At 49.4% G+C, this 144,179-nt stretch overlaps 1 protein-coding gene and 1 pseudogene across 1 annotated transcript; both read right to left on the reverse strand.

Annotated features, from left to right (window-relative positions):
- Nucleotides 1-2,715: 2,715 nt before the first annotated feature.
- LOC144277222 (gap junction beta-4 protein-like) lies at nt 2,716-3,980 on the reverse strand (annotated as a pseudogene).
- A 3,950-nt stretch (nt 3,981-7,930) lies between these two features.
- LOC144277160 (gap junction beta-5 protein-like) lies at nt 7,931-96,993 on the reverse strand. Its single transcript, XM_077837762.1, is given in 3 exon segments — nt 7,931-10,565; nt 10,568-10,881; nt 96,963-96,993. Coding segments are annotated over 2 exon segments (843 nt in total). The 5' UTR covers nt 10,857-10,881; nt 96,963-96,993; the 3' UTR covers nt 7,931-10,011.
- Nucleotides 96,994-144,179: the final 47,186 nt, after the last annotated feature.

Genomic DNA, 144,179 nt, shown 5'->3' on the forward strand with positions numbered 1-144,179 from the left:
TGGTGTCAGGGATCCTGGTTTCTATTCCCACTCCCATGGGAACCATGGGCAAATCACTAAACACAACTACTGTTAACTTCCATGGGAAAATAATGACTCAGGAGTCAAGTAATTCACCATGCGCAGAGGGTCTGCACCACTTTAACCCTCAGGGAAAAAGAGTCACACCTGGTTTGCATCATCATCATCTTTAAAATACTGTATGGGCTTTCCATAGGCAGTGCAATGGTTGCCTCTTTATACAGGGATGAGTTGCAACTCTAAGATTTGGCTCTATATGGATGCAGGCACATTATATTAACATGCTTCCTCTTCCCAGCATCTCCACAATTGTGATTGGGAAACAGGAGAGAGAAGGAAATGCACTGTATAGTATTACAGAGCTCAGAATAATTCAGCACTGGTGTGATAATTCATGGGTTTGTTATTTCTGGCCTTGTAGATTTTGTGCATTTTAATATCATCCATCCTTTGTGAACTACTTCCCTGCATCCGGTGAAGTGAGCTATAGCTGTAGTTACAATAAAGCTGATTTAGAGAGTGACTTGTGTCAGCTGATATTTAAAGGAGTTGCCTTTAAGGAGATCACATTTCCAGATGATGCTCAGCTGGACTGTATATACTGAGCATCTATTAGACATGGGCTAGCACATTAGCAATGTTTCCATGATATTCGCTTGAAGAGGAACACTTGAGATTTTAAAAGCTGCCTAAGGGATTTGGAGACCCAGTTTCCACGAGAGGAGGGATGGTCCAATGGTTAGCGAAGTAGCCTAGAACCTGACAAACCAGGATTCAAGTCTCTTCTCTGCTACAGCTTTCGCTGTGGGACCTTGGGCAAGTCCCTTAGGGCCAGATCCTCAAAGGGTCTTAGTCTCAGTTGCCCATCTGTACAATGGGGATAACAGAACCACCCTGCCTCCCAGGAGTATTCTGAGGATAAGTACACTAAAAAGATTGTGAGAAGCTGAGATGCTAAGAGCCAGATAAGTACCTGAGGTAGCAAATCCCACTCTGCTAATTCCCCTTCCATGACTGTTCTAGCAAACGAGCTGTACTAGCAGGAACGGCCATGGAAAGAATGTATTAGTGCTTATGGGCCAGATTCTTGACTGGTTTCAATTGTCCCTTGAAGCCAATGGAGCTACGCTGATTATCACCAGCTGAGGATTTGGCTACTTGGAGAAAGCAAATTTCAGACTCAGAAACATGAATATGGCTCCCTGGAAAACTGATCACACCCTCCACCCACGGGACGAGCTGAGCAAGGCGACCTGACCCACTTAAAACTGATCTTGCCATCCAATCACCTTCATGCCGTGTTGCTGGGGTATCAGTCTCATGGTCTTCCTGCAATTAACGTCCTACCCTTGTTCCACTAGGTCCTATCTCCTCCTACCAGCTCTCCCTGTTCCCCTCTCCCTCCGCATCTTTGCACATTGTCAGTGCACGAAGTAACTTCCAATCCCATGGCTCGGCCACGGCATACAGAGAATCTCACACAACCTATGAGTGGCAGATGCACAGAGATTGATTAGCAGGCTCTGATCCATTACAACCATCTGGCAGGTGTTGTGTTGAAAGGTGCATAAAACAGATTAGGTCTCTGGGCCCAACCCAGTGCCCCATTGAAGACAGTGTCACAGACCTGGTTGAGCTCCCTTCGCTGCACACTCCCCAGACTGCTGTGAGGGGGATCCAAACGCTGAATCCCATATGCCCTTAGCTTGCTGGGGATGGCAGAGGTTACACACCCGTTCCTGGCTTTGGATCTTTAGGCCCACACTCCAGGTGCTGATCTCATACCTGACACCCCTTTGAGCACTGAGGCCCCTGCAGTCCAAGTGCCTGGGCCCTGAGACTAATGCCATCTACACCATGCCTCCCCAGCAGCTCTTGCATGTTCCCAGAGCCCCCCGCAGGGTTGCATGACAGCAGAAGCAAATGGACACAGGTGTAGCAAAAGGTTTGTAACTCAGTGCCTCTTAAGTAAAGAGCAAAAGCACAAGAGAGCACATATCATTGAGAAAACAACCCCGCTCCTGAATGCAATGCTCCTCACTCCGGCTCACCCTTCCCTTGGGGGTCCATCTGCGTTCAGGTGGGCAGGGCTCTCCACTACTTCATCAAGTTCTGGCAGCCACTCCCCTCATTTTCAGCTGTTGGAAATGGCTGAAGAGTCAGACTAGCGCAGTTCCTGCCCTTTTATAACCTCTGTCAGGTGACCTCCTGATCAGCCTCAACAGGTGAGCACAGACCCCTACCAGGTGACTTTGTAACCAGGTGACCTCTCCCTGGATAGCCCAGTTTTCCTGGGTAGGAGCCAGCCTTTTGTTTAAGGTGCTTCTATGTGAATATAGTATCATCAAGGTTTAACAACCCTCTATGGTTAGCTTTGTGCCACTACCCCTTGGAATCGCAGGCCATCTTGGAGGTAAAAGGACAACAGAGAAGGCAACCAAACCCCATATCCAAAATGGTGTTTTCAGTCCAAAGAATGTTCCTGGTTTCAAACAGAGTTCATAAACTGTACATTGAAAGAGCTCCCAAATCATCACAGAAGGACTTTATATTCCAGGTATATTTATAAATCGTTTATGATACTTGAGGAACCATTTATTGAAATGTCTACTGACTGTTATTGAGACCAACAGCTGCTTATAGACATGGCTTCAAACCTCCCGCGACACTTTCCACTAGTATGTTTATGCCCATTTAAAAAACACATGACTCTGTCTATAACATGCCTAGAACATCTACAAATCATTTATCAACCCTTTGTAAAGTACTGAAGATGACCAAGAAACCGGCAAATTTTCTCACAAATTTCATCCCTTTTTATTCTGTTGTTGTTGTTGTTGAAAAAAAAAATAGAAATTTGGAAAGTGCTGACTGGCTCTGCTATTTGTCAATGTACTTTTCATACACAGCGCGACCCTGCCTTCAATGGGCGCTGGATTGAAAACCCTTAGAGAAATTATTCTAATTAGCCTTTGATTACTTTGTTGGTGAGTCTGCAGGGAATGAAGCTGGTGAGAAGTTTGCACTGGTTGATGGAGTCTGTGCAAGGGATTGTGAATGCCAGGAGATGATGTAGGACCCTCTTCTCCCTTCACTAGCAGCACCCTCCCCGCTATGTAAAGGGACAGACCTGAATGGAGCCTGCTCTGAGGACGATGTACTAAGTCTCTGGTTGTGCTGTGCACAGTGATGGCAGCCTATGGGCTTGCTCAGCAGCTCCCTGTCCTGGCGCCGGGTGGCGAGCTCCCAGCACCACTTGGCAACCAGGCAGGTCACCTCGCAGAGATTGAGAAGGATGCACAGGATGGCGGTGGCCACCATGAAGTAGGTGAAGAGTTTCTTCTCGGTGGGCCTGGCGATGAAGCAGTCGACCGTGTTGGGGCAGGGGGCCACGGTGCACCGCCCCACGTGGGGCAGGTTAAAATTGGCATAGAGCCGGTGGAAGATGCAAAGGAAAGTCACATCCACAGCAACTTTGAAGATGAGACTGAGCAGGTAGGTCCACCACAGTCCTCCCCGCTTCTTGCCGGGGTCAGGGTAGAGCTGGCAGCAGTTCTCTCCCTCCGCCTCCCTGTGCTTCCTCTACTTGGCCTCCTGGTAGGCCACAAGCATGACCACCAGCAGGGAGGGGCAGATGACCAAGATGAGCTGCAGGGCCCAGAGGCGGATGTGGGAGACGGGGAAGAAGTGGTCATAACAGACGTTGGAGCAGCCGGGCTGGCGCGTGTTGTACTCAAAGTCCCTCTGATCGTCGCTCCACACCTGCTCCGCAGCCATCCCGTAGACCAGGAAGTGGAAGATGACGACCACGGAGAGCCAGACGCGCCCGAAGGCCGTGGAGTACTTGTTCACCCCGCTCAGGAGCTCCTGGAGCCAGGACCAATTCATCCTCTCGTTTGGGGTTAGTAGAGCAGGAGCTGGAGCGGAGAGAACCAAGCTGCAGTGAGTGGAACGGGTTACAGGAGGGCTAGACTGCAGCAAGCACTGCGTTCCTGCACAAGGGAGTAAGAACCACCCTGTGGGGGCTACACATCCCTGGGGTCTCTTGAGGCCTTGGCGCCAGCCCTACTCCCTTGGCCAGCAGTGGAGACAGTCCGGGGTGCAGGTCATCAGTAAATTCCTGCCCCTCACCCTGAGCAAGGGAGAGGCAGGGGTGAACTGTGCCTCATGGTTGGGTCTCTGAGTTAGGATTCCCTCCCCGGCTCTTCTTGGGGTGGTGCCGCTAATAGACACACCTTGCTCAGGGCTGTGTCTGAAGGAACAATGTACCTCGGGATTTGACATAAGCCCCATTACCACGGCTCTCGTCTCCCCGCCAGCGAAGAGCACCGCCAGCGTTCTCGTACGGCCTGCACTGATCAGAGCCACGCACGTTGCTGCAGATCAAGCCCATGACCTCAGGAAAGCAAGTGAGTCTGTAATGGGATCAGCATGCAGACCACAGCCCGCTTGTACTCTAGGATGAAATTCAGTCCCACGCAGCACCAAGCTCAGGCCCCCTTTAAATCCAATTTATGCCCTCATGTGCGCTGACCTCTGCCGATAACCTCTGCTTAAGACGACAGAGTCCTTCAAGTGGAGGCTAGTCCTTTGCTGGCTCCTTGTACAGGGCTGGATTTCACCCTTGGTCCACACACCTGTGCTTGTTTTCCCCAGCATGCACTTCACACCGTCTGCTATTACCCATTGCCCCCTCCCAACCCGCAGTGTCTTCCACAAGGCCGTGCTGAGCAAAATGGGTGCAGTTGTCTGAAGAAAAGAACAGAAACCACCAGGAGCATTGCCTCGGGTGTGACAGCATGCTGCATACCAGGGACTTAATTGGAGTTGACAGTTTCACAACAGGAGGCCACAGGGACGAAATTCCCTCCCCTCCAAATTCTCTTAAAGAGATGCAAAGTTTTCAGAAAGTACCTTTCTCTCCCTGTGTGTTTTTCAAAGGCCCAGAGTTTCCAAAGGGACTAGTGATTTCAGGTGATCCAACTTCAGACACCTTAAAGAGACTTGCCTTTCAGAAAGAAAACTGAAAATCTGGCCTTTTTAAGGCACCTAAAGTCAGAACCTCCCCACCCCCCTAAAATGGAAGTTCCTTAAATTACTAGTGGTTTAGGAAAATCTCGGCCCAAGATAACAATGAAAACCCAATAATAAAAACTGAACATCACATTCAACGTTAATGTTACTGATGAGCACGCTTACAGTGGAATTATTGTTCGTTATTCATTCCAGAAAACGGTCAGTTATGGATTGAGGTCCTCGCCGTGCAGCCCGAGTCACTGCAGAACACAACATGTTACTGCAGTAAACCAGATCAGGCTTTGCCATTTAGTGCTGTTGTTTTATCCGTTTTTGTTTATTAACGAGATGGGGATGTTGGGTTAATGTGTTTCCATGGGGCTCTGTTCATAGATTCTTCAGTCCACTGGGTCACTCACTTCTCCAGTTGTTGGCCTGACCCTGTCCACCTTTACTTACCTGAGCAGGCCTTGCTCCGATGGGCAGTGCCGCTGATTAGTCCAGAGACTCCACAGGGAAGGAAGGGTTTGCATGAAGAGTCCTAAAGTACACACTGTTGTGTAGTGCCTTGCTCTGAGCAGGCCACTGAAGTCAAGGTGCTGTTCCAGCTAAGCGTGGGGAGAAGGTGGGGGTGGGGGGCGCAGAATCTGGCCTTCTGTGTATTCAGTGTGTGAAAGAAAAGGCAAAATTATGAGATAACAATCGGGGGGAGGGGCAGCATGATGTAGGGGCTAGGGCACAGGGCTAGGAGACCTGCAGTCAATTCTCCCCTCTGCCACTGATGGGCTGTGTGACCTCTGGCAAGTCACTTGACGTCACTGTACTTGGTTCTCCTAGCACCCTTAGGCTGTCTTGTCTTCTTAGACTATAAACTCTTTGGAGCATGTATTATGCTTAGCACAATGGGGACCAGATTTTTGTTGTGGCCCCTACACACTCCAGGAATGCAATAAGATTACTCTGCAAGGTGTTTCCCTTGGGTTTGGGTCCGCGCTTTGCATTGGACATACCCTTCCATCCAGTTCCAAACATCTGCAGCGCTAGTGAAAAAGCAGGTGCCGTTACTTGCGGAGACTGGCAGTTTGCACCCAGATTTTTCAGAAAATTTGAAAATACCCCCTTCGTGATAATGTCGAGCATTCTTAGCTTCTGAGCTCTTCAGGGCAGGGACTGTGTCCTCGTGCGTGTTGGTGCAGCCCCTAGCACATGGGGCACTGATCCCAATTGGGGCTGGGGGCCTTCTACAATATCAATATTAAATACTGCCAGTAATTTGATTATAGCTTTCCATAGCAAATAAACAACAAAGCTCACCTCCATGAAATCACCGGACTATACAGTGTACCCTCTAGCAAGTCGACGATGCTATCTATCGTATTCACAACATCTGGAGCTACTGATCTATCAACGTTGGTGCTTATGCCATGCACTTCGCTTTGATACCTGAATGTGACACATACATAAATTCACGAACCGATCAGAATCTCAGTGACAATAAATTACGACTGGAATGTAACTTTGCACTGTCAAAATGCTTTAGCAATGTGAAACATGGTAAGCAGTAATACCGTGTGTCTTATCGCGTGAATGTCTCTGTTACATATTCACACCCATGCACACAGCACTTGCCTCCTGAAAGGAGACGCTATGCCAGCTTGCAGAACTGCGAAATGTATCATCCTGCATGTAGGCTCCTTTAAATCATACTGCATCCTCCCACCCAGGGTATTTCCCCTAGACCAAGCGAGCACCCTCCATGCCTCTTACCTGACAGTAGAGAAGCCCATAAACTCTCTCTAGCTATTCCATTGCAGCGCAGTCTGAAAGGTCTCGCTGTCTTTGCTGATGCACCGGGGATGCGTACACCTGCTGGGCGTGCCTCCCTTTCGCCAACAAGCTCAGCAGCCCTTCTTCAGAGAGGTGTTTTTTTTTTAAAAAAAGCCTAGAGTCACAGAAATATAAAATGGACCTGACATGTTAGCTCAGAATTACAGCCAGTGCCCATTGAGCTCTGTGGGAGTTTTGCCATGGACTTCATAGAGACAAGGGCTTGGCCTTATCTGGGCTTTGATACATTGCACAATGTGTGAGAGCAGAAGGATAATGTTTTGCCTGCCTTAGCAAAATTGCTTTGGAAGCAGGAATCCACTAAGGTGCCAACCCCACACCTGCTATCCACTAAGGTGCTACCCCCATTTTGCAGACAACAAGACCACGGCTTTGAGAGGTGAAATGACTCAGCCAAGGTCCTGGAGCAGAGTCAGGGCCGGGCACATCACCCGCACTCGGCACGTAATAATCAATTCACAAGACATTACATGAGTGAAGCTGGAAACTGAACCAAAAGAGATTCCTGGTCCCCCGTTCTCAGCTCCAACCCCTCTCAGCTCCCACCCTGCTAATCAAAGATGATTAGCTATGAGGATGCTGTGCTTCCAGAGGCTATTCTCTTTCTGATTCAGTGGTTGTTTGTAGGTGAATCTTGGCTCTTTATAAAAGTAAAGGTTTTTAAATTTTTAATAGTTTAGAAAATTGCTTTCCATGCATTATATTACAAGAAGGCTTCTCCCAAGCCACACACATGAATAGAGGCACTACCAGACCACAGGCTGTCCAGGTTCCGATACCCAACAGCGGCCAGGAGCAGCTGCTTCAAAGGAAGATGAAAGAGGGCCATATTTCCAAGGGTGAGAAGCTCTTTCGGAGAACTAGGGAGTTTATTCCACCCGTCTCCGCAAGCAAATCTTCAACGCTGTAAAAATGGTTTATTTGGGGTGTTCATAGTCACAAATATTTATGCTGCAGTGTTATATTGGTTTTAAGCTAAAACAAAGAACAAGAAACAGAAATAAAGCCCATTTCTTATAAAGAGACATTTTTATTTGTTGCAAGGGTACACAAGACAAGAAATACATACGGGGGTCAGATCTGCAGCGGGTGTAAATGGGCACAACTCCAATCTCTACAGCGCAGCCGAGCGGATTCATAGCAGCTGAGGGGCTGGTCTACGGACTGCGCAGTGCAGTGGCTAAACGAATTGTTCACGCTGAGCTTTTAAATAATATATATCATGTCCACACCGCATGGTTTTGCAGAAGGTCATCAGTGCTACATATGCTACCTTAGCTCTGTGAACATGGAATGAGTATAGAATTCCACCCTCTGGGAGCGGATCACCCTCGAAATGCCACCACCTCTGGGGTGGAACACAGCAGCCATCCAGTGCCAGTGCCCTCAAATTATCATTTTCTTTTTAGGATGGGGAGTGAGGTATCTCAGAATTTAGGGCAGCAGGATGCAGTTTCCTGCTTTGGCTCTCTCATCACTAGCTACTCCCTGAAGGATGCTATGGGATGTTGAATGACAAATGATTCCGCAGGAAGAGGGTTACCTACACAGCTGCCTTTGCACCACCAATCAACATTACCCGATGGAACAACTTCCTATCAAGGGATGTGGTGGATGCTCCACCGTGTGGAGTCTTTAAATCAAGACTGGATGCCTTTCGAAAAGATGAGGTCTAGCTCAACTGGAAGTTATGGGCTTGACGCCGAAATGGCTGGGTGGAGTTCTCTGGCCTGTGTGATGCAGGAGGTCACACGGGATGATCAAAATGGCCTTGAAAACCAGTGAATCTAGGAGATTTTTTTTCTTTCCCCTTGGCCGCCGCCTTACCCCTCTCCCCCGTCAGCAAAACTCTTTAATTCCCTAAGGGTGAACAGATTCCCCATCACCAACATTAGCATGTGTTCAGTTTCCATGACTTGAATCTCTGGCAGGATGGATTATTGGTCATTTCCCGTAGACGGGAAAATGCTGCATTATTTTCATTGGGAAGCCTTCTGTTCTTTGTCGTGTCTTCTGCTACCTCCAGTTGGTCCGGCTGGGTTAAGCAAAGCTGAAGAACTGTTCATGAAATGAGGCACTTTGGAGACCTCACGCCTTTTTCCCCAGCAGGCTTGGAGAGAAAATACCCACTTGGTCTAGGCCTCCCCACCCCAGGAACATTCACGGCCAGGCCGGATTTCTCCAACCTTCCCCTACCATTTGGCAAGTCAGCTCAGGGCCAGACAGAAGGGCCTGGGTCTGTTTCCACAGTGGCACTAGTGCTGTTGGCTGAGAAATTCTCACGGCCAGCTGAGAAGTCTGGCTTGTTCCTTACATCCCACTCCTCTCTCTGAGGCTTGACCTTCCAATTGACTCCTTTAAAGTTAGTCTGGGCAGGCCACTGGAAAACACAGGGGGGCACAATCCTGCATGATACCTCACCACAGGAATTGGCAGGCCGGGTCACAGCATGGGTCCTTTGAGCCCAGTGTCCTGTCTCCAGTAGTGGCCAGCAGCAGACCCATCAAATCTCCTAAGTCTAAATCCTACAACTCTCGGCTTTGCATTAAGAACATAAGAACGGCCCTACTGGGTCAGACCAAAGGTCCATCTAGCTCAGTATCCTGTCTACTGACAGTGGCCAATGCCAGGTGCCCCAGAGGGAATGAACAGAACAGGGAATCATCAAGTGATCCATCCCCTGTCGCCCATTGCCAGCTTCTGGCGAACAGAGGCTAGGGACCCCATCCCTGCCCATCGTGGCTAATAGCCATTGATGGACCTATCCTCCATGAACTTATCTAGTTCTTTTTTGAACCCTGTTATAGTCTTGCCCTTCACAACATCCTCTGAACATTCCCTTTCTCCCTGCTTCTCTCCAGCCGGTGGTTCCTATAGAGCTTCCCTCTGACTAGAGAGACCATTCTTCTCTACAGTGCCTGAGTCCACTTATTTCACCAGACCAATGCAATGCAGGGGGAGCACCCAATGTCGTTAACACCCGGGCGTGTGATGGGAGCAGAACTGCCAGCAGAGGCCGGGTCTGATCTTGGCTTGCGATGTCTTCAGGCCCGGCCAACAAGGAGGGTTGGTCTCAAACGAGGGCTGTTCTGCATGGAGACAGGCTCCCTACGTCTTTCCCTCTGCTTAGGAGATAACATCTTCTCCTATCGGGGAACTGGCTGTGTTTGGAGCCGCGACGAGCTTGCAATCTGCAGCATGGAAAACCCGCCCTCCCGGCTCGAGGCTGTTCTGCTCGCCATGGGAGAGGGAACAGTCCTTGCTATGAACGACGCTCCTGAATTGCCTCGTTTCCCTCCGGCTGCTCTCGCGTCTGGACAGCAGGGACTCTCGGCACCGTTTCCCTACCAGGTAGCAGGCCTCCACCAAGCTGAGCAGGATGCAGAGGCAGGCTGTGATCACCATGGAGAGGGTGAAGATGTTCTTCTCCGTGGGCCGGGAGATGAAGCAGTCCACGATGTTGGGGCACGGGGGGATCTCGCACTTCACCACGCTGGGGAGGGTGTAGTTCTTGTAGAACTCGTGGAAGATGTAGAGGAAAACCACGTCCACAGCAGCCTTAAAGACGAGGCTGAGCAGGTAGGTCCACCACAGCCCTCCCCGCTTCTTGCCGGGGTTGGGGTAGAGCCGGCGGCAGTTCTCGCCCGCTACCTCCCGGTGCTTCTGCTCCCTGGCTTCCCGTAGGCCACGTGCATGATCACCAGCAGGGAGGGGCAGGTGACCAGGATGAGCTGCAGGGCCCAGAGGCGGATGTGGGAGACGGGGAAGAAGTGGTCGAAGCAGACGTTGGAGCAGCCGGGCTGGCGCGTGTTGCAGTCGAAGTCCTTATGGTCGTCACTCCACACCCGCTCCGCCGCCACCACGTAGACCAGCACCCGGAAGATGAAGACCAGGGAGATCCAGATGCGGCCGAAGGCCGTGGAGTACTTGTTCACCCCGCTCAGGAGCCCTTCAAAGACACCCCAGTTCATGGTCCGTGGCGCCCGTTCATTGGGTCTGCAAGGGGAAGAAATAAAGAAACACAAATCAATATTCCAAGCTCCTGCTCTAAGCACACTCCCCTTCCAGAGCTGGGAAGAGAACCCAGGAGTCCTGCTTCCTAGTGCCACCCCTACTGCTCTAAGCACTTGTCCCCGCTCCCTCTCAGAGATGGGAATGCAACTCAGGTGTCCTGACTTCCAGTTCCACTCCTCCCCAGCTCTAGCCACTAGACCCCACTCCCCTCTAATAGCTGGGAATATAACCCAGGAGTCCTGCCTCTTGCTTCTCCCCACTGCCCGAACACCCCCACTCCCAGAGCCAGGAACAGAACCCATGTGCTCATGCTGCAGTGGGCATAGACAAAGCATCCTGTGACAGGCTGGCCACAGCCATGGCCCAGACTGCGATGCTGAGAGTGTCTACGGGGGACAGGGCAATCTTGGAGGGGTTTTATGACCGCCACTCAGCCCTGAGAGCATTTTTTTTGTTAACACATAGGCTGAAACTCATCCCTAGCGCAGGCCTATGCAGCACATGAGTTCTCAAAACAGGGCTAGCTGCGGGAGAGGTTTAAGTGGTGTCTAGGCCATGTACTGGCTCTCTGCACAGGGGTGAAGTTACCCCTCAGGCCCTGCCGCATTTTGGAAGTCCAGGCAAAGTTTGTTGGTGTCTGAAGTGACCGAGGAACCTAACCAGTCCCTACCATCTGACGCTCACAACCCCGTGAAGGTACAAATAGCAGAAGGAAGCACCACATTTCAAGCAGGCAGGGTGATGCAAATCAGAGCCCGCCGCCCCACCAAATGTGTCTGAGCTTGCAAGGGAAGTCTAGACCTCGTGTAAGCACACGAATTGGAGCTTAGCGATGCTTGATCCCTTCCTAAATGCCGCTTCCTGAAAGGCAAAGGCAGGGCAAGTGAGGAAAGAAAGTCCGTTCCCCCAACGGCCCTAAGGAACCGGGGTGGACTCATGGCTGAGGCCAGCGTAGAAGAGGGTAATATCTAAATAGACTGTCACTGAGCTGCCCAGGCCAATGCTGACCCCCTTCCCAGTCTGAACCGGGGCTGCTAATTCAAAGTCCCCTTCCATGCCCCTTCCTCTCTTGGTCACATCTCTAGCCACTGAGCAAAGCTGGGTGAGTCTTGTATTGGAATAAAAGATGGCCTGTACGGTGGGGTTAGACCTCCAGCCAGCAAGAAACCAAAACTCCAGATTTTCTCTGGAGACCATTCCCAGGTGCAGGTTTCGGAGCAAGGTGGCTCTCCCCCACCCATCTCTCTCTTAGGCCGGCCCCTCTTTACCGAGCTATTTGTTATTCACTTGCCTTGAGTTGCCAGGCAGGGCCTCAGAAAACAACCCAGAAAACAAGATAAGGGATTAATCACATAATAAATCTGCAGCTCTGATGCCAAGGTCCTCTCCCATGGCAGGAATCTGACCTCTGCTACCATGGCAGAGCTATGAACCAGATCTCCCACGCTGCCATCCCTCCACCCTCCAGGCCAGGGCGCTGTGCCTTTGGAGCGGAAGGCCTGACAAGCAACTGGAGCTGGTACCTTGTGTAGGCAAGGCAGCCGACATCCCAACTTGGCACCAAAACAAAGTCTGGGCAGAAGGATGTTGATAAACCTGGCTGCTGCATCCCGCACAAGGCGGATGCTTGGATAGTGTGGAACAGCCTGGATAAATACCAGGAGGCAGAGGAGGAGGAGGGCAGGAGGACTGGGAAATCTTGAGTCACTCTCAGTACAGACACAAATCAAGGACCAGGAAAGTTAGGGAAAGCTACCCTAGGTTATAGAGGGAGGGAAATGGACCAGTGGTTAGCCCTGGTGGCCAGGAGACTTGACTTCTACTCCTGGCTTTGACCCAGAATCACTGTGTGTCTTGGACAAGTCACCGGACCTCTGTGCCTCAGTTTCCCCACCAGTAAATAAGGATGATATTCACCGTCCTTTGCAAAGCTCTTTGAAAGCAGCACATGTACAGTGCTACATGAATGCAAACTACTCTTATTAATCAGATACTCTGCCATAGAGGCATACTGACACACACAACACAGCCCCAGTATGCACCCGCAGCAAATAACACAGCACGCACCACACACAAACTCAGGCATATACAGGACACACGTTCAGAGCCCAGGGGGCTGACTCTGCCCTTATTCAGGTATAAACCTGGAGTAACTTTCTCTCACTCCCCCTCTAGCTAGCTACAGAGCCAGACACAAGACAAGACACATACGAAACACACGCTGACATGCTTCATTGCAAATGCCTAAGACCAGCCGGGGATGCTTTGCTTCTCTCCGCTGTACTGCGGGCATAATTCCGAGACAAACCGACAGCCAAAGTTCCTTTTTGTGCCCATGTGTCTGAGACACATGCCCTGGCTCCCAGACCTTCTCCAGCCCCGCAGCCTCCCTAGGTCCAGCTCCACGCAGCTCCTCCTCCCGTGGCGAATGCCCCTTACCTGGTGGGAGGTCCCCTGCAGAGTTCTTCTCTTCCTTAAGGGACTTCGGAGCACAAGGCAGAGCCTGAAGTGCAACGCATCCCTGCATTTTCAGAAGCCAGGAGGAGGAATTTTCAGAGGGAAGCCCTCTCGGGGGCGGGACTAGGAGTTAAGGTGGATTTCCAAGATGCCCGTTGGCTGCCAGCTTGCAGGATTGCTGGAAGGAGAGGCTCGTCCCAATGGCATTTTTAGGCCCTGATCCTGCAAACTCTTAAGGTACGCGCTTAACTTTACTTGCCTGAGCAGCCCTGTTGGCGTCAATAGGATTGCTCAGGGCTGATCTTGACGGGGGCCCTCCAGCCGGTAGTGTAAATAAGGTAGGGCCCGGTGCCAGCAATTGGGGCATGCTGTACCCTCGGTGCCAGCAAAGAGGATGCCGGCCACAGAGAACAATACATTTCCTCCCAGCCTCACAGGTCACAGGTGTAGCCTGTAGCAGATCCCTCAGCTGCTGCCATGCCTGCAGTTGACACTAAACCACCCCTTCCCAAGCCTGGGTGGCCAGGCTATTCTGCCTATGCAGTCCCCCCTAGCCCTATACACCTCCCCACCCGGAGCTCAGCAATGCCCCCTGCGGCTCTTTGCAAACAGCCATGGAGGCTGCAGCCTTACACAATACAAGCCAGCCCTGGAGTTATTCAGCCGACACCCGGGTGCTTGCAAAACGAGGAGGCAAAGAAAATGATCGCTGCAGCCATGCCAGCAATGGCCCCGTGGGGGCCAGGTCTGGCTGCACTCTAGCCCTTGCCAGCTGGCTGGGGGAGACTCTTTCAGCCCAGTTGTGCAGGGGCCATGACGGCTGCCCCCTGCCCAACGCGCGCACGCAGCCCCAGACCTGGGGGCCGGGGTGGGGGCAGGAGGAAGAGTGTCTATCACATAGAGCCATAGAGATTCCCTGCTGCAGCGTAGGCCCCGGGGCAGCCTAATGCTGCCAAACGTTAGAGCCAGAATCCGGGCCACTTTTATGGGGTTTCTTTAAAGCCACCTTTGTGCCCCTAGTCCCCTGGGTTGTGCCTCCTGCGAGATGCACCACAGAATCTGTCCCTCTGGTTTCATCTGGATTTGGCTTAGCGGGGCCGTGCGCCGCTACCATGCACACCATTAACAGCCTAATCCAGGTGCCCTTCCCCCACAGGGCCTGCTCCTTGTGCAGGAGGCGTCCGGCGCTGTACGTGGGCACAGAGAAAGCAGTGGCAGCCTTCCCCTGCTGCCTCTGGTGGTGCCCTTTGGGAGGCGAAATGCTACGGAGCAAGGGGGGCACGACACACCAAATGCAGGAAAACCTTCCTCCTGGGACGAGCTATCAGACCGGCTCAGCAGATCACTCTGTGGGGGGGACGATGTGGCTCGGGGGACTGGTAATGGGAGAAGGAGCCTTTCACCCGAGTCCAGCCCAGGTCACTCACCGTGCAATGGCTGCTTGGTGGTGCAGATGACACGAACTCGGTGGGTCTCCAGCCTATCCCCAACACTGCCGCCGTAACTTTGGCACCATGCGGCTTCTTTATCGGTTATCTCTGCCAAGAAGCCAAGGAAGGACTCAACAGGCCACGGCTGAGGCTCTCCCCTCCCATTCCTAGGGCTGGCCTTTCCAGGCCCGGGCTGAGCACGATGTAGGGGACGCTTGCCCTGTGGCTGCCTCCCGGTACCGATAGGACTCTGGGCCCCGGGATGCTCAGGCTGGCACCAAATTCACAGGAACATATTTTGTCTAAAGCCGATGAAGGCCAAGGAGTGGGGAATATCATCAAGCCCCCGGCCATAGGCCCAGCTCTGGAGCCCTCCGTTGCAGCATGGGCCTGATTCTCAATCACTCCAGTCCTGAGCTTGGAGGACCAGGCAAAGGAGATCGCCTAGGGCCCTGCCTATCTATCAAAGGTACTTGTTTCCTCCCCAACCCCCATTACTTCACCAGCATCACATCTGCACACCCTGGGAGATAGGTCAGTGCTATTATCCCCATTTTAGAGGTGGGGAACTGAGGCACAAAGGGGCTCAGTGACTCCCGCAAGATCCCACAGAAAGCTTGTGGGGGCAAAGGAAACTGAACCCCCATCTCTGCGACCCCAGGCTCACGTCCTAACCACTGGCCTGACCTTCGTCTCTAACAGGCTGGGTTGTGTGCACACCACACGTCTCCCCGGGGCTGCTCAAACACACTACTTCCCATGGGCCCTAGGAGGCAGAGAACAGATGTCGTACCATGCCCTCTGGCCACGCCCCTCATCTGCTCCCTATATCAGGGACTGGAGCAGGGCTAGGGGAAGGACTTCAGGCAAGGGATATTCTCAGGTGGCCATTTCCATCCCTTTAGGTTGCCACTGTGGCATCAAGGAGCCTGAAGTGTAGCTGAGAATGAGTTTCAATCAGCCGGTCTCCTAGGTCTCTCCAGATCAGGTTAGCTTCACCTCCCGAACAGGTGCCTTTTAGATGACATCTTCTAGCGTGCCAGCAGCTGGAGGAGATTTTTCATCTCCCCTTTTAACGAGTGATGATGGTTAATTATTTCTCAGGGAATTAATTAACAGCCGTCTCAGCAATGTCTGACTCCCCTCGCTACAACCGGGCAATAGCGTCTTTCCCAGTGCGCCGTGTTTTACCCCTTGCAGAGAAATATAATGACCGAGGCAGGACCCCCAGGGGTTCAACCCTGTGGATGCACTGCTGCTCGCCACTAGGTGGTGGCCCAGCACCGCACTGGAGCAACGCAGGCGATTGGCCCTGCAAGCCCACTGCATGAGTTTTTTGGTTCTTCTTTTTATCCAGTTGTCTCCGGAGGCGGGGGGGAATCACTTTAAGAGTCTTCTGTGCTTCCCCCCTCCCTTTTCTGACTCACCAAGTTAGGAAGTTTCCCCGAAGCATTTTTAAAACCAAGAGATGCGGCAAGATTAGCAGATTCTTGTGATACGAGGAGTCAAACTAGCACTGCAAATGCAAGTCATCAGGCCCACAGGCTTTCTTTGCTCCTGTGAGGACGGTGCTAACTGGGCCATTCTCTGCTGCGATGTTATAATCGTGCTCCGCCATTCTTATAGAACATCTGTCACTTCACGAGAGCTCCCGGAACGCGTACAGATTTACAAACCGCAGGCCTGATTTTTCACCGAAGCTCAGCACCCAAAACTGGGGCCGGATTTTAGCTCTTTGGAAACTCTGGCCATCGGAGTCACAGCGGGAACCGGTAGGTGCTGAGCACTTCTGCAGTTCTGGCCCTTGCTTTGGTGCCTCTCCGGCAGCTGAGTTCTTTGGAAAATCTGGTGTGCCTAAGAATTACTTCTCCCATCACTGAAATGCAGCCACTCCTGGTGTGGAACGCAGTGGCTGTTTAACAGCTACACACACAGCAACATCACATGGGATGTAAAAACAGACGAATATACACAAGCAACTCGTGGGAGGGTAGTTGGCTCAGGCACAGGGACACACCAAAGTCATTTTTACTTTTGACCTAAATCCCATTGAACTAGTGACATGTCAAATTAGGACCCTATTTTCTGAATCCCCCGAGACTTTGCTAGTTCTGATAAAAATCCAATTCACCCCCTTGCAAAGCCCAAACCTGAGTTTTGTGGCCCATATCTGGTGGGCTCTGAAAGTGTCAGAGGTGAAAGGCCATTGCAATACCCCACTGCAGCATGCTTAGCCGTCTGCAACTCTGTCCCTGATTAATTCAATGTATATCCCTGGGCAGCAGTGCAAACCCGAAGAGGAGAAGCAGCTGGTAACCCCAACAAAATCATTTCATTCCTACAAGTATATTAATACTTATCTGAAAAACTCACCCATGAAAGCGGCTTGTTGGGCTAAGGATATGATTCTCCCTTGGATGCAAGAAGGTCCTGGTTCAAATTGTGGATGAGTCCTCGCAAAGGCCTGGATTGATGCTATGCCTTTGCATTAGTGGTTTGGTGGGACGCTTCTCATCTGCCGTCCAGGAAGTTTGGGGTTCATTCCCGCCCAACACAGCAGTCTTAGTTGATCACGGTGGTCCTTTCCGGCTTTAGAGTCTGTGATACGTGAAGGAACCCCAAGAGCTTTTCATACCAGGGGGCTGCAACCTTTCCTTGGGCATTTCAAAAGAAAGATTTAAAAGTACAATCTCCAGGCGCTTGCCTCACTGCAGAGCCAACCAGTGCAAACCAGCTCATGATGGAAGAGCGCAGGGAGAGGGAAGAACTGGCGGCGATAAGGAGTCATTACGCTGCCAGATTTTCTCACTAATCAGGGGCACTGCTAGGGAGAATGCAGGTAGGGCTTGGAATCATTTGAGTAGCGACTGCTGGTTTTCTCTACAGTTCCACTGGGCTTTAAAAAACGTGGAGAAACATCTAAACAGCTGTAAAGTAAATTACTTTTGTTTGGTGATAGCTCCGAGGAAGAGCTCTGCAATTTTAAATCAAAGGAGCTCATTTTTTCATATTACCCCGTTCAACAGCCATGACGGGATGCAGGGGTGTGGCCTGATTTACAAACTCCAGCGCCCCCTGAAACGAAGAGCAGACACAGATCCAAGCTCTGATCCGGATCTGAATTTCCACCGATTCCCAGCAGAGGGCTCTCCGATCCAGGTTTCCTTCCAGGAGCACCTCTCACTGACAGGCTGTTCTGCGGTCTGACTTGAACAGAGTAAATAACTGGCTCTGTTTGCAGCTCTCTGGGTTTAACTTGCCTCTTTTGGGCAACCCCTGGCCAGCACAGAGAGCCGACCCACTCCTGCTCCCTTCTGCGCTGGCATCAAACTGAGGCGGAAGTGAGCCCGGTTTTCCCTAAGGGTCCAGGCTGATACAGGGATGGGGCTGATGTGATCCGACTCCCCCAGGTTTACTCCAGTGTAACTCATTTATACCAGCCCTGGTGGACTTTAGAGCAGCCTCAGGGTTGCTGTAATCCACACCAGAAGGCTGTGGCCCATCTGCCAGCCAGGGAGAGCACAGTAGTGCTTCAGCTGCACTCCCTTTGCTGGGGGAACTTCCAGCGGGGGTGATCTAGCGGCTTTCTAGCCCCTTTGTGCCACCAGACCAGTGCAAAGTGGGCCAGACTGCAGCAGAGAACCCTGCCCTGGAGCTGAAGGAATCTCCTCACAAGTGCAGCCACCTCTGGCTGTGAGCACAGAAGTTCTCTACCAGCACAACACAACAGCTGAAAGGAGAATGAAAGTGGCATCCAGCTGAGGCACAAAGGGGAATATAGAGAGGTAAGGCATAACAATTGTTTGGAATTGGCCAGGACAGTTTGGTTCATGCCCCAAAAATCTTGTGGGGGGAAAAAAGTTTGGGCTTGTCAGCCACCCTGAGGAGTCTGTATCTTGGTTTTATGTCTCATCCAAAAACCAGCCCAGCCCCTGCTCTCTGACACCGGTGGCTCAGTGTTAACTCAGCGGGAAGAGCGCCCCCTATGGACTCTCCAACACCGCTGCCCATTGCACCAGGCCGGTCTCCCCATCCAACCACTAACCAGTCTGCTTCGTTTGTGAACTCTGACAAGACACCCCCACCTAGGGGTATTTCTGTAAGTGCAAGTGGTTTCCCCGGATCCCACGTTCACACCTTGCCGGCTTCCAAGCTGCTTCGTTTTACCTGCCTCTTGGCGTTGCTGACTAAGACGAAGAAACCTGAGTAGGCAAGTTAAACAGTGATCTAACCCAGCATGCAATGGAAGCAGACCCTGTGCTTGGCCGCCACCGGAAGAACAGGGCTCCCCAGGGTAACTTCCCAGCACCTCTGGTTAATATGGCCTGTCAAGACGATCTGAGGCCTGATGCTGCCTTCCTAGCTAGTTAATTTGGCAAGTGCTCCTAGCAGCACAAAAAAAAGCTAAGGATCTTGATCTGGTAGGGACAGGATACTGCGGAGTGTAGGGGTAAATGAGTGAACAAAAATCCCAGGATTATTTCAAACAGACCCTGAACACACAGACTGGGATACGGCCAGCAAGATGCCTGCCCACAAAGCCTCCTCTCCCAGAGGCCAGCCCGGGTGTCCTTAGATGATCCCGCTGCTTCCTTCCTGTCTTCTCCCTCCGTCCTTTTCAGCCCCCGTCTTGACGCTCCCTGACAGCTGGCCCAATGGAAGGGAGCTGAGCTGTCAGGGATGATGGACTTTTTTTTTATCATCAGCAAATGACTCCAGGTGGAATACACCTTCCACCTCTCAGCAGACGCGCCTGACAGCAAGGTATGTGCTTGGTGTTCCAAGACGGGATCCCCGGGGGGTGGGGGGGGATAGAGGCTGTAAGTGGGGGTGGGGGGGCTTCTGAGCCTCCCACCAGCGCACACGCACACACAGACCCACACAGACACACAGCTGCTTCGAAGACATGAAGAGCACAAGCGGATGGCCACACTGCTCCCCTTTCGCATCCCGCTGTTTGAGATTGTCATGAGTGAACCCAGAGTGGAGGTCAGCCCTGGGCTGTCTGTTAAATGCTCTGCGGAGAAGACTGGATATCTCTTATATCTATCTACCCAGGTGCTGCTCTGCCATCCTTTCTCCCTTCTGAGCCACAGGCAGGGTTGAAAACCAACCAGCAAGAGCCATAGCAGATGGTGCTGCATGTGCGCGGCGGACGGACGCTCCCTGCTGTCTGCTCTACAGACAGCATTTACCCAGGCTTGCTGGCCACAGTCGAGCACCTGCTCCCCATCTTCTCTGTGCACATCACTGGCAGGATCCAACGGTGAGAGCCGCACGGGCTGTGGTTAAAGGTCTGTCCTTGGGTATCAGCCTTTTCTTACCTGATAGCGTGTGAATGAACTGCACGGCTGTTACTGATCTCAGCTGGACGGGGGACTTGGTCATTCTAAGAGGTCATACTTCTATTTACTCCCATCCCCACCCATCCATCCCGATCCCCACCTATCCATCCCCATAAACACCCTTCCCTCCACTGATCCATCCATCCCCATCCACACCCCTCCCTCCATCCATCCCTATACATACTCATCCATCCACATACACACCCATCCATCCCCATACCCACCCATCCATCCCTCCCCATTCACACCCACCCATCCATCTCCATCCCCATACACACCCATCTATCCATAGATCCACCCATCCATCCCCATCCCCACCCATCCATCCATCCCCATCCACACTCACCCATCCATCTCCATCCACACCCACCCACCCATCCATCCCCGTACACAGCCTTCTTCTATCCATCCCCCACACCCCACTCATTTACCTACTTATCCCTCATCACTAGCATTTTAGTTTATTGCAGCCTCTTAAAAAGGCAAGGCTCTGTAGTTTAGCTCATCGTGTAGAGGTTTCACTCCAGAAGACAGGTCTATATGTGAGTGTGCACCACGTTGCTAGTGGCTGGAGTGCCCAGGTGCCCAGCTTAGGGCCTTGTGGTTCCCTTCTGAGCGGTGGAATAGTCGGGGAGCATGGTGGTCAGTTGAGGCAGTGCTTGGCTCCTCCTGGTGTAGTGGATTTTCCCTGGGCACGGCTAGTTCTAGGCAGCCCAAGTGGGTGCTTTGCTGCTGAGCACCACAGAGCTGGGCACAGAAGTCTCAGTGTGGTCACTGGTATTTCCAGAGGAGTTTCTATGTAGCTACGGCCATCTCCAATGGCGTTACCACATAGTTAGTGCCTGGGAATAGCAGAAGACAGGAATTCCCACACTGGATCAGCCTGGGGGTCCACCTAGCCCAGTACCCTGTCAGTGGTTGGCACCAGCTGCTTCAGTGAAAGATGCAAGAAACCCTGTTGTTCCGGGCTATCCTGCCCATCAGAGGAGTCTCTCTCTGACCCATCAGTGATTGGTCTGACACCAATGGGGGCAGGATTTCATCCCAAATGTCTTTTTTTCTCCAATGGAGATTTTGCACATTCAATCTTGTGGGCACGGGAGCTTCCTGTGGCGTCTCTGAAGTTGCATCAAGCCAAGTTCCTGAGCAGACGCTGGGCAGCCTGTGAAAAAAGCAGCATCTCCTTTGCAAGCTGCTCTGGGCTCAAGCTGAGTAATGCTGCATCTACACGCCACACCACAGCGCTGGGCAGGATACATGCATCTACCCACCCCAGTGAAAAGCAAGCTGCATCCACGTGTCAGCGAAAGGCTCCGGCAAGGGGGATGCAGCAGGGAAAGGCTTAGGGAACCAGGGCCTAAGCGGGTGTAAATCTGATTGAAGCCAATGACCCTGTGCTGATTGACACCCGCTGAGGATATAGCCCCCTTGACTTCAATGGAGCAACCCCTGATTCACACCCACATCCGTGGAGAATCAGGTCTATTAACTCAGATGCTCTTGCCTGCTAGCACTGCACTGTTAACATCAACGCACTGAACTATGTCTTTGCTTAGGGGAGTGGTAGCTCGTGATGGTGACCTGTGCAAACGTCACGCCTGTGGTGAGATCTGGGCTGCATCGCTCCACGTCGCTGCAGGAGTGGGGACAACCAGAAATTAAACAGGAGCCTCGTAATTTCTGTCCACACTCATGAGCCATTCCATCAATCGCTACAACTGCTCCCTTCACTGCTGCCACCGGAACCCAGCGGGAGGTGTATTAATGGCATCACTTTATCTTCCCGTAACAAGCCCCATTAACACATTTGCACTGCAACATGAAATATTAATAACACTTTGCATTTATGTAGCGTCGTTCATCCAAGAATCTCAGGCTGAAGTCCCAACATGAACCAAGTGAGGCTCCTGAATCCCCTAGGAGATGGGTGAACCTTATTATCCCCAAGTTTCTGATGGGTACGTTGAGGCACAGAGCGAGTGAGTTATCCCACCAAGATAACACACAGAAGAAGCCACGAGCAGCTCTAGAAAGAATGGGCCCAGTTGTTACACCTACGCAGAATGGGTGTAAAATGCTACCAGATCAGGATGGGAAGGTCCAATCCTCAGCTGATGTAAATCAGAGTAGCTCCATTGGTTACAACCAGCCAGTCAAAAGAGAGCCGGGTAGCACTGACCTGTGCAACTAAGCACTCTGGTCAAGAGCAACATTATGATCCAAGGATGTAATGCCAATATACACCAGCTATGGAACTGACCCACGGTGTTTGCACTGACATCGAACTGACATAAATGATAATACCGCGCGCAAGGCAGAGCTGTTCCCTTTCCTTGCAGACGTAGCAAGGACCTGGAGGCTGGTCCAGTGGTTTGGGTATTAGCCAGAGACTCCAGTTCTATATCCTCAGAGTCCAGGTCAGGCTCTGACTCAGGCTCGTTCTGCAGGGCTCAAAACAGCCACGTAGACTCTTGATCTGGAGCCCAAGCTTGGAAAATTGGGGAAGAGTCTCAGAGCCCAGGCTCCAGCCCGAGCGCAGACGTCTACACTGCTATATTCAGCCCTGCAGTGCAAGTCCTCTGTGCCCTTGTCAGCTGCCCTGGGCTCGGAGACTTCACCGGCGCAGATTTTTATTTTGCTGCATAGACGCGCCCTTAGTCTCACTGCCTGAGCTCCCCATTGGAAAAGGAGGGTAACCCCCCTGCTTTGCCCCACGTGGGGATAAAGACAGGACCGATTGTGAAGTGCTGACGTACCGTGCTAAGCACAGGACCGGAGTAACTGAGAATTCGGCCTGGTTGTTTTACATTCTGCAAAGGACGGATCGGAAGCCACTTTTGTTGCTGGGACTCTGACAATATTCCCGTCTCTGTCATGAGGCACTGAGATAGACATGATGGTAATGTGGGGACAGGGGGGAAGGACCCTTCACTGGACTGGTTTTTCAGGATTGCTGACAGAGAAAGCACCGATGCGCCCAGGGACCATGGCGAGCAGTCTGGGATGGGATCAGGTTGCATCCAGTCTGTATCAAAGGCACAGAAGCAGGTACGTCCCCTACCAGCCCTTCCCTTAATTCCCTTCTGTGGGCCTGCCTCTCACTGGGACCCTCTTCGATGCCAAGGTAGCCAGCTGCCCAGAAACCTTCTCCTCAGGCAGCTCACGCCGCTCTCGAGCCTGCGTGGGCACTGGGCTGGAGCCAAGTGGCACGTCGATGAAGTGGCGGTTGCCAATGAGGAAAACACAACAGGCCTGCGCCTGCCGCATCCAGGGCAGTTTGGGAAGAGCCAGAGGATGCTGCCAAGAGAGAAGCTGGTCTGGCTTTGGCCCTGGCCAGACTTCGACAGGCTGGCAGTTAATTACAACCGCCAACGGGAGCTGTTAGCACTGAGAACCTCTGACAATCAAGCCCAGGGTGTCTCACCTTACATTAGCAAGGTTTCTATAGCCCCCATCACCACAGACTATGGATTTAACTTCCCAACACCAGTGCTATGACAGATGGGAGACAGACTGCGGGAGCTTCCCACAGTGGCAATGGCAGACATGGAACAGAATCCAGATCTCCTGATTCCCAGTCCAGTCCCTTCACAACAAGCCCAACTCTCCTCCCCAAGCCAGGTGCTCACAAACGGAGGCACCCCAAAAATCAGTGACCACTTTTCAAGATGTTAGCCTTGACATCTGAGCCTCAGTTTACCCATCTGTAAAGCATAGGCGACGACAATCCCAAACCTCATCAAGGAGGTAAAGGGTGTGAGGATTACTTCAGGCCCGATTGTGAGCCTCTTTCTCCCACTGTAGTGACGCCTCTGACCCGAGCAGCCCCACTGACTTCAACGGAATCGAGCAATTGCTCTCTGCTGGGGGAAAAAAAATCACAACCCTGTTTGCAAAGAGCTTTGAGATCCTCAGATGGAAGTTGCCATGGAAATGCCAAAATGATGATGCCAGAGCAGCTTGTGTTCAGCTGCAAAGTTTTTCAAGTTGCACCGAAACTTCTTTCATTTTGAAAAAACGCGAAGTGTTTTTCACCGCAAGCCTGTCACTGGGTTCCAACCAGCTCGACTGATTATTACTTCACTGATGGAGTGCAAATGGAAACTGCCCGTTTCTCAGCGAGGAGAAGCCAGAGGCATTGCCAGGTGATATTTCAAGGCTTCTAAATCCCTGTGCCAACTGACCCTGCTATTTTGGCTGCCCAGTGCAAATCAAGACCAAATGTGTTGCCTGTCTGTGTCCTTTATAATTGATCCAGAAGCATTTCCACTTGGGGATACACTGTTCGCACCCACAGAGCTGAGAAAGTGACCTTGACTGCTACACAATGCTTCAAGGGTTGTGGCTAATTAAACCGCGGCAGCTGCAAAGTTACAACCTCGTTGTGCTGATCTATGCATCCAGCTGCTGTTCTTTATGAGCTGTGCCCTCCACTAGACAGAAAGAGGACCCGATCCTCAGCTGGTGTAAATCGGCGTAGCTCCAGTGACTTCACATTGTGTGTGTGTGTGTCTATCAGTCTGTTTGTCCCCCCAAAGTGCCTGACTTCAGTGGACCTACAGATCTGGTCCCTAGTGTACTTGAAATACAGAATCACACAGTTCAGAGACTTTCTGTGGAGCCGACGTTCAGGGCCAGATCCTGAGGTCCTTTCTTTTCCATACGAGTTTGCCTAACAGCTGAAGACCTGATCCAACAAAGTCAGAGGGTTGGAATCAGACCCTATTGGCCTAACTCTGCACCACTGCACTCAGTATCTACCCCTTTCACACTCCAGGCAGGGCCTTCTGGACCTCAGCACAGCCACCTACCTTGGTGATGTCCAGGCTGCATTTGGATTTCCTTTCATCCCACCCTTAGTAGCACCAATGGGACCACCCCCCCCCCCGCCAGCAAAGCCCCACTCCAGTTGGGACCTACATACAGAGAGTCAGAGACAGACAGGCCGTGCCCTAAAGAGCTTATAATCTAAACAGGCAAAGGGGAAACAGAGGCACAGAATGGAAAGTGACTTGCCCAATGTCCTCTGGCAGAGCCAGGAATAGTAGGGTTTGCACCAGTTTTTCTAGGATTCAGAATTGGTAGGGTTGCCACTGTCTAATCACACAAACCCAAACACCCTTGTCCCTCCCCCTGTCCCGCCCCTTCCCCAAGGCCACGCCCCTTGCTCACTCCAGCCCCCCTCCCTCCGTCGCTCGCTCTCCCCCACCCTCACTCTCTTTCACCGGGCTGGGGAGGGGGTTGGGGTGTGGGAGGGGACTCCAGTCTGAGCCTGGGGCAGGGGTGCAGGAGGGGGTTCAGGGTGTGGGCTCTGGGAGGGAGTTTGGTGCAGGAGGGGGTTGGGGCAGGGAGTTTGGGTATGGGAGGGGGCTCAGGGCATGGGGTTGGGGTGTGGGAGAGGGTGCGCGGTGCAGGCTCCAGGCTCCGGATGGGTAGCTCTTACCTCGAATGGCTCACGGAAGTGGTGACATGTCCAGCAGCGGCTCCTAGGCTCATGGGCAGCCAGGCGGCTCTGCGCGCTGCCCTTGTCTGCAGCACCACCCCCACAGCTCCCATTGGCTGCAGTTTCCTGTTCCTGGCCAGTGGGAGCTGCAAAGTTGGTGCTCGGGGCGGGAGCAGCGTGTGGAGACCCCCTGGCCACACTTCTGCCTAGGAGCCACTGCCAGACATGCTGGCTGCTTCCGGGAGTGGTGCACAGCCAGGGCAGGCAGGGAGCCTGCCTCAGACCCACTGCGCCACCGGACTTTTAGCAGCCTAAAATCTCCTGGTTTGATTTCAGTAATCTCCGGGAGATGGAGCTCGATTCTGGGAGACTCCCGGCCAAACCGGGAGGGTTGGCAACCCTAGGAATTGGCTCAGGTAAGCTAGTGTGGCTTTCCCAGCATAGCCAAGGCCTCAGTACAGAGAGCCAGGCCCAGCGCATCACCTTGCTGGTGCCAACATGCAGTTTGTGCTCTCGTTGGCAAGGCGTGGCAGAATCCAGGCTCTAATGTGGCACATTGAGATGCTAATGAAAAAAGGGTCCAGGGGGTGACTTTGGGGTCTTGTGCATACAGAAGAGAGGAAATCCCTGGTCCCCTCCATCCCAAAATATAGGGCTAATTTGACTTCTGGGTGCAAGCAAAGGGAAAGCCTCCTGGAGGGGCGGTTTTGACAGTAGAAAGGGAAAAGCCCTGCAAACTAGTATTACCTCAAAAGATATGCAGCAAAGGGAGTGAGTCCCCTGTCAGACATATAGAACATTTCCCCCTGCCGGTGCAGGTAGGGATCTGGCCCTGAGCCTATAATTATCCCTCTCCCCTTATTGGAGCTGTGATCCACTCAAGCGCCCCATGGTTATCTGCAAATCTCCGTTTAGTAGCTAAGCATCTCGGCGAAGGGCAGCACCAAGGATTTAGTGAGCTGTTGAGTGTGGCTGGCTAGGCACCCTGCGAAATTGCTGGCTGCTTTGCATGGCTGTGTAATCTCTTGCTTCAAGTAACGGGGCTAATTACTTCCTCTTTTGCATCTTTACTCCCCTTCTCCCCTCAACACTTATGAATTTCCACCACTGCAGACGGAGTGAGAGCAAACCACGAGCTGGGAGATAAAGGCCGTTTTATTTCCCAACCTCGCTGCTCTTTAACGTGGCCCTCTTGTAAAAGTTGTGCATGGAGTGGAAAGTGCATCGCAGGCTGGGATCACTTTGCAGAGGGCTAGCGGGAAAGAGGAAGAGACGAGCCGGAACCAGAGTGCATAAGGGAAGAGCTGAAAGGCACAGACGGGTAGTCTAATCCGCCATTCCCTGAACCTCTTGTAGCTATTGACACCGGTGCAAAGCGGGTGTGAGGTGCCACCATTCCGATTTGTGTCAAAAATGTTCTGAGCATCTCTACTTCCTGAAGACCCTTCCCCACTCTTGCCAGGGGGCCGTAGGTCCCTGGGCACTGCCGGCCACACACTGGAGGATGTTTCACCTTTGAGAAAAGAATCCAGCTTTTAAACAGTCCCCCTTCAGTGTGCCGCTACCATTGTCCCTTAGGCCACGGAGCCCCAACACCTCTGAGACTGAGCCTCCACCATGAGCTGAGCCAGGGAGTCCAACTGAGGCAGACTCCTGGCCAGACGTTTACACTCCCCAGGGGCCGGTGCAGCTCCGCAAATATTTGCGGTGACACCAGGCAGCCTTTTCCGAACGGAGTAGGGCTCCTTGTAACTCAGCACTGGGAGGTCCCTGGGTTAGCACAGAGAAACAAAGTGGACGTAGTCCACCTGGCCAAGCCAGTGCTCCACCCAGCCAAGCTGTTGTGGGATCCATTTGTGGCTCCTTCCTGCCGTCTCTTTGTCTGTCCCCGGTGAGAACAGCTAAGTCCATCCAAAAGCCAGCTCTTATCCCAACCACTTGGCCCCTTTCCACCCACAGTCTTCCTCCGGCAGAGCCCCTGAGTTCACATGTTCCACCTGCCCGAGTCCTTAGGGCTCCCACTTGTCTTTTCAGATCCTCCATTAGTGTGGGTCGGTTTCAGGCAGTCCTTTAATGACCTGTTCACTCCAGCCCAGACAGTTCTGTGATCCACTGCCTGTCTCCTGCTCTGGCCCAGGAGCATTCTACCTCTTTTGCACTCACTGGGCAGCAATCCCTAGTCATACAAGTCACTGCCATGCAGATCATTCAGAAAAATGTTACAGAAAATTCCCACATTGTCACACCAAGTAAATGAAAGACAGAGAAAGCCTGGGGGGCGGGGAGGGGGCTGATTGAGCCCAGAATCAAAGCCGAAGGGATAGATCTGGAGTAATGCAGCTACCTACGTGTTCTATTGTATTTTCCCCTTTTGCACTATCCATCAGCAATGTTCTTGTATGAAAGGAGACGGCTGGGATTGCGGGCCTGCCAGGTCAGAGACGCTTTTAGTACTACGTTCTTTCCATAGCTTTCCCACAGATGGGTGCTAGGGGGCTTGGACTGGGGTTTCTTCCCTGGCCACTCCGACAGAAGGAAGGAAATCACGGAGGGGGTGTAGATTTATTATTAGTTATTATTGCAGGCGAGATGGCAGGTAATCTGAGAGTGATGAAAAGGGCATCTTTCATCTCCATTATAGCATCGAGAGTTTGGTTTAAATCATAGTGCTGACCTCTGGAACAACGCGCTGGTCTCACCGTCAGACAAATGAATCACTTCATACGCTTTTGTTAGCCCATCAGTTTGCCCCATACACTGGGCAAATGCGCTGCAGTTCAGCTTCGGAGAGCCCCTGCAGGAACCTTTACAGCTATCCATTGTTTCAGCGACCAGTGAGCCCTGCTACAGTATTCTCTACCATGCAGGATAAGAAATGGGAATGGAGATGAGGCTGTCATTCACTGCAAGGGGAGGGCGGGGTGCTGATGTATTTCTGAAGGGCTGCGTTACAAGAGTGCTATACGAGAGAGAGATCTGTATAAGTGTAGTTGGTTAATCTATACAGTGCCGACAGATGGGGCTTGAGAAGATGCAGCATTGCTCCTGGGTTTTGCAGGATCAGGCCAACTTCCCGTCGTTGTGTATTGCAAATAGGGCTTCTTCTGTGCATCTAACTAGCAACAGCATTCCATGAGAATGAGTCCAGCTGTACATTCATCTGGTATCCCTCATCAGCACGAAGAAGATATGGTAGAGGATGCTAGCACCATAAGTTGCTGAGCAGTTTGAGTCCACCCAGGAGATCCACACACACGCTACAAGATTTTACCCTAAAATATGATGTCACTTGCCCCTAAAATATTAAGTCACTTGCCCTTTAAGGTCCTGGTCCAGCTCCTCTCACGCACAAACGATCAAAATGCCAGTTCAGATTTCCAGGGAGTTCAACATATTGAACCAGGTCCCCCGTGGGTGTAAGTCAGCACCACTTCATTGGAATCAATGGGCCAGATCCTTACATTGTCACAGAGCCGCTGAAATTAATGGAGCGCTGATGATTTACACTATCTGAAGAATTGTCCCATGCGTTGGAAAATGCAAATGAGCAGTTTTGGGGGCAGGGAATAGGATGTTTTGGAGACAGGTCTAGGAAGCAAGTGTTGATGGACTCCCTATCTCTAAAGATCACGAAGCAGCATCCTCTGGACAGCCGCAGCCTTGTCATTGGAGTGACCTCTCTTGTGGGATGTGAAGAAGAAGAGCAGGAAACACCACGGCCAGGTATGGCTGATGGTCTCCTTAAGAGTTACCCTTGGCTCACAAGGCCGCCTGTAAATTCTCATCCCAAGCCAACTCACAGGGAAGGGAACGCGGAGAGCTCTAAAATGAAAGGAAAGGTAGGATGGAGAATACACGAAAGTGCTAACGAGTGGGACAGCAATCACACCAGCTCTGCAGCAACAGCAGGATGAAGGGAGCGTGCTAATTAGGAAGGGACTCACCGCTCCACCAGCAGAGAGCCGCTAAGTCATGTTGGCCAAGGATGCTGCTGAAAGCCTGAAAGGTGGTTGGGATAGAACCTGACCCAGTTCCAAGAAGGGTGTCAAGGAGGTTTGTAAGCCTGGTGTCCACTCTTATTCATGTTACAGTAGGACCTACAGAATGAGCAGGGCCCCATCATGCCAGGCGCTGCACATACGTATTGTAAGAGACAATCCCTGCCGAATGTAAAGAGCCTGCAATCTAAACAGATAAAGGGTAGGGGGGAAACTGAGGCACAGAGCCGCGCAGTGATTTGCCCAAGGCCACACAGTGAGTCAGTGGCCATGCCAGGACTAGAACGCAAGTATCCTGGCACCTGCCCTCCTGCACCATAGTCCCTTAAGGAAATGCATGCTAGTGGGAGAACACTGGCCTGCCTTGGCATGCTTCTGGATCAAACTGCTCCAGAATATGTTGCACTCACCCAACCTCTTTACATAAGTGGTTTGCACCGATGCAAATTTCCTTGATGTAGACAAGGCCATAGTTTGCAGCTGAAACAATTTGTGCCAGTTTAGCAGCTTTTTTAGTAAAAGCTCGTCTTCAAGGACTCTTTGGATTACAGCTGAGACGAACTATCCCGGGTGCAGGCTGGTAGCGACCATCTAATATACCCAGGACCCATTAATCTGCTAATATTTATAATTGTGGCTGCAGGGAGCAACCTCATTTCTGCTGAGAGCTTAATTAATCATGGAATCAAACCAACTCTACGAAAGGTTTTGCTACTGAGGAAATAAATTTGTGCAGCGAGTGGGATGCGGACGGGTCAGAGGGATCCTAAATCAGGCCGGCCGGTGCCTGTGAATGCGTCGAGGGACTCCTCATGCCGGGAGCGCATGGCAAAATAAAACGATAGATCAAAAAGCGAGAATGCCAGGGCAGGGCTGCCCTGGGAAACTCTCATCTGCATTCAGGCAGCAGAGGGAGGAAGGCACGGGGGCGCCACTTGAATATCTTAGGGTATGTCTACACTTAACAGCAGCGTGTAGAGTGCAGACGCCGTGCGCCCAGCTAGCATGGGTATAAATACCAGCGTAGAGAGTTAGGCCTGGCATAGGTGAGTTGAGTAGAGTGCCCTACATGCTTGAAACCCCAGGGTATATACGCTACATGGCTTTCTACAGGCCCAAGCAGCGCTCCCATGTCTACGCTGCTAAAAGTGTAGTGTAGTGTCCTGCTGCCAGGGCAGGGGTGGGCAAACTTTTTGGCCCAAGGGCCACATCTGGGTATGGAAATTGTATGGCGGGCCACGAATGCTCACCAAATTGGGGCTGGGGTGCAGGAGGGGGTGGGGGCTCTGACTGGGGGTGGGGGCTCTGCGGTTGAGCTGGGGATGATGGGTTTGGGATGCAGGAGGATGCTCCGGGCTGGGGCCAAGGGGTTCGGAGGGGGGAAGGGGATCAGGGTGGGGGCACAGTGGGTTGGGGCCTGGGAGGGGGTCGAGGTGCAGGTTCCAGGTGGTGCTTACCTCAAGCAGCTCCCAGAAGCAGTGGCATGTCCCCCCTCCAGCTCCTACATGGAGGTGCGGCCAGACGGCTCTGCGCGCTACCCCGTCTGCGGAGCCACCCCTGAAGCTCCCATTGGCTGCAGTTCCTGGCCAATGGGAGCTGCGGGGGTGGTGCTTGGGGCAGGGGCAGTGTGCGGAGCCCTCTGGCTGCCCCTACGCATAGGAGCCGGAGAGGGGACATGCCGGTGCTTCCGGGAACTGCGCGGAAACGTGGCATGTGTGTGTGGAGCGGCCCCCGAGCCCGCTCCCCAGCAGGAGCTCAAGGGCCAGATTGAATCGGCGAGCGGGCCGGATGTGGCCCGTGGGCCGTAGTTTGCCCACCCCTGTGCCAGAGCCTTTCCCCATCACAGTGAAAGGCTCTGGCAGCAGGAAAAGTCTCCCGCGGTGGTGGCGAAGCAGAGAAAGGACCTGGCAGTGACAAGGGTGGATGCAGCCTTTCTTTGCAGGGTGTAGGTACATGCGTAGTGCCCGTCCTCTACAGCCGGAAGCGCAGCTGTAGCCGTTCTTATGTATAGACTCAGTGGTGCTTGGCGGCTCTGATCACAGAGACGCTGGCCCCAGCAGAAACAAGAGTGGGGATCTGCATTCTGGAGGCTCACAGACCGCTGGGACACAGGGAAGAAAACTGGCAGGTGCAGAAGGGGCAGTGGCCTGGGTCAGTTTCAGAAAGTGGGGAAGCAAATCCTCCTTTCTCGCTCCAGCATCAGGGCCAGCCGTAAGACAAACAAAGCAAGCAGCTTTCCTGGCGCTTTGCTCTCCCTGCCAGCCCTGCAAGTCCCTGGCTGGCTCTGGGAGCAGAGGGCGAAGAACGCAAGGATTGGAGGGGGAGGACCACAGCTCTCCCCCCCTCACTGCCCAAGCACTGGGAATTTGCTCAATCATGGACCAAATTCAACAGTGACCTCAACTGCTGCATCAGTTAAAAAAAAAGCAGGGGGGGAGAGGGGGGTACTTAGTCTGTGAAACTAGTGTAAGGGCAGTGCAGTGTAATTTGCACCCATCTGGCACTCGGTGAGTGTGCAACGTAAGTGTCACTTGCACATACAGGGCTGATTCTTCTCTCACTCGCACTGGTTTTACGCTGGTGTGACTCCATAGATTCCTCCTGATTTACGCCCCAGTGTACAGAAAGAAGAATCGGGCCCCCACGGAAAGGAACAAGGGGCGGGGCCATGCAGAGCTGCTAACTGGATGGGATAAGGGGGTGGAAGATGAAACAGCCCGACTCCCCACACCAGCAAGCAGGCCCAATACTGAATATTCAAGTCAGTTTGGCCCAAAAGTTTCCATAGGAGTTGCACGTGTTTATACGTGTTTGCATTTGGCTCAAAGCTAGAGATCCGTAAACCATACAGATCAGCTAATCTGGGTCTCGTTTTGCTGAAAATGTCCTGGAAACAATCGGCCCCAAATGAACAACAAGGCCCCTGTTTTGATAGCAGATGCCCTGCCGCCAGCAGCACGTAAGATTTGGGAACCACTCTGCCCCGCTGAGCCCCCAGGGGCAGGATGGAGCAGAGGCTAAGATCAAGGCCAAGGATGTCTGGGGAGAGGTGGGTGTTACCCAGAGAGCTAGGAGCATGTGTGGATAAAGGAGAGAACCAAGGGAAAGGAGTTCTTCTTGGCGATAACTAAACTAAAGAAGCAACAGGCTGGGCATCATTACCAGGACATGGACGCCGGGCTGCCCAAATAATGCAAACATGGCCAACGGATGGCAGGTGAAGCCATGAACCTTTGAAGAGGCTTCCTGGTCAGACTTGGCAATACCAAAGGAAGTGCCTTGTCTCAAAGGAATCGGAGCAATCCCGATATGAGAGGATCGTTGCCGTGTTACCGTAGCCAAAGCAGGGGATGGGGAGCCACTGCAGATCTTGCTAATTGGCGGCTCAGCTGGGTCGGTGTGCGAGGCAGCTCCTGCATGGATGGGGATCAAAAGGGCTGGATTTGTAGCCCTTAAAAACCCCAGGAGGAGATTTCCAAAGGCTCAAAGAGCAATGAAGGCTCCCAATTCCCACTGACAGTCACAGGGAGTCGGGTGCCTAACTCCCTGTAGCTCCCTTGGCGATCCTGGGCACAGTATAGTCTAGTGGAGATAACCAGGCCTGGGACTCGGGAGACCTGGGGTCTAGTCTTGGCTCTGCAACATGGGCAAGCTGCTGCCCCTCTCTGTGCCTCAGTTTACCCTTCTGTAAAATGGGGATAACAACACTGACCTCCTTTGAGCTGTATACAAGCTATGTATTGTTACTACTCACAGAAGAGGCAGCTGCATTGCAGGCGTCTCCTCTACCACCCTGAAAGGTCTGCCTTGTAGGGGGTGAGGTACGGCCACACCCCAGCTGCTCAGCCCTTGGCCTCTGCGTGAAGATCACTTTGAAGGGGATCAGCTGTTGCCAGCGGGAAGTGCACCAATTATGGTTCCGTCACTGAATAGCCCCTTTGCCAGCAACATCTTCAGCTCACTCCTGACCTTGGCTACTTTCGAACGGGTGACCTGCGGGTCAGTGTCTTTATATCCCATTACCAGCTCGAGTCATCTCAGGCCCCTGGCAAGTTATGTTATTTTGAAATAGCAGCTAAATGGGAGAGAGGTTGTGCTCCCAATCCACCGGCAATAGGACAGGGCAATGCATTTCTGAGTGATTTCGCCTCAGGTGTGTTGGAGTTATGAGACACGGGGCTGAATGACTTTAATCACCCGGACATGCCATTGTTTCCTTGCTGTCCATCCCACCCCAGGGGCTGAATTTTATTGCAGAATGGAAATTATATAGCACATAATCAAGTCAAACCTGTGCACCTGCCAGGTATTACTCTCACCGGTACTATTGTTCATAACGAGCCAGAAAGCACCATTGGGCCTCTAAAACCATCTTATAATAAACAAGAACTGGTGCCCGAAAGAAAAGAAAAGAAAAGAAAAGAAAAGAATAGCAGGACAGTGTCTGTCCTGGAGGCTAACCAACGGGGGGGAAGGCCTTGGACCGTCCTTTCTCCCCCAAAACAGTCTGGTAAAGGAAGGCAGGAAAGTCAGGATAGCAGAGCAGAAAATGTCTTTGCTGGGGGAAGGGTCACAATGCCCATAAACCACCTTCGCTCTGGAAGTACCACCCGGCAACGCCCCGTCTCCTGTATTCCAGTGGCCTGGGTGTCGGCTTTTCCCAGATCTGCATGGAGATCTGGCGTGGGAACGTCAGGAAAACAATTCAACTTGCCGTAGTTGGATGCTTTGATTAGCCAATAGGGGCTTTAGGTGCCACATTTTTCAAAGGAGGTGGCACCTGGAACCTGCAACACCCAGCAGAATGGGTCGTTAATTGCATGCATGGGTGCCCAGGTGGGCACACAGTGCCTTTTGGGAAGCTCAACAGGTACGCGTGCGGAGCATTCATTTGACTCTCCTTGGGGAACTGGTGCTGAATGTCACAGGCCCATAGGCTAAGCATCGAAAGGCTTTATGGCTACACAGGAGGGACAGCTCCAAAATGCTGCATTTCTGCTTGCAGCCGGAGCCATCACCGTCACTTGGTGTATTCTAGCCTCTTTGGCGTTGTCCATCACCGTTCACCTTCATCACATGGACGGGCTGGGCATAAGGCAGGCTGGGCTGGTAAAGTCAGAGCACTGTTAACTACACCTCCTGACCTTAGCAACCATCACAGAACCCTAGAAACGGAGGGCTGGAAGGACCTCAAGAGGTCATCCTGTCCCACCCCATGCCCTGAGACAGCACCACGTAAACCTAGCCCAGCCCTGACAGGTGTTTCGCCAAGCCCTGTTCTTAAAAGTGTCCAGGGATGGGGATTCCACCACCTCCCTTGAAAGCCTGTCCCAGAGCAAAACTACCCTTAGCGTTAGAAAGGTTTTTTTTGACATCTAACCTAAATCTCCCTTGCTGCAGATTAAACCCCTTGCTGCTTGTCCTACCTCCAGTGGACGTGGGAACAATGGATTCCCGTCTCCTTTATACCCGCCGTTACTAGATTTGAAGACTGTTATCAGCTCCCCCCTCCTCAGTCTTCTTTTCTCAAGACTGATCATGCCCTGTTTTCTCCACCTTCTAATCATCCTTCAAGGAAATTGCTCGGATGATCCCATGACAGCACCAAACACACAGTGCACATGGGCGGCGGGTGAACCACCGGCTGGGGGAGGCTAGGGAGCACAGGGCGGGTGAGCGGGCAGCACGCAGCCCCCCCCCGGCCCCCGCGTGCAGGGCGGGCGGGTGGCCCTCCCAGCCCCAGTGCCCCCAGCCTCCCCCCAAGCACAGGGTGGGCAGCCCCAGCCCCCCACCAAGTCACAGCCGCCCTATCCCCAGCAGCACTGAGGAGGAGCAGCCTGCCCAGGCAGGGGCCAAGGGGAATACAAGCAGGAGGGGGCTTCGGGGAGGAGCGTGGGCGGGGCTGTTTGGGGGTGCGCCGTCCATGATAGTGGGATTTAAACCCCTGCTTCAGCACAGCTAGGTGACCCCCTTGCAGACCAGCAGCCACTAGAGTCAGCATTCCAGGGCTGCTCATGGGGAGTGTATTCAAATCAAGGAGGGCGTTTTACCTTACAGGTCCCCAGGGTGCGGCAGCATCAGCATGGCTCATTCAAATGTCCCTAGGGACAGATAACGGGTGGCTCCTTGGCTACGTCCACACAGCAATAGAAGACCCGCAGCCCAGCTGCAGGCTGGCCCAGCTCAGCTGACTTGGGCTCGGGCTACGGGCTAAACATTGCAGTGTAAACATTCAGGCTTGGGCTGGGGCCCAGGCTCTGAAACCCCTCCAGGGGGGTGGGTCTCACAGCCCAGGCGCCAGCCCAAACCTGAATGTCTACCCTGCACTTTTATAGCCCCGCAGCTGGAGCCCTTCGAGTCCGAGTCGGCTGACCCAGGCTCTGACACTTGGTGCAGTGGGTTTTTATTGCCGTGTAGATGGACCCATAAAGGCATGAAGGAAGCTGTGAGACACTCTATAATGAGCTGAGGTTTCCCTTTCATCATCAGCCATGGGTGCAGGGGGATAGAGTCTCATGTACAAGGATTCCTCAGTATTCATGATTCCTTCCTCGGTGTGTCGTCCAATTATTTCTTCACGCTCCCCAACCAGTCCTTCCAACCACTGCGTTTTCTACCGCTACCTCAGCAAAGCCTTTATTCCCTTGATATGAAATACGCATGCATTCCACTACATGAAACAGCATAACTTTATTTCTTTGTGTTTCCCCCGCTTATGCCCTCAGCACAGAACCCACACGTCAGTGGGCCCGTCTCCAAAGAACCGCCCCATCCTGTATCTATTCTCTGTATTATAGTGTCACCTAGAGGCCCCTCCTGAGATAGTTATCATAGTGCTAGGTGCTGCACAAACACTGGTAGAGACCATGCCGCCTTTACACCAACTGAGAATTCTGAGGCTGTGGGAATTCTCACAGGCAGTGCAAAGGGTCTGGAACTGGGACTAATACTGGTCCAATGTCCATATCTGTCAAGCACCATTCACTGTGGAATCTAGATGCTGGAAGCTCCTATGAGCTTGAAGATGGCTTGAACATTCCTCAGAAGTTAGAGATGAAGTAAGTCACTAAATCCTTTCCTGCTGCAAAGGCAAAGCCTAGGACATTGTCCTCCGGGCAGAAGATGCAACAGATTCTAGACTGATTCTACACTTGGTCCTGACCTCACCAGCCTTCTGCCTGTACAATTCGCACTGAAGTCAAAAGGGCTCCTGAGCTGACCCAAAAGGACAAGGAGAAGTGGAGAAACAAACCCCTTTGCATTTACCGAGGTGCAAGTATTGTTGAGCACAGAACAGCTGCTGCATTTGCCGACGCGCAGTCACGGGTGGTTGCTTTGTAAAATGCTTTGATTGAGACACCCTCAGAACGAAAGGCACTGCCTAAGAGCCAGTCCCATTGTGTTCAGTCTGGGTTTCCCTAGAGATGCAAGTTGATGTTTGCTTCTGCTAGTTAACAGGGATAATCAGAATTCTTTTCAGAAGCAACTACTCTCCCAGCTTTGGCTCATTTCTAGTAAAATCTATGGTGTATGGCTAGTAATGGTTAGTCAGAACAGGCCTCTGAAGTGGAGTTCAAAGCCAAAGGCTCCATTTGACCCTTTACCTCCCATACTGCCCCCAGAAAAATTCAAACTTCCAAAGTATGAAGAGGCAGGTTTTCCCCTCCCAAACTACATGCTATTTCTTAACTGTTAGCAAAGGGAGGTGCTGGCTGGATACCAGGGAGACTATCCTAATGGTGAACTCCATGAGACTAAGGGAACTGGGGGAAGTTCCATCATTTGAGTCGTTTAAAGCTGGATTGCGACTACATTAAGGACCGAGGCTGAACCGTCAAAGGGGGGGAGAATTAAATGCCACCCAAGAGATCTTTTCTATCTTTCATTTCTTTTAAAAACTATTTTCAAACAATATATGTAAGATGCTGGGAGTGGGAAATAATCACACAAAGCCTAGTTACAAAAAGGTCAGGGTGGTCTAGTGGCTAGCTCACTCAACTGGACCTTGAGACCTGGCTTCTATTCCTGGCTCGGCCACTGGCCTAATGGGTGACCTTGGCTAAGTCACGTCCCCTGCTTTATGCTTCAGTTTCCCCCTCTGTGAAATGGGGACAATGATGCCTGACCTCCTTTGTACAATGCTTTAAGATGGAGTAATGAAAAGCACTGTATATTATTAAGAGAGACACAGACATGACTTTGAGCAGTTAAAGTGCATTTTATGAGCTTTGCTACATCTAAATCCATGAATACTAGGGGCCCCAATTCAGTAAAGCATGTGCTTAACATTAAACATTGGCTTATGTCCATCTCATTCAACACAGCGCTTGAAGTTAAGCACGCACTTCAGTGGTTTGCTAAATTGGAGCCCGAGTTTCTAAGGGAAAAGCTGACAGGCCTATAGCTACATTGTAGTTGCTAGATGCCCTTATAAAATGTGCTGAGAGCCCATGATTATTATTTAAAAATACAGGGGGATCATTTTTTTAGCATTTACCAACAACCATCGCCATTAATTATTATTTATTTGTACTGTGACATCGCTCAGAGGCTTCAGTCTGGATTGGGATCCCATAGTGCCAGGCACGGCCCAAACACATAGGCAAACCCTAGCCAGTCCTAGCAGCCTTGTCTTCACAAATCTTTTGGGGGCATCTCCTATGACTGTACGAGCACTAGGCGCATAGGAAGGATCTGAAATCCTCCATGCTCTCAATGGTACATCCCCCCCCCCCGCACCACCCCATTCCCGTCTCAATGGTTTTGTTTAATTCTCCCCTGCCCTGAATGCTTCGCTAATGGAATTTCACCGCTTATTCCTTAACAAAATAGAGAACAGCAGCTTCTTTTTAAGGAGCAAATTGGAGCTTTCACAGAGCAAATGAGTTTGCTAGCAAAGGTTTCAGAGGGCACAGCATTAAAGGCGCTTCGGCTAGGAACATGGGCAGCGGTGTTCAGGCTTTAAACGAGTGCCCACGGAGAATGAACAGAAAGGATAGGTATTAAAGGCCGCTGAATTCCTGCCTGCCAGGTTCACACAGATATGTTGTACAGACATGCACACTTCTGCACACACACCTTCATAGGCCCATATACAACTGCTTCCGTGCGTGCTCACACTTGCTCAAAAACACTGCCATCCGCACATGTGCACACCCCCACTCACGGGCTCTCGTAACATGCTGTTCAGTGTGTGTTGTCATGTGTCTGTCCCTCAGAGACTGTGACTCTGCCTCAGCGGTCAGCTGGGGGAGTTCATCCTTCAGCATGAACTCTAGAAGGTCCCTGGTTCGATCCCAGATGATGGCTGCTCCTGTCTTACACAAGCATGCTCACCGTGCCCACACGGTACCTATCTACAGCCTACCTACATGGCTCCCACCGTAGTGAGTATTTTACACTCTAATATGCTTATTGTCTCAGCGTCTCCGTGGGACAGGGCAGTGCTATTATCCCCATTGCACAGACGGGGAACTGAGGCACAAAGAGAGTAAAAGATTTGCACTCAGGAAAGCTGTGGCAGAACGGAGTGGTATCCTGAGTTCTAGACTAGCACTCTAGCCACTGGTCCATCCTCCTGCACCCGCATCTGCTCACAAATATTCTCGTATTTCATCACTCAGCTCCCCCCGGCCTGTGCGGACAGCCCACACAAGCACTCCGTCAGGGTTCTCTGCTGGAAAATGTTACCTCCCCTGAAAACCTGAGGCCTGCTGCTTACAAGACCTGTTCTGTAGCTTATCACCGTCCTTGTTTACTGCCTAGATCATGTCCTAATCAATCCTTGCTTTTACTGATCCAATCCTGCGGTCATGGAGAGGATTGAATCAATGGCCTTGGACACACAGGAACACCGCAAGTGAATTAACTCTTGGAGGGTTTGCTTTGTTCCAGCGATCTTTCTTAGCGCAGCTCACGGGCTGTACAAATCCAGGGAGGAAGACAGCAGGGTAGCAAGAAACAGAGCAAGGGGGCCTCTCCACCAGGTGCTGCAGGAAGTGAATCTATAGGGGGCGCTCTCTCCCCCATTCAGCTCTGCAAAATGAGCGCCCTGGTGCCTGTTAGCCATAACAGATATGTTAGGATAGCACATACCATATTAATGTTGTATTATACCCCGCCTGGGGGCAGTTGTGTTCACCAAATTAAACTGTGTCTTCCCCACAGTTCAGTTCACTTTTTGCTCAGTAGTCTGCAAAACTAAACACAGCTTTTGGCATTAGCAAATATAAAATCTGTCAAAGGCAAAATACATTCGTTCTACGTCCTAGTACAGGTTGGGAGGTACCTTCAGAGGCAACCGGCTTGGAATGTGGTATCCAAAACAAAGCTAAAGAAAGATACACCACGGTACCAGAAAAACAAGGTAAATAAAGCTGAGGGTGAAGTGCTTTCTAAGTTGTAATCAGGTCTGGTACAAAGAGAGGTCGTTTTGGGGGCGTCTTTTTGAAGCACACCTCTTGTGTATAGCGCACATGCTGCAACATAAGATTGGTTTCCCAAAAGGAGGGGTATGCATGTCACCTTTTCATACCGTGCTGCTCTGTCTTTACGCGATACATGGGCCGAGCTTGGTTATCTGGTCTCCTGAACACTTTAAATATTGAACCACAATCTCAATTGATCGGCTTCACTGTAATGAAGCTGGCTGGGCAGCCTTGGCAGCACAAGATTTACTTTAAAACAGAGACGCTCAAGAGCATGGGGCACCACATGGGACTGTGGTGGGGTCAGTGTTTCTTCCTCTGCTTGCCCTCGCATGGTGCACTGGTCCCCAAAGCACTCCCTTGTGCTTCCTGGCACGGTCCAGGCAATTCTGAGCAGGAGTGATCAGGGTCAGTTCTCCCCATAAGCCAGGGACGGAAGCAGGTGGCATCACAGGAGAAAACAGGGAGAACCCACCCACCCTCCCAGCAGTCAGGATGGATAAGGAGATGGGCACGGAGATAGCGAGCAACCAGGAGGGGTAGATAGAACTACGGAGAGCCATAAAATCTCCCTAGCCCTGTATTCTGCCGATGTGTTGCCATGTCTGAGTTGCTATATTGCATCAATCAAGAGGTGACAATGTGCAATGCCAGGACATCCTCCCACAGTGATTTTGTGGCACAGAACTCCTCCGTTCAATGGCCCACATACCCCCTCCCCCCCCGCGAGGCTCCTCCCCACAGCTCCCTTGGCTTCCAAAATGCAGTTAACAATAAAAATATAGGGGGAGACTGGCAGAGACCCAACCCACTGGAACGTCCTTCACTAGGCTGAGTGCCATCGATGGCTCTCGAATCCAACGCCATCCAGAGAAGGGCAAATACCGCCCACTGCCAGCAGGTGCCAGTCACCCAGGAAGGAGCAAGCCAGCAGGATGAGCCCAGGATCTTTGGTTCTCTGAGCCAAGAGCCCACCACCAACTCAGTGTCTTTCTAACTGGGCAGCAGGTCGGTTCCTAGTCAAAATGCGGCCGTGGCAGTCCCACAAAGGCAGATTGCAACAGAGGAGCTCGGTGGTACAGACGTCCTGGCCTGGAACGCACCTTCCCTGGATCGTTTACTTAGCAGGCGCCGGCCAGGGACAAGCTCCACATCCCAATGTCTGACCGGAGCCAGCAGCAGCGTTTGTAGCACCAGACTCCAAACAGCTCCGTGCTGTGACAATAATACAGCCTTCCAACAGAGCCTAGCGCAGCAGGCGGGGTAGATGGATGGGCCTGTCAAACCCACACGGCCCGGAGGGAACGCGGCAGGCCAGCGGCCCCCCTTTGGCCTGTAAATACTGCTGTTGGTTTTAATTCACATGCCCCCGCCTTGCTGGGCCAATGGAAACAAACAAGGCTGCTGCCCCCACAACCCCTTGCAGCCTGGTTTCAGCTCAGCGAGTGTTACTGCAGCGGCTCAGGGGTCCTGCCTTCCCAGGGCAGCCCCTGTCTGAGTGCTGGATGCGAATGAAACAAACCAGGTACCTCGGTGCCTAGCCTCTGGGTTTAATAATTGCACGTGGCTGGGGATTATGCAATCACTGGTTGTGCACCTGCATATTGTATCAGCTAACGGGAATGCATCACTTCCTCCTGGCTCCCTGGCTCCAACCCCGCCTGCACCCCTCCCTCCCATTTCACCCAGTAATGCCCTTAGAGAGAAGTCTTCCTGGGGGTTGTCAGTGTCTCCTGACAGCTGTGGTTTAGGGTCTATCCATCCGTCTGTCCATCCATTCCTCAGGATCACGCTCGCACTCTTTCTCTCATACGCTCTAGCTCAGTGGTTCTCTACCTTTCCAGACGACTGTACCCCTTTCAGGAGTCTGATTTGTCTTGCATAGCCCCAGGTTTCACCTCACTTAAAAAAGACTGGCTTACAAAATCAGACCTAAAAATACAAGTGTCCCAGCCACACGGACACTCATTTTTTCCCCCATAGAAATTATAAAATAAATCAATTGAAAGATAAATAATGGGCTTGCATTTCAGTATATTGACAGGTTTCAGAGTAGCAGCCGTGTTAGTCTGTATTCACAAAAAGAAAAGGAGTACTTGTGGCGCCTTCGAGACTAACCAATTTATTTGAGCATAAGCTTTCGTGAGCTACAGCTCGCTTGCATGCATCCGATGAAGTGGGCTGTAGCTCACGAAAACTTATGCTCAAATAAATTGGTTAGTCTCGAAGGCGTCACAAGTCCTCCTGTTCTATTTCAGTATATGGAGTATTTCCATAAACCAGCCATTGTCTGCATGAAATTTTAGTTTGTACTGACTTCGCTAGTGCTTTTTACGTAGCTTGTTCTAAAACTAGCTAAATATCTAGATGAGTTGATGTACCCTCTGGAAGACCTCTGCATACCCCCAGGGGTACCAGTACCCCTGATTGAGAACCACTGTTCTATTTCTTTCCATCTAGCTCTATCTATCAGGATCAGCCTACCAAGAGCTATTTGTGAATCCATCTGTCTACATAGCACTCTCACTGGTTGGGCATTTATACTGCACTCATTATTAATGATTTGCCTTGCTGAGGCATCCAAAGGCCCCAGTGATGATTAGGGCCCATTGTGCTGGGAGCTGTACAAATGCACAGGAAGACACTGTCCCTGCCACAAAAAGCTTACAGTCTAAATGACCAAAAAAAAAAAAAAAAAAAACCCAAAACCCCTACACAATCCAAAGCTGAGGGGTGCAGGCTGCAGGGTAGCCAAGCAAAGGGACTAGAGCGAGCAGCGACACATCATAGTTTGCTCTCACATCCCCTCTTGATTAATGGACATATTCCAGTGATGTCATGCCTGCCTTCCTGTCCGTCTTGCCTACTGAGGTACACACAGTGATGCCTTTTCCTTCTGTTCAATGGAACATGAACCCGAACAAAACTCTACTGTTATTTCAGCTGCACCGCCCATTCCTTGGTGATGGGGAAAGAACGACATCAACGGACACATTTCCATTTCTGCTCTCTCTCTGAGCCTCTCTGCAGCAGGACGGTCGGAGCTGAACCGAGGGTGCAAGGGGATGTGGGGAAGCAGACTTGCTTGTTTCGTTTGGCCCAGCAAAGGGCGGGGGGCGTTTGTATTAAAACATAACCACAATATTTACAGGTGAAAGGGGGCTGCTGGCAGGTGGCGTTCCCTCCCAGCCATACAGGGATTGACAGGTGCATCCATTTGTGCTCCTGTCTCTGTACCTAGACTGCATTCACCCTGGCGCTATCGGAGGGCGGGACTACTCCATCCTCCAGCTCAGACTCTCATCCGGGACTTTGTTTTTCGTTTAGGATCCCACCCCTTGTGTTCCACTCATGTCCCCTTCCACTCTGTCTCCCACCTTCCCTGATGCCCACCATGCCCCAGAACAGCACATGAAGGGCAGCGGGCCCCTGGCGAGCTAAGTCAGCACCCCTCCAAACGGCCCTTGCACAGTGGGCCCAATGAGCTGGGCTTTGCCATTTCACCATACGGTGCTCGCCTGCCACCGCGCTGCAGCTGTCTTCTTAGTGACTTCCCTGGTGGCATAAATTGCTGTGGCTTTCCTCTCCTCTCCTGCAGAGGTGAGCCCCTCCATGACCACACTGCCTCCGACGAGGTGTTAGAGAGAAGGATCTGTGGCTGGTTCAGTGAGGCAACCTCTGTCTGCACAGCACGTGCTCTTGAACGAATAACTTCTCCAATCCATGTGTGTGGGGTCCAGGCCCCAGCATGTCTGCAGAGGCTGGGATCAGCAGGGTTTTATTCTCTTTCGACTGCTTTCCATTGCCTGTCATCCCTCCGCCGCACTTAGCTAATCAAAGGGACAGCGTCTCCCCTCCTGCATGTTTCCAAATCAACTCCCGAGTCCCTGCTGAGCTGACTTTTGTGTTTTGTCTTCTAAATTACGTATCACACAGAAAGCCCAACAGCTGCAATATTGCCGTTCCCTTCACTCCAAGCCTGCCCCATTCCCCTAAAACCCCTCTTCCCTCCCTGGTGTCAGCAGGGGGATGTCACAGCATCATTTTCAGCCCATCAAATGCCCACAGCTCCTTCACTCCGTAAGCCACCTCTAAGCATCGTTATGCTCCGGAAAAGAGACATGGTGAAGCTTTGTATTTATTTCCCCTCCACGCATTCCAGGTGAGATCATCAGAGATCAGACCAAGGTTTTCAAACACGGCCTCCTGAGCAACTCAAACTTCGGGTACCCGAATGCGATGTTATAAGGCAGCAGTCTCCCAAGCTGAGCCCACCTGTCAGCAAAACAGTACCAAGGACAATCTCCCTCTTCCTGCAAGTGCACCAAGTATAGTTAAAAGAAAAGGAGTACTTGTGGCACCTTAGAGACTAACCAATTTATTTGAGCATGAGCTTTCGTGAGCTACAGCTCACTTCATCAGATGAATCTGATGAAGTGAGCTGTAGCTCACGAAAGCTCATGCTCAAATAAATTGGTTAGTCTCTAAGGTGCCACAAGTCCTCCTTTTCTTTTTGCGAATACAGACTAACACGGCTGTTACTCTGAAACCAAGTATAGTTAAAGCCCTATGCATCTTCGTTTGTACTACAGTACTTCCATACCTGCCTGCATCTCCCAACCAGTCCCCCTGCACCGTGCTAGGGGTGTGGCCCACATTTGGGGAATACTGGTATAAATCTTCATAATCTCATCCTCTCTCTTCTTTCTTAAATATTTCATTCTCAAAAAGTATATAACTGTCATAGAAATGCAGGGCTGGAAGAAACCTTAAGAGGTCGCCTGGTCCAGGCCCCTGCACAACGTTCCCTCTAATTTTTGACAGGCTGTGTGCGCAAAGAATTTCTGCTGTGCAAATTATTGTGCTTCCGTGGACATTTTTGTGCGCACGGTGTTTCGCCGTGCGCGTGGGGTTTAGGATCTGTGTGCGCACGCACAGCTTAGAGGGAACAGTGCAGGACTAAGTAAACCTGGACTAGCTCTGACCTAGACCAGCCCCGACAGGGGTTTGTCTAACCTGTTCTTAAAAATTTCCAAGGATGGGGAGCCCACAACCTCCCTAAGTAACTTGTTCCAACGCTTACCTATCCTTAGACAGTTTTTCCTGATATCTAGCCAAAATCTTCCTTGCTGAAAATGGAGCTGTTACTTCTTATCCCGGTGGGCATGGTGAAACATCCTCTGTTAGAATTTTTCACATAGTTAAAGATTTATCATGTTTTCCTTCCACCTTTTTGTCTCAAGACTAAACATGGCCATTTTTTTCAATCTTTCCTGGTAGGCTGGATTTTCTAAACCTCTTATCTTTTTTGTTGCTCTCCTCTGGACTCTCCCATCTGTTCACGTCTCTTGAAGCATGATGCACGATTGGCATCGGTGTTAGCACATGCTGATACAAAGAGGGCATTTCACATCTCTCCAGCAGTGATGCAGTCCTGATATTTTAAGGGCAGGTACTCCACCCCTGCCAGCATGGTCCTTCCCCCGCCGGTGTGGCCCCTGCAAGGTCACACTCTTTGGATACTGTTTTGCTCTATAAAATGGCATCCTTCGTGCACCCGCATGGGAGATGCCTTTTTGTTTCTGTATAAAATAGCATCCCCCGTAAGGCGTGACCTCGCACGTACAATGTGTGCAAGGTCACGCTGTGCAAAGGATGCCATTTTGTCATTGTCCACGCAGCAAAAGTGCCAGGAGGCTATTCTGGTGCGATCTGGCCCCACTACAGCAGTGTTTCGGGTCCACAGCAAATGCAGGCGGACATCGCTGCATGAGATACATATCAGGTCATGTTCGAAAGGTATTCTTCACAACAGTAAGAGCCAGAGATTTACTTTTAAAAAAAGAAATGAATGTTGAGAGTCTGGAGAAGGATTCAGGGCTCTCTTCTCGACTCCTCTGTGCCTCTCGGACGGGGCTCCCAACATTTTTGGAAACACTGCCTCACAGAGTCTCAAGCTTGGCACCCAAAATCAGGAGCTGATTTTGGACCGGTAGCCTCCTGTCCGAGTCAGGAGAGGATTAGTTTCTCCAGCTTGCCAGCTGCATTGCAAACTCTGCCTGGGAGCTGTCTGGCTCCTCGCTGCCTCCGAAATCAACCTAATAAAAGTGTGTAGTCAAGACATAGCTGACAATTATGTGGCTAGCGTGAATCTGGCGGTAGGTTACACTCCGCTGCTAGCTGGGCTTCACAAGTCACAGCACTATGGTGGCCTTAAAGGCCTCCCTCCCAGCACCTCTTGCACGCCTCTAAACAGCTGATCTGCGGCAGGTGGGAGGTGCTGGGGACGGGGAGGTGCTGACTGACAGGGCTGCTGGCAGGCGGGAGGGTTCGGGCGGGAACTGGAGGAGCTGATCGGGGGGCTGCCACTGAGCACCCATCATTTTCCCACCAATGCTCAGCACCCACCATTTTACCCCCAGGGATGCTCCAGCCCTGGAGCACTCATGGTATCGGAGCCTATGGAAGTGGGGCTATAAAACTGCAGGGTAGATGTTCAGGCTTGGGCAGGATCCCAGGGTCTGAGACCCCGTGAGAAGGGAGGGTCTCCCGCCCAAGCCCAAAATGTCTACACTGCCATTTTTAGCCCCTCAGATTGAGTCCCGAGAGTCTGAGTCAGCTGCCCCGGGCTCTGAGGCTTGGTGCTGTGGGTTATTTATGGCCATGTAGACATACCCGTAGTTCCCTGCTCTGAACACTATCCACTGATCGATCTATTGCGGTATTAATTCTCCCCTTGTCAAAGATTTCCCATTCAGTTTGTGAAAAACAAGCCAGGGAAACAAAGGCCATGTGAATGTCACACACGCAAACTGGAGATCGATTCTTGGAAGAATTAACACAACCGTGGAGAACCAAAACCTTTTAAAGCAAGATACAGTGGGTATCGGCAGAGGCCTCTTTATAACCTAGCTGGGCATCTACAGTTCCCTGTTCTCCTCCTAATTCCTTTATCAGCTTTCTTCAGAAGCTGTGTTGTCCCTCTGCCATTCCTGTCCTGCTGTTTTCTTCACCTTGACGCCATTTATCCCCAGCCAGGAGTGAAAGTTTCCCAAAGTATCTTATTGCACAGGGGCCTACAATGTGCTTAACTGGAGAGACTATCAGGCTTTAATCTTCCCCCATCTCCTCCCACACAAAGAAAACAGGATGACTGATATTTTTATGGTGCCTAGAGATGGAGATCAGGGCCCCTGTAACCATGCCTTAGGATGCCAAAGTCAGGATAAACTGCTGAGAAATAGGGCGGATACACACCAAGACTGGCGACTTATCCCCCATAAGATATACCAAACCTGCAACAAAAGGTCAACTTCTATTTCACCACACTGGCTAACAAGAAGCCATAAAAAGCAGTTTCTCAGGCATTCCAGTTCTTGTATCACCACCAAAACCACTGGATTTAAAAAGGTGAGTCGTTCTTCACAACCAGTCTAATCAAATAAAAAGGTCTTCTGATCCCAAAGGACCAGCCACACACACACAGGTCAATATATAGCTTAGACCTTACCCCAAAATCACACTGATGCCAGTCCTTTAGTACCTAAAAATCTCAAGGTTTATTCAGAAAGAGAAAGAAAGAGAGAAAGGTAAGAGCTAGAATTGGTTAAAGGAATCAAATACGTACAGTAATGGCAAAGTTCTTGGATCAGGCTCGTAGCAGTGATGGAATAAACTGCTGGTTTGAGAAGTTGCTTCCAGATCCTTGGAAGGACCTCAGTCCCTTGGTTAGAATGCTTCCATTAGTGTAGGCCAGAGGTTTGGGCAAGAAAGAGGCAAAACGGAGGTGTTTCCAGGGCCTTTTATAGTTTCTGCTATGTGGAGGGAATCCCATTGTTCTTACTGTGGAAACTTACAGCAACAAGATGGAGTCTGGAGTCCCATGGGCAAGTCGCATGTCCATGCATTTCACGTAGTCACAGCAGGAAATTCCAGTAAGTGTAGAAAGGCGCCTCCCATGGTCCACTCAGTTAAATGTTCTTCCGATGGGCCACTCAATTTAAATAGTCCCTCCAAGATGTGCTGCCTAGCTACCTTGTGGGCGTTAGCCCAGGAGCAAACATTTGAAATCCAAGTGTAGAGCCAATCCTTATAACTTCAAATACAAAAATGATACATGCAGACAGGTAGCAGAATAATAACCAGCAGATATAGGATACAGAGGGACCTAGACAAATTAGACAATTGGGCTAAAAGAAATCTGATGAGGTTCAACAAGGACAAGTGCAGAGAGTCCTGCACTTAGGACGGAAGAATCCCATGCACCGCTACAGACTAGGGACCGAATGGCTCGGCAGCAGTTCTGCAGAGAAGGACCCAGGGGTTACAGTGGACGAGAAGCTGGATATGAGTCAACAGTGTGCCCTTGTTGCCAAGAAGGCCAATGGCATTTTGGGCTGTATAAGTAGGGGCATTGCTAGCAGATCGAGGGACGTGATCGTTCCCCTCTATTCAACATTGGTGAGGCCTCATCTGGAGTACTGTGTCCAGTTTTGAGCCCCACACTACAAGAAAGATGTGGAAAAATTGGAAAGAGTCCAACGGAGGGCAACAAAAATGATTAGGAGACTGGAACCCATGACTTATGAGGAGAGGCTGAGGGAACTGGGATTGTTTAGTCCGTGGAAGAGAAGAATGAGGGGGGATTTGATAGCTGCTTTCAACTACCTGAAAGGGGGTTCCAAAGAGGATGGATCTAGACTGTTCTCAGTGGTAGCAGATGACAGAACGAGGAGTAATGGTCTCAAGTTGCAGTGGGGGAGATTTAGGTTGGATATTAGGAAAACTTTTTTCACTAGGAGAGTGGTGAAACACTGGAATGCGTTACCTAGGGAGGTGATAGAATCTCCTTCCTTAGAAGTTTTTAAGGTCAGGCTTGACAAAGCCCTGGCTGGGATGATTTAGTCGGGGATTGGTCCTGCTTTGAGCAGGGGGTTGGACTAGATGACCTCCTGAGGTCCCTTCCAACCCTGATATTCTATGATTCTATGAAATCATAACCTTTTCATAGGCACCTCACTTGACAACCTTCGTAGAAGATTTGCCACAAATATATAACAGTGGCTACAACAATGATCTATAGGGTCATATTTTAATCAGATAACGTCACAGCCTCATTGTACTAAGTGTTGTACATAGCCATAGCAAGAAACAGTCCCTGGCCCAAAGGGTTTACAAGCTCAATAGACAAGATGGATAAAGGGAAAACCAAGGCAGAGACTTGCCCAAGCTTACACTCCAGCTCTCCTGACTCCCAGCCCATTCCCCATCCACTGGCCCATATTGATTTTGAACCACACATACATGTCGGAAAAACCCTAAATATAAGCTCGGCCCACATTGCCTTGTCTTTGCTGCCTTCTTGATCATTTGACTCAGGCCCAAGAGGAGGCTAATACCACCTAGCTGCTACCAGGAGATCTCACAAGGAGGTCAGCCTCTTACAGATAGGGAAACTGAGGCACAGAGGTGAAGTGACTTGCCCAAGGTCACCCAGCAGCAGAGCTGGCAATGGAACCCAGGTCTCCTGAGTTCTAATCTAGTGCTCTGGCTACTAGGCAATATTGCCTCTTTATACCTTCCACTCCCTATGTCACAGCTCACAGGGGAGGTGAACCTGGGCCCTCCAGCACAGAAAATGAGAGCTGTATTTCTTTGCCACCAAGCCATCTCAGATTACACCCGCACAGGGAAGTGGCAGTTTAGATCACATCAGCTGAGAGGCATTAGCCGGAGGAGCGAAGGTCTGAAAGATTCTTGGGATTGTTTTATTAAAATTCCACTCAAGAAATGGACAGACTTCCAGCCTGCTACACTGGCAACATACACCATTAACCCGCAAGCTCATGGACAAATGGAAGGCAGGGTTAGCACCCCTGTGCCTTGACCCTGATCTGCTTTTCCAAGGGCAGGCCCCTCCCGTTGTTCTATCAGTACCCAACACTTCCTTTGCTATTCCAATCCTGGCCTTCCCTGCCCCCAGCTCTGCTGATGCATGCGTGCGCCGCCTTTTGCTGCCCAGCAGCACCTTTTGTTATCTCACAACACAGCTCTGCTGATGTCCCACAATCGCAGCCTGCAGATCCTCTGTTGTTCCATCCCAGCGCGCCCCACGTACAGCATGGCTGATACACCTCATTCCTGACTGGCAGGCTCTGTTCTCCCTGTCCCGGGGTTCAGCTGAGCAGGGATGGTCCGTTCTAGCCAATGGAAATGAGGAGTGCAATAGAAAGAGGTCCCCAAACCATCGTGGCAGAGGAGGCCCCTACTCTGAGCAGGCGACAAAATCAGATAAATGCAGTTCCTGTGCCTGCATTGCACCCATTGCTCAACTCACTCCGGGAAATTGCTCCAGCACTCTGGTGATGAGTGCAGGGTAAGAACCAGCACAGAACAGAATAAAGGCACAACGCGAGATCACGCAAGGGAACAGCGAAATGCTCCAGCCAAATGAGCCGTGCACACGCACCCGCCCATCCCTCCCACGTGTTGCAACCGGAGCAGTAATGGAGTGGAAGCTAAAGGCAGCATTCCGGATCAGGCGATAAACGCTGGAAGCCTGCAAAGGTGACCAAGCCGCCTATTTGCGGCTGGGGCATCGTGATAAGTTGTGTCATTTCCTATCACAGCCCCACAAAAGCCATTAGAGCCCCGCTGATGCCAATGTAAATACCATGCTGTCAATGAACTATTGGCCCATCCGGAATCCTGGGCGCACAGAACAGCTCATCAGCACCACCCCTCTTCCCTTCCTGCCTGGCTAGACGCATGCGGAAGACTTTCAGCAAATCAGTAGAGCTCCATGGACTTCAGTGGAATGACACCCGTTGATATAGGCTGAAGATGTGGACAACTGGATCTGTGCCCATCCTGGGGAAACCTTGGACCAGGCCTAATTAATTGGTTAACTGAGAATTTTCTAAGATCATTGGTTTGTACCTGTGGCTACCAGGCAAGGGCAGGTCTCCATCATGAGGCATTGGTCTGCTCATGCATAGCCATCAAGTAGGTGTGAAGTGGCCAAGAGCACTGGTCAGACTATCATTGCCACCTGGTGGAACTGGGATACATACTGAGATCCCACCTGGTCGTGAGAAAAGTAGAGATCCCATCCTGGAAATAAAGGTGCACATTGTTAACAGTGAGGGTAATTCACCTTTGAAACAACTTAACCAAGGCTGTGGTGAATTCTCTATCACTGGCCAATTTTACATAAGGATCAGACATCTTTCTACAAGAGCCGATCTAGTTCAAACAGGAATGAATTCAGGGAAGCCCTATGGCCCAGGTTATAACCTGGATTTGTGCAGGAAATGGCCTAACTTCATTATCATGCGCATTGTGTAAAGAGTTGTCACTTTGGATGGGCTATCACCAGCAGGAGAGTGAATTTGTGTGGGGGGGTGGAGGGTGAGAAAACCTGGATTTGTGCTGGAAATGGCCTAACCTGACGATTACTTTAGATAAGCTATTACCAGCAGGACAGTGGGGTGGGAGGAGGTATTGTTTCATATTCTCTGTGTATATATAAAGTCTGCTGCAGTTTCCACGGTATGTATCTGATGAAGTGAGCTGTAGCTCACGAAAGCTCATGCTCAAATAAACTGGTTAGTCTCTAAGGTGCCACAAGTACTCCTTTTCTTTTTGCGAATACAGACTAACACGGCTGTTACTCTGAAAGAAGTCAGACTAGATGATCCCAATGGTCCCCTCTGGCCTTGGAATCCGTGACTCCCGAGGGTGAGAAGGAAGAGAAGGTCCCTACCAGTGGGGTGAAGAATAGAGCTTCTGTGGTTATAAACAACGAGGTGCAAGTGGGTATGAAGACTGGGGTGTGCGATTCCCATTCAAGATGTGGCCCTGCTGTCCTCCCAAACCTGCAATGACTGCCAGCTTCCACCCCGCATTGTCAGAGCCTCCCATGTCTGCAAACACCTGAACCTCAGAGCGTGTGTGTGTTGCTTTATCTATTCCCTTTGCCCCAAATCCTGGTCTCACTCAGCCATGCGGAACAGTAACACCCAACAGGGACTCTTTCCTTAGGTTTCTATGGGGCTAGAGCAACGTCTCAGTGCTGCTCTATTAATCTAACAGCATTCATTAAGCACTGGTGTGGGGATGTGCGGTAAACACAGTAGGACAAGTGACAGTTAATGAACTGGAGATTCGTTCAATCCATCATCCACCAGCCCGGCTGAAAGGAACAGCCGATCTCGCCTTGTTTGGAGGAAAACGAGTTCATCATCCCCGCTGTTTCTGCTGCTGCTATAGGTTAAGATGCTAAGATCCCTCCCCATGCTGCACCCTCCGGGGTGTCGTTTCTCCAGCAGGTGTGTGTAGGAGGTGCCGGGGGGAGCAGGCAGCCGTGAGAGGATGGCAAGCAATGAAGGAACAGATGAAGGATTCACGGGGTCAATGGGAGATGGGGCGAGCTCTCAGCAGCATGTTTCACCTCTCCTGGAAACAGGCGAAATAAAAACAGAGGAAAAACAGAAACCTCCTGTGATCAAAGGTTCTGCTGACGCAGTCCTGCTGAGACCACGGAGGCAGCCCTGCTTCTCTCTGTCCCCTGGCATCTTCCCTTACCCTCCTGCACTGTCTTGGTCTCCTCTGAAGCCAACCACATGCCCCTCAGGAGAGGATCTCATCTCGGCTTTTCAGCAATAACAATGGGCACTTCTACTGCCCCTCTCCCTTGAGGATCTCAAAGCACCTTACCTCCATTCCTCTATTCAGCCTACCCATGGTCCTTGGAAGCAGGTCCAGTATAATTATCCCCATGTTTCAGATAGGCCAACGGAGGTGCGGGGACTTGCTCAAAGCCACAGAGCTCGCCAGGCCAGAAATAGAACCCAGGAGTCCTGTCTCTCAGTCCCCCGCTCTACCCTTAGATCACTCTCCCTTCCAAAGCCAGGAACCCTGACTCCCACCCCTCTGTTCTAAGAAGCTGACCCCAGAGCTGGGCACAGAACCCAGGGGTTCCGCCTCAAAGTGCCCTCGGATCTAACCACTAGACAGACACTGCTTCCGCTAACTCTAAGGTGGGGGAAGATTCCTCTAGTGCCAGACAAGTCTGTTTCAAAGCAGTCAGAGGCCTCACTGACAACTCACTGCTCCCGAGCGTCTTCCTTGGAAAAGGCCCAGTAACACATGCATGGGCCCTTGTCCTCCAGTGCTAATGCAGAAAGACACTTCAGCACCAGCATGGGAGAGGATTTACAGTGTGAAGCAAGAGCACCATTCCCGGGTGACATACAATGCAGTCATTTTAGCTCTTGGGAACTCTTCATCTGCTACAGACCTGGTTCTTAGAGACAGTCGTGGTAGCTACTGCACGCAAGATATAACTCTGAACATAAAGGTAGAAGATTGAACAGGAGGAGAGAGCTGCCGGTGGTGGGGCTGGGTGGGAAATGGTTTTCCCGGCCAGAAAAAATTTTTGAAATTTGGAACTTTTTTTCCACCCCAAATCAGGACAAAAAGTCAAAAAAACCTTGACTTTTTTCACAAGGCGACAAACCAAAACAATTCGGTTTTGGTCAATCAAAACGTTTCATTTGGATTTCAGCCTCTTCTTTTTAAGTAGAAAGTAAACTTCTCAACAGAAAGTCCTTTAGAGCCGAAAAATGAAACTTTGTTGTAAAAATGTCAAATCAGGACCCTTCAACCATTTCAAAACGTCTTTGTCAACGTTTTTTCGAGTTGTGAAATTCATCAAAATTCCTCCGTTCCCCATGAACAGTTTTGGTTTCAACTAATATTTTTTCGGCAAAAACCAAAACACATTTTGCCAACCAATTCCCAGCCACATCTAGCTGGTGGGGATGTTTTAGGACAAATCTATCCGTTGTCAGTTTTACCCTTCAGGAGAAGCTATGCAATATCGCTGGGGCCAGGCAGTCGGCCCCAGGAGATTGTGAGCCTGCTGAATATGGGCGTATGCTGCAATTTGCTCTCTGCTCTGTTCCGTTCTCAGCACAACTCAGTTCTCATTATACACCTGGGCCTGCAGCCAATACACTCTAGAACCGGGAAGGCTCCAGAGCATCCCCCAGATGATCCCAAGCAACTCACCACCTCCTAAGGACCTTTCTAGCTAAGAGCAGCAGCCCTGCTGGGGGTCCCCCCCCCCATCTGCTCCATGCTACAAGGCAGTTTGCATTGATAAGAGTGTCTCGGGATGCTCCCCCATTAGCTGATTGGAATGCTTCCCAGCTGGTCTCATTGACAGGTTGGTCTGCATCGGGAATTGGCCGAGGCATCCCCATATGGAGAGGTTTGGATTTCCTCAGCAGCATTTGTCAGGGCACTTTACGAAGAAAGGGATGCAGGTGTGCGGTCTGACCAGCACACTCTTGGTGTATGCACCCGGCGGTGCCAGTTTGGGTTGGCAAAGCAACAAAGATTAAGCTCTAGTCAAGCTGTTTGAAGCCAGTTACCCTGATTTCTATAGGAAGATGCTTTAGGTTGAATTTATCCCGCTGACTGCAGCTCTGCATCTGGCTTTCGGTTTGGGTGAAGATCCAGGTCATCTCTCGAAACGTCTTCACCAAACCCTCCTACCCATCCGATTAGAGCGTGTTAGGAACCAGCTTACTAGACGGAGGGAACGCACTTCAACGCCAGGGGACCCTGATGGACCACAAGAGGTCCGGACCCCAGTCCTTATGGGGTCTCATCGGTCAGATGGCACCTTCAGGAGCAGCGCTGTTGCGTCTCAGTATGGTGGTCCTGACCCTGAAGGCAGAGCGGCCCTCATTACAGACTCACCAGCACCACTGCTTGCCCTACTCTCTGAGGTCTGCTGCCCAAGTTCTGGGCTCTGTTTGGTTTGTGGACCCTAAGGAGCTACAGGACAAGGCCCAACAGCTCCGACCCTCCCTACAAACTGGATTCCGTCGAAATCTGCATTTACTTTCTCAGAAATCTTGTGTGCAACCTTTTTTTCCCTCCTCCACCTTGGGAGGAGGAAGCTGAGCCACGTGATCTGCTGGAAGATACACTGCGGTGCTTGACCGGGGACTTGAGATCACTCTGGGAGATTTACTGCCTTGCCTGACGGCAAGCACCACTCGGCAACGAGGCTGCAGTCAATAAAATAGTTATAAAGCGCACTGGACGTTTCATAGAGGTCAAGTTATCGCTTTGTCTCGCTTCCTAACGCATGACCTGGGAAGGCTGCTGCTCAGACCTCTGGTCTAGCCAGAAAGATCTCATTCCACAGCCGGTATTTATGAGGACATGTATTCACCAGAAAGTCTCTCACTCACTCCCTTCTTCGCATAGCTCAGAGCTTTTCATTTTTCTTTACAGAGCTAAGGCGAAGAGGAGGAACAGGCTCATCAAATTTCCTCCCTGACAATTGCAGAGGACGGGAGAGTTTCCTTTGGGATCCCAGAGAAGGGGATGAGTGGGGTGTTTTGAACAACAGAGGGGAAAATACCCTTTGAAAAATCTGCAGGTCTTTCTTCCACCCTCCCTCTGCTTTCTTCTCCAGCTATATCTTCTCCATCTGGCACCTACGCAGGCATCCGTTCCCTTCTTGCCTCCAGTCTAGGTGTCCTCCCACGCCTGCTCTGCAAATCCCTCTGCAGCTCCTCTTGCTCCATTGCGGTGGCACGCCCCTCCTGCTCCCTTCCCGCCAGCCAGTGCCTCATCCGTCCAATTCCTGATCACTCCCCTTCCTCCAGGCCTGGCCTTGTTGCTCTCTGACTGGGCCTCTGGTCAGCTGGGTGCAGCACGTCAGAAGTCCCCCGATTCTCTGAACTCTCCAACCCTCGTGAGTCTACAAGACGGGGCTGGGGTCTCTCCAGAGACCTCCCGTCCTGCCAGAAATACTGTAGGGGATACAGTCTCCCTTGATTTTTTAAAGGCATCCTTTCCCAACCCCCCACCCCACTAGAAACAAGCAGCTCACTGAAAAGAGGGTCAGTTCAAGATGGAACTGAAGGTTTGGGTCAGGTCAAATACTGAACCCCAGGAACCCAAACACCTCCTGGACAGTGGAGAGGGGTGAGAATGTGGATCTGGCTCCTAATCCAAAGTCTGAGACTGGTTTCTCCCCATGGGCCAAACCCTCAGCTGGTATGAATCACTTTAGTGATGTCAATCCATTGAAGTCAATGGAGCTATACTAATTTACTATAGCTGATGACTGGGACTGCATTACTGAGAAAGCAACATGGACAACTGGGAGACAGAGGTGTCCTTCCTGCCTCTGTGGATGACCTTGCCCAAGTCACTTCCCCTCTCTGTGGCTCAGTTTCCCCTCCCATCCTTTGTCTCTTTAGATTTATACACTTCAGGGCAGCGGCTGCCTCTTGCTATGTGTCTGTACAGTAGCTAGCAAAATGGGGCCCTGATCTTGGTTGGAGCCTCTGGATCCTACCTTAATAATCAATAAATGATGAGTTAATTTTCTGGTCCCAAACTGTGCATCTCAGCTGCTTCCCCAGAACTTATCTGACCTGATCCAGTTTGCCTGTCCTTAGCTGGAGCCAGGGGAAGGAGGGTGAGAAGCAGGGGTGGATCCTGAGAACATCTGGGGGAAAAGATAAGATAACAGAGTGAAGGACAACCGCAATCCCCCAAGGCCCTGCCTTGATGGACATGGGAGGAGTCACGTCACCGTTAAAGCTTCCCTTTCCCTCTTTATTTCATTATTGAAATGAAAGAGGAAGAAAAAAAAACCCACAGGCGGAAGAAAAAGGCGATTGCCAGTGGTCCGGCCCCATGGGAATTTCCCCTTGACATGGGGCCTGTCAAAGCTGGCGCTTCTCAGACAAAGCTCCTTTCTGATGAGGGCGGCTTTGGTTCTCCATGAATGCTATCGCCTGTCAAACCGCCGAGAAAAGAATCTTCCAGGCAATAGTGTCTCCTAAAAAGAAAAAGGCAGCAACCTGATGTTTCAGATAGTGGCTGTGGGCAACAAAGCCACCTACTGCGGCTAAGCACAAAGCCCAACCCTACAGCGGACTCTAGCAGCTCGTTAGATCCCACAAGCGAAGCAGGAGCTTGTCTGGGCAGGTTTTGCATGTGGGATCTCTAAGGGCACGTCTACACCACAGCTGGGAGCAAGCCTCCCAGCCCGGGGCCACAGACTCAGGTTAGCAAGGCTTGCGCTGGCATGCTAAAAATAGCCGTGGCGACGTCGCGAGCCCATGTACCAGCATGACTTGCAACGGCCACATTGCTGTTTGTAGCACTCTAGGCCCCGCGAACACAAGTCTGTGGACTTGGGCTGGGAGGCTTGGTCCCAGATGCTGTGCAGACATCTCCCCAGGGTTACAAGGGGAGCAGAGGTGGTTAGGTAAGTTCTTCCTGAACCAAAAAGGAGAGGAGTTTTAGCCTTTTATAAATTCAGTTCTTGAATCACTCCCCAGCCAGACTCATTGGCTACAGCTATATTTGTTATCCAACAGTATTTGCTGAAGATTGTGGATGAACAATTTTCATGAGCTGCTTGCTTTGATGATAGGCCATTTGGGGCAGTCACATGGTCCCTTTTCCCGCTTCCCGGCTGGATGGCGGAAATGTGTTTAAAATAGGAGACTAATGAATGACTAAAAGGAGAACTCACCTCGGTGAAGAGTTGCGGCACCAGTCCAGTCCGGCGCGAGAGTGAATTCCACCAACAGGGAATCATAGAATATCGGGGTTGGAAGGGACCTCAGGAGGTATCTAGTCCAACCCCCTGCTCAAAGCAGGACCAATCCCCAACTAAATCATCCCAGCCAGGGCTTTGTCAAGTTAAAAATATCTTAGGAAGGAGATTCTACCACCTCCCTAGGCAACACATTCCAGTGCTTCACCACCCTCCTAGTGAAAAAGTTTTTCCTACTATCCAACCTAAACCTCCCCCACTGCAACTTGAGACCATTACTTCTCTTTCCGTCATCTGCTACCACTGAGAACAGTCTAGATCCATCCTCTTTGGAACCCCCTTTCAGGTAGTTGAAAGCAGCTATCAAATCCCCCCTCATTCTTCTCTTCCACGGACTAAACAATCCCAGTTCCCTCAGCCTCTCCTCATAAGTCATGTGTTCCAGTTCCCTAATCATTTTTGAAGAAGAATGAATAGCAAGCATAGCCTCTCTGGTCCTAAGCAATGGTTCCTCAGCCATCGTCACAAATACTCTGCGGCCATTAGAAGACTCAGGTATAATGAAGAGCAGGATCCCACAAAGGGCAGTACCTCTCATTTAAATTGTTTCGGCACAAATATAGACTAGACAGTGGGTGTAAATGGAGCCACCCCAGTTTTCAGCAGCTGAGGTTCTGGCCACTCCTCTCTAGTCTAGATTTCCTCTACTATCTGATAAGCCATGCTAGGTAGAGGTGCTGAACACACAGTAGACTTCCTTTCTGACATTACTACCGAGCCAAATGCCGCAGCTCGCTGTAAGGAAGTGGCTGGGGGTGGCACTGGGCTGCTCAAGGTGCCATCCTTCCTAGGAGAGGTCAAATTGAGATCCTGATTCCTTGTTCTCAATAAAACTCCCGTGTCACTTTGCATGAGAGAGTGGAGGCACAGACAGTAATCTGCCTCCCAAAACTTCCCGTGGAGCACCAAATCTGGTATAGTATTGGGCCAGATTCCCCCTCTCTCTCTCTCACCCACCCATGACTTAACCTACAAATAACCAGGGAGCTTTTGGCTGACGCAAGAGATGAGAATCAGACCTGGCTTTCTTCTTCACGTACAGCCTCAACTGCTGAGCACATGCACCAACCAGCAGCCACTCCGTTTCACCCGGACACTGCTGCCAGCCGTGGTGGAAGAGGTTGATCCTGTGTTGTTGTCTATAAACTAGCCTGTAAAGTACTTTGGGAACCTTCAAAATTAACACAGGCACAAAACGATACCAAAAAACCCTCATTCCTCTATCCAGCTCAAACGGAAATGTAGCTCCATGGTCCACAGCCACAGACAGTGCACGGCAGGTTAGCATGGGGTAGATTTAAACTCTAGCTTGCCACAAACTAAGTATCCTTGTGGACCCTGCTGCTGCACATTAACAGGTCCTTAAGTATTCGTGAAGACAAGCTCTGAGTCTGTTTTTCCTTTCTAGCATCTCTGTACCAACACAGATGGCTCCAGTGCCTCTGACTTTTTCCATACATTTTACGATGACCTGCTGGTGTTTGTTTTGCTTTCATTTCCATTGCTGCTCTCCTGTCAAGTCATGTTCATCTGAAAATAAAAACTTGGGTTACTGTTATCTCGGATCTAGATGTCACCCACTCAAGGTTTTTTCCCTACATCAATTAAGTCTCCAATCTTATCCTATTTATTTGATTGCTTTTTTTACCCCTACGCTGGAGTCATAACTCAGAGCTTTAAAGTTCTGGGATAATCTCTCTGTGCCTCACGAAGTGACAGTGAATTTCTTTACGATCTGCTGACTAGACGTGAACGCTGCACCAAATGAGTCACACTGGAGGACTGGATAATTACTGAATTTCAACTGCTGGACACTGGTGTTAATTTAGTGAAAACAAAGTCTGAGGAACCATTGCGCACACAAACACACGCACACTCACTCAAGAGTCACTAGTGATTTTGGAAGCCTCAGTTTTTGTGAAAAGAAAAGGGAGGTACTCCCATTGCGACATGTCAAAAGGGGTCCTATTTCAAAGAAAGTGCCGAGCACACTCCCCTCTGAAAATAATTTTAAGTGTGAGAAGGGACCATTGTGATCTAGTCTGACTTCAGAATTTGAAGGTCTAGTCATTTTCACATCCACCACTAGGCTTGTGAAGCCAGGACCTCTGGCATCCTAGTGTGAGAACACCACCATCACGAGAAACCTCCGACAGCACTTACTCATGTGATTGACCTGAACCAAACCTCAAGTTCTGAACCACCTCAAACTCCAGGGAAGTTTTTGATCCAGTTGCAAAGCCAGGGGCTGAGGACCACTCTTAATTGCTAATATAATCCTTACACGCCCCAGAATTGGGTGCTAGGGAAAAGTTCAGGAAGGCTCAGAACTGCCCTTGGGTGCCACATGAAATGCCCATGGTTAGCGATGCCTCAGGTCTCCCCAGCTGCTCAGGTACCAGGTTGGTAGATATTTGATGTTAAACACTGTTAGCCACCAGAGGTTCTGGTCCATTGGGTCAGTCATTCCCTTGTGAAGCTTAAGTGGCTACAAAGGAGGCCAAAAGTTTACAGAAGGTCAGGGTGCTGCCTTTGCTCCTCGGGACCCTGGATTCAAACTCTGACTCAGGTCCCAAGTGCCGATCAGTCTGGCAGGCTCAACCTAGGACGTGTTTGGGTCCCTCAAAAGAATGCCACATGGTTGGACAGAATTGCTGTTGAGACCTAGGGGCTGCTGCAGGTCAGGACACAGCCTGAGCTGGGAGTGGGGACCCCTGGAGTAGAAAGCAGAGGGTGCCTTAAGTTAGGATTGAGGTGCAGCTGCAGAGCTGGGTGTGGGAAGTTTACACGCCCTCATCTTGCATTGCACCAGATTCTAGTAGGCTGTGCTTAAGAGCCCTTCACTTTTGCGGGCACTAAACTCAGCAATTGAAAGGAAGGGCATTTAAAATACCTCCCCGCTCCCAACTTTCCAGCAAGTTTCCCATCAGGCCCTTGATGACTCTACTCTTCTTAGGCATCAGCCATTTGGATTTTCACTTCAGCCCAGCCCTGGGCAGTGGCTGGATCAGTTGCTGGATCCTCAAGCAGCTAGGCAGCCTCAAAGAAAGGGCAAATCTGCACATCTGGTTACAATGGCACATGGCGTCTTGGGGCAGCACAGGGCGTTGGCCTCCGAGCCCTCGTGAAACGGCGCCGCAGCACTCGGTCTCCTTTGCTGAGAGAGGGAAAGCTCAAGCCAGAGAAATACATTCAACAGAGGCTAGTTATCCTCCAGCACACGGGAAGAAGAAGAAGAGCGGGATCAAAAGCATCCTCCTTGCCCTCGAACTCATTGACGTGGAGTCTGGAGTCTTGGCCTCAGGATGCTCCTGGCTTTGGTGAAGTGCGACAGTCAACTGCGGCGTGGTGTGCCAATTACGGCTCATGCGCCCTGTGCGGGGAAAGAATTAGAGCCAGCTGCCTTTCATCCAGATCCCGCAGTTAGCCGCCTGCCGTTCTCTATTCTTATCCCTTCTGATAAAGGCGAAACACTTCCCTCTTCTATAATTGAGACCTAGAGTCCTGGGAACACGTGGCCGCCAGATCCCAGCGACTGACTCCAAGAGAACGGCCGGCTGGAGACAAATGGAGCGGGAGGAGCTACCCGCCCAGCTCCTTGACACTTGCTGGAAGGCAGCGTCCCATAAAAGAACCTTTCATGCTTAGAGAACATGTACATGTGTCTATTGCGAAGCCGCCTCGGACTTCGTGCCAGCTAAGGAAGGTCTTGTTCAGTTTGTACGTGGATGGGGGGGGAAGTGCCAAAATGCAGATGCTATGACACGAGGTAGTATGGGGAGTTTGTTCCTGTGAGTTTGTGCAGAGTCAGCACTCCAGCAAAGTGCTAGGTGGAGGGGGAGATAAGGGACTGTCAGGGTAAAGTCCTGGTGACTTGTCATTAAAAAAATCCCATCGTATTTTCACAAGAGCAGGGCACTAAATGCAGGCGTCCTGGTCAAATCCTCCCTGGAAAATTACTTCCTGTCCTGAACCCCAGTCCCATCCCATGGTAGGTGGACATCTGCCAACTCGTTCCCCTTTGCAGTGGGAGAGGAAGCGACAGGTGCTGGGTGTTCTCCCATTAGCTTCCAAAGTCTTTCAGGTATCGGGCCACAAGCAGCCAGGGAGCAGAAGCCCATTCCGAAGTCTTGTCTGAGAAGGAGGAGCGGGGGCACAAGTTCTTGAGGAACAACATCTGCTGCTGTCCTTGTGAGAGAGGCTGAAACCCAGCCCAGGTAATGGAACAAGCAGCAGGAAATTGGAACCATCTCTGTCCATGCAAAACAGAGCCAGTCGGCAGTCAGGGTTTGAGGACCAGGGACGCAGGAAGCAGCCACCAAAGATTCAGCTAACTGTGCACCTCCTGCTTAATGCGGGGTTCCCAACGGAGGAATCCCCCACTGAGAAAATTCTACCCTGCCTCCATTGCTTTAACTTGGACCCGGCTGCCTCCTGCCCTAAGAAGCCACTCTGGTAGGCAGGGGTGGCCACAGTACATGTTCCCTGCACTGGTGGTGGGATGGAACGGGGACCAATATAAAAGGTGGCTTTGTACAGTGGCTCTGTGCTACCCAAGGATTCACCTTAGGAAAGAGGAATTCTCAGGTAGTTTCTTAAGCTGGTTTCCCAGCTGCTTTTCCATTGCAGGAGTGGGGCAGACGTTGGCCCACAGAGACACAACCAACTTACGCCTTCCTCATACCTACTGGGCCACATCCAGAGCGGATGTGTCAGTCCACCCTTCATTACCTGCTTTATGGCTCTTTGCACCTCGCTGGGCTTGGACAGTGAAACGAGGCTGGTCAGCTTCACATTCTGTTCCTTGTCTGCGTCCCCTGTTTCATCTGGGTTTCTGATTGCTCCCATTGACGTGAATGACAAGAGATCCCCTCGTTGGCTTCAATAGAGTAAGATCCAGACTCTAATCTCCTTGGTCAAGTCCCTTTAAAGCAGACAGTCCAGCCTGCACTGAACTCGAGCTGGGATTGAAAACAGAAGGCCTGGTTTTATTAACTGGCTAGGAGAGGCATTTTTGCTCCCAAGCCTTTTCTTACCACATTCTTCATGGTGGTTCGATACAGTGGCAGGAATCTGGCTTCGTTACATTGAAGAACTCGGAGAGGACAAGAGAACAGAAGCCCTGCAAGGCTGCAGTGGAGTCTAATAAATAAGAATCCAGAAAGAGTTCACCCTCTTTACTGCCCGTCAACTTTTGAACACCGGCTTTGGAGCTGGTCTGCAAGTCCTGACTTAACAGATAAGAAGTTCTGCCTTTTCGGAGAGGCTGCTCCCAGCTCCTAAATGTGTGGGATCATGCACTCTGCACTCTCTCCCTGTTTTAAGGTAAGGATTTGTGAGCATGCAGATGCACAGTTCCACACTGCTCAATAATCTGGGGACACTTCGGTGCACTGAAGAGATGCTAAAGTGAAATGGCTATGCGGAGAGGAAAACAGCTGGTTCTCTCATCTGCACAGCTCCAAGTGGGTAATTACCAAACACTCCTTGCCTGAGGTTCATGCTTGACTGCAATCAATAGAACCTTTTCAAATTAATCTAGTTTCTTCCCACACACGCACACAAAAATACAATAGTTGCTGAAGTTCCTCCACATCCCTAGCACTGGGAGGGTGTAGCACAGCGAGATGCCTTCTTTATACTACGGGCCTCCCTATTGTACCAGAGCCTTTAAAGAAAGGAGATTTCTAGGTGGTCTAATTTTCCACATTTTTGTGCTTGTGCAAGGAGTGGTCTAGTAGTGCTGAAGAGTCAGGACTCCTGGGTTCTGTTCCCAGCTCTGCCACTAACATGCTGTTAAGAACTCGAAGAAAGTCATTGGCAAAAGGAAAAAACAAAGAGAGTCCGTGCCGTGCTTCAGTTTCCCCATCTGTAGGATGGGGATAATAATCCAAACCTACCCCGCAGTGAGCAGTAAAAGGCTTGAATAATCCTGCAGCGAGCCCTACCCCTGCAGGCTCCCGCTGGATCGCAGATTTATTATTTCCATTCCGGGCATGCCTTCCAGCTGGTGTCCATCAATGGGTGGTTCCCGGCCTGCTCCTATCCAGAGGGGAATAGAAAGCGGACGGAAATTCTGAAGGCAGCAGCATAGCGTTCTGAGGGCTGGTGCTCAGACACCCCTGTGCGGGGCCCTATATGAATGCCAAGATAAACGTGCACGCACACATCCAACCTCGGCACTGGAAGTATTCTCTCCGTTTCCTCGCGCATGAGGAAGAGCGCAGGGCTTGACGTATTGATGGCTAGTGATCTCAGGCAACGGGCAGGTGACAGGGATTGAAGTCCAGTGGCTGCATCGCCGTACACTGATAGTCCCCGTGTGGCAAGGAGCTCTGAGGTCGGACACTGTTGAACCCCCCCGCATTCCTCTTGCAAGCTATTCCACAGGGCAGCTTTGGAAAGAGAGCAAAGGATCCTACTCACCCCACCCTGGGCCCCAGAGGAAGGCACCTGAGTGGCTTCTTACACAGGGAAACACTGAAGAATTTAGCAGAATGAAACATCCGGCCTGTCTCTTGGAGGCCAGCTTCCCAGCTCACCATTCATCTCCCCCCTTGGAGTATGCCCAGCAAAAATGAAGCGAGGACAAGAAAAAGGCTTCCCCTGGCACGTCACTCACTCCTGCCCTCTCAGGCATCCTGAAAACCAAAGCCAAAAGCAACCCCAAGGAGAAGGGAAATCTACACCAGCTGAATCACTTTCATCTACAGACCTTGCTCTCCCCACACGGCAGAAGGAAGAGACTGGCTAGTAAGTGTCTCACTTAAGTAACAGAATGATGCTTATTCTAACTCCAAGGGGCTGATCTATAAAGGGCTAACTGCTGATCCAGCCATAGCAAAAATGTGTGGCCATAGCAGGCATGGGGCATGTGGCAGGGTTACATTGCCACTGTCATGGGTTTTTTCTTACATCAGAATATCCATTGATTAACAATACTTCATGCTTCCACAACACTTCATCCAATATTATCAGGCCCCGTTACAGCCACTAAGGGTCAGAGTCTCATCTCTGCATAAATTTCTGCTGTGGGCATTACGGGCTGCATGCCAATGCCTCTCATGCATAATTAAGCTGTGAAACTCATTGCCACAAGATATCATGGAGGTCACAGCAAAGCATAAAGAAACAGAAAGGATTAGATATGTACATGAATAATACAGATATCCCCAGGTATGCTAGATAGGATAAAAATTGACACAGAATATAGAATCTCACTATGAGGGGCTGTTATCTGGACAAAAGGACAGTCCTGTGACACAGAAGACTTGCATTCAATTCCCAGCTCCACCACCAACTCTGTGCGATGTCAGACAAGTCCCTTAGTCTATCTGTGCCTCAATTCCCCATCTGCACCGGGGGAGAACAGCACTGCCCTGCCTCACAGGGTGCTAAGAGAAGGAATCCATTGAAGATTGTGACTTACTCAGATGCTATGGTAATGGGGGCTATATCTACCATTCTTATATAAGCCTTCATGCTTCAGGACATGCAACTGCCTGGGGTCAGGAGGGAATTTCCCCTGGGAACAGGTTGTTCCGTAATTGCTTATTACGGCTTGGGGTCTTTTTGCACCTTCCTCTGAAGCACGTGATTCTGGCCTCTGTCATAACCCTGGGCTAGACAGGCTCCCTGAGACGAGAAACTGGCATGGTTAAATGTCGTATGTGTGCGCGCGTTAAACCAGGTGGATAAACAAGGGCATTCAGAGGCTCGTGGAATGTGCTGAAAGCAACCGAGCAGAGCCAGGAATAGATCCTGGGCAACCCAACATTCCCTCTCCAAATATTCTGTTTCCTTTCATGGCTGAGGAAAGCTGCCTGTGGCAAACTTCAGTCCTAATGAGGCCACTTGGCCAGAAAGCCAAATGTCAAAGGCACGATTTGTGCCTCCGTCAGCTGTCACTCCACACACAGGAAGCGTCTACACTGCGTTATGAACTCGGGCCTGGAGGAATGGGGCTTATGGAGGTGGAGTTTCCAGGCCCTCACTTGAGCATCCAGGCTGCATTGTAAATCTGGGTTTACAGTTACTGGACTGGGTCTCACTGCGCTGCGCAGACCTTCTGACTCGGGTCTGCAGCTTGACCTGCGTCCACAATGCAAAAATCACAGTGCTTGCACTGAGTTGCACTGGGACTTGGGCACTGATCCAGCCCTCTAGCAGGAACTGAGGACTGGGTCCTGAGTGCTGGCTGACCTGAGTCAGACTGATTTGTGTGTGGATGGGAGGTAGGCTTGGGCTCCAACCTGAGTGAGAGCCTGGGTTCAGCGTGCAGTGTAGACATACCCCCAGAGACCTCTGCACTGCCAGTGGGAGGGGCTGATCTCCAAGCGATTCCCAGCTCTACAGGTGGAAGCAGGATTAACACAACTGCAATTCCCTTGCCACTCAACCGTCACGGCAAGGAAGGAGTGCCTTGCTCCTGTTCTCAAACCAGAAATCAAGGCGCTGGATCCTGCTTGCCTTCTCACCAGCTTCCCTAGCTGGACTGTCCCCAGCAAAGCACTTCCCACTGCTTCATGCCTGGAGCGTGCTGCCATGTGCCAGACGCAGCAGACATGGTCAGGACGTGGGTGTTCTAGTTTTTGGGTCTCTCTCGCTCGGACTATGCGTTTGAGGGGAACAAGCACTGACAGCCATCCGGTTCTCTCACACATTCTAAAGCAAGGGAATGGTAAACTCCATGGAGCTGACGAATTGCTCGGGAAAGGCTGACAGCCCCAATTTACACAGAACTTGTCTCCTTTTTATTTAAAACATGGTTTGTTTGTCCCCCTCACCCTTCTGCCAAAGAAAACCTCCCTCTCTTCCCAATGCAGAGAAAAGCCTCTGAGAATTTTAACGATGAGATTTCAAGAGATGCTGCCATCAAGAGAGAAATGATCTAATAATCTCCCACTCCCGGAATTGGTTGATGTGCCAGGGGATTGCGATATAAAGGGACATGCTGTCGGTTAGTTTATCCCCACACATACATTTGTAAAAATTAATTAGGAGCTGGAAGAAGGGATTTTTCAGAGCCTAATATGCAGAGCGGGGCTTTCATGTTGCCCATAAAAGTGAATTTACAGTGAAATTAAAACTAGCATTGTCAAGCCCAAGTGGTCCAAAATCAGGAGTCAGGCCTCCAAAACAGGAGATTGACTAAATAATAAATAAAAATCCAGATATTTTGTAGCTCTCTCTGGTCTCAAGTGCTACCCACAGCACTGGGTGGAGAGGCTGGTTTTTAAAAAAGTCAATTCCTACTGTTGAATCCCGGACACCCACCTTTCCCACTCCTCGTGTCGGCTGGAGAGACCCCCGTGAGATGGGCAGAGTGGAGAAGGCGCTCTAGCGCCTTACAGGAGGAGAGTCACCTCTCTTCTATCCCCCGGCACTCCAGCCTCTTGCCTCCGTTCAGCACCAGGACGCCACACACACTGCTGCAGAAGGCTGCCAGATGTGAGAGGCGTATCAGCTCAGCTGGACCTGGGGAAGAGAGTGCAGAGACCTGCACCAATGCACGTTTCCTTCCCTGTGCATGGCTGGAAACACTCCGGGGCAGGTGGGGTGTTAGCCAGCTCCCAGAAGCCTTTATTGCTCAAATGGCAGCCAGGCCGTTCTCTGGAAATCGAGGTGGGTAGGCAGTGCATTAGGACGGGGCAGGGAGGGGAGAAGACTAGGAGCAGGGAAGCCTGGTTTCAGCAGCAGCAGGAACATCAGGGCTAGGAGGCGGCTCCATATTGTCGGTAACGAATGCAGCACGGTATCAGTCAGCAGAGTTGTTGGGAACTGCCGGCACTCCGCGTGGAACAGCTGCTTGGATTGTAAACTCTCCATTCATTACTAATAGGGCGCCAGCCCCTGATGAGCCCACATCTGTCAGGTCTGCTCACTGGGCTGCAGCTGGGGCTAGATAAATGGCAGCTTATTAAATACATGAAGATATAAGCCATGGAAGGAACAATCTGTTTTCACACAAGATGAGAGATGGACCCTTCAGAAGATGCTGGAGGAGGACCCAAGATTTATATTGGGTACGGGCGCCCACCAAGCTGGGGGGAAAGGAATTTAGAGAACACTGGATTGTAGGGACAGAAGCCTTTTCGGTAATGAATAGTCCAAGGGATAGAAAGTACTTGCAGGGAATGCAACTAAGGTACTAGGTAATGTAAGAAGTTGAGTCAACAGCTCAAGGAAGGGTAGAGAGAGACTGTGGGTGTATGTTACAGCTGTAGGCTGTGTTTGAGTCTAGGTTAGATGTAGGGTTAGGGACTTTGGGTTCCACATTGAATCTGGGCAAGGGTTCACTAGTGCCCAAAGTCTAGCATGGATTTTGACCCCCGGCTGGTGGAAGTTTTGTGAGATCGCTGTTTGAGATTCTTCAGCTACGCTGGGCCACAGCTGAAGCAAGCTAGGAAGAACAGCCCTTTCTGGGTTTGGATCTCAATTTGGCCAGAGTTTAAATTAATTACTAGTGATCCAGACCCAACCCCTCTATGCATGAAATTTGGGAGGCTGCTTTACACATCGTGCATAGCACAGTAAAGAGCCTTGGGATCTGTAATACACGAGCTTCACAGCATGCAGGTCAGCTTCATCCAGAGAAGCATCCAGCATTTCAGATGCTTCTCCAAAGCTTTACTTAATCTCTCAGCTCTGCAAAACCAGGCCAGACGCCTCATTAGAGGAAAAGCTTCCTTGTGTATTTCAGAAAGTTTCCACATCCAGATGCCCAAAAACAAGAATGGGGCGGGGGGAGTACCGGGGCCAAATTCCATTTGATGTAGAGACAATGGAGTTGCACTATCCAGAGTAACTACACCGAAGTCCATGGTAGATAGAACCCAGCCCTGTTCTGAAACCAGTTCTCCCTTCATCCCAACTAATTCACCATTGCCTGGCGTAGACTGTCTGCCTAGGTACCTCACCAGCAGAACATGGGAGCATCTAACAATAACTACAAACCAGTGATGGCACAGAGACATGAAATGACTTCCCCCAGAGTCACACCTGGGAATTGGACCCAGGCATCCCAAATGCGAGCCTGTTGCTTTAACCGCTGGACACGCTCTCCTCTACTTGCTGCAGGTATCATGTCTGGCTTTGTCCTCTGCTAGCCGCCTCTCTCTTGCTTCCTTTACAAGCTCTTGCTTGCAGTAGGGAGCAGATTACAAATGACAGGAATGCAGGTGATGCAGAGCAAACCCCGGGGCCCTATTTCCATACTGCGATTCAGTGTCAAGGCACAAGAGTCTGAGGAAAAGAAAACCCAAGACACTAGGGGAGCAAAACCCCCTCTCCTCTGCTCTACTCTAAATGGCAGACTGGCCTCATGCCCCTACGCCACAAGCAGCTGCTTCCACAGGTCACCAGTGCCAAGCAAGAGTCTTGCTCCAACAGCAGTTCTGAATTAGCACCACTGGAACTGCCTTCAATCTTCAGAGAAGGTTTAAAGAGGAAGCATTGGGCTAGCAGTTAATGCAAAGAGCTAGGAGTCAGGAGATCTGATTTCAGTTTCGAGCTCTTTCCCAGACTCAGTGTATGACCTTGAGCACATCATTTATCGGGCCTGGGTCAGTTATGCCCATCCTGCACAGATGGTATGGAAACAGGGCCAAAGTGGCTTCAGGCTGCTTCTACCCCCCCTTAGATTCTGGGAATGTACAGCCCTGGTGCAAGTATTACAAAACTTGTGCTATGCTTCTGGGTGACACCCATGGACAGTTTGGCAGCAGCACTGCCTAGCCTGTTAAGGACCATCAGCTGTACAATTGACCCATTGAGAGAAGGCAGATACACCGTATGACTCAGCAGGGACATGCCTATGGACAGAACTCTAAGGCTTTCAAGCCATGTGCTGGGCAGCCTGTGTTTGAAACAAAGGAAACACAGGCCCAGGGCAAAGGACTATAAAAGGCAGCTGCATCTTCTCCATTTGTCTTCGATCCCGATTCTTACCTCTAGAAGAACTTTGCTACAAACTGAAGCTCTGAATAAAGGACTGAATGACCCGTCCAGGCTGTGGATGTGTTCCAGGGGGACTTTCAACCCAGCAAACTCACCAATACTGCTAGGAACCGGATATACGGACTTTGAAATCTTTGTATGCATGTGACTGTTTTACCATTTAACATCTCTCTTCTCTGTATAATAAACCTTTAGTTTTAGACACTAAAGGATTGGCTGGCAGTGTGGTATTTTGGGTAAGATCCAAACCTATATTGACCTGATAATGTGACTGACCCCTTGGGGTCAGAAAAACAGTTTTGTATATATGTGAGGAGAGTTTAAAATAACTTCTCACTGTACTGGACCTAGGTGCTGATTGGGAGCCAGAGAACTGGAATTCAATAAGGGGGCTTTGTCTGTGGGAGGTGGGGCTCGGGCTTCGGCTTCAGCCCCGGGCCTCAGCAAGTCTAACGCCAGCCCTGGCGACCCCATTAAAATGGGGTCGCAACCCACTTTGGGGTTCCTGACCCAGTTTGAGAACTGCTGCCATAGAGCGTACACACTGCATTATGGACACGGGTTTTAACCATGTGACTTTCTAAAGCCAGAGCCATCCAATGGGCTGGGGGAGCTTTTGACAGGGAGAGTAGGGGTGAGCTGGCAGGACAGGGACTCAGCACTGGGCTCCCTTTCTGGGTCTGCTGCAGAAGGGAAACCAGACTAGGAACGTTTCTGTACGAACCAGCACAAATGGTGGTGTCTGCAGACAACTGAGGGCTGACTTGGTTTTCCCCCCATGTAATGCAAGTAGCTTCTTTTATCTCTTCTACGAGCTCCTGGTCCAATCAGAGGCCAGGATCCCCTTAGAGGGGACTGTGCGTCGCTGGCTAACTCTGGAGCCGATGGAGAATAGGAAGGTGCATTTGGACAGGATCTCCACCTGCTGAGAGAGCCAGTATCGCCCCATTTTACAGTGGAGAACCTGATGCACCAAGTGGTGGGGGCTTTGCTTTTCCCCTCCACAGCGCAGGAAGTCAGTGGCGGAGCTGGAGGTGGAATGGGGAACACCACTATTTCAAGCACAGTTGATGTGCATTTGGCTGGCTGGTCTGAGGCATTTCTAAAAAGGCACCCGAGCCCGTGGTATTGAAGCGTACACATGGCCATGGCCACATGCTCTCTCTAACCTCATGGCCTCCACCCTGTCACAGCAGAGCGGGGTTCAGGAGGGAGGGGAAGGATTCATTTCCTTCCTTTTAATTTCACAGCGATTCTCCGTGGTGGCAGGGAACCAATAGGGGCTTGAGCACAGCCTTCTCCTTGTCCGCTCCTGACCCATCCTGCACGTGCTGTTTACAGAAGGGCAGACGAGGACTACACTGCGCTTGCCTTTTTAAATGGACTTTCCTTGTGGCAGCGTGTGCAGGCGGAGGTTACCCAGAACCTGTTCTCCAGCCTGGAGGCCAACCCCAGGGTCCAGAGATGAAGGCGTTGCAGGCACCACATGCAGCAGCCATTACATTTCGTCGTCCTGCACAACATCAAGGTAGCGGCTCCTTGGCACTTGGTGAATAGATGCACAAATGGCTCCCTGTAGAGCTAGGTGAAAATTGATAACAGGAGCATTGCATCTATCGGGAAGAGCAGAGGGCAACAGGGTGGGATACAAAAGACCTGGGTTCTATCCTCAGCTCAGACAGTAGCCTGTTGGGTGACCTAAGGTAAGTCACTTGCCTACTCTGTGCCTCAGTTTCTCCACCTGTAAAGTGGAGCGAATGATGCTGACCTCCTTTGTAAATCACATTGAGATCTATGGATGAGGAGAGCTAGGTATTCATACCCTCCCCAGGCCCAGAGCAGATGCACAAGACAGCCCCGCCAGTCATCATTCATCCCTCAGCTCTCCAGCAGTGAATACACGACTGATGCGCCTGGAACAAAACAGGCAGCACGATCCTTTTCTTTGCCATTCTATTTTTATCCCCCTCCCAATGACAGATTGAGGGCTTCCAAAAAAACCCACAACAACCCACCACACGCACACACACAAAACATAACCCCAGCCCCATCAACTCACTCCTGCTTCCCTGCCATAGAAATTACCACAGCGCCTTCAAAACGGGAGAGCAATTTGCAAAACAAATAAGTCTCTGATTAGCTAACAAGCGGGAGGCTGACCTTACAGGGACCCTTTCATTAGGAGACACTTATTTCCCCATCCTTTTCTCTTGAGCACCGATTAACTGCCTAGAGATGATGGGAGCCGCTTCATACGGTTTTAAAGAATTAAAAAAAAAAAAGCCCCTATTTGGCTTTTAATGGTGAAAAAAACCCCAACACAAACACAAAAAGACAGTAATTGTCACATTCCCAAAGTCAGAGTGGCTCTGCCGAAGAGTTCATTTCCATTTCCCCACCCCGCTTTCTCTCTCACCCCTGAAGATTAATCTTCTAACACACGTCTGATGTGACATTAATAAGGAGAATCAACTTAAATGTACGTTCCCAGGCAGCTGGGCAACAGAAGCAGAATGAATGGGAAGAATATACTGAGCTGTAGGGAAAGTTCACAGGGTCCTGAACCAACATCTACAGAACCCTGCTGGGGTTTGGGTTTCTGCACAGACTGCAGGAGTTCTGCCCTGTGACTTCTGCTGATCATAGGCCCAGTGTCCCTGTGCAGCTCAGGTCTCTCACCTTGCATTTGGATTGTAAGCTCTCTGGGGCTCCCTTTGTGTGTATTTGCACAATGCCTAGCACATGAGGGCCAGGGCCTGTAACTGGAGCACAACGTTTGTGGAAGGGGTCAGGGAGAAGTCGGCCCAAGGGAAGTCACATCTCAATCCAGAGGGCAAACGTTTGCAGCTGTGGTTTTGGTTGGACCTGTTTTGAGAGAGAGACTGTTTGCAAAATTCTGCTCTGGGCGCTCCTCTAGCTTTTCTAAGAGCAGAGTGCTCTAAAGCAGGACTCGGGTGACCTGGATTCTTTTTCTATATCACCCACTAACTTGCTGTGTGCCTCAGTTTTCCCATCTGTAAAATGGGGGAAATGATACCTACCCTTTTTTTTTTTTTTTTTTTTTTTTTTTAAAAAGAGAGAGTATTGACAACAATGAGAAATTACATAGGCTTATTGGTACATATCAAGATGCTGACAGAACATTTGACCTTGAAGGGGAAGGGATGTAGGGCATGGAGGAGCAAGACATTTTAAGATTGGAATGAAAATTTTTACCTCCCTTGCCTCCACTGCAGTTTGTAACCCACCAATTGAGAAACATTAGTCTAGTTTGGAGGATGCTGGACTGGGCATTAGGAGACCTGGGCTCTAGGCCCAGCACTGCCACTGATCTGCTACATGACCTGGGGCAAATCATCCTCTTTCCCTGCCGCTAGTTTCTGGGAAAGTAATTGAGCCAGACCTCAAAACTGCCACCTCACCCCTCGATTTTATTTCCCAATCCAATCCACAATACACCCTTTCTTTAGAAAAGGCAACACCCTGGGATGGATTGTCAGATGTGGGGGATTGAACCTAGGACCTCTGCATCTAAGCCCACAAGCCTCAGTCTGAGCTGAAAGACCCACACTATTAACTCAAGCACTATAACAGGTTTCAGAGTAACAGCCGTGTTAGTCTGTATTCGCAAAAAGAAAAGGCGGACTTGTGGCACCTTAGAGACTAACCAATTTATTTGAGCATGAGCTTTCGTGAGAAAGCTCATGCTCAAATAAATTGGTTAGTCTCTAAGGTGCCACAAGTCCGCCTTTTCTTCAAGCACTATAGTAGACTGAAACCTCCTGGTCATTAGAGGAGGACCCCATACTTACAGCATAGCTCACTGTATCTTTAGATCATCAATTCTTTGGGACTGGGATTGTCTCATACTAAGCAATTCTGCAGCTCCTAGAACAACCGAGTCCTGATCTTGGTTAGGGGCTCTGGTTGTTACTGGAGTATAAAAGTGATTGAGATATGATGCTTGGAACATGGCATCCATCACTACCTTTGCTTAACCCCAGGCACTGGAGAAGAGGGTAGGGAACATCACCTGGAGGCCTGTGTCTTCCTCCTCTAAGGAATTCAAATCTTGCACTGTATGTTGGCAGGGAACGGCATTTTATCCGAGCCCCTGCTGCATGCGGCACATCCCTGCTGGGTTTCATTTAACCTTAGTGCGATTAAGCCTTTCACTCTGCCAGCACAAGACAATGCATCCAGCAGCAAGCAGGCCGGCTGAGACTATCATGCAGCTCCACCAGGATTTATGAATAGACTTAATGTTTCATAAAATTCTCATTTGCAATGATTATCTTTAATTCCCAGGGGATTACGATTTCTTTTTTTTTAAATAGAGAAAGAAGTGGGACGTTTCATGGCAGCCCAGAGATTGCAGTGAAAAGGCAGAGAAACTGCTACAAGGGGGCTAGAAAGGATTGGTTCCCCTTCCCCCCACACTATAGAATGGACTAAATCCAGAGGCACTTGCCCATCAGCTATTTCTGTTCCATTTGATTTTTAAATCCAGGTCACCTATTTTGTGAGAGTGACTTTAAGCAGCTCCCCTTTAGGGCTGTGCTGTATTCGTTATATTGTAGAAGCATCCAGAGGCTCCAGCCCGCCAGGCTAGGTGCTGTATAGACACAGAACAGATGGTCCCTGCCCTGAAGAGGTGACTGTCCAAGTCTAGGGGTGATATGTGGACGCAACAGACCAAGGGAGGGTGCAAAGCTATGGTGAGAGGATTCCGATCGGCTGCGGTTAAAGAGAGCTCCCAACAACGTGCCATCTGATGCTATCTAAAGTCCAGTCAACAGCCTGGGTGACAGGAAGAGAGTTTCCCCTGGGCTGAACTGATGCTTCTGGTGAGAGAGACTAAACATTTGCTTCAACAACAATTCCCACTGATCTCTCTTCTCAAAGGGTTTCCCTTCCTTGCTCTCGCCCCAGATCTGGGAGCAGCCTGAGACAATGACTCTCTTTGCTAATGGAGCTCAGCTAGCAGAAGTCAGCAGAAATCCACTGGATGGACAGGGTCCGATAAATAGTCAAAACACGAGCGCAGAGTCTCTCAGGTGGCCTCCAAGGTCCAAAACTTCACAGCTGGAAGTGACCCCTGCACAGAAGCGGGGGGACTTTTGAACTGAGAGCGAGTCTAGTGTGGGTGGAAGGTATCAGCTCACCAGACCTGGGGACTGACGTCACACCCACAGGACGGGGGCAGCAGGCCAAGGCCGGGCAGGCCTTACCCACTCCTTGCTCCAGTATGTCACCTGTGACATGGAAAGTGGCTGCAGCGGTGAGAGGGAACCTAAGAACGGCCATACTGCATCAGACCAATAGTTCATCTAGCCCAGTATCCTGTTTTCTGCCAGCGATCAGTGCCACGTGCTTCAGAGGGAATGAACAGAACTTGGCGGTCATCAAGTGATCCATTCCCTGTCATCCAGTCACAGCATCTGGCAGTCAGAGGCTTAAAACAGTGAGAAGGACTCCCCATCAGGCAGAGCAGGGAGTTGAACCAGGGTCTCCCACATGCCCAGTGAGTACCCTAGCTACTGGGCTAACAGCAGTCAAAGTTCAGGCTGCATGGCCTATTGAATCATCTGCCTCTCTGCTGGGACTGAACTTGGGAACCGTACAGATCCCAACGGGTGCTAGCTAACTACCTGCTAGCAGCCTGATCCAAAAAGTCTATTGAGTCAATGGAAAGACTCCCACTGACTTTGGATTAGGCCCTAGCTCCTGCATTGAGTCTCCAGTCTTTTTCCAGTGAGCTGCCATTAACAATACTTGACTCTCAGAGCACACCGCAGCCACACTCCTGAAAGCCCTTTACAAAAGGAAGTGTCATTGTCCCCCATTTTTATCAATAAATAACTGCAACCCAGAAAGGAGAATGATTGTACCCGAGGTCACACAGAAAGTTAGGGCCAAAGCAGGGAATAAAACCCAGATCTTCCCACCACGCAGCCCAGTGCATTAGTCACAAAGCTATCCTGGCTCCTTTTTCCACTTCTCCCTAGCGGCAGGGAGAGAGAAGCTCGCACATTACATTAACATGGCTGTAACTGACTGGCATGTAATTTAATTACGGCATGTTTAAAAGATTAAATCCGCGATTAACAGAATTTGTGTGGATTAGCATGGGAGGATGTGAGATCGCTGCCAGCACGCCACACCGCAAAGCGGCAACCTGCACCACACGGCAGAAGGGGGTTTGGGTCTACAGCCCCTGACATCACTAGCAATGCCAGCAGGTCCAGCTCTGTTCTACAGCAGGAAGCAAGTGCAATTGAATGAGTGACCTATAAAGAGAGCAGGCAGCTACAAGGAGACAGAAATAGCTTCAGAGGAAGCGGGGACCCTCAGGTTCTAGTCAAGTGGCTGGAGCTGCATCTGCGAGGAGGGAAAACAGGAAAGCAATTAGGAGGAACACCTGCCGCCGTTCCGCTGCACAAGATGCACAGGCTGGGAGGGAGTCTCCAGAAAGCCCTTCGCTCTCCCCAAGTTTCCCAGGACAGCTAGGAGCCGCACTATTTGCGATACAGACAGGAGTTAGTACTTCTAGTATCTGGAGGATGCTAGATATGGGCAACTAATAACCTCCTCTCTTCCCTGCCTGCTTTCTTTCTCTAAAGGCTTTAAAGAATGGATGATCCAGTGGGTCGGATGCTAGGCTAGGACATTGAAACCTAGGTTCAACTCCCTGCTGTGTCATAGACTACATGACCTTGGGCAAGTCCCTTAGGTCTGGTGTATGTGCAAATTTTGTCCCTGTGTAATTATTTCAGCTGGGGAGAGATTTTACTGAAGTAGTTACACATGCTAAGAGAACAGTGCCGTACAGCAGGCTATCATATTTCCTTTCCCTTGTGGGAATATCACAGATGTGTGGGGCTGGATGATCTCTCAAAGTCTTTACACGTCCCACCCCCTTCACTAAGGCCAGACCAAGTATGCCTAGATCATCCCTGACAGGTATTTGTCCAACTGGTTCTTAAAAACCTCCAACGATTGAGATTCCACAACCTCCCTTGGAAGCCTGTTCCAGACCTTCAACTACCCTTAGAGTTCTAGTAAAGCTTTCACTAATATCTAACCTAAGTCTCCCTCAGTGCAGATTAAGCCCATTACTTCTTGTCGTAACTTCAGTGGCTATGGAGAACAAGCTATACTGGAATAATTGTGTCCATGCTAGGAAGGTCATGTTGCTTTAACTATGCTTGTCTAATCAAGGTGGTACAATGTATGTTTGTAGACAAGGCTTTAGTTTCACTGTGCATTCCCGGTCTGTAATATGGGGCTAACCGCACTTCCTTTCCTTCACAGCACGGTTGTGAGGGAAACTACATTCGACCGGTGCTCAAGCTGCTAACGAGGGCTATACGAGTACCTAAGATTTTCAGAGCACACAAAGTCGGACAAGCTTTATCTTTTGCTAATCTGCAAACCTGATGTCTCATTTCCCATCAAGGTTCCTCATTGTAAAAGCAATGTGGCCTTAGCAAACAGGCTACAGAAAATTACCTGGGACAATAGGTGTCCAGGAGGGAGGTCAAAAAGTCTATTGTCTGGCATGTAACACCCAAACACAGATCATTTAGATTTGATGAATGCTATATGCCAGATCCTACAGTCCCTATGCAGGCCAGAGGCTTGGCCTGGGCTCTGGAGTTCTCCTGAGAAGACACCAGGTTGCTGGTGGCCTTTATGATTGTGTATCTGCTGACAGCTGGATGGAGGGGGGTTTGTTGGGGCAAAGAGGGGAAATTACATGGAAAGAAATATTTAAAGACAGGCCAGAGACCTGCAAAAGAGAAGAGGACAGGTCTGGAAGTTGGAGTGGGTTGGGGAGAGACCGATGCCTTCCACAAAAGTTGGTCTCCATCCATGAGCTCAGATGAAAGGAAGAGAATGATGTGCAGCCAAGGCTGACTTCATCTCAGCAGCATCCACCAAGCACTGAATGACAGAGGTGCATCTCCTTGGGAACACTAGGCCTCCCCGCACCTTTCCCCCTCCCAGTCACAGATCAGACCATTCTCCCCTCCAGGCTGGGCTGGCGCTCTGTGTGTGTAAGATGACACAATAATTCCGGTTGCCACCATCAGACCCTATCCTCTCACCCCTTCTCCCACAGGGAGCAGCAAAGACAGTAGAGAAAATTACAAATCAAGTCATCAAGTCTTTGGCTAGAAGGGGGGATTGTAGGGAAGAGGAGGAGAAGACATCAGAAATCAATTTTCTGCTACACCAGCTGTAACTTTTTCAGCTGATTGTTATGCATCATCTGTTGTTCCATGCAGCAGCGTACTGCCTGAACACAGCTGGAAATTTTATTACTCCGCCCACACACTGATACCTGCAGGACAGCGACACTGAATAGAAGACATGGTCCAAATCAAAATGAAATTCAGATGGTTTAAGTACATTAGGACGGAAGTTATTTACCATATGTTCTTATCTGTATCATAGACTTATTACAGGACTAGAACTGGATCATCTGTTCTACTGAAGCTGGCTACAAACCACTTTTTCAGCCCTTATGTAATTTACAGCAGCATAAAGGCTGCTCTATGTTACACCTGCTTGACAAATCCACCAGCTAGGGATCTATCAGCATGAGGTGCTCTAACCATGCCCACTCCTTCCTCTCGTTCATCATGACACTCTCCTCTCATAAGGGCCACTTGGGGGAATCGCCTACATCCTGGGAATTTCCAACTTCCCTGTACCCTTCTGCTGCCTGAATGACACAAAGCAGTCAGAGGAGCAGGAGCAGGCCTGAAGACTAGTCTATTTAGTCAGTTACGCCTCTGCCATTGATTTAAATGGAGCCAAAGCTCCCTCAACTTCAATGGAGCCAGGATTTCTAGTCAGTTTCACTTTGTTGCAATGCAGGAGAAATCCAAAGCAAGTGTGTTTGCAACATCCAAGGGAATGCTGAAGATAAATAAACTGATTTATATGAATTTCATCACAATAAATCTGTCTTATCTAAGGCATTCATCTACCCTATTCACAGTGTGGAACAGTGTTTATAAGCATTTATCACTGGGATATCCAAACACCATTAGTTTTGGTTTGTTTAAGTCTGATCGATTTAAGACCAAAAAGCAACAGATAGCACTTCAAGTAGCTGCCAGAGGCCCCTTTACCCTGCCACTGTGCTGGCTGTGGGGAAAAAAAGGCAATTTAATATTTTCAAAATAAAGCAGATAGAAGACCTCATGAATTTTCTAAAGCAAGAGTGTGGGGTTCTGGAAAGTGTTTGTCTTCTCTCCACCCTATAAAATATGAGGCCAGAGACACATTTATTTTTTTCCAATTTATGAAGAGTGGCTTTTTTTGTTGGTGTGTGTATATATGAGAGAGTGTGAGAGAGAAACTATTTTTCAAATAAAATTTCTTCTTTGAAACTTTTGACCAGCTCTGAATGACAGCAGCTGTTCCTTGCCTCAAGAGGTTCTGAAAAGGCTAGAGGACTAAGACGACACAGTAATTGCTAGCAACAGATCAACACTCACCAACAGATTTCCCCCAAGAATTTCCTAATCTAAGCAGGGGGGAAAAAAATCTGCTGTACTGTACCACAGTTCTTGGCAAGGGCTGACTTTTTAAAATGGTGCCCTTCTCCTTGATCCTGGAGACACCCTCCCTGATCCCTCTGCGATGCAGACCACGTTCCTTCTCACTCCCCCTAAGTAACCCAAGATAGTTCACCCTCCACTCCATTACTGAACCCAGGGTGGTTGGCTTATTTGGGGGAATCTGCCAGCTACTTCCTTCAAGCCTTCCTTCAGTCTCAACCCACCGACACTGCAAAAAGGTTGCACTCTGGCTTTGTAGGTTGGCTCATCTAGTTTAAATGGACAGAAGAACCATCCCAAAAAAACCTAAGAAGCTCTGGATTCTTACAAGACTCTAAACACCACTATGTTCTCCCCTCCTTAGAAGACAGTATTTTGTGTTATTGTGAACTATCATTAAAAGAGAAGGATTTGAGGCTAGTGGTATTTTAAGTTTCTAGAGAGATTAAGTTTAGGAAAGGCATGGCAGAAGAGAAGCAAGAAGTTGAGGAATTTCAGGTAATCCTTATCCCTTGTATCTCTAAAGAAACAAAAACAGAGGAGATTTTCTCCAAGGTTACACAATGAGTTAATGTCACATTAAGAAATAGAAGCCAGGAGTCCTGCAGGGTATTTTCTTCTTTAACTACTAGAAACCACTCCCTTCCCAGAGCCAGAAATAGAACCCAGGTTGTTTCAACTCCTAGTCCCCTCCTTTAACCACCGGATAAGGTTAAGTGGCCACAAGGGCAGTTTGTTTGGTCTGAGCGGAGGAAGCTGGTTCTTCATGATGCATTCATTTACTCCCCTGAATCAGTAACTTTGGTGGGCTAATTCTGTGAAAATATGGAGAACGACTCTCCCCAATACAGAATATCTACACTACATACTACACTTTCCTGCAGTCTTTGCTTCATAGTTTGCACGGTACCCAGCTCCAAGATTGTACATTAGAGGGGGGCACAAGATATTCTGCAGTGTGTGGTAATTGGAGTGTTACACCGTGGACTCTTCAGGATGCAGTTACTATGAGCTCATAACCGGAAGGTAAAACGGGATGATGGATTTCCTTACCCCCAGTCAGATAACTGCACCTGGGGCCCTGCCTGGGCCGAGTACACCCTGCTCCCCTTGCCCTTTCAGGTTGGGGGGCCTCTAGCCATCTGCTTGTCTTGGGGTGGAATCACATGATCTTCCCACTTTCAGAGCAGGCCCGTTGTGATTGACCTCGGCAGGTCTGCATTTACATTCAGGCCCTGCACTTTGGTTACCCCTGTAATTGCCCTAGAGGAAGTTAGTGACTAGCCTCCTCACACAGGCTTTTGTTATAAAACTCATTTCAGAACAAAATGAGCTTGCCAGCGAGCCAGCCTGTATGTATATCTAGTGGCTGTCACCCATGGTTTACCATTGTCCAGCTCTGGGCAGGCCTAATGCAGCAGAGCCTGTGTCTGCCTGTCCCCCCTCCTCAGAAGGGCTCTAAATCTTGCTAACATCGGGAGCCTGGAGATCAAACACTAAAGTGCTATTCTGCCATTTGTTAGAGTACAGACAGAGGATCCTTGATGCTTACGCCATTGTCTTTTGAGTACATGCTTGTGTGTTCTTATTTGGCAAGCCACTGTGTCACTTACCTACACAGCCCCTGTTGAAGTCATGTGTTATAAGCATTTAGATATTCCAGTATCCAATCCTCACACCTTCTTGTCAACTGTTGGAGACTAGGCTACATCCCCTGTCTGAATGGGCCTTGTTAGCACTGACCCCCCACTTGGTAAGGTAACTCCCATCTTTTCATGGGCTGTAATATACACACATGCCTACTGTAGTTTTCACTCCATGGGCTGTAGCTCTCAAAAGCTTATGCCCAAATAAATTGGGTAGTCTTTAAGGTGCCACAAGGATTCCAGTAATTTCTGTTCCCTGACCAGGCCATGTATAGTGCTCATGTAGTTCTTACATAGCAGTATTCACCACTGTCTGCATCAGCTCCAGGTCTGTCACAATTAGAACCAAAGTATGTTAAAAACAGTGTATTTCCATGAGTTATTCAGTACTACAGTGGCCTTTTTGGTTATATGAATTAGTGGTAGTTACAGGTATCAAACAGCATACCTGCCATGTGCAACAGTGCAGACTGATTGCAGTCAGTGTACCTTACAATAAAGGGTGACTGATTTCTCCCCAAAAAGAAAAGGAGTACTTGTGGCACCTTAGAGACTAACCAATTTATTTGAGCATGAGCTTTCGTGAGCTACAGCTCAGCACTCAGCTACAGCTGTAGCTCTCGAAAGCTCATGCTCAAATAAATTGGTTAGTCTCTAAGGTGCCACAAGTACTCCTTTTCTTTTTGGGAATACAGACTAACACGGCTGTTACTCTGAAACCTGATTTCTCCCCACTCACCCTTTATAAATTCACTAGAAGTTCCTTAGAGAGCAAATGAATTATAATAAAGATTTCAAACCTATAACTTTGCTTTTACCATGATCCAAGTGATTTTGTAGCTGGATAGAACAAGTTTCATGAAGGACAGGTACATAATAATGGGTAAGAAAGAAAAACCTTCACTGAAAGGCAAATCCCCTCTTGAAGCTTTGCTTTTACCCAGAGAGGATGGTGCCCTAAAACCTCTGTTTGGCAGATAATGCCACAATCTGCCTCAGTGAAGAATTAGGAAAGAAAAGAGAAGGGACGTTTAAAAAAAAAATAAAAAAACAAACCTCTCATTCTGAGCCTGCCCTTACAATGAAGAGATTCCAAAAGTGGTGATGCATTCTGTACTGGAAAGAGATTTAATATCTACACTAAAGCTTAAAAAAAAAACAAAAAACCACACCACGACATGGAGCTTTCAGAGAAGACGATCAGGAGTACAATTCTATAAGGTGATGAGTGCCCTGACCCCAATCCAGCACAGGATTTAAAGCACAAGCATAAAAAAAACCCCACAAAAAACCCAAAACAAAAACAAACCCAACTTTGTTGAGCTATCTCAGTGCGACTCCTTGGTGTGTAATGTGCTCTTGTGAGCTGGTGTCCATGATGCCTACAGCTGCAAAATGGGGAAAGGGTATTTGAGATTGTGTGAACAAGAACTGGTAGAATACAAAATACAAATTTTAAAGTTGGAATCCCCCCAAATGAGAAAGTGAAAATTCTCATGGGACAAATCAAAACTTTTCCCAGAAGTGTCTATACAGCACCTCCCTTCTAAATCAGAGTCAATGTCATTTTGTCTTCTTTGGTTATCAAAATGTAGGTAATCAGAGTAACAGTTTGGTTTTGGCTTAAAACAAATTGTTGTTGGTTCTGGTCTAAACTGAAACATTTTAAGTTGAAAAAAAAAGACAGGTTCATTTTGAAGCATTGATTTGAAATATTTTAATAATTTTCAAAACAAAAACATTTTGAACAGATTTTTTTGCGGGGGGGCGGGGAGGGGATGGAAGAGCACAGAAGGGGAGAAAAGGATGAGGGATGTTTGATTTCCAACCAGGCTACTCTGGAGACAGGGTGGGGCAATTCACTACTATATTAGTCAAGTTATAGGTAATTACATCTCCACTGAAACCAAATCCGGTGCGTCAGACCCTTAACACTTTCTGCAGCCCCATAGGGAACCAGGGCCACAGCATTCATTCCTTCTCTTCCAGTCCCATCTGCTTTTTTGGTACCCAGAGTTTAAAAGAAACGGCTCTCTCTCAGGTCTTCCCTCTACAGGTATGATGCTCAGACTCACAAGGATCCTCATTCATTTGTACCTTGCATCTCATGTTACTTGCCACTGCACAAAGGGCCATGTGAGTGAGGAGGGGTGGGGGGGGGCAGTGAAAAGAGAGCAGTAAGGTTGCCTACAGGCCTGTCAGAAGAAGCCAAACTGGTAGGAGCCGTGCTAAGCCATGCCTGCCTTACCTGTGCTTCCACTACACTCTGGTGGGATAGTAGTCATTGGACATGTTGCTGGGACAAATTCATCCTTTGCCCATAAGACACCTTAAGCACCCAGAGTCCATCCAAGAATGGCTACTAGAACACAGGCAGAGGGAGCCATTGCAACCGAACTGCAGAGCACCTATTCTGAAGAAAACTCACTTTTCCAACATGCAGGTGGTGGAGGGAAGGAAAGAGGCCCTCACGTCTGCTATGTGACCTTGGACTCCTGGGGTACACTTTCCTCATGGCTGGTCCGGCCACTAATTCAGGCCTTGGAAATTTCAGGCTCCAGAGCGCTTGCAGTCCAACCTCAGACTGAGCAGAGCTAAACAGGGGAGGAGACAAGGGCGCATACGTGCACCATAAAAAACAAACACGCAAAATAGGGGTCCCTCCCCTCCCGCACAACCAGCTCTAACCACCTCAAGTTCTTGGGGGCCAGAAAACCCATTTCCTGTCCAGCCCTGCAGACCCCCTTTTGAGCAAGCGGAGATGTTCTACAGCCATTCAACGGTTATTCAGTGTGTGCACTGGCAACGTGCCCAGCAGCTGCCCTGTGCTATTTGTAGGTGCACATGCAGAGACTGTGATGTCTCATGCAGGGATCATTACATCACAGATTCCAAAAACGATGGTACTGTTCAGCCCTTGGTGAACAGAACTCGCCATCCCGCCTAGGGAAACAGATGCAGGAACACATTGGTTTGGGAAGGTAAAACTAGTGTGAAGATTGACAGGCATTTTAACACTGGATCAGAGCCAGTTTCCAGCAATTTGTCTAACCTCCATTAGAGAATGGTTGAGAGTCTGAGTCTTTCCAATACAGGATGCGCTTAGCCCTTGTTTCTGGCTCTCAGTGGGTTCTGGAATGGTAGAAAGAAGTCACCGCTCCAAGAAGGTGCTCTTTTGAGGTTGGACTGGAGTCCATTTTTCTAGCTGCTCCCTTAGCAGTGATGTCTGCATGTGACAGTTGCAGGTCTGTGTTTTAGCCCTTTTACCACCCTGGCACATGGACAAGCATCTGAAAAGCCCCTTGCAAATCAGGAAGTGGCCAGGTTGATTTACACATCCCAGCTGACCAAGTGTCTAGAAAGAGGCTGGGGCTGATCTAGCTCCTCAAAGAGGTGTTTTCATTTCAAGCCTGGTTTTCTGCTCAAGAACAAAATAGAAGCCAATTTCTGTTGCATTAGCACCTGTGAACCCCAGTCATGGTCCAGGGCCCCCTTGTGCTGGGCACAATACCAAGAAAGCCCTTGCCTCAAAGAGCCATGGTGCATGGCTGAACACACTGCTATGGGCCATACGGAATTTCCTTAGCCTGAAACATCTGCTCACTGCATGTTGCTGAAACAGGATTGCTGCATAACCCAGGACAAGGTCCTTATGCACACAACTCCCACTAACCTGCAACAGAAGGTATTTTAATGACAGGTCTAATGTCCAGAAGGCTTAAGACAACTGAAATGAAGCTTCTGCTATGCAAAAGCTTGAGAGTTAGGAATACAAGTGAGGAACATTTAAATGCAAGACATGATGCTGCAGTGCATTACCTTGGACTGTGTTACAAGGCTGAAAGTGGGCTGGGTTGTGTGAAGGGACACAGACCTGCCTGTGTTGACATAGGAGGTCAGAGGCAGGACAAGCACTGGAAAGGCTCCATAACCCAATATCAAACTTTGGAGCCATGCAGTCATCTGGGTTTGAAAGCCTTCATTATATTCAGCTACTACTGAACAGCCTTCCTGTAAATACCCAGCCAATTTGTTATGCTCATCCCCATGCCAATGATTACTAAATTAAGTCATAATCACTGGATACTTAAGACCAAGTGTTTGCTGATGAGGAATCCTGTTTCCTCTATTGCTCTGAAGTACATTGGAAATTGCTCTGTTTGATGGACTACAGCTCCGAGTCCTCCAGCCACTGGAAAGCTCTGCCTGCCAACCAGCTATCTGTTCAGGGCCAGAATTGACATATTGCAGCGATGAGCATTAGCAGGGGATATTGGTGGTGTTCTTGTGAGCCTTCTACAGAAGCCAGAGGAGCTTGATGAATGATGCGTCTGTTGCGCCACTCAGGACGTACAGCACGAGACAGTGCAAGCAAGGCCTGGGTAATTGAAAAGCAAAATCACATTTCACGTGATTTGTTCCAGCAGCAGGTTCACCATCAGTGTTTTAAATTAACTCAGCCACAACTTCAGACTCTAGACTCAGCCAGTGCTAATAATGCCTCTTTTATATCCTTTGGTCTTCCATTTCTCATCAGTGATGAGAAAGCCAAACAAAAAAAAAAAAATCACGCTACCCCATTAGTGTTCAAACTCTTGCTACTTTTCCCTTTTCTGGAAAAATAGCCTCATCTTTGCACCACAAGCACCTCTACGGGTTACTGATCTGGGATATTGGTGGTAATTAGCCATTAGAAAAATCTAGGGACCCTCACTTGGAGCCTTCACGTCAAGACTGGACCTAATTAGCGATGGGCTTGATGCAGAACTTACAGGCCAGAGAACCTCACCAGGGTTATGCAGAAGGTCAGACCAGAGTACTGTAATGGTCCTCCCATCTGGCCTTTGGAGGATTCCCAGGCTTCATAGACTTTAACAGGCCACGGAGAAGGCAAAGAGAGGAATTCAGTCCAAGAACTGGAGAAGTTGCCCCTTGCTCTCTTCACAAGAGAGGAAGGCAGTGGACTGGGACCCAGCAGATCTAAGTTCTGTTTCTGGCTGTGCCACCCACTCCCTAAACCTTTGTGCTTCAGTCCCCCATATCTGTCAAGTGGGGATAACGGCACTGCCTTTGCCCATTCTTTGGGTATTTAGATGGCAAGCTCTTTGAGGCAGGGCCATGGTTTTACTCAGAATGTGTGGCACTTAACACAATGGTGTCCCAATCTGGGCTGGGGCTGGTAGGTGGTGTGATAAGAGAAATGATAGTAAGAGGCTGCCATTGAAGGAACCAGTAAGTGGAAAAAAATTCATGGGTGTGCTCCAAGGAAAGCAATCCCATTAGGTGGCTTGGGGTGGTCAAAACTTGAACCTGCTGGGGTTGAGGGAGGTCTGAAAGATAGGGGAGAGTTTACCTGACAGCTCCAGGGCATGGTCAGCACCAGCAGGAACTTTTGTAGCAGATTGGGATCTTCACCTTGGGTGTCCCCCATAAATGCCCATTCCCCACCCTTTAACATCTCACATCCTGGAGATTATGGAAGCAGGTGGCTCAGGCTTGAGACTTACTATTGCTATGTACAGTGGGAAGGGGATTTAGAATCAATCCTTCAAATCCAGATTTGATGCTTTACATGGAGGAACCTGCAAGATTGGTGGATAACATTTTATTGTGTAAAGAAACATAAGCTCTTTTTAAGGCAAATGCTTTTCCCATTGAGATCTGAGGATTGTGTATTACGTTGCACTACAACTTTCAGTTCTCCCCACTTCTATGGTGTCCATCACCATGGAGTCCAGGCATTGGGGGAATGAAGTGAATTATCCCTTACTGGGGGCTGGGGAGAAAAGAAGAGAAAGAGGCTGAGAAGAGATGAAGTCATTTCATGAAGATGCAATGAGACAATTAAATCTCATTCCACATAGGAATAGTGGGAGGGTACTTAAAACCCTGTAAAGCCCAATACTCAGCTGGAGTAAGTCAGCGTACCCCCGTTGTTCCAGTGGAGTTATGCCACTTTGCACCAGCTGAATGTCCGGTGCTTGTGTTTTAAAGATGCTTTCTTCAAGGGAAAGCACACACCAACCAGTGTTCACAGAGGAACCCCAAAATATTCCATTTTCCACCCACACCTGAATTACAATGAGGGGGAACTGGTTCCTTGACACAAATGAAACCATTCCAAGATGAAATGAGAAGTTGAGGGTAACCACTTTGACTTTGTTAAAATGGGAGGGTGTGCAGGGGAAGAAGAACACAGAAATTTGAGAGTCATGTTCAGGATTAGCTAGAGCTTTATATGAGAGAAAAAAAAGTCAGCTGGTATCGGAGACTGGACATGCTTATAAGAACCATGCTGCGCAAGGCCCTCAGCTGAGGTCAGTTACTGTAGTTCTGTGACTTCAGGTTACACCTGCTGCGGGCTCTGGTCTGCTACCTTTTATTTAAAGGGTCAAACCATGAAGCCCCTCAGATTTCTCTCTTCTACATACTCACCCCTGCCTCCTCAAAGGGGCAAGAAAGTCTAGCATAAAAAAACCCCACCCTAATAATTGGCCACCCAACAAAATAAATTGGTACAGCAGTTGCAGGAATCAAACCCAGGTCTCCCAAGTCCCAACATGGGGCCCCAACTACACCCATTCTTCCAGCTCAGAACCAGAACTCTGTGGGGCAAGTCACAACGCACTGCTCACTCCTCATCTCACCGCCCCCACTAGAATTAGCCACATGCAGGCTAAAAGCTCAGTAAAACATTGCCCTTAAATAAGCGATGGAGAGAAATGTATCACTGTTCAGATAGAGAGCTTGCAGAGGGTGTGAAAGGGGTTATTTCACCACTAGATTTATGGACAAGATCCTAGGTCCACAAGGTGTATTCCGGAAGAGTGATGGTTACACACCATCTGGAGCAATCAGTGACTTAGACTCCACTCTACACTTAGCAGCTGACTCAAGAATTGGCAAGTCAATGAGAAAGGGAACAAGCTTGTCAATCGCTGACTCTGTTGTGACCTCTAGAGAGGGACACGCCCAGTAAAATGAGTCACACGACTTGGAGCCAAAGATGGGAAAAAAAATTCTCCCCAGGATCTAAAAAATTCATCTTTTTTAAATCCAAGTGTTCCCATGGTAACCAGTGAGTCACAGACCCAAAGTGTGAAAAAAAAAAACAAACCCCAAAAAACCCCCCAAACTCAGATTGTAGATCTGAGCGGGGTCATACCAAGTCACAGCAGAATGAGGCCTGCCCAACCCCTCAGCCCTGAATTTGAGCAAATCAAACTCAGCCTTGTTTGGACCAAGCAGGAAAACGCAGAATTCCAGAGTAGGGTGGAGGGAACAATTAGCATCCCAGCTACTCTCAAATGCCAGGACATGGCCAGACTGCATCCAACACAAAGGATTTGGCCTTTTCTACACAGAGCAGCTCTACTGAAATGCAGCCATCTCTGGGAGTGGAGAGCAGTCTTAAGGTGGCCAGCATGTTGTGGGGGTGGAGGTGGTGTGAATTCCCTTCTTGCTATTGTGCAAAGCCAATGACAATGCAAGCATCCAGGGACCCAGCATTTACTCTGGTCAGGTAGGAATTTGTGACCTGGCATCCAGAGGTGCTGAGCACCCACAACTCCCAGTGAGATTAGTGAGAGAGCTGCAGGTGCTCAGCACCTCTAAGAAAGCCTGGTGGTTGAGTCTCTCCCCATTTTAAAAAAAGGGGGCTCCTGCAGCAGGCTGGCTTACAGAGTCTCACCTACCTTAGGCAGGGGCTCACCAGAAGGATGCCAAGCTGATGCTGGAATTCAAGCCTGGGCTTCCAAGCAGCCACGTTACTAGACAACTAGAATGTTAGGTGAAGACAAGATACCTTAGAGGAGCCAGGAAGTGCCATGCACCCATTCATTCAGTTAGATGAAATCAGGCCCCTTAAAAAAGTGTATCAAGTTGGGCTCCCCAAAATCACTAGCCATGAAAAAGCCCCGCAACCTAGGTCTTACTGTACAGTGCTTATCACCTTACATCTGTCCCTCCCCATAGTCTGTCCCTGTCTATTTAAGTTAGTTGGGAGAACGGAAGAAACTTGGTCATTAAAATTGAGGTCATGTCCACTGAAGGCCAGTTCTACATCAAATTCCCCATTGCTTCCTCCATGGAGCAGGTCCTGCCATATTAATCAACTTTTAGAAATTGTTGGCAAAAGCCAATGTTCAGATCCAGTGTCCCTAAGGATTTCAAATGGGAGAGTTAGCCTATTGATTGATGGCCTAATTGTGACCACTAATGACAGCTGTCAGCCCAGGGATGGGGTTGGAGTGAGATGGAGAGCAAAGGCCACTGCAATGAACTCTTGGGCAAGCAATATGGGCCAGTTGAGTCTTTAGATGTGTGACCCACATGGATCTCGGAATTTCTCCAGGTTGTGAACAGTCAAGCAAGAGTTAATTACACTTTAACAATGAGGTCAGAGTCATTGAACGCTTGTTGATGTCTAACCTTTTAGAGCCCAGCGACTTGCCTGCATAGTTTGCATAACTCACAGATCACCCTGCTCTGCAAATTAGTGCATTCTTTCCATTGTTCTTTCCCTCCCCTTCCTCCTTCATACAGACCCTTGCAGGGCCATAAAAACCCCACCACTGTTTCAGGGAATGTCGAGTGACCTTGTGGCTCTGAGCTGAGGCCATTCTGATGCTCTGGCAGCAACTCAGTCACTATGGGCTTGAGCGTGAAGCTGGCTATGCACGTGCCCCCTTCCTCCCTGCATGAGCTACCCACATTGGCAGACCCTGTGTGGTAAGGAGAGCAGTGGTCAGCAGGTGGCTACTCCCTTCTACACAGGTGGGCAGGGAGTGGGCATAGAAGGGAAAAGTGGTGGTTCTGCCAACGAGCATGGAAGCCAGTACTGCTGAGCAAGCGACCTACACCAGGAAAAGGGCTGGCCCATTTTCCTTCCTTCATGAGGAGAGGGGAAGCAAGAGGGAAGTTAGAACCAAATGTAAAGCCTGAGTCACAGTTCAGTCCCTAACCTGCTCCTTGCCCATATGTGCAGCCCCTTTCGAGGGCCAGGTTACAAGATGCAAATCCGGCTCCTAGAATTTTGTCTTAACAAGTGATGGTTCAAACCACAATCCCAATTTCACATGCCCTGAGAACTCAGCTTGAATCCAGATCAGAATTTTGCAGATGGTCCTTCACTTTAGATCTGGCCAAACTCAACCATCCCCAACTTCCAAAAATCCAGAGATTGCAGCTTGAGTTCCAGTTCTGCACAAGATCCAGAGAAGCCCTTTCAGCAGGTGCCATTAAAGTGTGCCACAAGGGTTCCACAACCAGGCCCCAACTCAGCAAAGCACATGTTTAAGTCTATGATCTTTAGTGGGACTTTGGCCTGTGCCTACCTGTTTTAATGAGTAAAGAGGGTGACTTTAAGCATGTGCCTTGTTTGAATTATGGCCTCAGCATTTATCAGAACCGGACCACAGTGGGCCAGACTCAACTGGTATAAACTGCCCCATCTCCATTTACATCAGTAGAGCGTTTTCATCCAGGTTTCCATACATTCACCTTCTACTGAATCCCTGGCAGACTAGCCCTGCCCCAGGCTCAAACCCCAAGGGTGAGTAGCCAGCATGCTACCTGCCTTCCCCTAGGGAAGATCCTATAGAGAGCTCCCTGACTGTGCAGGAGATCTGACTGATCTCCCCAAGTCACCTCATTTAGTTCTGCCCACCTTGTCCTTTCAGATGGGAGGCTGTAAGTACTTAAGGTGAACTCCTCAGCCAGTTTAAATTGGCCTAGCTCCAGGAGAGACAATGAAACTAAGGTGATTTATGGATGCTGGGATCTGGCGGTGTGCAATGCTAATAGCTACACCTTGTCACCCAAGACCTGGTCTTGAAATGCTGGCACAGCATCACATTCACCCAGCAGAGTTAAGGGAAGAAAAATGGCTACCCACCCCCTCCCCCCCACCCAAACAAAAAAAACCCCTCTGCTTTAAGAATCTGGATGATGTTGTTCCAACACTTAAAGTCAGAAAAGAGACTGGCAAGAGGAAATAAAAGATGCAACAAGTTGCCTGGAAACCAGATCTTAAGTGCCTAAAAGTAATTCTAAAAGGAAGAAGTCTGTTAAGCAGGTGGCTGGGAAATTGGAAAGCCATTGGAGAGACCTCCTGCTTTTTTTAAAAAAGCAAGAGGAGGATTCATCCTTCTTAGCAGCCTCATGCTCTTGCTCCTGACCCTGATTGGCTGTAGTTAATGGCATGGAGAACAGCAGTTATGTTCACCCAACAAACCAGGTATCTGAGATTCAGAGTAAGAACCCAACCTTGAGAGGCAGTTTCCCCACTCCACAGCCTCCAAGCAGTAGGTTGCTAGGACAACAAAGCTTCCCAGGAGACCCTCATGAGCAGTGCTACTCCCCCCCACTCTCAGGTAGGGATACTTGGAAAGCAGAAATAAGAGATTTTACTAGAAGGAGATCATTGCAAGGGGCACTTTGGCCCTCAAGACTAATTGAGAAGGGTCAGTGTTTGGTTTCCTAACTAGAGCTGTATGGAAATCCAAGCCAGGCAGAGTATCCTTGGTATGGAATAGTTATAATCCCAGCCCAGGTTTGTCAGACGTATCCTTAAAGATAATGAATCTTCATAGTCAACCTAGACCCATCTTTGAATTATTCACTCAGATTAGCAGAGTGTGGGGGTTGGGGAGTCCTGTGTTCCTCTAATGGCTGGACCATGGAAGAGGTTTGAGCGCATTGCAGCTCCAGCTAATAGGCCTAGTTGTTTAGCTCTAAATGCTCAAGCCTCAGAGATCTGGTTTAAGTGGATCCAGGGACAATGGATAGTTCAGTTTCAAACTCTCATCCAAGCATCTTCTTTCAGTACCACCCTGCAAAGCATGTGAGTGACCCATATGGGATCTGACACTGCAGTTGTTCCACTGCTACTCATGGTTGCAGAACTGGGCCAGCAATAGTCATGTTGAAGACCAGGAAAGGGGTACTGTCCTAACTCTCTACCTCCATCACACATCCACCAAGAGCAATTAGAAGGGGAGGCAATATGAGCTAGTGGTCAGAGCAAGGCAATCATGAGATCTGGATTCTGGCACAGGCTCACTATAGGACCTTGGACAACTCACTTTTCCTCCCAGTGCTGCAGTTTACCCATCTGGGAAATGGGGATACCTACCACCTTCGTAGACCACAGAGCCTCAGGTGTAACAGGCAGAGTGCTATTAGCACCTCGCTGCCTTTGCTATGCTCCAGGTCTCACATCCAGGAGGTCAGTTTTCCCTTTGCTTTCCAGGGATTGCAAAAGCTAAAGCTCACCCGCTCATTCCACTTTGCAATCCACAGTAACTCACACAGCTGCATGCTCCAGAAGTCAGCAAACTGCTAATAACCCCGCCAGATGGCTGGCATCTGCACTCCACGAGCTCCCAGCCCATCATTAGTTAAGTGGGTCTGGTTCTCACACACCAGCCTCACTGCAGTCGTTTCCTAGCCAGGAGTGCTTTTACAACTGCCCAGCAATTTGGAGCCAGCTTGCTAGACAGCCTCCCTGCCTTGCATGGCTGCCAGTTTGCTCCTGGCTGATCGAGCCAGCGAATCATGATGTAAAAGAGCAGGTCACATGACCAGGGACTATGGATCCTACACATGGATGGGGTATCCAGGTGTGAAGTCACATAGTAATATGCTAATGTCCGCCCATCAGCCCTCACAGCCTATGTGAATCGGAAGGCACATAGAAAGGGGATTATTCAGCCAGATCCTGCCCCATCTTTGGGCCTGAAACCCAGTGGATCAGGTTATGGGATGATCTCCAGGTGGCAAAGAACTGCCATCAGGGATCCTACACCAACTATGCCCTGCAGCCAGTGTAGCTGGCATACCATGGCACAAGGATGTCTAGGTAACTGTCCTGTACTCCTTGTCCATGCTAGGCTGTGGGCCTGCTACTAGCAGGTCAGGCTTCCATAACTGATTTGGCCTGGCTAGAGAGCTTCCCTTGCTGAGAGATAAGGAAGGATCTCTTGTGTAAGATCCTTCAATGCACTGCCAGGTATGACTGTTACCAGCTCAGGTGTGTTGCTCCCCTAGGTGGAGCACAATATAGGTTTAGCATTCCATCATACTTATCCTCAGCTGCCTTGGCAAACCCTGGGAGTCCCAGGCAGTTGGGAGAACTTTGCATTGCCAGGGTTGTCTTCCCTCCCCCCCCCCCCCCCCATTCCTCCCTGCCCCATGCAGCCGAGACATCAGCAAGCCCTGGCCTCAAAACATAGTGTTGCACATGCACCAGGATGCGCATGCTCCCATTGCCCTGGGCTGGATGGCAGTAGGAGAGCTGCCAGTGAAGCATAAGCATCAGGGCCTGGTGCGTGTTGGAACACAAGGCTCCAAGTACCACCCCTGCAGTCGTCAGGATGTTGTGAACAGTGGGAGCGTGGCGTAATCACTGTGGAGGCGGCCAGGGTGGCTGCAGATTGTGTTCAGGGGAAACAGTCCTACTCCTAAATCTCCCTTTGGAGGGGATGTGGGACCAGCAAAGCTAACCCCAAGATGCAGTGGAGTCTGCTTGGCTCGATGGCCCTCTCTGGCCACGTGCATTTCCCTTATTCATGTGGGCAATTCAACGAGGATCAATAGCCAGATTAAAGCACCACTAGAACCTAGAGAAACAAGCTTCCATCTCAGAGACATCAAGAAATATTTCAGTCATAAAAGCTGCCTCAAGAGGAGGGGGAGAACAGTCTGAAAGGTCGGCTCACGAACTAAGCTGCTTAAAAGGGTGTCAGTGACTGGACTGGCTGACCCAGAAGAAAGGCAGGGGTGGGGAAAGAGGCTTAAGATTTAAGGCAGGCCAGGAACCTCGGAGGTTAGTGCTTCAGCCTTTCTAGGGCAAGCAGGAAGGAGAGAACGCACAAGTTTGGTGCATGCCCAGCACACCTATTTAGTGTGAAATTTGGCTATGCCCAGCTGGCAGGGCTGACAGACAGCAGCTTGAGCGTGCCCATAGCCTCACAGAAGTTGGCAATTGCCTGCTCGGTGCAGAGCAGCCAGCATGTCAAACCTCAAGGTTTTAAGGCATCTGGAAGCACTTTGAAGATCTTGGCCCAAGGTGGTCAGATATATTGGACCAAATCAAGTTACTCAATTTTCTCTTCAAATGCTCCTAGTCCATGTGTTCCAGCTTCAGCAGAATGGTTGCTTAGCAGGGTGTGTGCAAGCAGGGGCAAGCAGGGTCACCCCCACAAAATCAGCAGGGGCACAGAACTCTGCCAGGGCTGGGACAGAGAGTGAGCTCCTCTGGCCCCGGGCAGGAAATGACAGCTCCTCCAGCCCTGGGGCTGCGGGGGAAGATCCAGCGCCTCTTGCTGCTGGGAGAGAGCGAGCTCCACAGGTGGGGAGAATGGAGAGGCAGCTCCTCTGGCTGCATAGGGGAGAGGGCACAGAAAGTGCCCCTCCAAAAGCAGCCAAATATTTATTCTTGTGCACACCCCTAGTTCCTTTCACATGAAAGCATTCCAGTGAACTTTGTAGACATAAGCCCCAACCCTGCAAACAGGTAACTGCATGTTTAACTTTAGTCTGTGTTGCTGTAGCTAACCAATTTATTTGAGCATGAGCTTTCGTGAGTCTCCAAGATTCCACAAGTACTCCTTTTCTTTCTACATGCTTAAGTGTTTCCAGACTGGAGCCTGAGAGAGAAATACTCAGGTTAAAAACAACTTTTAAAAACCAATTTCCTCACTCTTACTAATATTACATTGGAGATTATTAAAATGGAAAGAATTTTCCAAATGCAATTTACTTCCTACCACTTATTTTTTTACTTTCTTCATTTCACTCAATAAGAAGTTAACTAGTCAATTTCACATCGGTTTCCAGCAGTTCTCATCAATTTCAATTTTCTCTTCCCCTGCAATGAGATACTACAGGGGAACATTTAGTGCCAAACAAAGCAGCATTCTCACAGCATGTGCACCAGTCACTTCCTCTAGTGCAGATCCCAGGTGCGCATCAGTTTGTAGAACTAGATCAAATCCTTAATAACGGTTTAAATATTGCTCACCCCATGTAGTGGTGGGTGAGGGATACTAGCTCAGACCAACCCCAGTCAGTCATTTACACCACTAACCTTGTTCCAAGCCCTGATTATGCAGAATAGTTTAAGACAATCCAAGTTCACATGTGAACTTGAGTAGTTTGTTTTTTTTTTTTTGGGGGGGGGGGGGGAATTAGACCCACAAACCAATGCTCATCTCAATCTTAACTGTGGAGCAGCAAGGTCAACTTCGTAACATCTACACTGTTACCTATTTCCAGAAAGCTCGTTCAGGTTGCGTATTCCTACAGGATCATGCAGCGTCTTTCTGAAATCAAACCCACCAGCAGTGTATAAGCCACTATTAAAATGCAGCCACCACTGGTGGGGAAGACAGCAGCTGTTAAAACAGTTCATAGCAACACTATTACTAGGCACAATTCCCCCTTAGTTTCTTTGATTGGGCCCCAATCAATGTAAATTTACTGGGTTCAATGGAATCACCACGAACTTACACCAGCACGCCAGAGGAAGAAGGCCCACTGCATCCAAATGCAGCAGCAGGAGTAGTGGACGCAGGCCAAATATAGCTGCCTAATTTGACAGGTTTCAGAGTAACAGCCGTGTTAGTCTGTATTTGCAAAAAGAAAAAAAGGAGGACTTGTGGCCCCCTAGAGACTAACCAATTTATTTGGGCATAAGCTTTCGTGAGCTACAGCTCACTTCATCGGATGCATACTTTACAGGACACCAGAGCTCATGCCCCTATTACAGGGTGCAACAAGCTACTGGAGTATTGAAACCTGCACTCTCGATACATTTGTGATTCTGGAGCGAGGACTTGTGTGCCTCTAATTGTTTTTATTTGGATTGGGAGAGGATAGGTTAAGAGAAGTAAATGAGACTCAACTGGAGGGCAAAAAGCCCATTTAGTTGAGATAATCACTCCAAAGCTTTAGTAACAGACTCATAACTCCAGGAGAGCACTGCTCAGGGCTCGGCAATCTGAAATAAGGGCCTGTTTTGTTTCCAGCCAGTCAATAGGTTTATTATGCAGCCAACTTACACTGGAAAAAAAGTATTTCTTCCCTTTTACCATTAAGATGTAAAAGACAGAGGAGGATTAGCAGCAGACACAGTAATAGGAAGTATCATCTTGCAGGGTATGTACTGACAGGGATATCACATGGGGAGAGGATGAAAGGAAGAGATAATGGCATTTGCATGAGCTCCGAAGAGCAGCAAGATGCTGTTTCAAAGACCAGATAGGATTAAAAGCCAGGATGAAGTGTCTAGCAGTGGTAGCCATTGCAAGGGCCGTTGTGTTTAGATCAAGGGAATCACAGGAGCAACAACAACAACCACCTCAAACAGCCACTGGGTTTATCATAAGAGATAAACTCACCTGCATTGAACTGCAGGAGCAGAGCTAGGGGTAATTCCAGGCCATTTCCCTAACAGATCACTCCAGCAGCCAGTTACAGACACTGCATCATGAGAGTGAATCTGCCAGTGGCCATCTGTACCCCGAAGGCAGAACACTCCTTCTAACCTTTGACATCACACACACGCACCCCTCGGTGCTGGATATTTCCCCTGGGGCTGCTATGGAGGTGGGGTGAACGCACAATGCATCTACTCAGAACTCAAAATGAGCCTTTGGGGAGTTCAGTTCATTCCCCCACCCCCCACTCTATGCAGGGGTCATTTTTAATCACATTTCCTGCTCCCGGTTGGAGCAGAGGCACCAAAATGATACAAGACCCTAGACAATCAGCAGCCCCTGCACCCAGTAGATCCACTACTAATGGAAAGGATCGATAGACAGCACTTTCCCATCCCAGGGCTACACTGGGCTTGCTCAAGGTCTGCCCCCTTGAGGCAGAGAGGGAAAGAGGAGCTTCTCCCCCCTTCCCCTTCGGTCCTGTCAGAGGCCCCTAAGTAGGAGCGGGGGGGGAAACACCAGGTCTCTGCTTCTTTCATCCCAGATCATGTCCTTCCACCTCCACCACAGGCCTAAAGATTCACCCCTTCTGCAGCACCCCCAAGCAGCTTGACTTTACCCATCCACTTACCGTGTTAGGGTTTCTTCCTTTCCCCTCTCTTCCCAGCCCTCCTCCACCAACCTTTGTTCAGGGATCTACAGCCAGCTTGATGCAGCCACTAGGAGCTCACACCACCACTTCATCCCACTTCAACTGCCCTTCTCCTGCCCAGTCTGCTCCTTATATCCCTGGCATTCCTTCCCAGCATGCCTTGCTGCAGCCTACAATCCCCAGGGTCTCTCTGGAAACTACAGCTCCCACAATTCCCTTGTGCCATGATAAACCAGGAGGAGGGGCTGCGCACAGCCTATAGCTTCCCTTAAAGGGCCAGTGCCCTGTTACAGGGACACACACAACATGAATAATTCAGGAAACTTCAGACATTGAGGGATTCCTTCCTTTACTGGAAATAGCTCTTTATAGTCTTCGTTTCATGATTCAGTGGTTCTGATGAAAATAAATTGTGATGGTAAAAGCGAGGGGGACCTCAAGGGGCTGGTGTAACTCGGTGTAGCTCCATTGAAATATATAGGGCGTCACTGATTTGCACCAGCTGAGGATCTGGTTTCAAATCTGCATGCAATGTATGGCACTCTGGCTCAGGTCCTCAAAGATATCTGAACTCAGTGGGAATCAGGTGTGTAAATACCTTTCAGGCTCAAGGCCCTGAGAACTAAAATGAGAGTTGTCCCTTGAGACAAATGGATGGGATGTAAGGGAAGTAACAGGCATTGTGCTGGTTCCACACCAGACACACTGAACCTCATCCCGCAAAATTCCCTTCTCTCCCCTCCATAGCATCAAGGACCTCTCGGTTTTTTGAAGGAAACTTCTGGCCCCAGAGTAATAAATCAATCACAACTTGCCTGGATGTATTTAAAATACAGCGGGAAATTTCTATCCCCTCCCACCCACTCCCAACTGCGGAAACAAGTCATTTGGGTGATCTTAGCAGAATTGGAACAAGTGTTTAGTGGTCTTTAAGGACCCATAAAACACTTCAGGAGTTTGCTGTTTTATATCTATCTTCTACATTAGCCATTTAAATTAAAACATTTATAATTAATTGTTACAAATCAATTCCTTGCACCCCTTTGGGGTAGAAGTCTTCAGTAAATTTTAATCTCTTAAGCAATAGGGTATCCATTTCTTTTACAGAGATTTTCCTGCAAGGGATAGATCAAGGACAGGCAGAGAGCAGCTGTAACAGGAAAATCAATTGATAGGAAAGACAAATTAATGCGTATTTTTCAAAAGTGGAAATGAAAAAAGAGGGCTTGTCATTAGGAACTCACCCAACAGGCAGAAAATAAACCCCCGCTAGTCAGTGGATCATTGAGGTGATTGTATCAGAAGGGAGCTGATTGATGTGACGCAGAACTCCATAGCAGCTCTGCACCCATTGCAATGTCAGTACCACACAATGCCGCAACAGAGCTCCTGGATGCTCCCCTTGCAGCCAACAGGAATCTTTGTCGCTGAGTCCCATAGGTTAACCCCCCTGGGCTAAGAAGAAAGAAGGGCTGGTGATTAAAGTGGTGCACTGGGACACAAGAGATGTGGATTCAATCACCTGAAAGCTGGCTGTGCATCATGACCAGCACAAGAGACTGGGACTCTGTCCCTACCTGTGCCTCTGGTCTCAGTGCAAGTTGCATCACCTGTCTGTGCCTCAGTTTCCCTATCTATAAAATGGGGAGAATGATGCTGGCCTCCTTTGTAAAGTGCTTTGGTGTCTGTGGATGAAAAGCATTAGGCAAGAGCAGGATTGCACCCTCTGGAACCTTGATCAAGTCACTGAAGTCTTTCTGGGCCTCAGTTCCCCACCTGGAACACAGAGAGAATACCCCCTCCTGAGTACTACTGGTATTGTGGTAATGTCCAGGAGCCATAGCCCTGCACCAGGAACCCATTATGATAGGTGCTGGACAAACACGAATCAAACAGATGGTCTCTGCTCCAAAGAGTTTCTTGCTTAGACTGCAAGCTCTCCAGGGCAGAGGCTGTCTCTCACTCTGTGTGCGCATGTGTGACAGCACCTAGCACAACAAGGTCCTGATTTCAGCTTGGGACTCTTGGTGCTACTGAAATACAAAGAAATAATAAACACCAGGATTGGGCCCCATGGGCCTGAGGCTGCAAAGCCGCACCTATGAATTGAGTTCAAAGTTACTCAGCTGCATAACCCTGTGCTGGATCAGAGCCCAGGGCTGCACCGTCTTTCATATCGGATGTCCCCCGTAGCACTTTGCAGCGTGAAATAATCTTTACAAAGCAGCGAGGTATTAGCCAAAAGGCAGGATAAGCCACGTCTTTGAGCAGCATCCAGCCCTCAGAAGAGAAAGGGAGAGAGCAAGCAGCGAGAGGTGCTTTTTGATTTGACTTGTTTGCGTATTTCTCTCTCTCGGCAGCTCTCTGATCCATGCACCAGGTACCCCAACGCTCTTTGTCGTCTTACCCGTTTGCTGAACTCGGTGCCAATACTTTCAGCAGCCTACAGGAGGTGGGCGTGATTTTTGTTAACTTCTTGCCTTTGGGCGGAGCTGTACCTGGGCCACGTTTTAGCCAGTCCGGGGCAACAGAAAGGGTTTGATTCGTCAGCGGGACAGCGCTAAGAGGAGCTGAGCAAGAGGAGAATTAAGAGGCACAAGCAAGGGGGTTGGGAATTGGACTGAGATGCAGAGCTGCCCCCACACAGTTGTGCAGGGAGGCTGTTCAGGGTGACGGGAGCTGCCGAGGAGAAGGCTCTCGTGCTAGCAATGTTGCGATAAAGTGAAGGGAGAGAGGTGCCACAGGGGAGCTGAGCAAGGCAAGTTCCCAGGGGCAAGGTGGGGTGAGTCCACAGAATGTTTCAGAGGCAGGAAGGGGTCCTGAAATGAACCGAGAGTCAGTGGACTCATCGGTAGATGGGGCTGCTGCGGCGGCTTTCCATCTGTGTATGTGCCTTGAGATGGGCTGCCACTGGAGGGCTGGGACATGGGAGGCTATGGAGGCTACGGAGAAGGGACAGTGCTTGGCTACCCAGAGTGGCACTGAGCCTACAGACCAAAGGGGAGCCATACTGATCCCTCCTATCATATCCACAGAGCAGGTGTCAGATAAGCCGCTTAAACACAAGATTATCTTGGCTGCATGATCCACTCCAAGCTGCAAACACTGCTCAGGCCGGATCAGCGAGGCTCTGAGATGCTGAGACTACGGGGATCTCCCATGGGAAGGCAAGGCATGGCCAAAAGAGCCGGCCCAGTGCATCCCTAGGACGGGTGCTAAGTAGCGAGGGGGCTGAACCTTGGTGGTTTGGTTCACAGGAGCAATGGGATAGAGAGGGGTAATAGCCACGGAGCAATGGGCTGGAGCTGAAGCAGCACCAGCTGAGAGGCCTAATGTGAAAGCAGATGCAGAGAGGGTATTGAAAGGGGGTTAGTGCAGAGAAAAGGCAGGGCAAGAAGAGAGCTCTGCTATGCAGACAGTGAAATCCCCAAGCTTCTTATTTGAGCTGTCATGAACCCGCTGGCTGGGCCACTGTGATCTGGACAGAGCCGCTCCCAGGATTTCCACTACACCCCCCAGTTCTCAGTGGTTCAGCGGGTGAGGCTGGCATATGGGGTCTGAGCTGGCCCCACAATGAAATCAATGGTGCAGGACCCTGTTGTGGGGGCTTTTGACTCTCCGAATGGGAAACTGAGTTTTCAGCCAAATGACATTTTCCACAGAAAGTGTCTGCACTCGGTGGAAAATGTCGACTTTTGGACAGAAAAATTAAAAGCTCTCGCCTGAAACGTTTCAGCTTTTGTCTGAAAATGCTGCGGGTTTCGGGTGTTTGAGTTTTCTATGAAAAGCTGGGATTTTCTGCTCAAATTTTCAACAATTTCCCCTGCTTCCTCCACCCCTACACTTTTTGTCCAAATTTCCAGGGAGAAAAACAACAACAACAACGAACTACTTCCCAATCAGCTCTGTGTGCTAGTTTGGGCTACACTCCCAGTGGGAACCTGCTGTGTGAGCCCTGATAGATCACACCGAGTTTGCCTGAAATGCTGCCAGCCACAGCCAGGGAGCCACTCGGTCTCTTTAATTTGCACATTCTGAACCAAGAGCTCCTGGTGCATTCCCCTGCTTTTGGCCAGACTCAGCTCCCCAAGGAGATCCGCCCTGCCAGGCTGAATCCTCACTGGGAAATCCAAGCTCAAGGTATTTTTTCTCTCTCCCTGAGCGTTGGTGACATAGTTATTTTTTTCTGTTTGAAAAGAGTCAGAGTTCAGGGGCCAAGTCCATTGAGATCCGAGGGAGTTTTGCCAGAGTAAAGATTGCAAGATTGGGACTGATGTTCATGGTCATACATCTCTATAGAATTATACAGCATTTCTGCAATCCCCAGCTAAGTGTGTGGGACAGGTCCCCCTCTGTGCCTAGCACACAGAGAAACTGAGTCTGTTATAGCATCCAGCTAGAGAGCCCGACGTCGCGCTGGAGTCCCTGGTTCAGTTCCTGATGTCTTGCTGAAGATGGTTGTGGTCACATGTCCCCCTACAGGAGTTTGTCAATTCAAATACATTCCCAATGGGGCAAAGAAGGATAGCACCTAAAAAAGTGGGGTTCGTGCTCATCTTTTCCAGGCTATTTTTTCTTTCAAAATTACTGATAATGAATTTACATTTGTTTAGTGCATTTCCTCCAGAAGGGTCCCAAAGCATTTTGCCAACTTTTAACAGCAGGTAATCAGCACCCCCATGCAGACAACTCTGGGATGGAGCTTGGCAGCTTTTGTTCAAGTGCTTGGCAAGAGTTTAGGACAGGAAGTGACACAGAACATTGTAAGCAACCAAGTGGGTATTGAAGGCAGGTGAGGGAATCTCTGTTATTGGACCATCTTCTGTTGGTGGAAGGTACTAGCTTTCGAGCTACACACAGCTCTTTTCCAGATCTGCGGAAGGAAACAGTGTCTGAGTTGCCAGGACCCTTCTGCTCTTGCTAAAAGTGCTATGGGATGGTTTTAATCAGCGTTAAGTGGTCAGAACTTTGGATTTAGGACTCCTTGGCCGGAGCTGCTAAAAACCACGTTATACCATCAGTTCCACAAGGACTCAAAGTGGAGAACACCATCCACTGCACCTGGGCCAGTGAACGTGCAAGGCCATTGTTCCTGTTGCTGTGACAGCACACACAGCTACGGCATCTGTGGAGCACCGAAAGGATCCGACCTGCTTCGAAGCCTCCACAATTCCTGCCTGTATCTTTGGAAGCATGAAGCTGCCTGTGATTGGCGTTATGTAAATTAATACATAATAGTAACAGGAGGAACATGCTTGACTAACCTAGTGCATCACCTTTGTTGATAGGTTTAGCAGCAAGATGCTGTCAGAGACAGAGCAGGCAGCAGCTTGCATCGAAATGAACGTTTAGTGGCTTGAAGTCTATAATAAAAGGCAGAAACACACCTTCACTGTGATCAGTACAATCCTGTTACAGAAATGCTGCCTGGCTCTGGGTGTATGTAACACGCTGGTGAAGCATATGTCGCGTCTTCTAAAGAGTAACAGCCTACTGCTGCTGCTAACTCATGGGATTACTCCTTTCGATTATCATTATTATTTGGGTTATAATAGCACCTACAGGACCCAACTGAGATCAGGACCCTGTTCTGGAATCGACATAGTAAGTGACAGTCATTGGCAGTGTTGAAAGTCTAAATAGAAAAAGATTATCCCCATTTTACAGATGGGAAACTGAGGCACAGAGCAAGGGCGTGACTTACCTATAGTCACACCAGAAGCCTGATATACAGCAGGGGAATTTTGTATCCAAAATTTTGTATTCGTGAGTCTCAAATGCGCGTGTTAGATCCTCCCCGACTGGTGGAGAGCGGAGCCAAAGGTGCAGGGTTCAAATCCCCCACGGGGCGTCTGTACGTGTGCTCCGGAAATGTTCTGCTGTGAGATCTTGAGGTGCTAATTCCTGCTTCCCTGTGAACTGTCCCCGGGCAACCGGCTCCATTCTCAACATTTCTCATTCCTCCAGCAGGGAAAAGTTTTGCAATTGCTTCATCGCGATTAATTAAAAACTTCTGGGAAAGGTTAAGAGCCAAGGGAAAGGGGAGGGGGGCAGAATAATGCTTAGCAGAGAGAGTATAAAAGGCAGAGCCTCTGGTGTTTTCACTCAAGTGTTAAATGGAATATGCTGTAATGGAAGGAAGGCTGAAAAAATAAAACACTCAGCAGCAAATGCCTGGGGTTGGGGCTTTCTTTTTTACTCTGTAATTTAACCACACTGGGACTGATACAAGCTCAGGTTCCGTTTTTTAATAAATAATAAGTGTCCATCCAGCCAGCTGTCTGTCTGTCTAACCATGTATATATAACCAATGTCCTTTAGCACCCTTCAGCTTCTGGTCTCTGCAGTCATTTGTTCTTCCAGGCAGGGGACTAATCACTTACGGATTATCTGTGACGGGCCTGCTTTGCTTCTGGAAGGCTGGTCTTGTGGTTAATGCGTTGAATTGGGACTGGGGAAACTGAGTCATGGCTCTGCCATAGACTCTTTGTGTGACCTTGGGTGAGTTTCGTAGACCCTGTTGGAGACCAGACCTCTGGCATGTGCTTTACAACCCACTAACTTCAATGGAGCGTAAGTATATATGTGAAGTTAAGCACACACTTCAGAGCTGCCATGAATAGGGATGTTTCTCTGAATCAGGACCTTCCATCTTTTTGGCTGAGAATTTCAGAAGTGGCTAGTGATGTTGGAGGCCCAACTTGGAAGCCCTTGAAGGGAGCTGCTTTTCAGAGGGCGGGGGCTCAGTTACTGTCTGAAGATCAGGCTCCTTTAGGGTGTCTCAAGTTGGACACCCAAAATTACTAGGCCTCTGTGTCTATGTGCAAAATAGGGGACTAACATTCCCCCCAGCTCACAGCAGGTGACAAGGATAAATTCCTTGGTCTTTGTATGGCAGGCCTGTGAGAGGGGCCTATGGATAGATGAAAATAATAATCCATTCAGGCGTTTATACTGTGCTGATTACCAGGCACCACTCAGGATACAGTCTCACTGCTTTCCAGTATCTTCTTGGGACAGATGTGGATTCCTTTGATGGGGCCCTGGCAAAGCATTTGACCACAGCTGTGTGGCTGTCCCCTCCCCCTGCCTCCGTTCTGAATGCCAAATCCTGCCGCCTTTGGATGGAAGGGAAACTTAAGCGAAGAGGAATCAAGGCAAGCCATGGGTTGTTAGCCTCTGGCCACAGATTGTGCGTGCTGGAGTGTACGCCAGACAGCCATTCAGGGAGATAGGAAAGACTGCTTGACAATGGGCATTTTCAGACAGGGCAGAGGGACGTTTGCTACAGTGCATCAGACTTGGTAGGGCATAAAGCTTTAATCGGACTCTGAATACTGTTATTGGCCCCAGGTGGGAAAGGAGCAACGTCAGTGGCTTGCTGAAGAGACTGGCATGGGAACATTGCAAATGATAAAGGGTCCAGCAGAGGTCTTCCAAGTCTCGCTTCTCTAAGCTTGACATCCGAGGCAGGAAAAATCCTGGAGAACAAGAGCAGGGCTGCCTCATCTTTTTGAGGGCTATGGCTAGTGGTTAGATCAGTTGATGGAGGTCAAGACTCCTACGTTGTTCTCTCAGGTCTGGCACAGAGTTCAAGGCCAGAAGGGACCCCCAGATGTTCTAGTCTGACCCCCTGTAGAGCACAGGCCACCAACACCACCCAGCTCCCGCATGCTAAACCCAGCAACCGAACAGCCCACAGGAGACTAGACTATGATGTGCCGCAGACAGAGAATAGGAAGGGCCTGGGCCCAGAGCCCCCACAATGGCAGGGAAATGAGTAAGTGAGATAGACCCAGGTAATCCCGGCCAGTGACCCACACCCTCATGCTGCAGAGGAAGGCAAAATAAAAAAAAACCCAAGGTCACTGCCAGTCTGACCTGGGGAAACATTCCTTCCCCACCCCACATGTGACGATCGGTGAGCATGTGAGCAAGAACCAGTTGGCCACACACCTATCCGAGAGAGCGCTCGGTGCCACTTCAGAGCCTGGCCCACCCCACCCAGTGTCCCATCTCCAGCCATGGCCAGCCGTGATGCTTCAGAGGAAAGAGATTAAAAAAACCCAACAGAATTAATGGAGAGGGGAATATCCCTTCCTGACCCCTGCAGGTGGCCCGCTGAAACCCTGAAGCATGAACTTTGGGAACGTAAGATACAAACTGGAAATGAGCCCTGCCCCTCACCATCATAAACAACCCCGACATACAATTCTTCTCATGAATTGGTCCAACTCTCTCATTAAACTAATGAAGTTATTTGCTCCACAGTTCCTGTTGGGAGGCTGTTCCAGAGCCTCTCCCCCCCGTTGGTTAGAAACCTAATTTCCAGCCTGAATTTGTTCATGGCCAGTTTATCCCCATTTGTTCTTGTGCAGCATTTTCCTTTTGCTTCAATAGCTTGTCACCCTCCCTGGTATTTGCCCCCCCCCCCCTTCCCAATATATTTAGGGAGAGCATGCACAGCTCATGCTGGACTAAACAAGCCAAGCTCTTCCAGTCCTGTCTCCTAAGCCCTCAGTTCCCCGATCATCCTAGTAGTTCTCCTCTGCACTTGTTCCCCTTTAAATCCATCCCTTTTGAACATGGGTGGCCAGAACTGTACACGGTGCAATGGCACTGATATGTCTCAATCTCTCCTAGAAACGCCTCACCTGATGCATCATATTTGCCTTTCTCACAGCCGCATCACAATGGTGGCTCATAGTCATCCTGGATTTTGACCCACGCACCCAGGTCTTTCTCTTCCTCTGTTCTTTCCGACGGACGAGCCCCCAGCTTGCGGCAGAGATTCAACAGACCCGAAGGGCATGACCTCTCACTTTCTCTGATTGAATTGCATCCCATTTCTGTCACTCCCATCTTCAAGGCCATCCGGATCTTCCTGTATAATATTCCGATCCTCCTCTTTATGAACAATCCCTCCTAACTTTGTATCATCAGCAAATTTCCTTAGCACACTCGGACTTTTTGTGCCAGAGTCATTAATAAAAAGAAGACTGGCCCCAAGTTTGATAATTCAAATTTCAGCACAACCCATTGCTGTCTCTCCCTGGAGCCAGTTCCTTACCACCTGGTAGTTCTTGTTCTGATCCCCATCTTCCCTTTCGCTCGGCTCTTCTTGTCCACCCATGTACAAAGGGTTCATCTGCATGGTCACTAGGACTGCCTGTCAACATCTGCAGAGACAAATAACAAGGAGTTGATGAAATTCATGTCACAGCCTTTGCTGCCTGTTAACACATCGTGATTTTTGCCCGCTCTGGAAACTTTACTCAAGCAACCTTAAAAGACTCAGTTCTCCAGAAGGCAGGCGAACAAAGATCTAGAGCTAATTAGGGGTACAGTTGCGTGGGCATCAGGGCTTGGAAAAGCAAAGCATTGTGGTGGTCAAGTAAATACTTGCCTTCTGTGCCCTCCCCTTTCTCCAGGTGAGCCCAGATAATAACACTACCTTGCACTTATATAGCACTTTTCATCAGTAGATCTCAAAGCGTTTTACAAAGAAGGCGAGTATCATTACCCCCTTTTTTACAGATGGGGAAACTGAGGCACAAAGCAGCAAAGTGACCCGCTCAAGATTACCCAGCAGGCCCGTGACAGAGCCAGGTCTCCTGAGCTCCAGTCCAGTGGTCTGTCTCCAGAGAGTACAGGGACATGCCATGCCGCATTGACATAAGTAGAGAGGAAGCCAAAGGCATCCAATTAGCACTAGGGGAAATGAACATGGGCACGAGCCGGGTCTCCGAGGAAGGCAGCATCCAGCACTAGTAATGCTGACTGGCTTGTATGAAAGCACAAAGAGAATAATCTAGCCCATTTAAATTGCTGGTGCACGGAACAAAAGAAGAACCCCGTGTCTGTTGTCTCTGCTGTAGGTATGTAACTGAACTAGAGAGCGGTGCCCTGGTTGGAGAAACCTGCCACTTTACCTTGATTGCAGGGGGCTAGAGAGTGGGTAATAACATTGATTTTTTTCCTGTTGAATAATAATGGCAGGGGTGATTCACAGCTCGGAGGTGAGTGGAACGTTCTCACGACAGACGTGGCGGGGTGTGAAGCCAGGCATGCTGCTGAGAGCAGAGAAGCTGGCTCCTTTCCCCCTCCCCTCTCACTTGCCATCTGATGCCCTTGACTGGCCAAAAGCCCAGCCTGGTCTCACAGTACAAGCTTCCGCCGGTTCCACAATGTCAAAAGGCGATGGGGTAGGGGACAGCAGAAGCAAGAGTTGTCAGTGTTCGAGTAATCTGGGGCAGGGACGGTGAGCTGTCTGGTTTGTACAGCACCTTGCACCATGGTGCCTGAAGTTGGTTGAGGCCTCTAGGGGCTACCACCATACAGGTGATTCATAATTAGTGAAATCCCTATTTTTCCACATGTCAAGAGCACCCATGAACTTTCAGACCTCAAGTGACAGCTGTAGAGGGGAATGGGATCAGAAGGAACCCATGCAACAAGAACCGAAGTCTCCGGGCCAGAGCACAGTGTGTGCATCTCTGTAACATGCTGCAGCGGCTTGGAGAACAAAACAGCTGCTGTCTCTGCACGCCGAGGGCTTAGAAATTTAAAGGTGCAATGCACAAAAAAACCAAAGCTACAACTATTCATGTGAGCAGGTCATGCTGGGGTCGTGAAGGACTTGCGTGAGGGCAATAGCTAGCTGGAATGGTGATGCAAGTCAAAGGAAAGTACAAACAGGAGGAGAGAGAGATGCAGTGATGGATGGGTTAGAAATACTTCAGGCAAGGTGAGTGAGTAGGTCTGTACAGGCAGCCAACACAGTGTGGCTCACTGTCTCCCCCTAGTGGATAGACCACATATGTCAAGGTTTACAAGCACCATCACCCTTTAGCTCAAACAGTCACGGTTTGTGATTTAGGTCAAGATAGCCCAAGTTCAGTCCCCTTAGACAATTCATGATAGATAGGTAGCCTTTCCCTGCTCCGGATAACTCACTGCTCTGAAACTAGAGCTCTCGCTGGAGCAGTATTCCTCCTCCCAGGGCTGCCACTCATCCTGACAAAGGCAAGGGAATTATTGCCGTAGTGGTGGGGAGAAAGCCAACAGAGTGACAATGTTTCTTAGCAGGTAGACAGAGTATTTTTGGGGAAGAGACAGACCGTAAAACGGTGTGTTGGAACAGACTTTGCAGGGCCACAAGGCAGCTGTCGACTCCTCTCTGTTAATTTAGTCCAGCTCTTTTATATCGGTTTAATAAGGTTTCCGAAGAGCCTGTCTGCCTAGGAGGGGCTGGAGAGTGAAATACAAAGCCCTGGAAGAGGTAGCCCTTGGAAGCTCAGTGGGGAAGGTACCCCTCTAAAGGATTATTGTAATATGCAAGTATAACCCGTGCCCGCTTGACATGGTGTTTTGTCCCCCTCTACTGGCACACAGCAATTGATGAGTCTGCTACACTCTTAGCTAAGAACCATGTGGCTTTTGGCTCGCAAATCTAGCTCTTGAAGTCCCAGGTTCGATCCCAGCCACCACCGACTGGGGTCTGTTGGCGTTATACACGCTTATTGGGCCAGGGCCCATCGTTTTTGCTCTGGGTCTGTAGAGCACCTAGCACAATGCAATCCCAGCCCGTGACTGGGACTCACAGGTGCTACCGCAATATAAGTAACAATAGTAATATTAGCGGCTACGGCATCAGTTTCTGGAGACCCGGTAGTGTGAAGGAGGCGGGCATTAGTGAGAGGGGGGTGCCATACGTCAGAAAGCAGGATTTGTAGTAGCAGGTGCTTTTCTTGTCAGTGCACGGGGTGTGGCTCTCCATTGCTCTGTACTTTGCGCAGTCTTTTACATTGACACCGCTATCAAACGCTGCTGGGCGGATTGGCAACCACCACCCACTCTGCTGCGGCTGAGACCCAGCCCCTCATCCCGGGACAGAGACATCAGCTGGTTTTCCCTCGTTCTTGCTGCGTCTCTCTCCCAGGGCAGGGTTGTTCCCTGCAGGCACATTGTCTAGTGGGGCGCCCTATCTCCTTGCCAAAGGCCCCCTCAACAGGCTTCCCACTATTTCCCTGTGGGAGACTTTCCCCCAGCCTAAATAGCTCCCTGCTACCCTACACATGTTCCCCTGCTTAATTCCATCCCACCCCTCTTGAACCCCTCCCCGCACCAGCCACAATAATTTCTGCCTGTCCTTGGCATTTATGCCATTCCATTTCCCATCTCTTCCCTTTGCCCCCATTCATTTCATCACCCTCCTCATTTATTAATGGACCTGTTTTGTCCCTAGCCCTTCGCGAGCCACTGATACAATTGCAAAAGCCACTGATACAATTGCAAAAGCCACTGATACAATTGCAAAAGCCCTGGATCAAACTCCAAAGCCAGTGGGAATTTTGACGGCATGAGAACAGAGCAAAGAATTCAGGCTTCTGGCCCAGGGAGATCTAGAGTACTTTCTTTCACTACACATACACCTTTCTTGCTCTCACACACGGAAACCCCTCCAAGTTTATAGCTGGAGATCTACTTGCAAGCAACCTCCTCCAAGATGCAGCCAGTACCACTGACAGCTTCTCCACTGGACATGCAAACGCAAAGTCAAAGTGGAGGTGCTGGCTACCACAGGGCAAATAGAGTGGGTGCTGAGTTACTACCAGCCCACAGAAGGAGGCAGGCTGCTTTACCCTTAATTTTGGACAGGACTCTCGGCCTCTTGTGGACTGCTGGGTCAGCAGCTGGAGAGATGGCTGGCTGGCAGGACTGAGCCAGAATCATGTGAACCCAGGTGCAGATTGAGGTTGGTGTCCTGCTACAACAAACCAGGCAATTAGACCTCCAAGGGGTGTAGCCACACACTGCAAAAGTAGCTTTCCTATCCACCTGCCTTAGCCTGCACTGCTTCAGGAAAACGCTCAAGACCAACTGGGTGGGTACAGCGTTTGGCAGATCGGGGGTTTGCGAGGGGCACACGCTCTGCTGATCCTTGCAAGGAAAGCCACACTCTCCCCAGAGCTCAGGGACCATCCACTGGCAGCAGAAGTGAAGAGGAAAACCCCCAAGCTGACACTGAAATGTGTGGACAAACGTGGCCTGATGCTGCCAAGTGGCAGAGGTGAGCGTGGCCTGTGGAGATGGATATGCATGACAGGGACAGAAACAAGCCTTGACACATTGGGTCGGGATTCATGCGTGCTGCCTTTTCATGCATATTTATGGGGGCTCGAGGAGGATTGATAAAACAGGAAGGGGGGGGGAGAGGAGGGCATTTATGGACAGCCAAGACCCGAATGTCTGAGCAACTCCAGGCTGCTCAGATGAGCATGGCTTGATACAGGAAAATGTGACATTTCTTGTCAGCGAGGTTTTAAAGGCAGAGTGGCAGAATAAATTAGCACCAGCGAGGAGCCAGCATGTTTCTTTTAATTATCAGCAAAGGTTCTGAGGCATCAGAGTCTGTTAACTCTTGCTGATAGAAAGGCATTTGTCACAGCTCCTGTCTCAGATGCATTGTTTACTCAGAGCAAGCCAGCCAGAAAACAAACACATGGGAGGAGGGAAAGAAAAAAAAAAAGCCAAACTAATAACCGTGCCCCACCCCAGCCCTCATGAACTTGTCAGGCTCATGGCGATGACACTGTGACAATGACAAAGTCATCAGCAGGGTCCAGAAGAACAGGCCTGTCTGTGAAGAGCAATGGAAGAACATTTAATCATACAGCAGTGTCAGCTAGTGAGTCTCAGCCTGTCACTCGACAGCAGCTAGGTAGAGCAGAAACACAGGAATTTCCACAATGGATCAGACCCAAGGTCCATGTAATATCTTGACTCTAACAGTGGCCAGTAGCATCCTCTTCAGAGGAAGGTGCAAGAAACCCTGCAGTTATGGGATAACCTGGCCCCAGGAGACATTTCTTCCTGACCCTCATTAGTTCATTAGTGAGAGGTTGATTTATGCCATGAAGCATGAGGATTTATATACCTGCCAAAGCTCTCTGAGTCTGCTCCTCAGCTGGTGTAAGGCAGCATAGCTCCATTATTCAATAGATCTGTGCCAGTTTACACCATCGGTTTGTTTTTTTAATGCACACCGTCATAACTCTGGATGTGCTGGAGAAAATGTCTGATCCTTGCTAAGTGCTTGGTTGGAATGAAGTCTTGTGGCAGTGAGCTCCACAGGCTTCTTGGGTGTTGGGTGAAAATGTAGGAACCTGGAAGGGTGCAGCTCTGGGGAAAAAACCTAGAAGGGAACTGGGGCCAAATACTAACATATTGCTAGGCTCAGGTTATTTTTAAAGTTATTGCATCATGCGAAATGAGCCAGTGACATGCCCCCTACGCTACAGCATATACTGGTGTATAGGGTCCACTCTACTGCCATCCGCAACGTTAGATCAGCAACAAACTTGGCCCCGTGTGTTTTCCTTTGGTCTCTTCCCCACACGCTCTTGGGGGCGCAGCCGAGCCCAACATGCTAGCTGCTGCACGCACAGGTCTATCCTACTCTGCCTGACATGCATGAATGCCCTAGGAGTGAAACAGACCTGGTGCTTCTGCATGTCACCACTGAAGTGCACTGGTGAAGCCAGCTGTTGAGGGGCCTGTGACTGCAATCTGAGAGGATGCAGAAGTTCCTTAGGACTGAAGCGAATTTGGAGATTTGTGCGGAGGCCAGGAGTGGAATGGCAAAGGGTGCTTAAAGTCAGAGAGGGTGGGGAACCCGTCACTGGTGTAGCAAGGGGCAATGCAGATGTGGACTGAGGCCCCAGCATCTGGAATAACTGGGAAGCAGGGCTGCCATTCTAGACTGAGGGGCTTGGGGCAGAGCTGGGGCTGTAGGAGGATGGAGTCCAGAACTAGGACAGCAGGGGATGGAGGCAGTTCTGCACTCAGGTGCTTGGCAAAGCTGTTGGGGAATGCAAGGCTAGCAGCCAGGAGTGTGGCAGGCACAGATTTGGATGCATTAGGGCTCTGGGGTGGGGTCCCCAGGAGCTTGCCAGTCACAGGCCAGCAGTTGGGGGCCTTGCAGAGCCATGAGGGATGCTTGCAGAGCACCTTTCCAGGAATTACCTGTGCTCAAGCCAATTGAGTTTACTCCTTATATCCCCAGTTGCTAAAACATCTCCAGTTCACCCACAAGACTCTCCCTGCTCCCCCAAGTCACATAATATGAGTGCCCGGCATCTGCCCACACCCCTCCCATGGGAGCAGATCTCACTGCAAAGCAGGGTTCGGGAGACGCCATGGGGGTGGCTCACTCCAGTTTGTTTGCCATCCTAATTAACAGCCACCAACACTGCTTGCCCGACGGGGCCCTTTCACCTTCCGCTGATGGTGCCAGAGGGGCTGAGGAAGGGTCCATGCCCTCTCAGCAGAGGCAGTGAGATAAATACCTGTCTAACTAACCTGGGGGAAGAGGGCGCGGGAGAGTGGAATGGCAGATACAGCCGAGGGAGCCAAGCAGATGTCACTCATCAGCCACTCTGTCATTCTGATTTCACATCAGGCAGAAGACGCCAGGGACTGATTTCCCTCCTCATCACCCAGACACAAAAGCTCTCCCAGCAGGGGACCCTCCAGGCTGAAGCCAGGCCAAGGGTACAAGTCAGGACTCCTGGGTTCCATTCCTATTTGGGACCCAGCCTTGCTCTGAGACCTCACACAAGCCTGTTGCCCAGTTTATTCTGCCGGGTGACAGGGAGGAGAAGTAGTCACCAACTCCCCGCTGGTGTTGTTAGGCTTAATCAACTGATTAATGAACATTTGTGAAAGTGTTTAGAGACCCCCAGCTGAGAGGCAGTGACTAATGGGATACAGGGAAAGTCTTGGGGGTTGACACAAGGCTCGGATTTTGGAGAGCTACGCTCAATTGTTACTCGTGCCAGAGATGGCGGGTGTGACCTTGGGCGAGTAACTTGATCTGTCATGTGTAAACCAACTGATGCTAATAAATTTCTCTTCTCCCACCCTATTTAGAGCATAGGCTCTTCAGGGACTGTCTCTCACTATGTCTGTGCAGCACCGTGCATAATAGGACCCTGATCGCAGTTGGCTCGCTAATAAAAATGTGAAGCAGAAACCATTATGGGATCTGCCCTGGCTATGGATTTACCCAGAATATTTTAAAAAATATTCAGCATAAAACAAAAGATGCCCCGAGCAAAATGTTTCCCTGCAACGTGGAGTGCTGGAGAGGAGGCTCCTAAATGCCTGTCTCTGCCCAGAGTCCAATGTAATATGCTGTAATTTTATACCAGGCACTCTTGATTTAATCATCAAAATGCCTTGCAGGGGATTAACTACCAGTTTCCTCTTAATCACTATTGATATAATGAGATGAAGACATTCAGCTTTGGGGCGGGTGCTATTTGTTGGGCGGGTTTTGCTGCTCTGCACTTGGCAAAGGCTTATGAACCCAGCTGAGGTATATGAAATGCAGAACCATAGGGGAAGGGGAGCAGGTTCGGCAGGGGGATGTTTCTGAGTGAGCACGGTTGCCCCAGCTTCCCTGTGGGAAAATCAGCAAAACGACAAGGCTGTGATCTCACTCAGGTTCCTGGGGTCACTCTGGCCAGAAGTCCATAAGTCAATGGTAGTTTCCACGTGTAATGCTGACGTCCAGATACCCAGCGGCAAACTTTGGCAATGGGACGGCATGAGAGGGGCTACAGGCTGTAACTCAGAAATTCTAGGTGGCTGAAGATCTATGCGGAGTCTCAGAACTAACCCAAAGAACAATCCACATTGCTGAGTCCACCCGGCTGGGCCAGAGAGCTGGAGAGCCTTCTTCCAACCAGCTCAAGTGAACACACACTGGCAATCGTGTGAAGCTTGACCCGGATTTGCCAGGGCTGGCCCCAAATCAGAAGTGGAGTGTGTGTCTCTTTAAAGACTATTTAGGAACTTCTTTGGGGTCTACAAAAGCCCCCTTCGAGATCCTTCGCAGTAGGAAAAGTGCAGCATTCACCATACACTTCACCGCGTCTGCCCGCTACCCAAGTGACCCCTGGAGTTTCGGCGGTAGAGATCTGTTTTGCAGATCTTGGGGCCAAACACAGCAGCTGTCCTGCATGGGGTCACTGGGCCATAATGAGTGCAATGGCAAATAGGGCTCTGCTAGAGATTAATGTGGCCCCATGTTTCCCTTTGTTTATATTTCTCAGAGGACAGCGCTGGCCTCATCTGTTTCTAGCGACACTTTCTTAGTCTCCCAGGGCCAGATCCTCAGCTGGCCTAAAGCAATGCTGATCTACATCAGCTGAGCACCTGGCTCATTGACTCCAAGGGATCTACTCTGGTTTACACCGCCTAGGGATGTGCCCTCTCTCGCCTTTGCTCCTTCCGAAGAATGGGGCTCTGGCATTTCCCCTGTGAGGTGATTTGCAAGCCCTGCTATAAGGCAGCCCTTGAGGATGCTAAACACATGACATGTAGATTGCTCGTTTCCTGCCCCACTCCTCCCCCCTCAAATCCTTCTCAGGTACCAAAATCAAAAATAAGGAAATTAAAATTGTAATTCACTGAGCAATAAATCCTTCGATAAAAGAAACACTAAGGCAGAAGGAGAGAGCCAAGCTTAATCCTCAGACAGTTTCGCTCTTTTTTCTTCCACCAGGATGATTGTCTTTCAGATAGGAAATGTTTTCTATCAAAAATTATCCCCACCCAGCCTAATCTCCCTATATGTAAAAATTGCCAGCTAGATGTACCATCAGTCCCTTCCCTGGGAATTGGGGGATTTTGTTTGAAACCCTCGTTCTGGGGCACAAACTGGTTTCTGCATTTCCCTCAGTGTAGATGGACGGTCTGCCAGGGTTAGGCATTGGCGGCAAAGATTAAAGGGACAAATTCTGTTCTCAGTGGGGAAAATTCAGAAGGCCTATGTCCCCCTTACACCTCATGTGGTGGTGGAGGTTTAAACCCAGCTAACCACCCATGCCGAAGGGTCATCGTGTTATGATTAATTATGTGTACTGCGGTAACATCTGGGAGCTCCAATCATGGAGCAGGGTGCCATCATGCTGTGCTGTACAAAAACCAAACAAGACAGCCTCTGCCCTAAGCAGCTTACTGTCTCCTCATATGACAAGAGACAGCAGCTGGATACAGACAGACAAATGGGGGAGCAGGAGAAAACAACACCATGAGCTGCTTTCCCTTTCTTGGTGTAGGGGCACACTAGGAGCAGGAGGGGCGAAAGCAGGGGAGGGGCTAGACTGCTGCAGCCAGTGAGTAAAGTTAGAGCAGTCTTTGGGATGGACAAAAATAAATGCGAAGAGAATTTGGTTCTCCCCCCTTCCTTCGCATTTACGAGGGGCATCAGCGAGCTGAACAACAGAATGGGCCCAGCTCAAACCTAGTGTAAGTGGATAGAGTGGATCCCATAAACCCTAGATCCAGCCCCAGGAGTTGTTCTAACTGATGCCTGGGGTGAAACTGTCCCCAAGAGACCACCCAACACCCCAGAACAGCCAGAGGACATTGTTCTCTTTCTTCACTTCCTATTCCCCGAACCCCCAGGGTTGTGAGAGGATCCACATAGGGCCGCACCACTAGATCATCCCTTTTATGCCAGGGCACTTCCCAGGGGGGAGATCTAACTGGTTTCCAGCTCCTTGACCCTGCTGGAGCGGGTTAAAGAGACTAGGATACAAGCCTGAAAGTGGATCTGAGAATCTTCTTGCTGTGTGCTGAAAAATGAACTAAGTCTGTAAAAGACGGTCAACGTTTAGCCAGGGATCCATCCCCCAGGCTCTCCTCTCACCCTGTCTGATTCAGAGAGAGTAAATGTCCCTGACATAAGGATTATAGTTCTATCTATAAATCATATTTTGCCTCAGGTTAGGGGAGGGGAGAGAGATTACAAGAAATAGATCAGAAGTGGCATGACTCATTATTATGAGGTGAATCAGAGTTGGGGATCACAAGGGCAAATTTAATAGAAAATGTATCCAATCCACAGTGGTAACTTTATTTGCGGCTATTAATGAAGCCTATTTAGAATGCATTATGGATCTGGCACCTTTAGATGCAGCCCTCAATTCATCTTCAGTGTCAGATGTCTGCTTGCATCAGATCGAGAGTCTGATGGAAGTTTTTTCCCCTTCATCGGGAACAATTGGGGTAAAAAAACAACCTTGTTTAATCAATCAAATGTGATCAGGCCAGCAATCCACTGCAAGCATCTCGTGAACGCGATGTGCTTCCCTGACCGCAGACAGGATCCAGGAAATACAGATGGAGGGGGAGCCTTGGAAGAAATCCCTTTCCATATGCAACTTTAGATTGCCTGATGAAGACGAGGCTCTTTGTGTTGTACTGAGACTCTGCTTTTTCTCCTATGGACCTGAAAAGGCTTTGCACAGGCAGATGAGGCATTATCATCCCCATTAAGGGTGGGGAAACTGAGGCAGAAAGCGAGGCAGTAACTCACCCAAGGTCACAGAGCCGGCTATGGAACCCAAGAGGGCCGACTCCCACATCCTATATCTGGGGCTGTGCTGCCTAGACTCGGTGTCCCACAGCTACAAGGAAGTGGATTCTCTGTTGTCCTGTGGCTTATAAGGGTGGAACAAATGGGCCATGGGAGTGTCAGCCGCAAGAAATGGGGAGAAGGTACTTTGGTTTGCGGCCTCTTCGATGGGACAGTAACTTAACAACAGTGGCAGCATCTTGCTACCCGCTTTCTAGCACAACTGTGCATCATCAGCACCGTGAAGAGCTCAGAGCTGGAACCGGGCACATGCTCAGTTCAGGAGCCAGAATCATGGGCTGCGTCTACACCACCAGCCATGGGTATGGTTCCCTGGCTCGCCTACAGAGTGGGGCTAGCTTGTGTTTGTACTTGGCCCAGCTCAGCCTCGCCTGCTGCCACTCCCAATGCTACTGGGGAAACACAACTATTTACACTCCCGCTAGCTCACTGGGAGGAAGCGTCCGTCTACGCAAGCAGGGAATTACACCCCAGCTCGTAATGTGGATGTAGCCATAGAAACATGGAAAAGACTTGAGAGAGAGAGAAAAAAAAGACCCACTCTTTCAGCCTGCACCCTGCCAAGGCAGGAATGAGCCCTTCCCTCGTGTCTTTTGAGCCTTGCTGCTGCGTTTGGAACCAACCGAGGTTTCCACAGCAGTTGCGTAACCATCCCGAGAGCTGTGGGACGAAGGGATTGGTCCGTTCACTAAAAGTCCAAAAAAATAAAAATAAAAATAAATAAATCGTTTTGGGCTGAGACAAACCTTTTGCTTTGACAAAACTGAAACGTTAAAAAATGGTCAAGATTGAAATGGTTCGATTTTTAAATTAAAGGAAACTTTGACATCAAAAAAGTCTTTAAACCAAAAATCAAAATATTTCATTTCCGAAATGTGAACTGAAAACATCAGTTCTTTGTGTGTTTTTTCCCCGCACACGAACAATGCAGTGAAATGGACATAGATTTGCAAAATGTTTTCTGTCATCAAATCTGCATTTTCACCCCCTCCTCCCCCCAAAATTTACTCACCCTTCCCATCACATCAAGCCCTACTTCACTTCCTTCCCCTCAAATAACTGTCTGTGTAGTCCTGCAGACAGCAGATCCCCTACATGCTGGAGCCTCTGCCTGAACACCAGGCTTTAGAGACACTTGGCTGAGGGAATGTGAACAAAATGATTTAAAAATACAAGCGGTACCTTAATCAGCTGAATATCGTCATTGCTGACAGGAGGCGCTTGCTGCTCGGGAGACGGGGAGCTTCTAATGCTGGATTTACTGCCCAAAGCTGTACATGCCTAGAACACGATGAACCCATTTCTCAAGCGGGCCCACCTGGCACATGTCAAATCTCGATGCCGCTCTGAATTCTTAGCAGGCACCTGATTGGGAGAGAGCCCCGCTTCCTCATTCACATGACACTGCTTGAGTTCCTTTCTGTCCTCGTCAGCGCTACAGCGAGACTGAGGGTGGATGGCGGGTGATGCTCTGGGAGCTCGGAGCATGAATTGCCTTTGGCAGGTTCAGATGTGGAAGTAAATTCACTAGTGACGCGTGGAGTCGACCGCCGAGCTCTCAGGAAAAGTCTGAGCCTTTCCAAGCAAACAAACTGGGATGGAGAAAATGGAAAGGTCTCCAGAGATGGAAATAAGCGGTTTGATGGGATGTTCCATCAGGTGATAGCATGGGAAGCTGAGGCTCAGGGTCTGTGTGCTAGCTTGCTGAAGAGAGATGGCAGGCAGCGGTAAAGCCAGGCTCCACATGCTGAGTCGAAAGGAAGGATGCTCTTGTATTTAAGGGACCGGAGAGGGAATCTCAGAGATCTGGGGTCACTTCCTTGCCCTACGTCAGACTCCGAGTGTGACTCCGGACAAGCCACTTCATCTCTTTAACTCAGCCCCCATGGAAAATGGAAAGGAGACCATCACTTATTAGCTCCATCACAGGGGCATTGTTAGGATTAATCCCATGCATACAGTGCTCTGATCCTATCAAATGCTACAAGTATTACTGGCTGACGAGGTTTCCCTTCTCCAATCAGGTTTCAGAGTAGCAGCTGTGTTAGTCTGTATCCCCAAAAAGAAAAGGAGGACTTGGGGCACCTTGGAGACTAACAAATTTATTTGAGCATAAAGCTTTCGTGAGGTACAGCTCACTTCATCAGATGCATGGAGCTGTAGCTCACGAAAGCTTTATGCTCAAATAAATTTGTTAGTCTCGAAGGTGCCACAAGTCCTCCTTTTCTTCTCCAATCAGGAAACAGAAAAAATGCCATGTGACCGATGTGACCACTTGGTCATCCACTCGGTCCTATCATGCCCAGTGCTGAATTAGCCTTAGAGGTGCTGAGTTTCTTCAGCTCCTGTTGGCTACAGTGGAAGGCTTGCTGGGTTAAGGATGGTTTAAGGACTTTGGTCTGAAAATCGGAGTCAGTATCCCTGTACAAGGAAGGGAGAACCATGTATTTCCCCCCCACCACATAAATCTCACTGGAATATTTCTAGCTCCAATGGTTTCTCGGACAACAAGACAATGAAAGAGAATGCTTGTGAGGCTGAGAGTTTTGGGGCAATTACAGAGTCCCTCAGTCCCTGGCCAGCAGTCCATTTGAACAGCTTCTGGGTTCTCCCCACCCCATATATATTTCTAGGCAATACTTTGGGAATTAAGCAAAAATTGTAATTACTTTCTGTAGTAACAAAGGCTTGTGAGGAAAAAGGCCGTGATAGATTCCAGATTTTATCAGAGCTGACAAGGAGCATTACTTGGGCTGCATTAGAACTGACACTTCATCAAACAATAAGGTCTGCCGTGACCAGCCCTTGGGGATGAATGGACACAGGGATTCAGTCTTTTTAAACCTGAAAATTAAACATGCAGGTGGGATTATTCTGCTCGGCTCTTGTGAGTGAGGAGACAGGGTGTGTCATGGGGTATGATGCTCCCTGGCACTCCTGCATATTGCCCCCTGCCCACCTGGGGCTGGCAGATTGCCATATCTCACAAGCTAAACAGGCAGCCCTGGGCAGGACTTGCAAGGGGGGGACTCCAAGCAACAAGAGGGTTCTGTAAGAAGCCCTGATGTTCACTCCGTTGGCAGCACACCTCTCCATAAGTCGACACCCCATCATGGTTCTGGGGGGCAGACTTGAGGTCCCAGCTTCTGGATGAGTTGCAAAGACTTCAGAGAAGTTACACTGCTTTATGCCAGACAAAAGCCTTGCCCTTCAGCTTTTCATCCACCTAGAAGACGGCTCTCCCCCAGCAACCCTGCCTCTCCAACCCCAGCACCATGGTGAGGCTTTGGGTTCTACATCAATGCAGCGACAGTGACTCACACCAGCTAGGGACCTGGACCTTTAAACTGTTCTCAGACATTTGCGATACTTACGCATCCTGTGACCTCTCTCACGTGCAGGGTGGGAGCCTCGGGGTCCAGGCTGAAGTCCACGTTGGGTCATTACATGCAGCCTCCCTAAAATCCCTCTAGATAAGTTATTCTTCTTCATTTCCACTCCTAAAGCATTGAGCAGGGTTGGTGTGTGGCTGTGAAATATCCATCAATTCCATTCTAGAACCAGCTGCATTTCTTGCAACAAATAAAGCAGTTATCCTATACCCCTCTATACCCCCGATTCTTCTTTTGCAAGTCCTTAACAAGCAGAATAATAGTGTTTTACAACCACTTTGCAGAGATGAAAATGATTATATGAGGTGCAGAGACAATGGAGACTCAGACCTATGATTTGTAAAATCAGGTACCTCCAGTAAGACTCTATCCCTGTCTGGTCACTGCCACCGTTATCCACCTGGAGAACTGCTGAAATAATGAACCATTCTTCACAGTTCTAAGAATCTAATTCCCTTGTCTCGCAGAGGAAGTTCAAGAGTTCATACTTCTTGTTCTTTGCAAGTCTAGGTGTGGGCAACAATTTATTCATCCAAATTTTCATGGGCCCCAAGTTTTATCATGAATGAAATGTCACAGCAGTGAAGTATGGCTTTGCACCATTTGCTATTTCTCTGTTTTAACAGTGTCCATCATCCAATCAAGAAGCAAAAGCCATACTATGTGACTTAGGGGACCAATCATGCACCATGAAAAGAGCTGGTTGGGGGAAAAAAAAATCCATGGGGGGGGGAATTGTAAAAATATCCCCCCTTTCTACCATTGTGAAATTCAAAACTTCAATAATATTTTTAGTTGAGATTTTGAAATTCAAAGACATCTTGACCACCTCTAACCATGAGTCACTGCTGAGCGGACAGTCAAAGAGAACCCCTTATGAGTACCTCCATACGCTGAAATTTGTTGACTCAAAGTCTCTGGTTAATTCCCATGTCACAAGACTCACCATCCTGGAGCACCCTCTTGTGGTATAGAGTGGCTGAAACACTCCCGCCTCAGTTTACCCACAATGACCTTCAGCCTCCTCCTGCCATAGACGGAATTTGGCTCTTCAGCCAAGCTACTTTAGAGAGTTCAACCCTTTCTGCGGTAACAGAGTCCTATGGATAAAGTCCAACCAAAAGTACAGAAACAAAGAACTCTTCAGCCCAACTGAGCTCAGTCTTCAGCCCCCTTCCTTACAGGCAGGCCTCCAGTAGCAGCTGCCTGTCTCCCAGCCGGCTCCTGGGTTCCAGTCATCTGGGTCAGTTTTACCCTCCTACCAAGGGCCTCCCCCAGGCTTCCGTCAATTCTGAGCTCAAACGCAGTTTCTTGCCTCACATCAGGGCAGCCTGTTCACTTTCCCCCTCTGTTGGCCCATCTGCCCTCCACCCCAGCCAGATCTCAACTGATGAGTTTTCCTCCTTGTAAGTCCCACACCCTGAACAGGCCTTGCAAAGTGGAGCTAATACAGGGCTGACTGGCACAATGCTTCATGACCCTTAAAAAACCAACAAACCTTGGTTGGCTTTTCCCTTTATGTGGTTGCAGCTGTGTTCGCAACATTAATTCTGCCAGTGACCTATATAAAGTCCTTACTGATTCACTCAGAGCTTCTCTCTGGTGGGCGTTTTACACAGGCACCCCTTAGAGTCATCTCTGGGCTGCATTTATTGTTTCCTTGGCATGGTGGAGAGTGCCCAAGTCGCTCTTGGATATGGGCCCTGCGCTTGGCAGACTCGGCTTGTTGAAGCACTGCCAGGATTGGTCCCACGCTAGCGGGCGTGACAAGGGCTGTCTCCTCACTTCATGGTTCTCTTTGTGTTAAAAGAGCAGGCAAGGGGATGGGAGAGGTTTTGTTTTCAAGTGACTTTTCTGAAAGGGCACAGGTTTTACAACTTTAGGGCTAATCCAATGCCAATTAATGCCAGTCATCATCGACGGGACTTGGAGAGGACTCGAACGTCAGCCAATGAAAAGAACATGCCCTGTCAATGCTGTGAAGGAAGCAGAGCCAGTGAATCATGTACTCCGCAGTGTGAACTTTTTTTCTGCTTTGTGGGATATTTGCAAGCAGAACAGAATTTACATAAGAACAGCCGCCATACTGTGTCGGACCCATCATCCATTTAGCCCAGTATCCTGTCTCCAGTGGCTTGTACCAGAGCTTCAGGGGGAGTGTACAGAACAGGGCAATTTTGGAGAGATCCACCCATCTTCTCCTCCCAACTTCAGAGATTTAAGGTCACCCCCAGAAAGAGGGTGCATCCCTGACCATCTTGGCTAAAAGCCACGGGTGGATCTATCTAGCCCTTTTTTGAACCCAGTTATACTTTTGACCATCACAACATCCCCTGGCAGTGAGTTCAACAGTTTAATTGTTCCTCGTTTGTGTTAAACTTGTTGTCTATTAATTTCATCAAGTGACCCTTCGTTTTTGTATTGTGGAAAGGATCAATAATATATCTCTGTTCACTTTTTCCACACCATTCATGATTTTATAGATCTCTATTGTAGCCCCTTAATCCCTTTTCTAAAAGGAACAGCTCTAATCTTTTTGGTCTCTCCTCGTATGGAAGCAATTTCATACCCTTGAACATCTTTGTTGCCCTTCTCTGAACCTTTTCCAGTTCCACTACATGCTTTTTGCAATGGGGCAAACAGAACTGAACACAGTATTCAAGGTGTGGGTGCACCATGGATTTATCCATTATTTGAAATTATTATTCATTGACTTTCTGTTCAGGCTTTAGACTGATCACAGGTTTCTGAGAGTGTAATTCACACACATGCAGAGAGACAGCACAAAGTCCTTTGAACCACATAATCCCCACTGAAGACTTCAAAATACAGCTGGAACTGGACATAAGAGGTGCATACTCCTTGTCGTTGCAAAACAGGGACTTTTGCCCTCTTAGAACTCTGTAGGTCTATCTGTCAGAATAGGCCTCATGAATTCAAAGTGGAATAAACAAACCGCCATATATTTTCCATTATTCACATTTTCCCCCAAACCCCATCGTTTTTTCCTTTCCTCAATTTTTCCACGAAGAAAAATTCAAAATTTTCCAATTTTTTCCACAAAAATGAAATAAAATCCTAGAATAAAAGTGTTTCAGTTTTTGGCTTTTCAGCTCTCTCTCCTTTCTCCACCCCTCTTCCTCCCCTTTTTTCCTTTATTTTCACTTCCCCCATCCCTTTCTTTCCATCTTACCACTGTAAAAGGGAGAGGAGAAGGGAATAACCCTCCCACCCCAAAAACGTGGGGTTTCATTTTTCATTAATGAAACAGAAAATTAAGAAAAAACCCCTGAAATTTGTCAATCCTTTTTTTTTTTTTTTTTTTTTGCTAAATGGTCATTTTTCTTTAAAAATGTTCTTTAATAAAACATTTCAACCAGCCTCAGTTCTGTGTCTGACACCCTGGTCTGCCTGAGAGTTTAAACCACAGCCTATAATTGCGAGATCCTTAAATGGGGAGCTGCCAGAGAGGAGAAAAGTGCTTTTTATTAGTGCTATTAAACTATTATTACACACTATTATTTCTATTACAGCAGCACCTGGAGGTTCCCCATTGTGCTACATACACATAGCCTGAAAATTCCTTGGCCTGCCTCTTGCAAAACAAGCAGGATTTACTCTTGCCCCATTTTACAGCTGGGAACTGAGGCACAGAGAGGGTCCATGACTCAGGCAAGGTCACCGTTTCTGTGCTTCAGTTCCCCACCTGTAATAAGGGGATAAGGACATTGCCTGGCTTCACAGGGGTGTTGCCAGATAACTATATAAAAGGCTGTGAGACGCTCAGTTACAATGGTAACCGGGACCATATATGTATCTTAGATAGCTCTATCATATCCACAATATTTTAATCTGCTATTGGCCCTGACTGGATCCCTTTAAAGAATATTATTTGGTTTGCACTGGAAAAACAGGTTAAAGAGGGAAAAAACCAGGGAGGGGGGGAGTGGAAGGAATAATTATGTTCCATGAAATTAAAGAAAAAAAAAATGATGTAAAGAAATTAGTTCTCATACAAATGGGTATTTTATAATGGACCTTTAAAGCATTCCATCAAGCAAAACTAACATTTATTTGAAATGTTAAAGAGGAACCTTCAATCAGAGAAATTCATTTTACACTGTAATGAATTCAATTGACCTTTGTGTGGCAAGGAAACAGCATTCAGGGGGAGGGAAGATGCTTTGTTTGAAATACCATTTTATTTTTATGGACGTCTGCCTGCTAACAGCTGACTAATTCCTTGGGGTAATTAGGTCAGGCCTCCCAGATCAGTGCAGAAAAGGGATGCACCAGCCCCTTCCACAACTCAGAATCCACTAGTACTGGGTTCTTTAGGCCAGAGGAATTAGCTGAGGGAAAAAGAGGGTTCTGTGGGGCAGCAAACAGGGGCATCCTTAGCCTTCTAATGAAAGAAATGCCAATACTGAACCTAGCAATCGGTGAACAAGTTCAGATAAATTAACTCCCTCCCGCAACCGTCAGAAAACTTGAACCGAAAACTTCCATGAGGTCTGAAAAATTGTGTCTTGATTTTTTTGTTCCCGGGGTGTGAGGAGATGAGCTGTTCTCATGAGATTCCCAGCTCAATTTCACAGTCCCAAGAGGTTCAGAGAAGAATCCAAACCTCATGGCACCTTTTCCAAACCATGCCTGAATTCCAAACTTTTGGGTGTTCACCCACGTAGAACACGCAGCACATGGGGGCACTGGTCCTTGACTGGGGTACACAGGCACTAAGATAACACAAATAAACAATCCCTAAATGAAAGCTGGTGGAGTGGACTGTTATTATGTATTAGTCGTATTACACAAGCACCTAGAAGCCCCTGTGCACCGCTGGGGGCTGTACAAATGCAGAGTAAGAGACAGTCCTGGACTCAGAGATTCATAGCAATGCTGAGAGGGAAGGGACCTCAAGAGGGAATCTAGTACATCCCACCTATGCTGAACTTTTACCGCTCGAATAGTAAAGAGCTTTCAGTCTACACAGCCAAGACAGTCAATGCCTGGAAGAAAGGAACCATTGTATTCCCATTGTTCGGAAAGAGAACCAAAGTACATAGAAATTAAGTCAGCTGCCTAGAGGGAGTTGGTGGCAGAGTCAGGAACTGGGCCCAGAGCTCCAGTTCAGTGTCTTAACCACAAGACCATGCCTTGTTGCTTTGAGGTATGTCTATCCTGCAGTTTAATCCCAGGGTTCAAACTCAGGCTCAAGCCTACCCCCCCACCCCTTCTGTTGACACCACAAATTGCACGAACTCTGGTCTCATACGCAGGTCCCAGGACCCCATGGGAGTAGAGGGTCTGAACCTGGGACAAGCCAGGAGCCAGGATTCCGGCCCTATTGCTTTGCAGTATAGACACAACCCAGCTGGACTCATGCTTTGGGAATCTGCCAAAAGTATCCCACAGACCAACTTTGTGTGTCCTCTGGACCGTAAAATTTGGTAGACCATCAAGTTTTCCCACACAACACCACAAACAAAGGGCTAGAGCAGCCACATCTGAGGAGGGCACTAGGCAGTCTGGGATACGGATGGTTGAATTTGGGCCCACACAATGCAGCGTAGATGCTGGAGCCCCAGGTTGGGACCCGAGGTTCAACGATTCCTAGCCTGGGGTTACAAACCAGTGCTGAAGCCCTAGGTTAACAAACCCAGGATCTGCTAACGGGAGTTCCACTAACCCTAGGCTCACATTGCAGTGTGAATATACCCTCCCGGGGTCCCAGAGCACATGCTCCAGCCCAGGCCTGAACATCTACATTGCAATTTATAACCCTGCAGGCTGAGCCCCACAAGCCTGAGCCAGCTGTGCGTCTTTTACGGCAGCGTAGACATGCCCTTGGAATCCTTGCGTGCAGCTCCTCCAACCCCGGTAAGCTATGAAGTCCGTACGTGCTGAAGTCATCAGCTGACTTGTTGACGGCAACTAGTTCACCAGCTGTAAGCAAGTCACGCCGGGGCTGGGGGTCTCTCTGCCAATCCTGATGCACCAGTCGGCGCATACCATATTGTAGGTCCTGCCCAGCACATGGGGAGAACTTTACAGCTAAAAAAAACATGATTAATAAATCGTCATTGTGCAAAGAGGTGGTGCCCTGTACTGGAGAAGGCTGGCATACACTTGTGTGAGGTGACAATTCCGCTCTGGATGCTTAACCAGGACGTGAGTCCAATAGCCAAGGACTCTCTCTGGGAAGGGGCATTTCTACCTGGCTTTGTTAGATCTGCAAAGGGCAATTTCCAGTCACGATGAGCTCAGCCCTGGCTTTTGGAATCCCCCAAGGCAACAGAGGGGTGATGTGTTATGGTTAAACATCCAGGAGCAGGACTCAGGGACTGGGTTCTGCTCACATCTTGAACCTCCTCCCTACCCAAGCTGCTTGCATCCCACACCCAGATTCTGAGCATGGAAGATTCCTCTCGATTTAGATCAGATTCAGATTCCCACGTCTAGCACAAGGACCTCGGCAGCTGCCCCGCTGGTGCAGTCACTCTCACAAGAACTCCAACAATTTCCAGCAGAGAATCACCTTTCTCTAGACCCATTTTTCAACACAATGAGCAAAGAGGTTGCAAGGAAGCTCCCTGCATCCCCTCAGCCGGCTCCCCAAGCGATCCTGCTGGCTGAGGGGCTGCTCTCGGCTATCTGTTCACCGCCATGACGCTCACTGCCACAGTACCCGAGTGCCTCTGCCCATATCGACATCAATGGCAAAAATTCCCACTGGCTTCAAATAGGAGTGTGGACAGACCCTCGGCAATGGAAGCTGTAAATCTCTCTGCATTGGGTTCTCCAGGCCCACTTTCCCTTTCCAACACAGTGACCTTATTTCCACCTGTCTGGGCCCCGCTGTTCCAATCTTGGGGACCCAGCCTGTTGCATTTCTATTCCTGGAGACAGCCACAGAAAGTTTAACTCCTCTCTGCCTTTGGCTCTCCACACCTGGCCCCATCCCCTGTTTGTCCCTCTCATTAGCTCCCTGAACCTGCCAGACCTGCTCATCTCAGAACTAGTGATCCTGAAGTGCCTGGGTCTTGCAATTCCCCCAGCTCCCCTGGGCCCAGGAAACAAAGGAACAGGGTTGACGAGTAACAGGGGACTCCCGTGCAATGACCACAGTGCCAGAAGTGACCCAGTGGTGACAAACTCCTGCGAACTCTTGAGGCTTGAGCAGCTGTAGGGCCTCAGACAAATCACCTCCCCTCTCTGCTTCTCCCCTTGTCCACCAAATATTGTGGAAGGGATAGGAAACCTTCTGCTTGAGGGCTCCAACCAGGCTAACTATTAGGGGCTAGGATGAGACCTTCATGAGGGCACCTTATCCCCATATCTGCCTGCTTCAGGGTTTCTTGCACATCCCTGAAGCAGCAGGGGCTAGCTGGATCCTGGGCTAGCTGGATCCGATTCTGTCTCTCTCATCTATTTAGTTTGTAAGCTCATGATGCTTCGACAACTACAGCACCCTGCGTGGTGCTAGCCTAGAAGGGAACGTGATGTTTGGAGACATCTCAGGAATGTTCTGCCTTCCCCAGCTAGTGGAAATCCTTCTGCAAATTGGCTCGTGGGGAAGGAACGAAAAGGAAAAAAAACCAACCCACTGCTGAGGTTGAGTCTCTGCTCCCAAAGCAATTATAATCCGCTAATGTGAGCTGGGAATCTCCTCTCCCCTTTCACAGATTGAAATCACAGTTTGTCTCCCCGCATGGCAAATGGAAGGGGATTTGAGATTAAATCTGTGGCTCAAGTTTCCCATCCCTGACGGTCTAAGCTGGATCACAGGCACGAGTGGAAAAAGAGGAAATGGAGCCAGAGGGATAATGGTCTCTTAAGCCCGTTGCCTCAGCGTTCCTGCTGGGAGAGTCAGTGGGGAGGATGGGCTAGGAAAGGCAGGCAGGAGAGAAGGGGTTTAGCAGATCTGAGAAAGTTTGGCATCTGAGCAGAGCTACCACCCCCTCCTGTTAACCTGGCAAGGTGGCGTCACATGATAATACATAGCACTTTCATCCAGAGATCTCAAAGCACCTTGCAAAGGTACCCTAACCTCCCTTTAGAGCTGTGGAATCCAAGGCACATGAAGGTTAGCGGGCAGCCATTTCAAACCCCAGTGTCTACAGCTGGTCTCTTACTTATAGGGACCAAAACTAAGCGCTCTAATTTCTAGAGGGGCCGAGCAACTTCAATGACTTAGAAACTGCTGATCCCTTATATCTGAAAATATGAGAGGACCCAAATCAACCCCTTGGAGCTGAATCCCGGAGGCCACCCTTTCCTGCCCTCCCCCATAGAGTTTGGGGAAAGTTCAGATCTGGATTCCAGCTCTTGTTATTGGCCAAGGCAAAGCCCCAGATCTGAAATCCACCAAACGCTGGGGAAGCCTGTATTCAGATCACAGCTGAGGTCCAAAACCCAGGCTGTGTCAGCCAATCCACAGAGGCCCTTTCCGCTAAGGACTCCAGTGGAAAAAACAGTGCAAAGGGCAGAAACTACAGAGTAGTAAGTGCTCCGGGGGTACAAATAGCCCAGCCCTGACTATTCAACATGAGCACCAGGGGAGGATCGAGGTTCCTGTGTTTGCCTTTGTACCCAGGATAGAGTTTCTCTGCACTGACAATGACACTTGAACCAGAGATTGCGAGAGCTAAAGACATGAGCTGCTGCAGTTTAAACTAGAGATCTCTTGCTGTGGGCTTAACAGACTCTCATCCTCTCTGGTTCCAGCACAGAAAGGGACCTGTGTAACACACACACACACACACAAAAGGGGGTTACAGCCACAATGCTCTGGGCATCCTCTTTACCTGGTTTTTGTCTGCCCAGGAAGATGGCAGCTCACTTATTCATGCAGCTTCAGAGTCTCAGCAGAAGATCACCTGGTGCTGGTAAGAATATTTGCAGGTGAACTTGTCACGTCAAGTCATTGTCCAGCAGCCAGGTGTGATGTGAGGCAAATAGTAGCCACAGAAAATGCAGAACTCCAAACGGAACTTCTGCTTCGTGGTTCCCTAGAGATCCACTGTGCTTTAGAAGTCAGAGCAATAGACTATGGCCAGTGCTGCCTCCTGACAAAGCTGTAGGGCAGGGGTTCTCAAACTTCATTGCAACACGACCCCTTTCTGACAAGCTACTTGACCCCAGTACGCGCGACTGAATCTGAGGCTGCGTGAGCCCTGCCACCCCGAGCGAGTAGGGTGTGTGTGTCAGAGCTGAAGCCCAAGCTCCACCATGCCGGGCAGGGTGGGGGGCCAAGCTGAAGTCTATGAACTTCATCCTTGGGCAGGGGCATGTAACCTGAGTCCCACCACCCAGGACTGAAGCCAAAGCCCGAGCCCTGCCACCCAGGGCAGCGGGGGCTTGGATGAGCCCATTAAAATGGGGTTGGGGCCCACTTTGGGGTCCCGACCCACAGTTTGAGAACCGCTGTGCATTTTCTGTTCTCTTGCATCACAGAAGTCCACTGGCTACCTCAGTGGAACACCCTGCGGTCACTCGTTTCATCCTGTCACTCGAGCATAGGAATAGGGTAGTACCCCTTTAAATAGTCAGTGTGGACTTGAGATACCCGCTAACGTTTTAGAAGCTGTAAGCGCTCAGCAGAATTGATGTCGCTGACCTGGCATCGTGGCACAGATGTAGCCGATGTGGTTATTAGAGACCCAACAGTACTCCTGTGGTTTCTTCATATTAATTCTGTTGTGTATAGAGCAAAAGACAGAGTCACCTTTCGAGCACTGTGGCTAGGAAAGAGACATGTTGTTGAGACTACGTTGCAAAAGCAAGGTCTAAATGCAGCCATCAATAACTTAGCACAAAGGCCTATTGTTCATGGCATCACTAACAGATGCTTAACAGGTGATGCATTGACAAGCTGTTGCAAACCATTGTAAAGGATAGACATTGTGCCAGCATTAAAAGATTAATGCAGGTTCCTAAGCGATTATCAAACAGTAGCTATAAACAGCCATATGACTTAATAGGAAATGGAATAATTTATAAATTATTCCTTCTTCTCTTGGCCTAGCCATACTCCCCTTCCAGAGGCATTTAGAAGTCAATTCTTCAGGTTATTATGTTTTTGCAACGGAGTACATTATTGAGGTTCTAATTAATGTTCATGGAGCTAGGAACTAGCAACCAACTTTCTAGTTGCACAAAACTGTACACCCTAGCCCCGCTGCTTCCCCAAGGCCCTGCCCCCCACTCACTACATTCCCCCCTTTCTTGGTGGCTCACTCTCCCCCACCCTCACTCATTTTCACTGGGCTGGGACAGGAGGTTGGGGTGCGGAAGGGGGTGAAGACTCTAACTGGGTGTGGGCTCTGGGGTAGGGCCAGAAATGAGGGGTTCAGGGTTCTGGAGGGAGCTCTAACCTGGGGCAGGGAGTTGGGGTGTGGGAGGAAGCGAGGGCTCTGGGTCCAGACTCTGGGGTGGGGCTGGGGATGAGGGGGTTGGATGAGGGATGCGCATCCTGGAAGCAGCCATGAAGTCCGAGTCCTAGGCAGGAGGGGGGCCAGGAGGCTCCACACGCCACTCTCACCCGCAGGCACCGCCCCCCTCAGCTCCCATTGGCTGTGCAGAGCCGGTGCTCGGGGCAGGGACAGCATGCGGAGACCAGCAGGCCCCCACCTAGGAGTCAGACCTGCTGTCCATTTCCAGGGCATAGTGTGGAGCCAGCCAGGACAGGTAGGGACTAGCCTGCCTTAGCACCAGAGCCGCCAGGGTCCCTTTTCAACAGGGTGTTCCGGTCCAAAACCAGACACCTGGTCACCCTATAATGATGGTGCTGTAATGAGTTTTTGAAATTAATGACCCTTCTCCCTGCTAAAGTTGAGGCTGAAAATGTCCTGAGATGGGAACTCACGATATTTGGCCTGTCTTGGCTATTTAGAGGGCAAGCTGTTTGGGGCAGGGACTGTTTCTTACTATTTGTTTGTACAGCACCTAGCACAATTGCTATTCAGGCATCTAAACACGAGTAATAATTTGAACAGCTTTAGGACTGTACAAGACACTTCAGCAAAGGTTGGGAAACTGACAGTTCGGGGAGTTTGCATCTTGGTTCAGTTTTATTTCAAGAGACTGAACCAGTTTTGCAAAACTACTGAGATGTTGCAGGATTTTGGATCAAAAACAGGACTTTTTTTTTTTTTGGGTGCACAAGTCACTCTACTGGCCTCAAAACACAGATGCCCCCCCACCTTTGTGGGCATCTTCCTGGTTTTCCCCTCCAACGATAAGCGGAACCCCCCAAATCACTTTTCCAAAAAAACCATACTGTGACATTCAGTATTTTAACAAAAAAGCTCCAGGAAAACTTCAAATTATTTCTAAAAAAAAAAAAAAAAAGCCACTTTAACAATTAAAGTGTGAAAAAAAAAGTCTAATCTCGAATATTAATTCATTTCCATCACCAGCCTTTGCATGCAGCCGCGCTCTGGTACCTAACATGTCCCATGTTGCCTTTTGCATCCCCGCAGGGCTGGGGCAAAGGTTGCTTTTTTCAAGGGAATGAATCTATTTAGAACAGCGCTTAGTACAAACCTTCTCTTTGGCAACTGACTGCTCTCAAAGCTCCTTCACTGATTCTCTCTCTCAGGCACTTATATGGCCTCCATTACAACAGTATCACATCTAGTGTCCCACAGTTTATCCCCTTTTTTACTGATGGGGAAACTGAGGCAGAGAAGGCGAAGCAACTTGTTCAAGGTGACACAGGAAGTCTGTGGCAGAGGTAGGGACTTGAACCATAGCCCTAGGCTAGTGGTCTAACCACTGGGCTACTGTCCTTTCTAGATTCTAGCTGGGGTGGGGAGAACTGAGGATGGCTCATAGGCCTGGAAAGCTCTTAATTTATATTTGCAATCAAATGACAAGCTCTTCAGGCCAGGGTAGGGCCATCTTTTTCCATGTGTCTGTACAACCTCAAGCACTGGGGGGTGGGGAATCTCACTGGCAAGGGCATGGCAAGGGTTTCTCATATTCTTCCAAAGCACTTAGAGGCCTGCATGTCAGGGTACATCTACACTGCAACAAGACACCTGCGGCTCGCCTGGTCAGCTGAGTGGGGCTGGCAATGCTCAGGCTGCCAGCTCAAACCCAAACATCGGCACTGCCATTTTATAGCCCCACAGCCTGAGCATCATGAGCGCTGAATCAGGTCTCCATGGTGGTTCTCTCAACACCATTCCCCTGCTGTCTCAGCGTGGCTATGGAAATTATATGCATTCACCCTTAAAGAAGCTTTATACATTTCCTCCTTAAATTGTCCAAAATTCTACAGCTCAGCTCCTAATTACAGCCCCCACAAGCCTTTAATCTTGAGTTATCTCCTAGATGAACAATGCAGCACAGCAAATAATAAGAGGTAGTAAAATACAAACACACACACGGCATTTGCTATGCAGTGAAAAACCCCTCTGTAATTGCACCAGAGATAATTAACATTTACAAGAAGCACATTCATAATAAACATATATTAACCTTTGAAGCATATATAACTTCTAAAAACTCTATCTATTGTGATAGCAGAAACAAAACAATGAATGCCAGATTTTATTACTGCAAATGCCAAGATTGCCACTCCTTGTGTGAATTTTACACGCACTTTTCCAAAGTCACTTCAGCTTTTCCAAGTCCAGCTTTTGAGATTCTGGTTCCTAAAATGTCATTTGTTAGAATTACTTATATGACAGGACCACCTTGCGGCATCTGGGTTCCATTGAGCTAGGAATTGTACAAACACATAGGAAGAGACTGGATCTGCCCCAGTAACGCTTATAATCTGGACAGATGCTGGGAGAAGGAATATTTTATCCCGATTTTAGAGGCAGAGAACAGAGATATTAAGAGATTTCCCCAAAGTCCGTGGCAGAGCCAGGATTTGTACCATTACCCCTGAGTCTTACTCCAGTCCCTTAACCACAAAACCATCATTCCTATCTGGTGCCCTGGTCAGATGGTGGATGGTGCTGCTCCTCCAAACTTTATCCCCACTAGAGGGGAAGCATAGGGGCTCCTGCAGGCTCAGAATGGCAGCTCCAGAGTGCCACAGACTGGCTCCTTTAGTATTTGGCCCATGGTAAAGACCAGTTGCCAAGTTCGTTCCCTGTAGGTTTAAAGGGCCACATGCCCCATTGCTGCACACAAGAGCCTGCTCCAGAGTCCAATGAAGTCAGTGCAAAGACTTCTGCGGGTTTCCGAGAACATGGGACCAGGCCCCAAGGGCTCATCCTGACAAAGGCTTCAGTACCTTAGACTTCCCTGGGCATCACTGGGTGCTGGGGTTCTCTTGCCTTGAGCCTTATTTCCACCTGAGCTCAGAATGGCCATCGAGGTCAGAGAGGGTAGGTCAGCACTGCGGTAAAACACTTGTGTCAGCTGACTCAGGCTCAGGGCTATAAAATTGCTATGTAGCTATTCAGGGCCTGATAGACCAGCCACAGGTATTTGATTGCAGCCTTTACTTGCGCTCAACGGAAAGTGCAGTAAATGCGGCACCGAGATCCAGAATGACCCAGGGCTTTTGGAACGTGCATGTTTATTAATAGTCTGATATGTTACCACCCCCAGCTTCTCCCTCACTGCAAACATACTGGTGATTTTCAGAAAAGGTCAGTTAATAAAGTCCTCTATTCAACAATCCTTTTATTTTCTGAACCAGGATGATTCTGGAGAATTTCTACTCCCTGATCTATGTGTGTGACTGCCCCAGTCAGAGTCAATGGCTCTCTCAAATACCATTCATTGCTCTGTTAAATATTCCCAGTACAAAATGCCTCCAAGAAACTGCAATTAGTTTCCATCACTAGCAACACAAAAGACCCAGGCGGGGGAGGGGAGGGAAATCTTGTCCAAGATTTAAATTAAAAATAGCAATCAATATTTTTTCTGAATGCAGAGAGGAGGGAAGGGAGGACACTAAAACATCCTTAGAAATTCTAGTCAGCAAAGTCTTTTGCTACATTAGTTTCCAGTCACTTTCTTTGTTTAATGGGAAGGCTGTAAAAAGTACCAAGTGTCCTCAAGGAAAGTGGAAGAGATAAAAGTGTGAAGGACATTTGGGCAGCTCTTGAGTAAACTTAAAGCTAGGATGGAATTCTTACCTCTGTGTGCCAACAGGAAAGGAAAGGAATTTCTTCACCTTACTTTCCCATTTCCTCACCAGGCAGGTAAATTGTCAATGTCACACCTCATTTAACAAGAAACTAATAATGATCAATAATGGTGCTTTAGTCTAGTCTTGTCTCTGCTTTATTACTGGAACTGGCAACCTTCCCGCAGCTGATCATTAACACAAATGCACGGCAAGGCCAACCTGATGAATGCCCATTCATGCTTAAAGACACAACTCCAGATTGCAGAAACCTAATGTTAGTCTTTGGGAGGCAGGGACTGATCAGGGATCAGTGAATGAATTGTGCACATCTGGATACACACACATGCATGCACACAAGTTTCCTCCTCAAGAATTCCCCCTCCTACTTCAAAATTTATTGTCAGATGCTACTGTAATTTCTCTCTCAGACCCAGAGCCAGCATCCATAGAGCCAATTAATTGACTTTCAAACTTTTCCAAACAGGGCCTGTCCAGATGCTTCTCTAATAACAGGATTGATCCGGGACCCCCTTTCTATGTAGCAAAATGGAAAGGGCAGATTGGTCGCAGAATCTGTTTGTGGCCCCTCCTAGTTGAAAACTCCCTTGAATAAGTCTTCTTGGAGAGGAGGAGTTCTTTATTTCCTTCCTTCCCCCTTGCTCTCAAACCAAAGGGTCCTTTGCCTTCCTGCAAGGCGGAGCGTTAGTCCATGGGGCATTCAGCACCATGGACAGTGCATGGAGGATCCCCGTGAGAGAGGCTGCCAGGTACAAAAATGAGGAAGAAAACAAGGTGGGTCAGTTCCTCAGCTGGTGTAAATCAGTGTAGCTTTATTGAAGCCAATAGGGTTACAGAGATTTACACCAGCTGAGAGTTTGGCCTGCTGGTGATTCTTACTATCTATCCATCTGGGGAGGGCGGGGGATGGTTTGCACCGTTTCACATTACCCCAGTATCCAAGGCCCTTCCCATGTGACACAGTGCCTCAGTGGGAGGATGGCTGCAGTCTGGGCCATGTTTTTAAAGGGTGGCCTTTTTGCCCCTTGAAAGTGTGTTCCTGTCATTTTGCAGCCCTCAGTGTTGTGGAGTTAAATCGGAGAGCTTGCTCCTCCGCTTGCCTCATTGGGGTTCCCGCGAGATGGCTAAAAGGTGCCAATACTTAATTTATACTTATCCGTACAAGTCATTGCATAGGCGCTGAGAAGCAGCATGGTCTTATAACAAGGGCACTGGTGCGGCAGTCAGTAGATTCATACAGGAAGGAAAGTGCTTCCTTAGCTGGAAGGTGCTAAGTATACCATATCTTGACATGGTCTGGCCATATGCCATAAAGGATTTGTGCTGGAAATGGCCCAACTTGATTGTCATACACATTGTAAGGAGAGCGATCACTTTAGATAAGCTATTACCAGCAGGAGAGTGGGGTGGGGGGAGAGAAAACCTTTTGTAGTGGTAAACACCCATTTTTTCATGCTTTGTGTGTATAAAAAGATCTTCTATACTTTCCACAGTATGCATCCGATGAAGTGAGCTGTAGCTCATGAAAGCTTATGCTCAGACAAATTGGTTAGTCTCTAAGGTGCCACAAGTCCTCCTTTTCTTTATGCCATAAAGGAGTTAGCTATTATGGTACATTTTCAACTGTGATGCTTCTCAAAATAAGGTTATTGGATTCCATCTTGCTTTTTCGGAGGTGGGGGGAAGGGGAAAGGCCAAAATGATGTACACATCTAAATTTCAGAGTAACAGCCGTGTTAGTCTGTATTCACAAAAAGAAAAGGAGGACTTGTGGCACCTTAGAGACTAACCAATTTATTTGAGCATGAGCTTTCGTGAGCTACAGTTCACTTCATCGGATGCATACCGTGGAAACTGCAGCAGACATTATATACACACAGAGATCATGAAACAATACCTCCTCTCACCCCACTGTCCTGCTGGTAATAGCTTATCTAAAGTGATCATCAAGTTGGGCCATTTCCAGCACAAATCCAGGTTTTCTCACCCTCCGCCCCCCCCCCACAAACTCACTCTCCTGCTGGTAATAGCCCATCCAAAGTGACAACTCTCTTCACAATGTGTATGATAATCAAGGTGGGCCATTTCCTGCACAAATCCAGGTTCTCTCACCCCCTCACCCCCCTCCAAAAACCACACACACAAACTCACTCTCCTGCTGGTAATAGCCCATCCAAAGTGACAAGCTCATGCTCAAATAAATTGGTTAGTCTCTAAGGTGCCACAAGGACTCCTTTTCTCTTCACAATGTGCATGGTAATCAAGGTGAGCCATTTCCAGCACAAATCCAGGCTCTCTCACCCCCCCCCCTTTTTTTTTCCCGGGGACACACACACAAGCACACACAAACTCACTCTCCTGCTGGCAATAGCTCATCCAAACTGACCACTCTCCAAGTTTAAATCCAAGTTTAACCAGAACGTCGTGGGGGGGGGGGGGGAGTAGGAAAAAACAAGGAGAAATAGGCTACCTTGCATAATGACTTAGCCACTCCCAGTCTCTATTTAAGCCTAAATTAATAGTATCCAATTTGCAAATGAATTCCAATTCAGCAGTTTCTCGCTGGAGTCTGGATTTGAAGTTTTTTTGTTTTAAGATAGCGACCTTCATGTCTGTGATTGCGTGACCAGAGAGATTGAAGTGTTCTCCGACTGGTTTATGAATGTTATAATTCTTGACATCTGATTTGTGTCCATTTATTCTTTTACGTAGACATCTAAATTTGTGGTAGTTGAAAAAAGTTGATAGAAAAATTTGGACCAGCTGTAATTGAACACAGATAAAATCCTATCGAGCAGAAAGGGCATTTCATCGCCTAGTCCAATCCAATGTGGTCCAATCACGACCTGAAAGCCAATTGGCATCCTGTGTGCACTGAGTCTGGAGGGGTTTAATCCAGTTCCTATGGGACAGGTGTCCCCATAACAAAAAACCAGCCACATTCATAGCATGAATTCACACTGTTGTGGACAGAGTCCTTGGACTCGAGTCTATGAGTTGTGAAGAACCCACTTCCCTCCCACCGCTAGTGGGTATCTTTCCAGCTCAGCGTTATATCACCATGACAGGGCCACATGCAGGGAGCTTGCTCTGCTGTTGAATAGATAAAGAGAGAGCTCCCAGCTGGCAGCTTTTAGCAGCACTGGGTTCACTGCTGAAACCAACAAACCCAGAGAAGACCATTATTTTAACAAGCTGCTCCCTATAGTGGAGGAGAAGGGAACTGATTTGCGAAGGACCTGCTCATGCACTCACCTCTCCTTTTCCAGCTGGAACACGGTATTCCCCACCCCAGTCTCTCAGTGCTGGGAGTTATTACTTATTTACAAAAGGGCTTCAATATTTAATTGAGCTGCAGCTGTCTGTTCCCAATGCAGATTTTACCTCTCTCCATTCCACTGTCTGGCTTCGCTGGGAGAACTCTCCTCCTTCCCCAGAGATCAACTTCTATAAACTCACACCCCAAGCAGCCACCATGCCCAGGCTTCTGGCTGAGTGAAGCATTCCCTAGCATACCCCAAATCTGTGCTTCTCCTACCCCCCGCCCCCCAATCATCCTACTCCTGCTACTACTCCCTGTTACTAGACTTTAATCCCTTCCTGCCTATTGCTTCACTGCCTCTCCAGCAAACTGTTCTCTTCTTTACCACAGGCATTTGACCCAGACATGCTAGTTGCTTCCAGAACATTTGAGCCTGCAAACCTCTCTGTTTTCACAGAGAAATACCGCTCTACTCTCCCAGGTTTGGAGCAGCCTTAGCATCTAATGGGAAGCAGTTTACAGGGCTGGTTGAAGCTCTAAAAAGAAGCAGACATGCTCTTTTCCATTTCTCCTTTGCGATCCCCTGACACTCAGGAGAAACAGCAGTGGGACATGGAACACATGGTCTGTGGGTAGCTGGTCCCAGCCCAGCAACGGGCAGAAATTGTTACCATCCCATGGCTGGCTCTTCAAACGCTGGCACGAAATGAGTGCTCAGATCTGGGCTGTCTTGGCAGAGGAGCCAGGGAATGAGTTGACCTGCCCAACCCTAGGGTTCAAGGATGGGGCACTGGAGAGGTGCCTTTACCCTGCCCTTGCCAGGCACGGCTCGCACCATGTATCTCACCAGCTAACATCCCACCCCTGCCTCCAGAGGGACCATCTCCCCACCAGCAGGGAACCACTGCTACTGGGCAATAGGTGTGTGAAGCTGAATGTAGGGCATGGATCCAGGAATACATAAGGTAGCATGAAACAAAACAGGGAGCTCTCAATGCACCATCCCAGGAGAAGGGGGAAGCTTTAGGGGGGCTGCTTACTAGGGTGACCATATTTACCCAAAGGGAAAACGGGACACCATGCAAGGCTGACCCTAAGTACCCTGCCTTCTGCCTCCTCCCTGCAGGGAGTTGGCCCGAGACCCCTTGCCACCCAATCGCACAGCGTTGGTCCAGCCCAAGCCGCTTTCCTGAGCCCTCCCTCCCTTCCACTCAGGGCTGGTTGCCACTCTCCTGCCTCCACTCCATATGTTTCTCAGTGCCCTGCTAGGGTTCAACACACCACTTTTTTGGCAAACCCAATGGTGAGTTGGCAAGAGCAGACAGGACAAATATTGAGTTTTGCCAAAAATGTGGGTCTGGCCGGGACAGGGCTTAAAAAAGGGAACTGTCCTGGCCAAAACAGGACAGATATTCACCCTACTGCTTACCCAAGCCAGGGAGGTGGAGCCCCTCACACTCTTAGTAGAGGGGGATGCATACTCCTCGCAGTGCGCCCTCCCCCCGGCAATATCCTGAGAGCACCTGATTCAGCTGTGTGCAGGAGTGGAAGGCAGAGTCATGAGCCACACCAGGGGACCTGCCATTGCATTATGCATCTGTTCTTCAGCGCAGGATTGGATGCTGGCGTAGATTGGTTCCCCTGACAACTCGCGCTCGAGCTTGGTGAGTTTAACCCCTGTCCCTGCTCAGCAGAGGGTTACAAATGCTTCTCCCCTCGCTCCTAATTCTCTGTTTCCCAATCCGTTCATTTGTGTAGTGCAAGGGAGGACATGAGGGGACAGGGAGGGATTTGTTTCATGAGGCATCACTGAACCATGGGGACTTTCATTTATTCTGCAATCAAGAAACACTCTACACATCAGGTGACACACAAGGCCCCATAAAGATTCCCAGAGTCAACAAAAGGCAAAGCCATTGAATTCCACACTAATATAAAGACCAAAGACTTTTCAGAGGGAACAATGAGGCACATTTATGCTTATCTTGATCATCTGGATGAAATGCTGCAACTCTGCAGCCTAGGTGCCACTAATCAGTTAATTTCACAAAGTCTTGATGATGTACTAGAAAGATTTAGATGTTCTAATTACTCTGGTGAATACAGGGGTGCGGCAGAAGATGCTCAAAATATCCAAGCAGCTATTAAGGAAACACTAACAAGGACAGAGAGCTTGCAAGCTCTTTATAAGAACGCAGGGCAGATGAAATACAGCTGGGTGACTCCTTTATTACCCAGTCTGAACAGGCTTTGGGGCCTCCAGCCTGGGAGAGGTTTATATTCAGCAGCCCAAGAAGGGGGAGTGAAGTGGGATGGATTGAACAGGATCCAACATGAAATTCAGCCACATCTTAAAGCAAACCTGCTGTTAATAGCGTTATGGTAGCACCCGTGGCTCAGAGCTTAGATCAGGGCCCCGTCATGCTAAGTATTCGACATACAAATGTCAAGAGACAATCCTCATCCCACAGAGCTTACAGTCCAATTAGATGGTGGGTGGGAAGGGACACAGGTGAAGCAAAGAGCCCAAGGTCAAGCAGCAGATATGTGGCTGAACCAGTGATGGAACCCAGGTCTCCTGCTTCCCAGTCCAGCGCCTGAGCCACCAGACACCCCTTTCCTCCCCATCTTTAGGAATATTTCATCAGTCATTAAAGGAAACAGGATAAAATTTTGGTTTCCGGGGCTGGCAGCCCTGCTGAGGTAACTTTTGACAAATTCAACAGGTCAGACAGCTGCTCTGTTCTCTGAGAGGACATCATTGGTATTTCACCAGGCCTTTATTCAGAGTTTGACTAAGAAGCTACTGCCCGGAGAGCATTAATTACACTCAGACCTAGCTGCTCCAGCTTTCTGGACGTGGCAGAAGTTGTGGTGGGGTTCTGGGGGTTAGTTGCTCTGAGAAGCAATGGTGACTGCGAGCCTAGCGGACTGGCTTGGTGTGCGTGAGTGAGAGGGCATTTAATACATTCGGTGCTTGGGGAACAGGAAGTCTCTGTAATACCACGGCCTTACAGAGAACGCTCACCTTCAGTCTCTGCAATGGCACGCGTCTGGCTCCTTTCACTTCCCCCGGACAGCAGCTGCAGTACACCTGCACCAGAGCCAGAAGGAGTAGACGCCAGCTCAAGGAGACATACCCCCACTAGCTCTGACCAAATCAAAGAAGTATAGACACGCAGCCCTGGCAGCGTGAGTGGCAAGAAGAGCTAGCTGCCCCGGGTACAAACCCACCAGCACCCCCTGCGTATGGGCTCGCAGTGGGAAGCCCCATGCAGACACTCATTGCTGCCCACGATGCTGGGGCTACATTACTATTTTTGGAACTCAAGCTCAATCACAGCTCACACGAGTTGGTCTGCGTGGGCTGGGAATCACCCCCCCGTGTAGACATAGCCTCAGTAGCTGGAAAGCCTCTTCCCAAACGAGGCATTGTGCAGCAAGGTTCTCTGCTCACTCTCCCTTACTGGACCATCTCCTGCTCACCCCCCTCCTTCCAACTTTGTGTCACGGCCACCATCTTGCCTAACGCCCTGGACCTCCAGAGCGAAATGCACGATTGGTTACCGCTTGAGCTGAAGAGGCCTGGCTCCCCAGCAACAGACTCATGCCCTCGGTGGATGGGGCAGAGCAGGGGACCTCTAACACGCAATCACCAATGGGTTGCACCTGCACTTTTGATTTGCCCTGTATTCTCTTCATCCCAGTTCCACACACACACTGCTGGAAAGGCAGGCAGCCAATGTGGTTAGGACAGTGCATCCGAGGCCCGCTCCCTTCACCCACCATAAATCCACATCACATTCTTCCAAGGCTGCGTCACAAGCTTTATCAAACTCTACCCCACTAGTGTTCTGGGTCAGTCCTGGTGCTCCTTCACTGGAGACAGCGTCCGTGTCCTTCGGATGTTTACTCTCTGCTCCCACGCGGCTGCTCGTGGCCTACTTACTGCTTCCCAGTGGCCCGGAGAGTGAGAAAAAGAACAACTGCATCCCCACAGCAATGTCATTAAGCACCAGGTGGAAGCATTCACTTGCCTGTTCAGAGCTTCACTCCAGATGGAATTTCTGATTTAATCAAAACCTTTTTCTTCCAACCAGCCTGAAACCCACTTAGAGACTTGATGGAAGGCTAAAAAACCACTAATAGGATACAGATTCCTCACCCCGGCCCTTCCTCAAGTCTGTCAGTAGCAAGACCCTTTCAAATGAATACACTATGAAGGACTAAAGCCTGTGAAAATGAATAGGAACTCTGGCCCCGGCTAGTGGAATGCAGTGATTACCAGCCCTGTCAGAAGAATAAGCGCCTGCTAAATGGTTGTCTCTGCTGGGATCTTAGGACAAAGCATCCCCGCTAGGGTGCCTGAGGAAGAGAGAGCCTGTTAATGGAGCAGCATATGAGGAGGCCACAGGGTGTCAGCATGGGGTGCTGATCTCTACAGCTGCTGCTTTGAAAGGTTTCACAGCAGAGGGGTGTGTGCAGGAAGTATGGCCTAGGGACCAGGGCAGTGGACTGAGAGCTGGGAGACCCGAGTTGTACTCCTTGCTCCACTCCGGGCCTTAAGCAAGTGCTTTGTCTGTATGTGCCTAGACAGAGACAGTCCCTGCACTAAAAAGCTGGTCAGCATAGACCAAGGAATTACTACAAACGGTGACTGAGGTGCAAAGCGGCGAAGCAATTTTCCCAGAGTCACACAAGGAATCTGTGGCAGAGCTGGGAAGCAAATCCATATCTCCTGAGTTCCAGCCCTGTGCTGCATTTACATCCTGCCTCTCTGGTAGGTGTTGGGAAGGCATGAGGTAACTGGTATAGCAATGATACATGCAGTTAAGTGCACAGCCAAGTATGTGATATGGCAAAGGCAGGCAAAAATATTACTGCTATGCATGGATGGATACAGGTGAGGGATTAGTTCCATGTCAGTTTCAAGCCTGAGCCTTCAAAGATTCAACCATCTCTAACCAGAAACGCCATCACTGCAAATAGAGACGTCAAAGTTTGCTCAGAAGCCCCTAAAGAACTTTCCTTCTGGATATCACTCTTCAAATGTATCCTTCCCAAGTCCAGCTCCAATTCCAATTAGAAAAAGAAAGCTCCTCTGAAATTATATGGCCCATTGACCATACTCTTATATCCACATAAAGAAAACCTGTCCCATTGCTCAGCCTTTCCTCTCATAATCTCACTAAAACTGGGCCATTCGATCTGTCAGATAGTTTTAGACAAGTTGCACAATGGTGCTTTACATTCAGGACCCAAGAAACATAATTATAGCTCCGTAGGACACGGAGGAGGGGGAAAGAGAGAAAAAAAAAAAAACGAGAAGAGGAAGGCTCTTGAACACAATGAGAAGGGATTTTCCCCATGTGGAGTCACACGGAACAAGGTGAGGTAATGGGAGAAGACAGGGGAACACAGAGCAGGTGGTTAAATGTAATTAGAGTGTGGTACATTCTCAAAGACCATGGGCATGAAATACAGTTGAACACCGCCTTGCCAGGGGAGAATGTCTTCGTCTCTTTGGCCCCTTTTGACCAGATCTGCTCGCTTCCTGCACTATTATTTGTGTGGAAGTGGTGCCGAGCAACCCAAATCCTGGACCAAGCCCCCTTGATGCTAGGCATTGTATGAATGGAATGAGAAGACTCTTCCTGCCCCCTGGAGCACACATCCGGTGGGTTTATTCACGTCATGGGTTTTCAGGGAGGAAAATAGGCTACCCCCTTGTGGGAGAAAGAGGGGGTATAGTCTTATTTATGTTGGGCAGGAGTGATATGAGGAAAAAAAAAGAGCACAAAAGTTTAACAATCCCAGGAAGCTGCACTGTTATTAATATTTATTACACAAAGTTCCACTATATTACTGCAATTATTAACATCACATAAAACCATAGCATTAAGTATTAAAATCACTATAACACTGCATTACTATTAACATGACCATTAATATATTAATATTACTTGTTTTATTACTTATGATTTCCTGCATTTTTTTCACAAAAATAAATATTTGGGGAGAGTTATTGCCTAGAGCAAACCACAGTTATTTAATATTTCTATTAATGTAACACAGAGGAACCCCAATCAGAGATCAGGACTCTACTGTGCTCAGCATTGAGTTTCCCCCACAAATCAAGCACACAATCAAGGTGAAGCAGGACGCAACAAGCCGATGAAACAAACAAATGGAACAGGGGGTGAAGGGACAGATTAGAGCACCCAGCAGTGACCGCGAATCTCGATTCTCTTTGGTCACATCTATACCTGAGATTGTTTGAAGAAGTGGTAGCCACAATAGGAAATGTTATGCAGCTTCTGTGTGGGGTAGTTTCAGTGGGAGCACCAAATTCAGCAAGGTGCCACAGGTATTTTAAACGCTGTGCCATGCAGATCTGCTCTCACCATTGCAAGTCCTTGTGTGTGGTCACTATGGCAGATGCGGCAATTTCCTGGGCAAACCTTCCTGAATTGAGTGCAAGTCTCTTAGGAGTTTGTTGTATTCAAGATGTGAGCGTTTATGTATTATTGTGGGATTGTATGTGGGGGGAGACATGGCCAGTGTCAACCTTGGGAAGCTTTTGGGCTTCAAAAGGACTATTTTAAACAATATGCCAGACAAAGTTAAGGGATTCCTAGGAAATACCTGGGGGGGAGGTGAATGAGAATTACCACCTCTGGTTAAGGAAAGACCCAACCTTTGCTCGGAAGCAAGGACCATTGTCTGGCTGATTACCTCTGCAGATCAGAGACCCAGACTGTATAAGGGAGTGACTCTCAAATTCATGGGGATGCTGGTTCTGAGCAAAAGGCAATTATGAACTGGTAATCCCAGAAAAAGCCCTTGCTGGGGTCTGAAGCAGTGATCCCTGCCAGAGCCCTTGCTGGAGTTGGGGTGATCGCTGATAAGCTTATTAGTATGCGTGTGGGTTCTTTGGACTTGTTTTCTCTGGAATATTTTCACATTAAGAATAGTCCCTTATAACTGTGGGCAATTACATGGAGGAGAAGTAAAGCAGGCCAAC

Source organism: Eretmochelys imbricata, chromosome 19 (assembly GCF_965152235.1).
Source record: "Eretmochelys imbricata isolate rEreImb1 chromosome 19, rEreImb1.hap1, whole genome shotgun sequence".
Lineage (NCBI taxonomy): Eukaryota > Metazoa > Chordata > Testudines > Cheloniidae > Eretmochelys > Eretmochelys imbricata.